General features: G+C 42.7%; 1 protein-coding gene across 2 annotated transcripts; it reads right to left on the bottom strand.

Annotated features, from left to right (window-relative positions):
• ITGA6 (integrin subunit alpha 6) lies at positions 6702–92528 on the bottom strand. Of its 2 annotated transcripts, XM_018064676.1 has the most exons (26): positions 92137–92527; positions 53558–53682; positions 52071–52150; positions 50146–50401; positions 48387–48518; positions 45086–45296; positions 44188–44381; positions 43960–44048; positions 43137–43255; positions 38134–38232; positions 37815–37876; positions 30886–31046; positions 30569–30712; positions 28089–28204; positions 27776–27965; positions 27600–27683; positions 27424–27503; positions 27192–27269; positions 27002–27104; positions 25467–25640; positions 23563–23661; positions 23354–23464; positions 23156–23254; positions 13620–13745; positions 11069–11198; positions 6702–8886 (listed from the first exon to the last, which is right to left on the bottom strand). In XM_018064676.1, exons 1-25 carry the CDS (start codon positions 92316–92318, stop codon positions 11091–11093), a joined length of 3222 nt encoding a protein of 1073 aa, XP_017920165.1. In that variant the 5' UTR covers positions 92319–92527; the 3' UTR covers positions 6702–8886; positions 11069–11090. The 2 variants fall into 2 exon arrangements, with proteins under 2 accessions (XP_017920165.1, XP_017920162.1); XM_018064673.1 differs by lacking the exon at positions 11069–11198 and having other exon boundaries at positions 92137–92528.

Raw genomic sequence — 128286 nt, 5'->3', positions numbered from 1 at the left:
GCAGACTTAAGTTTCCAATGGGAAAATCTCTGTAATGAGCATCTCTCATTGCTTCAGAAAAACACTAGGGGATTGACCCTGACTGGCCAGGCAGGGGCCATGTTTCCAGCCCAGGAAAATGGGAATAGGTGTGGAGAGGTGGTACACACACACCTAACATCAGGGACTGAATTAGAAGAAAGGATCCCCAAGGAAACAGCAGTTTCTTTCACCTAAAAAAGGGATGCTGGGAGGTTAAAAACAACACATCATTTCCATGCTCTATAGACTGGTAGCACGTTTTCCTATTAATCACTACGATTTAACGAAGACAGTCCATGAAATATGACATTTTCTCACAGAATAATGATTCTTCACATTTTTATGTTTTTATTCCCTTCATTTCCTGATTAATTCAGATAATGTATATACCCATTTCCACTCTCTTTTGGAGGAGATTTAGAAAAAAGAAAAAAATGCTCGCTTTGGCAGCATATATACTAAAATTGGAATGATACAGAGAAGATTAGCATGGCCCCTGCGCAAGGATGACACGCAAATTAATGAAGCATTCCATATTTTTATGGAAGCAACCTAGATGCCCATCAGCAGACGAATAGATAAGAAACCTGTGGTACATATACATAGTGGAATGTTACTCAGCTATTAAAAAGAATACATTTGAATCAGTTCTAATGAGGTGAATGAAACTGGAGCCTATTATACACAATGGAGTAAGTCAGAAAGAAAAACACCAATACAGTATATTAACACATATATATTGAATTTAGAAAGATGGAAACAATGACCCTATATGCGAGATAGCAAAAGAGACACAGATGTAAAGAACAGACTTTTGGACTCTGTGGGAGAAGGCAAGGGTAGGATGATTTGAGAGAATAGCATTGAAACATGTATATTACCATATGTGAAAGAGATTGCCAGTCCTGGTTCAATGCATGAAACAGGGCATTCAGGACCAGTTGCACTGGGATGACCCTGAGGGATGGGATGAGGAGGAGGGAGATAGGAGCAGGGTTCAGGATGGGGGACACATGTACACCTATAGCTGATTCATGTCAATGTATGGCAAAAACCACTATAATATTGTAAAGTAATTAGCCTCCAATTAAAATAAATTAATTAAAAAAGAAAAAAGATTCACCCTACCATGACATATATTTAATATCTTGGAGAATCAAGTTGATGTTGTAAGGCAATAAAAATATTCTAAATCCAGCATTAGCTAGAAGACAGTTACATCCCATGCATTCTCTCTTTTAATTTCCTAGATCTTTTAACATTTTCTTTGGGTGAATGGCCTTATCAGTTGGGGTTCAGGGCATAAAGTAAAAACCACTCTAGGTATTACTGCCATGAAGGGATTTAATTCAGGAAATTACATGTATACAACACAGACTAAAGTAGGCTTTAGACAGGGCCTCTAGGGATAGTATCTAGAACAATCACTCATCTAGAAGTTTCTGGAAATTTAGGTGATGAAAAATACTTATAACTACAATCCATAGTCAAAAACAGGAAATGAGACCATCACCAGTTAACCCTTTCTAATACTCAGAAAGCTAGAAGACCCTCAACACTGAACCTTAGGTCTCCACAACCATGCTTGCTAGTAGAAATACTGAGTCCACCTTGCAGATCTCAAATGAAGGTACATAATTCACAGAATCCAGTTCATGTGCAAAACCCCTAGCTGCATGGGGAATCTGGAAGAGAATTTTTAGCTTTCCAGCCCTTCTAATTAAGGGGTGAAATAGAAGTTGGCAAGCCAATCCACAGATACCTATCTCAATGGGCTTAGGCATTATTCATTTGTTTCCTAGCAGGAGTAGCTGGGCTGTTTGCGGTGGCAACAGGCAAAGGGAAACTGAAGAATTGTTGCTGCTTAAGAAAGAAATTGTCAGATTGCAGAAGTTTAACTCTTAAGAGTTTGGCTGACTCTTACTGCAGTCTTTTTGTTACTGATTTAGAGAAGTCACTGTAACCAGACCAACATATGGTTGCTTCTGTGGGTCACCTGCTAGAACTGGCAGATTATTCCCCATTCAGTTGTAAATGGGATTTTGCTTCTAGCAGGGCAGGTGTCTTAAAGGCATGGCCCATAGAGTAGCCTAAAAGGAATGTTATCTATCCTGTCATCCTCACATATAACAAAGACTAAAATGTGCCTTGATTGTTCTTTATACGCAAGTTTGAGGATGTTAGGGATTGGAAGTTGTTAACTGGTTCTCCTTTCTAGAAGCCTAGGTTATAATTCTTCCATATACTGTTTTACAGATGCAGAAATTAAACCAGTAGGGGTAAACAAAAAGTGCCAGCTAAGTGACTTGAACCTTGAATGAAGATCGATTCCACAGACTCTTGCTACCCAGTGTATAATCTGTGGACTGCAGCGTCTGGAGCTCATTAGAAAAGTTGACTCTCAGGCTCTTTCCCAAGCTCTCTGAAGCAGCACCTGCAGCTTAATTTCTGCAGGTGATTCTCAGGCATGTTTAAGTGTGAGGAGGATAGCTTTTAACCACTTTGTTGATTTAAGACTTCCTAACAAAGTGGCTGGAGAAGGCAATGGCACCCCACTCCAGTGTTCTTGCCTGGAGAATCCCATGGACGGAGGAGCCTAGTAGGCTGCAGTCCATGAGGTCGCTAAGAGTCAGACACGACTGAGCAACTTCACTTTCACTTTCATGCATTGGAGAAGGAAATGGCAACCCACTCCAGTGTTCTTGCCTGGAGAATCCCAGGGATGGGGGAGGCTGGTGGGAGGCCGTCTATGGGGTCACACAGAGTCGGACACGACTAAAGCAACTTAGCAGCAGCAGCAGCAAAGTGGGTATGGCTGTAAGCACTCTAGAACTTGAGTTCCATCAGCAATTTGATGACACCTTGGAATCCAACAGACCCCTAGTCTTTCTAGGGAAAGGTTCCCCTTTTATGGACTTTAGAGTCTTTCAGTCAATGCACTGTGACATGTGGGAAGAAGAAAAGGGGGTTTTTCAACTGTTCTTGCACTGACAAATCTGGTCTAATATACATGATGTAACTCAAGCATGAATGGGCCTATGAGCACTTCCTCTTCTGCACAGCAATAAAAATATATAAGCAAGAGAACTACAACATGCCTTCCCACTGCAGGAAACCAAAGAGTCTATCGTGTGGGTGAAGAACTGAGGAATGGTTCAAAAAAGAATCCTATTTACACTCTTCCATTTCTGGGGCGGGGGGAAAGTCAATGAGTCAGTACATAGCAATTTCAAGATACCAACATATGGACTTGGTGTACATGCTCCAAGCCCGCATTATGGTCATTGTATTAAGGGTTTGAACCAGTTTGACATGTCAGTCTTGTACAAAATGACCTGTGTTGATGAGCAGTTTAAATGTAAGAGTTAGGCTCACAGTATTTTTTAGTGAAGGTTACTTGCACTTGCAGACTGTAGCTATAGCAGGTAAACCCAGGGGTATGAAAACCTAGATGAGGAGACAGGTCAGCAGTAGTTAAACTATATTTCTCCATCTGTGACATGAGAACGTAGAACTAGATTTCCATGTTTCCTTCCTATTTTAACATTTTATGGTTCTATATAACAAGTGTAATTATTAAAATAACATTTAGTGAACATTTTCTGATCCTCTAATTTATTCCTTTTAAGAACCCATGAGATCGGTACTAATATCAATCTTACTTTACAAATAGAGAAACTGGGGCACAGACATGTCAGTCACTCGTGGGGGTTATATTCTAAGAGGGGAAACTGATTCACACCCTGGCAGTCTGACTGCAGCCTCACTCTTACACACCCTATTCAGTGCCTATTTTATTGCAAATGTCTCTAACTTCCAAGCTCTTGTTACTGGTGCAGTGGAAACCTCACACGCAGCAATAAGATATTTCCACACAGAGGGCAGAGCCCTTGCCATAAATATTGAAGCTGTCCAGTGCTTTAGAAGCAGCTCTCAACCTTAGCTATACATTAACAGTCACCAGGGAAGCCTTCAATAGCATGGATGCCTGGATTCCACACTGAAGTTTCTGATGGAGTCAGTCTGACATGAATTCTCAGCACTGGGGTTTGTTTGTTTGTTTTTTAATGTATTTTAGGAATTCAAATAGGCAGCCCAGATTGAGACTAGACTACTCCCAACTTTATAGGAATGGGGTTGGTTCTGGAGGCAAGTTCTACCCACGTAGGACCAGGTACTGTCCTGATGTGTCAACCATTGATACCCTGACACAAGATTTTTTAATTCTGCTAGTTATGTAGTGGAGAAGGAAATGGCAACCCACTCCAGTATTGTTGCCTGGAAAATCCCATGACAGAGGAGCCTGGTGGGCTACAGTCCATGGAGTTGCAGAGTCAGACATGACTGACTGACTGCGCACACATATGTAAAGTAGATTACCTGTTTGTCAGTACCATCTGTTGTTCTGGATAAGCTTCCTGTAAAAGCACAGAGCCAGTGTCTCATTTGTATGTGTGTCCCTAGAGCCTGGTAACATCCCTGTAAGTTTTATTCCCAATTGGGAAGGAAATAATGAAACCACATCTAACCATCTCCATAGAACAAGATCTTGACAGAAAACTCACTCAAATCTGCTGGTTACTGTTGAACTGAATACTTATCTGTTAGGCTTTGAGATAGGAAAAGCAGCATACTCTCTTCCTAGAGTTTGAGATTTCTTGGGGATGTTCTAGAAGGACAGTGTGTCAATAGCGTAAATTTTATCTGACCCCTGCTAACATGGATGTGTCTCTGCCCACTTCCATGACCCCAGCACAAGCAGCCTGACAAAGAGATGCTCCACGGTCAGGGCATTTAAGCTTTACTGACTGCTATGAAAGTCACACTTTTCCTTCACTCCAGTGTAGTCATCAACCATCACCCAGTTAGCTTTTCCCTTTGTGGTCCACTTTGAACTGTGTTAGATCCATTTCCTCGCCCTGACTTGTTTTACAGTTCACTTACCTGTCCAGGATTTAACCAGGAATCCCTTTGTAACATTTCCCTCCTAAACAGGTCTGTTGGTAACACCTCTGCAGACCTGGCCTCAGCCACTGGCTCACAGCACTCTCAGACTCAGAGAGCAGGGCCAGAGAAGGCAAAACCTATTTTTAAGAGAAAGAAAAGTTACTTGCCACTTGACCACAATCAGAACGAGTGGTGGAATAGATGCCCCCTGGCTTCATTGCATTAGCCACTCTTGAAATCATCCTGAAGTTCATTTTCTTTCTTTAAGGCTCAATGTAAGAGGTTGGACCACGGAAGTCCAAAGGACGGACCACTCATCCTTTGAGCTCGAGGAACTGCCTTTAATCATTTACTTCGGCTTCAAGCTCATCAAATAACCCTTCCACGTTCCTGCTCTCTTAGCCCTGTGGAAGCTAGTCACCTACAACATTTCACCATTTTTCTCCTTTAAAACAAAACAGCCCATCAGTCCCAGCCTGTTTTCCCACAATGTCCTCATTGTACTAGGGCTAAGTTTCTTACTAAGATGTTTTCATCCAGGGTAAAAGGCTTGAGCTTATCCTTATTTTCCTGGTCCAGACAATGTAAGGCATTTCCCACCAACATCTGCCCCACATTCTAGAATATTCTCAACCACAGGGGCATGACATAAGCCATAACTCTGCATGATATGCTGCGAGGTTGTAGCAAGTAACCTGCAACCAACAATTACGTGTCAGTCTTCACAGACAGGTCCAAGGGTCCCCTGTATGAATACCACTATCACACTGAGGCATCTCTGGTTTTTTGTGAGGACTAGAAGGAAGCAGAGTCCCAGGAGTCCCATAAAGCACTACCATGACCTCTGCCAAGGGCATTTATGCCACAGCCCTAGCCAAACCAGTTTCTGATGCTCGTAACCACTGACTACACATCATTGCAGTGACTTACACTGGGTATACCCATGGGACTGTGGTTAATAGTCCCAGCCACTGGCCTGTCTAAAAAGTACCTATCACTCACTTCTTTAGATGGTTATCACCTGTCTGACCTTCAAAGAACTAACAAGGCTAAGACATAACGTGTAATACCAAGTACAATGGAAAACTATTCCCTAACAGACTGGACATTTTATACTGGAAAATTTATTCAGGCCAGGGCATGCTACACTGTCTGCACACTGTATACATGCCTTCCATTTATTAAATTGTGACAATCTGGCTAGAGAAGTTTCAAAAAGCTGCTTAAATTTAAATGAAATCCATTGATGAAGAAAATATTTTCTGACCTGTCAATTCTGCCTAGTCAGTGCTTGGTGATCAGTATAATGAGGCAGGTCACAGCTGGACTGCTGTCACAGTGAAAGTGTGTTCTAAGAAGAAAGCAACTCAGCCATAAGAACTTTCTTCTTTGTGCCATGTGTCATTGCTAGCTGACACCCTATCCTTCAGAGGCATAATAAGCCTTTCAAGCAGATGAATCAATGCTTACACACAACCCCCAATTTGCAGGTATCTTGAACAAACCACCTTTAAGATCATTTTCTTTTGAAAATATTCTCAACAAACAGTAAAGCCAAGAGAGGAAAAAAAATCACATTTACATTGCATTTTGTGGAGCATTAATATCTTTGGCTGATCTGAGATTATTCTTAGTGTCCCATAAATAAAAACACCAAAACCTTTGTAGTTCAGCTTGATGCAATAAAAAGAAAGGCAAGTCAGGTTATTTATAATTTCACATGTACAATGCTATGTTTCTAAGCCACAAACACTTTCATAAAAAAAATTTTATTTCACACTTTTATACAAATATCCACAGGTATTTTCTAATCATGAAACAATTTTACAATGCTAGTTAGTATAAAAATGTATCAAATGCAAACAGACCAGTGACTTGACTTGAGATGACATTTTTAACAACTATAAACACCACTACATTCGTGTTTCTTTTGTTGGTGAACCACCCTTGCACCCCGCCCCCCTTTCTAGGACATTCATTTTTATAACAAAGGTCTATAAACACTTTCAAAATATCAGCTTCTCAGCAACCTATAAGCCAGTGCACTGGGTTCCAAGTTATCTAAGCAAGAAACTGAGATTTTAAACATTGTTATGACCTGTTTTAGAGAAATTTCTGTAAACAAAATATCATCTGTAAAACTATTTTTGTTTTGAAAATTCCAAAGCACAACTGATATCTTAAGGGCATAAGATTTCTGGGAAAAAAAAAAAAAAAACGCAAAAGCATCAATGTCACATATAGCTGTATTTTGTTCTTTTAAAAGATTTTGAGATGCTACTTATACTACAGCCAAACACATTAGCACCTGTTCGTTGCTGTACCCCCGTAACTTAACATTTTGAAGTGCAGTAATTTTTTTAAATTTAGCTTTCCAGCTATTCAATCTCTATTGAATGTATATAATAACTTCCTCCTCCCTCCCCTTCATCTTTAAAATTAAACAATTTACACTTCTTTTCAGAGTAGTTAAAGTATTTTGGGGGATACAGACAGGGGAGGAAACAAAGCAAAAAACAGAACATAGACTCATTGATTAAATGTTTTCAATAATATTTTAAAACTTCAAAGCCATGATGTTTAGACTTTTGGTATCAGGTATTCAGTAGTCTTACACTGGATCGGTTTGGGTCCACCATCGGCACTCACCGTTTCTTTCAAGCCCTGAATATACAATATTTTCAGCAGTGACTAAACTGCACTAAAGTCCAACAACAATCCCATTATTTCCAAGAGTTCCTGATAGTTATAGCAAGAAAATCATGAATATCACACAGGGCTCTAAACTAAAAAATATCTTCTGTCTTTTAAGAATTAAACATCTCACAGTTAAATTCTGTTTCTTAAATGTTTTGGGTTTGGAGGGAGGGGATGAGTGCTGTCATGAAGGGAGTTAATAACTTAAACTTATCTGTAAAGTATAACAACTCTCTGCTATATTTATAAAGACTTACTATGTTCTTTAGGCAGTCAGTAATTGAGGTCCAACCAGTGACCTCTCATGTTCTGATTCTGATTGCTTAATCCAACCTGAAGGGCAAACTGGAAAATCTTTGGCCTGTTAGTCAATAACAAAATGGTTTGTAAAAAAGAAAAATAAATACCATATACAAATAAGTATAACTAGCATTCAAATCTGTTATGCCTGTGTATTTTAGTGAAAGGGAAATGAAACCTGTGTGTATCTGGCGTGAGCAGGTATTCACACGTCCAGGAAATGGAAAAAGATGGCAGGATGGCAACATCACCTTCTATTGCACATTTAATTTATGGGAGCACTTTAGTTTGAACACGGTTACCCTGATGGCATAGGGTTGTGATGCAGGACAGGTAACTGGCATGTTCTCCCGTCCTATAAGAAGAACACTGGCAGAGGTGGTGCCGAGGTTGGGACGGTCACTCTGTTGGCGCAGGGGTCATGGTGCCTTCTTCCAGCTACACCTTTGGAAGGATGTCACGTAAGAGTAACCGGGCAGGCCCTTCCCCAGCACAAGTAAGTCAAAAACAAAGGCAACCCGGAACGTTAAATTAAGGCAGTTAAAGAAAAATCCATTCCAACAGCCTTCAATTTGGCTGTGCAAAACAGGAGCCTCGGGCTACGTAACAATGTACACAGTTAAAACTGTAGGCCCGTACTGTTGTGCAGTCTGTCTGAAATCAGTATTCAGATATTGAACAGGTTTTTCAATCCATCTGAGTGTCTGGGTTGGGGAAAAAATAAAGCAGTTTGGGTACTGTGAAGCTTTTCTGGCCTCCCTAGGAGTAGCTTTCATTTTCATTCCACTTTGTGATCCACTGTTTTTTTTCAGGGTTATCATTATATTTTTCATCTTGGATCTCTCGCTCTTCTTTCCGGATCCTTACAGCATGGTATCGGGGAACGCTATCATCGTACCTAGAGCGTTTAAAGAATCCACACTGGAGACAGGAGGAAAAAGAAACAGACACAAATTAAGTAATTCCAAGAAGGGCAAGTCCACTAGATGGTAATATCTAAGCTTTCTGTTCAGCTATGCCTAAATTTGGACTGGGACAAAGAATAAAAGACATGGTTTTCTTTTAAGAAGGAACTAATAGGTCAAAAAGAAATAGTAATAGCCAGTGAGGATAAACAGCAGAGAACAGCTGTAAAACTGGAAGAAAAGTCCCTTTTCCCAGCTTGTCTTTACATCTTATTATAGCAATGTTAGTTACTTCTAAGAGTTGAAGAGTTTATGAAATAGTGCTTCCATTTTTTTTACAATCACCATACTATATGTGAAAGATCTAACTTTCAGATTACTAGAACATCATGCTAATTTCAAGGACAACTTTTTTCAAGGTCATAAACCAAAGATTATTCCATGCCCCTCTTCCACTAACAAAATGGAAATCAGGTCACAAATATTTTACAAATTACTACTTGAAATGGGTGATTTAATCTCCTCTCCTTCGAGGCTCCAGTACATCTTTCTTAATAGCTAAGATGTAATTTATACTGCCTGGATTTCCAAATGAAGCCTCCAAACTAAGCTGTTTCATTAATAAATCATGCAGTGACTGTGTCCTGCAGTAAAATCATTCACCACAAAGAATTTGAGAAACTATCACTAGATTGAATTTCAGAGCATCCTCTAATTTCTTTTCTTTTTGGCAAAAATACAGCATTTACACTTAGATTATTAATGAATATATATTTTATTAATCTTTAAAACATATTCAATCTGATCCAAAGTAGGTTTTTATTGGGAACATACCTGGAAATTCTTAAGTCAGATTGAATTTTTTTAATGAATAAAATATATATGTATTTTTAAAAAAGATGTCTTTAATTTTTAAATGCAGATAAAAGATGGATGAGGAAGATACTTAGAATATGTTGATTAATGTGTTTACTATTTGATATCAATAGGCACAGAACATTTGTTTTGAATGATGTTAAGCTATAAAAATGGCATGGGGCAAAATAAAATTATGTACAAGTTTATCACTAAATTGGTGAGGAAAATGGGACAAGAATTTTTGTTCTAAGGCCTTTTCTATTTTTTGCAAAAAAAGCCAAAACACCTATCTGTCACATAGTGTGACTATTGCCCCATTTAAACAAAGATGAAATCAGGGTGATACATAAACTGAAATGGAAATGCTGGGATTCATCATGACAGGGCCATGGAAAGGGATTACAGGGGTAATTCTACACTCTGGTGCCCACAGAAATGGAAAAAGGAATCGTTGCCAATTCCTGTTTCCATGGAGTTACAACTAAGAGAAGCCAAACATGAACTTAAAATCAGCTGAGACCCAGGGCTGAAAAAAATTTCTAGGAACATGGAACAAGATCAAACTCCATTACAACGTTTTGAATAAACTGTCCACAGCATTTTTATATTAAACTTTTGTAAACTGAAGGCCATGTTGGCAAAGAATCATCTTCTGAAGTTGACCATAATGTCTATCACACCAGTAGTGAAGAGTTTGTTGTAATGGTCTTTGACTTGTAGTAGATATGCAGGGAAAGGAAGTTGCATGCTTAGCCAGCATAAAACAATTTCTGAGCAATAATAAAAGCATTCCAAGCCTTGCCCCATCATTTTATAGCACAAAAATCAAAAAGATGACAGTGAGAAAGCCTTCTCTTCAAGAGAAACACAATGTTTCCAACATGCAACAGGTTAATTAGGCAGTCAACACAAGCTTCTATCTGTGGGAAATTCCAAAATGGACAAGAAATCTGGCATGATTTCTTATGCATCTTTGAAATTCCAAGTGGTATGCTACATACTAGATTAACAACACGTGGCAAACTGGTCAACTGTAGAGGTCTAACACCTCCTATGTGTACGTAGATTGCAGTTTTCTTCATTGCTGTGGGTGATGTCTATTAACAACAACAAAAAGTAACTCACCTGCAACGAAAGATTCTTTGTGCACTTTTTTTTTTAAAAAGTAAGCTTTCAAGTGAAATAAATAAAATAAAATAAATTCAAGCAAGGCAAGCCAGTGTGGACATTTGGAAAACGTCTGTTAATGGGACACACACAGCAAGCTGTTGCTTTTAAAGTTAGCCACCACAACCATAGCAGGTTCCACAGCTAGCAATTAAAAAACATTGATCAATTACCAATTACAGAAGTAGATCAATACTACGCATCAGAAGTAAGCCTCTCTTTATCAGACGGCTGAGCATGGATCTCAGCCTTGTGATATGTGGCATCATAGTGATCTTTCTTATTTCTCTTGAAGAAACCACACTACAAGGAAGCAAGGTATTTAGTCAGTGTTACAGTTCTGTGTATAAAAGCTAAACAAAAGAAAAATCTCAGAGTTTAACCTGTTTCCTCCTTACAGCTTGCTTACAAAGAGACCACTATGGATCAACCAAAAGGGAACAGACCCCACACCGTATGACACAGTGACATCAAGCGTGCTGTATACTCAGTTGCTAAGTCCTGCCTGACCCTTTATAAAGACTGCATGGACTACAGCCCACCAGGCTCCTCGGTCCATGGAATTTTCCAGGCAAGAACACTGGACTGGATTGCCATTTCCTTCTCCCGGGACTCTTCCTGACCCAGGGATCTGCTTGGCAGGCAGATTCTTTACCGTGGCGCCACCTGGGAAGCCTCAGTGACGTCAATTAACCCAACTCTATTACCAGAGGTCTCTGGTCAAATATTTATACGGATGACACTAGCAAATTGATTTTTCTATTTGTAACAAATCCTAAGGGCCAAAATCATTCTAAAAGGGAAAATATTTACACATCTGATCATAGTTTTGGGTAGTTTCTTCTTGCGGGGCTTCCTAGGTAGCTCAGTGGTAAAGAATCTGCCTGCCAATGCAGGAAACACGGGTTCGATCCCTGGGTCAGGAATATCCCCTGGAGGAGAAAACGGTAATCTTTCTTGCCTGGGAAATTTCACAGAGGAGCCTGATGGGCTATAGTCCATCGGGCTGCAAAAAGTTGGACACAACTCAGCACACAGTTTCTGCTTGCAGGGGATATGGAGTCTAGAAATATGCAAAAGATTGACATCTGCAGTTTACTGATTCAAAGTGTAAAGAATAAATTCTCTAAGACTTAGCACAAATCCAAATAAAAGAGACACTGAATATTTTTCTGTCCTTTTCAGTGAATTTGATGGGATAAGTGCCATCTACTTAGGCCTCTGTGGGGTAAATCACAATATAAATTTGAACATACCATCATGAAATAATGATTGCTGTCACTTCCCCAAATTCTGAGCCACCATGTAACATTTAAGTGATAGTAATCTGTGCTCCTCAGATTAGGTCACTCTAAATGAGTATAGAGGTATAGGAAAAAGACTGTCCTTGTAGGACCTCTTCTGGAGAGCAATAGAAGGCCATCCTCAAATATCAAACTTCATATTCAGCTTTGGATATCCAAATAATTTCCAGAGCATCTCCTGTATCAGCTGGCTGTACTCAGACAAACCTACTATCTGAAATAAACATCAGGTAGGGCTGGCTGACTTCCCATGGGAGGATGGGTCTTGGCATAAGCAGATACCAAACTTCAATCACACGACTGGAGGACGCCCAAAAACTATCTCAAAATTATCTTGGCAAAAGGAAGTTACTTGGAAAAATAAAGAGATGCCCAATATTTGAAAGTGAGACTGTCTTAAGTCCTTGTCCATTATACTTGGATCCAAAGAAACAATAAGGATAGTTTGATTCTAGGAACTAGTAGTTGAGTTTCATCATCCTTTGCGTCTAGACCAGACATGTTTGGAATCCCCAAATTTCCAGCCTTTTAGAAAAGTAATACACTGCATACATAATGTCACAGTAATTAAAACATTAGTATTCCTAATGTTTTAGAACTGAGTAAAGGATAGAGACTATAAATATCCTCTCTTCACATCATGTCGAGTTGAGTTGCCAAATAAGTCATTGCAAACTTTGTTTTGAGTTTTTGGGGATTGTTGATAAGTCTGTGAATCTCCATTACTAACTGAGAATAACCCAAAATCTATAGGTGATAATTTTTGCCAAGAAAAGTATGTGACATCTCATACATTTTTTGTAATGTCGACTATTTACTGGTAGAAAGCAGAGGGAAGATACTACATTATATTTACAGGACCAGACTCTAATGAAGTACATTAGATTAAACACAGATCTTCCTTATGCTTGATATAGGCTATGGTGACCACTTTGAGAGTCATTGATTTCATGCTTTCCTATTTCCTAATCTAGCTGCAACTGTAACAAGCCCCCATGGCTGCCATGAACATTTCTTTTCAACAAAAGTTGAAATTAATAGGGATACAGATTCTGATTAGGGTGATAACCAACTTGGCTTAGATTCAGAACTTGATCATCAATAAAGAAACAGTCATAGTGGTAAAAATTTTTTAAATTATTATCTGCCAAACATGCTATAGTATATGTGAAAACACTAAAATTTACACACTTAAGAAACTCCTTATATAAATACTATTCCTTTATAAAATATTAGATAGGTATTCAGATCTTCATTATATAATTCTTGAGTCTGCTGTATTTTGGAAAAATTTCATAGAAAAAAATGTTGGGAAAAAGCAGCAATGAAAAATGTATGTACTATCAGTGTTAATTTACTTTAACAAGAAAACCTGAAATAAAGTTTATATCACAAAACTCAAGTGCCAGATATGACTTACCTTCCACAGTAAAAATACTAATAGACCAAGCATCAAAATCCCAGCAAGAATGGCCACTAGGATGATCCACCAAGGTACTGCTGAATGTTGAGCTACAGTCTTGGAGGGAAACACAGTCACACGAACCTATGGGGCGTAAAGGAAAGCAATGCCATTACAAACTTGGGTGAGAATTAAACCCTGAGTTTGTATCACTAATTCTGCTTCTAGATACACTTGGTCAATGTAGCCTACAGATGGATGATGTGTCTTTTTGGTGTGAGTTCCTTTCCTTTAGTAATGGAATATTGCTTCAAGAGGCATTTCTTGGAGCTCTTTGCCCAGAACCTGGAAAATGCTGAATTATGTTTTGATGAAATAATTGCTTCTGTGCTAACTTATCTTTTATAAATTTTTATAATCAACAAAAGTAGAGGAAATTGTATAATGAACCATCATTTATTCATCAGCAAGTTTCAACAGTTACCGAGAGGGATACAACCAATCTTGTTATATCTACATTAATATAACCTGGTATTTTTTTGAGAACAATCACCCTCTCTTAATTAAGCATTCAACAATGGCAACAAAAGGGTCCATCTATGCACAATTAGCCTACATTCCTCACTCATATTTTAAAGATGTTACGAAATATAAAAGAGGAATGGAGCTACACTACTGACACCATTCTAATTTTCCCTTAAGGTTGAAAGCAAGCAGGACCCAGTGGGGCCCTCTCAGCAGACCAAAGCTTTATGGTTCAAACCTGACAGTTACTTGGAACCACAGGATTGTGATGGTCATCTTTGAAAACAGAAGATTACCTCTTCCCCAGCACATAGCCCCTTCTTCTCTTCCCTAAGTAATCTCAGAACAAAACCGGGGGAGTTGGTTCTTTGGGACACGAGTGCACCTTCTTCCCAGGATTGCTAACGTCCTCAATAAATCTCTCTTTTCTTTTACCTAACACTTCTCTCTCAGTATTGGATTCTTGGGTTACGGGAAGCCAAACCTGAGTTCAGCAACAGGATAGCAAACTAAAGACCCTCGAAAAGAATAAAATTTCCTGAAATGGCTTGCTGTCATTTACGACGACAATATGTACAGACAAACGAGACTCTGAATTCATTCAGAGGCAGCTTACAGCTTTAAGCAGCAGCTGATGGAAAAGACTGATGCTGGGAGGGATTGGGGGCAGGAGGAGAAGGGGACGACAGAGGATGAGATGGCTGGATGGCATCACGGACTCGATGGACGTGAATCTGAGTGAACTCCGGGAGTTGGTGATGGACAGGGAGGCCTGGCGTGCTGCAATTCATGGGGTCACAGAGAGTCGGACACGACTGAGCAACTGAATTGACTGACTGACGTGTTCAAGCTCTAAACACTTGATAGCTGGCAAGTACCAATTGAATAGAAGTGTTTATTCAGAAATCTAAAAAGTTGCTTATGGTAATTTGCAACAACTTGGTTATGTGAGCTTAGAATTCAAGCGGATTTCTGTGATGCCAGAAGGTTTTTTCCAGGAAACTAATCTTCAAAGCTTATAAAAGACCTGGTGAAAGCTACAAATATGACTTTGTAAACTATACTGATTACTCATCTATCAGTTTGAAGTTTCTGCGGTTTTTGAATTTAAAGAATATAAAGTGAAGGGTAAAGAAAACTTAAGAGGGAACAATTTAACTCCTGAGAAGTGTTTCTAGTTAAGTATTCTACGTTAGTATTGAATTCTGGATGCTGCTGAAAATGCTTCCATGTCTACACTGTGATTCAATACTACCATACTAGAACACTTAAAAAAAAAAAAACCTTAAAGTACTTCTACCTATACTAGAAAACAAGTTTTCAACCTGCTCTTAACAGAATATACTTAAAAGCAGGAACTGCTTTCCTTTAAACATCTTTAATAGGACAGAATTCACATTAAGAGTTTTCTAAACTCTAACCACATAAACACCTTTATCAGCTACTATGTTTCCTGTTATGGTCTCAATGAAGTTTCACTTAAGCTTTCAGCCCAGCGCAGGGCCTCGACTCACTTCCTCTTGCCTCCCTTCCTCTTGCCTCCGTTTCCCCAACAGGTGTCCTAGCTTTAAGCTAAAACAACTCTTTCTTGAGATTACTGGTTGAAGCAGAGAGGTACCCAAGAAGTAGGGAAGAGAGAATGGTGAGAGACCAGTAAAGAAATAATATAGTTGATGTGAGTGCTAAGTCAGACAATCCTAAACTAAAAAGATTACTTCAACTAGCCTACGGTTTATCTTGGCTTCCCAGGTACACAGTGGTAAAGAATCTGCCTGCCAGTACAGGAAACACAAGGGATGCAGGTTCAATCCTTGGGTCCAGAAGATCCCCTGGAGAAGGGAACAGCTACCCACTCCGGTATTCTTGCCTGGAGAATTCCAAGGACAGAGGAGCCCGGCGGGCTACAGTCCATGGGGTCGCACAAAGTCGGGCACCACTTAGCAGCATGCACACACACGTTTTATCTCATTTAACTCTGCTTCCCTAGTATGTAGCATAGGCAAGCCACACAGTATCCCTGGGGCAAGGTGATGACTTGGAAGGGCCATTCTCATTTTTAACAATAAGTCCTGATGAAGCCTTTTGAAGTGGAGAGCAGACCCTGGTCCACAGACACAGGAATCAGCCGTGGTACCAGCATTTCAAATGGATTCTCCTAGAGGGAGACCACGCCCCCAAAATGGCTGCAATCCGACAGCCATAAGGGCTGAACAAGATAGTTTTTATTTTGTGGGGTTGGGGGTCGGGTGCAGTGTTGGCAGGAACTCAGCTGACAGCTCTAAGCCCCAGGTCTGGCTACCATTCTAATCAGATCTTGGAGCCTTTTATAAACTCAAACAAGTCACTGTGCCTCAGACTGAGGACGAATGCTAGGCTCTGGGCCACACATTTAAGGTTCAGATGTGCTCTGCAAACCCAGTGTGTGTCTGTGTGCAAGGCCACGCCGCAGGAAGGCAAGAGAGGCCGGTCAGCAAGATTTTATTGTTTGTTTCCTTAAACTGTCAGCTCTGTGTGGGGTGTCTGTGTGTGCGTGTATGGTGGTCATTCTCCAGCTGGGACTGAGAATAGGAGGAGGGGAGCGGAGCCGGCCTAAGAATCGGGTGGGGGGAGACCAACTATGAGCTGAGATTCCCAGAGCTCTGGACACCTTGTCTCATCTCGTCACAGCAACTGTTACTGATGAACAGTGACAGGTTCAGGCGAGTAGAAACTACTCCAACTTCAAAAACAAATAAACAAAAAAACTGTTTTGCTTGCATTAAAATCTAGGCATTTCCACAGGGATGACCTGTGCACGTGAACCTCATCCATCATGCGTCCATCAGAGGAAAAGGGTTTAATTCTGCTGATGCATTAAATTCCATCACCAGTGAGCAGTGCTGAGATCACATGAGCTTGCCCCCAGCCAAAACTGTTTTCCTAAACACTCTTCAGTGTAATATACTCCACTCTCATTGAACTTTAGTATAAGATATTCACCCAGTGAAGGGATTTTCGTTATCTTTTACAAAACTATTAAGGAAACCATCCCCTTAGTGAGCATTCTTCATATTAGAAATTCATCTGATAGAAGAATCCACATCTCAAGTCCTTCTCTGAATTTAGAACCAAAAAATGAAAATCTCCACCCTGAAGAATAACATGCCTACTTCCACTTATCACACTCATTCTCATCTTTGGCAGGTAGGAAGTTTACCCACTCTTCCTATTCCTTAGGAATGAAGTTCAGTTCAGTTGCTCAGTCGTGTCCGACTCTTTGCAACCCCATGAACCGCCACATGCCAGGCCTCCCTGTCCATCACCAACTCCCGGAGTCTACCCAAACCCATGTCCATTGAATCGGTGATGCCATCTAACCATCTCATCTTCTGTTGTCCCCTTCTCCTCCTGCCCTCAATCTTTCCCAGCATCAGGGTCTTTTCAAATGAGTCAGCTCTTCACGTCAGGTGGCCAAAGTATTGGAGTTTCAGCTTCAACATCATTCCTTCCAATAAACACCCAGGACTGGTCTCCTTTAGGATGGACTGGTTGCATCTCTTTGCATTCCAAGAGTCTTCTCCAACACCACAGTTCAAAAGCATCAATTCCTCAACGCTCAGCTTTCTTCACAGTCCAACTCTCACATCCATACATGACTGCTGGAAAAAACCATAGCCTTGACAGACAGACCTTTGTTGGCAAAGTAACGTCTCTGCTTTCTAGTATGCTGTCTAGGTTGGTCATAACTTTCCTTCCAAGGAGTCTTCATTTCATGGCTGCAGTCACCATCTGCAATGATTTGGGAGCCCCCCAAAATAAAGTCAGCCACTGTTCCCACTGTTTCCCCATCTTTTTGCTATTAAGTGATAGGACTGGATGCCATGATCTTCGTTTTCTGAATGCTGAGCTTTAAGCCAACTTTTTCACTCTCCTTCATTTTCATCAAGAGGCTCTTTAGTTCTTCACTTTCTGCCATAAGGATGGTATCATCTGCATATCTGAAGTTACTGATATTTCTCCTGGCAATCTTGATTCCAGCTTGTGCTTCTTCCAGCCCAGCGTTTCTCATGATGTACTCTGCATAGAAGTTAAATAAGCAGGGTGACAATATACAGCCTTGACATACTCCTTTCCCTATTTGGAACCAGTCTGTTGTAACATGTCCAGTTCTAACGGTTGCTTCCTGACCTGCATAAAGGTTTCTCAAGAGGCAGGTCAGGTGGTCTGGTATTCCCATCTCTTTCAGAATTTTCCACAGTTTATTGTGATCCACAAAGTCGGTGGCTCAGAGGGTTAAGTGTCTGCCTGCAATGCAGGAGACCTGGGTTCAATCCCTGGGTCAGGAAGATCCCCTGGAGAAGGAAATGGCAACCCACTCCAGTACTGTTGCCTGGAAAATCCCATAGACAGAGAAGCCTGGTAGACTACAGTCCATGGGATCACAAAGAGTCAGACACGACTGAGCGACTTCACTTTCACAAAGTCAAAGGCGTTGGCACAGTCAATAAAGCAGAAAGAGATGTTTTTCTGGAACTCTTGCGTTTTCGATGATACAGCAGATGTTGGCAATTTGACCTCTAGTTCCTCTGCCTTTTCTAAAACCAGCTTGAACATCTGGAAAGTTCACAGTTCACATATTGCTGAAGCCTGGCTTGGAGAATTTTGAGCATTACTTTACTAGTGTGTGAGATGAGTGCAATTGTGTAGTAGTTTGATCATTCTTTGGCATTGCCTTTCTTTGAGAAGGAATGAAGTGGGGATATGTAAGTACAACCAATAAGAAACTTCCTCCTTCCTTGGCTGAATTCAACAAATCTCTCCCGGTTCACTCTCTCCTGTGTTCATTCAGTCGTGTCTGACTCTTTGGGACCCCATGGACTGTGGCCCACAGGCTCCTCTGTCCATGGAATTTTCCAGGCAAGAATACTGGAGTGGGTTGCCACTTCCTACTCCAGGGGATCTTCCTGACCCAGGGGTTGAACCTGAATCTCTTGTGTCTCCTACACTGGGAGGTGGATTCTTTACCACTGCTGCTGCTGCTAAGTCGCTTCAGTAGTATCTGACTCTGTGTGACCCCATAGACGGCAGCCCACCAGGCTCTCCCGTCCCTGGGATTCTCCAGGCAAGAACACTGGAGTGGGTTGCCATTTCCTTCTCCAATGCATGAAAGTAAAAAGTGAAAGTGAAGTTGCTCAGTTGTGTCCGACTCTTAGCGACCCCATGGACTGCAGCCTACCAGGCTCCTCCATCCATGGGATTTTCCAGGCAAGAGTATTGGAGTGCATTGCCATTGCCTTCTCCACTTGACCACTGCACCATGTGGCAAGCCCCACTCACTGTCTCCTAGACCATGAAATTCGTAACAACTGACACGATCTTATTCAATTTTGCTTCTCTAGCGCTTTTGTGAGGAAGGCTTCTCTAGCACTTCTGCAGTGCATCCATGGCTAATTGGCTTGCTAACTGGATCAATTTAACTGATGCTAAAATTTTAGTAACCATCTTATCTGGTTCAGTTGGGTGACCAGCTCTCTCTGACTTTTCTTATAACAATATCTTAAATGTGTTTTATTAAGAAATGAACACAGGTGGGAGGGAGGTTCAAGAGGGAGAGAACATATGTATACCTATGACTGATTCATGTTAATGTTTGGCAGAAATGAACACAATTCTGTAAAGCAATTATCCTTCAATTAAAAAAATAAATATTTTAAAAAAGAATTGAACACAAAACTCTTAAAATTGGTTGGGTTATAAGGAAACAAATTTTTTTTTTAAATCTTTTTAAAGCCAGGATTAGAGTAAAAGCAATGGGAAAACATATCAACATTAAGACCAAAAGACAAGGCTGAATTATTCAACCTCCTTTGCTTCATGTCCAAAGAAAAATAATCTAGACAGTGGAAAAGATGGAGAATCAAGATAAAAATGAAATTGAAATCCTCAGTAAATGAGGGAATAAAAAATGAAGGCATTTTGACACTTGAAATAAGCTTGAATCTTTAGACCCCCACCCCCCAAACTGCACCTTAAAATACTAAAGAAACATGTAGATATGACAGATGAGCTATTATATCTCAGAAATCAGTTAATAGAAAAGATAACAGAACACTAGAGATTAAAAAGTCTCTGTTTTCAAAAGAAATGGGTTCTAGATATGAGACTAATCCATTTTCAAATCTACCAGTTATTAAATAAATCAAGTAGCATTATAGCAAAGATTCCAATTCCCATTAGTAGGCATGGGCTCTCAAAGCCCTGAGAACATGAAATGCCCAAGAAAACCTCATTTGCATTTGTGACCCAGCCACCAGTCTAGACACCATGGCCTTCAGTTCCATCATCTTCAAGAAGGCAAGAGGACTTGATGAGAAGTCATGAGCCCAAGGTCTGGTCTTACCTCCACCCCACATGCTGGTCCTGTGACCCTGAGGGACAGACAACCTTCCTTGGACTCAGTTTTCTCATCTGAACTTGAGATTTGGGGACTTCATGGGGAGCAAGTATTTTAAAGTCAAAGAATAGGGGCCCAGAAGCCAGAATGGTATAGATTTCAATCCAGGACCCCAAATGACATCCCCTGTCTATGCCTGCTTCCTTTTCTGTAAAGTGGGTACAATGTCTACCTTGGCATTCTCCTGCAGCTTAGATGATAGTATATGGGTAAAGCATCTAGTAGATGGTAGACATTTAATTAGTGCTTTATTAATATTAGTTTCTTCCCTCTGAAGTTTTCTTCTCTTTGAAGCTCAGTGATTCTCAGGATTGCTGATTAAAGCTACAGAAAGTTATAGCAACTGCCTTTAGTCAGAAAGGGAGAGAAAGGATTCTCAGGAAGGGTGTGGTTTGACGGTCCTTAAGGTCCATCTAGTCAAGGCTATGGTTTTTCCTGTGGTCATGTACAGATGTGAGAGTTGGACTGTGAAGAAGGCTGAGCACCGAAGAATTGATGCTTTTGAACTGTGGTGTTGGAGAAGACTCTTAAGAGTCCCTTGGACTGCAAGGAGATCCAACCAGTCCGTTCTAAAGGAGATCAGCCCTTGGATTTCTTTGGAAGCAATGATGCTAAAGGTGAAACTCCAGTACTTTGGCTACCTCATGTGAAGAGTTGACTCACTGGAAAAGACTTTGATGCTGGGAGGGATTGGGGGCAGGAAGAGAAGGGGACGACAGAGGATGAGATGGCTGGATGGCATCACTGACTCGATGGACGTGAGTCTGAGTGAACTCCAGGAGTTGGTAATGGACAGGGAGGCCTGGCGTGCTGCGATTCATGGGGTCGCAAAGAGTCGGACACGACTAAGTGACTGAACTGAACTGAACTGATGATGCCTTATTAGTAAAGGTAGAGGAACTTCCCTGGTGGTCCAGTGGTTAAGAATTTGCTTTCCAAAGCACAGGTTGTGGGTTCAATCCCTGGTTGGGGAACTAAGATCCCACGTGCCAAGGGGCAACTGAGCCCACATGTCACAACAAGCCTGAGCACGATGAAGACTCAGTGCACCCAAAAAATAAATTTAATTTAAAATTTTTAAAAAGATGTAGAAAGGTAGGAGTAACCTGCAAAGACAACATAAGGTCATGGTGAGGGTACATCCCGGTTAAGTCTGGGACAGTCCCAGTTTACACCACATGCCCCAGCATCCTGCCCAGTTTAGCACTTGCCCAGACAGATGTTTGTATTCTAGTTGAGATGGTAAATTTTAATTAAGGGTCACTATATTCCAGAAACCAAGGTCATCAGGGAGACACACTGGATTTCAGCTGGTCAAAGGACTGAAACCTAGACATTTGCCTTAAGTACATCAACAGATCAGCTTTAGGACAATAGTTCTCCATTCACTCTCTTTTGCAAAACACTCCCACCTGTGACCTCTAGTCATTTACTTTGAGAGCCTGATACAAGTCCCTGTGGGGCCAGACCCCCTACCCCCAACTAGGAACCCTTTACTATACACAAGCTTCTGCTGCTAGTCCTGGTCAACAGTTTTCTTAATTACCTGGATGAAAACACCCAAGATATGCTTTTTGGTTTTAAAAAGATAAACCTTGTAAGGAAAGAAAGTTACCAGAGAGCAAATGATCAAGACTCAAAATTACATTGTAAGCCCAAACAACAGACCAAAAGTAAACCACGCAAGATGTCAGGATGCACTTAAAGGCGTGTATTTACATTTTTTAAAACTGCTCAAGGGTGCGACGTGGGAAATACAGTTTGACAGCACATTCAGATGAAAACACCTGGAAGTTTCAGTAGAACACAAACAGAAAAATAGTAGCTGCCAGAAATGCAAACCATCTTCAGCAACCATTTAAAGACCACAGTTTAGGCTGAACTAACAGAAGCTGGGAGGCTGTTAAAGGGAAAGTTAAGCTGAACTAGGCAGACCACACGTCCACTCTCCTTCCTGGAGCTGGCCCAGGAAGAAAAGAGATCTGGAACCTCTGCAGCTGCATCGGGCAGGACAGATAATTGAAGAGCTGGGTGGTCAGCTTTGAAGAGAGTAAGAGAGGTATGTCCGAGAAAACATGACAGTTTCCTTCAATTATTTCAAAGGCTGCTACATGGCTGAGAAGGAGGACTTATGTTGGGACTTGTTCCGGAGCATAATCAGGAACTGATCTTAGAAGATTCAAGTCTCAATGCCTATATAGAGATGGTTTCTAACAACTGCCACTGGCCATACATGCCAAGAGCTCCCCCATAGCGCAGTGAGGTTACCATCAGTGGGAGTATGCCAACATTGGCATTGGCATGAGGGGCGGTACAAGATGTGGGACCTTTAGACTTAGTAGGTGCACCCCCTCTCCTTGAGCCAACAGCTCACAAATCTGTCCCATCCGCAGCAGAACGAGATGACTTGAGTCACGTCTTTCTTCCATGATTCTACTGAAATACAACTTGGGGTGGGTACTACCTTAAGACACAATCTGCTTTCTCTTTAAAGGGAGTATTAGTGAGAGACATGAGTCCAGAACAGCGTGTCCTCAGGCCATGGGCGTGGGGTGGAGGAGAGAGATCAGCTAAGTGAAGCCCACGGAACCCTAACCTGAGTGCCTGCGTTGGGCAGCTTGATGTTCTCGGTGGCGGCAGTGACATCAATGGAGGCCCGCACGAGAATGTCCAAGTAGTTCATCTTGGAGTATTCCTGTTTGGAGACAAAGTGAGTGAAAGCATGAGTGAAAAGAGAAATGTTCTAGCAGGTGGCAGACGGCTTGGGGGACACAGCCTGCGGTGGGGGTCACACCTCCAGAAACGTGCTGTTCCATAACCTCGAGCGCAGAACCACGGAGGCCTTGCTGTCCAGCCCTCGCAGCGGGCACTTGATGTTCACACAGTTCACGTTCACGCTGCAGTTCTGGGGAGAAAAAGAAGAATAGGAGTAACGGCACAATGGTCTGGGGAAGGCCTTCCCACCACCTCCTGGAAAACTCACAGCTCTTGAAAAATACTCACAAGGGTCTGATATTTTCTTTCAGAAAATAAAGAAAATTTTCTGCCATCATCTGTCTGTCTTTCAGCAATTTCTCGTTTCCTTCTTGAGTTGTGAGCCTCCTGAAAATAATTACATCTGAAATACTTCCACCAAGTGTAATTTTTGGCATTACTGTACAAATCTCCTGTCCATAGGGTCACAGAATCAGACACGACTAAAGCGACTTAGCATGCATACATGCATTGGAGAAGGAAATGGCAACCCACTCCAGTATTCTTGCCTGGAGAATCCCAGGGACGGCAGGGCCTGGTGGGCTGCCGTCTACGGGGTCGCACAGAGTCGGACACGACTGAAGCGACTTAGCAGCAGCAGCAGCAGCAGTACAAATCTCCCAGATTATGCCAAATTCACGACTGATAGTCTTCACCTTTCTGCCAGCACCAAGGTGCATAAATAATGTAAGTGTAAGATCACAAAGTGTTAATTACCAACCTCACTTCAACTTTATTTTTCAAGGTAATTTTCTTTCATTCCAACCTTAAAACTCAGAGTGAGACAAAGGCTTTCTTTGTTCTGCTGTCTCCTCACCAAACTGTGAGCATCCTGAGCCCAGGAACCAATCTCATTCCTCTACCCCTAGGCACTTAGATCAGTACCTAACATAACTGTAAAAAGCCAGCACATCCTGAATGAGCGCCACGGAATGAGGAAAAGGGAAAGTAGCAAAAGATCGAGCGTGATCTATTCAAAGGAGGATACTGAAAACTAAGCCAAGGAAGATGCTTTAAGATTTCGTTTTTCGGACTTCCCCAGTGGTACAGTGGATAAGAATGCACCCGCCAACGCAGGGGACACAGGTTCAATCCCTGGTCCCGGAAGCTCTCACATGCCTCAGAGCAACTAAAGCGCATGTGCCACAACCACTGAGCCCAGGCCCTAGAGCCTGCCAGCCGCAACCAGGGAGCCCATGCGCCTGTGCTCCACAGTAAGAGAAGCCACTGCAAAGAGAAGCCCATGCACCGCAAGGAAGAGCAGCCCCCGCTCACAACTAGAGTAAAGCCAAGAGCAGCAACAAAGACCCAGCAAAACCAAAATAGGTAAATAAACTGCATTTTTCTTAAAGACTAGGAATAATAGACCATCTTGTGTCTCCAAGTTGATGAATATAAACCACCAACTATGAACACTGGTCACACCCAGTCACCTTAGAATTTAAAAGAAACAGACTTGCAATAACGAAGCAAGTCTTTATCAAAATGGAGCATAAATGATAGACCAGATAGTTAGTTAAGTGTGTAGCAGTACAGAGAGAGGTTAATAGTGCAGGCTGTGAAAACAAGCAGGGCTGTGCATGAATGCACTGCCCTCATAACTGCTGAGTGACTCTGAGAAGGTTAATTTCTCTGATTTTCAATGTGCTCATCTATGAAACGGTGGGGATGAGACAAATACCTCATCAGACAAGCAAGAGAATAAAATGAGAAAATGCAAACCAAATGCTAAGCATGGTGCTTGAGACATAACAAGTACTCAATAAACATTTTCTATTTTAAAAAGAATGAAAAGTCTTCAAGGTCGCTTGCTAAGGTGCCAGTATGTTCTGTAATGCTTGATTCTACTGGGAGTTAACACTGGCTGGCCCATCCCCAGGGCATGCCCTTATATGTCACACTGGGCCTTCAAACTTCAGAAAATGTCATTTGCTTCAACATGCACAAAATGACCCTGACTTATATGCCACAGTGGTCCCTAATCAGCAGAAATCCTCAGCCTGACTTGGTTACTCACAACAAAACAGAAACTATGACACCAAAGGAAAAAAAAATCCAACATGCCAGAATGTCAGTTTCCCAAGGCAAGCAATGATGTCCCCCTTCTCTCATATTAACATCTATGGAGACATGAGACAGATGCGTCAACATACCGTTAGTTTCAGGAAGTTTATTTCACCCTGTGGCTCACAAGTTATTTTTTCCAATCCTTTTGATTCTACTTTTACCAAATAAAGCAACCACTTGCCGTTGCTAATTTCTTTTGGCCACTGGATATTCAAGGTTGCTGTGCCGAGGTTTTTAAGAGGTTTGCCCAAGTTAATTACCTGTTAGAAAATAATATGTATTATCTCAGTGTAATTCTCTCAACATAAAATTAAGTAAGCAGTTCCTATTGCCAAGAAAAAAAAGCCAAAATCTCTGGCATAATCCAACAATAAAAGCGCAGGCACCGAAAGTGGACTTTGGATAGGGCATTCAAAACAGAGATTTGTGTTTAAAGATTCTTGTCAATAAAAATAGGGGTGGGGGGAAGGAGTTCAAAGAGAAATAATTGTTCCTTCAATCCAGGAACAACTACTGTGTGCAACAGAATCTGCCAGGCTCTCAAAATGCCCAGGGAAAAGTCACGTGTGTTCTCGTATCGCTCTGCAACCACTCTGCCTTGCAGGCGACACAGCCAGTGTGGAGACAGTGCAGCTATAACCTGCTTCTGGGAAGCCCCACCTACTGCAAAAATGAAGCTGCCTCTGTTCTGACCACAGGGCGGGGGCTTGGGATAACAAATGAGAGACCCAGAGTAGGGCCATTCTGGCAGCCGTGAACCCATGAGTCCAAGCTGGGGACAGGGCAGGGAGCAACTCCGTGCAACAGAAGTCTAAAGAGTTTGTGTGAAAGACTGCTCCAGAACCCACAGACCTCTTTGCAGCCACATCTGCATAGGTGTCATAATCACCACCACCCACTAGCTGTCACAGTTCTGTCTGTAAAGCTAAGAGATGCTTTCAGAGGAGAATTCACGTCTTCATCCTGCTAGAGTCAAGAGTGGACCCATTTTTCTTTTTCAGACTTTCACCTCAACAACGGTCACTATGCTTTCAGGAATATGATTTGAGCCACACAGACCTGAACCTGCGTATGAGTTATGAGTCACCTCTGTACCATGCACTTATGTTCATTTGACTGGACTTAAGAGCCACTGTGACTACCTACTTTGGAGTGGGTCAGAGCAATCATTAGCCTTCCTTACGGGTATTCGTCAAACCCACATTCACCATCATAAAACTGCTTGGGAAAGGTCAGTGAACATTAACCATAAGCAATAAGAGAGATGACCTTATAACAGAGGAAGAATATAAATTTTTGTTTTATAGACAGACTCTAGGGAGAAAAAAATCGAGTATTTCTTTGTCTCAACACCACATTTATTATTAATACTTTAAAACTCCCTAAGAAGAAAAAGACCAAACTGAATTTGATTCTGAACAACGTCCTATGCTGAATGAAGCTGTGGTTCTCCATTCTGAAAGACAACTTTTACACTAAGCCACTACGCTGTTTAAAAACTGGCAAGCTCCCTTTATCACGCTTGTTTATTGTTACTGATTAAAACTACATATTCAAGATCATATACAGCATAGGTTAGCTTCTGATACACAGACTGGAAGGGCCAACTGCAACCACTTACCCTGAACTCATACTCAATTAAACTTCCCACGTCCTCTTCAGATTTCATCGCTTGCTCACCAACTACTGTACCTCCAAAATACACCTGGGAAGGTTTAGCAACTCTGTTCAATTAAAAAACACCAGTTTTAGTGAGAATTGTAAATGGTTCTTTCAGACACTGATTTGTTATGCTAAACACAAACACTTACCCGGAGACCGATAAAAGCAGTTCAATAACCACTTTCGCTGTAGCTGTAATTGAAGCCAAATTATCTTGATTGCTTGTTCTGAAAAAATGAAAGGGAAACAATAGGGTTTTATTGTAACAGTCAGTTTTCTCATTAAATTACACTTCTTTTATGAGTTAGATAAAGGCCAATTCATTGACTGGCTGTGTTTTCATGAAATAATTCTGAATGGAAGGTTGAAAGAATCTCTTACGTTTCCAACTTCAGATTAATATCCAGATCTGTGGTGTCAAAGGTGACCTCAGTTGTACTCAAAATCAAATAAAAAGTAACCTAAGAAACAGAAATAGCTGTTACCATAGGCTGAACATATTGACACTGCAATGGTGTTTTCAAAATTAAAATACAGTATGTAAAAGCATCACCTACACTGGAATTTCTTTTAAAAGGATTCCCAAGCTCACAGTCTGCCTGTGAGCCATTCTGGTTGGCAACACAACTCAACTGCTTCTCCTGTAATAGAAAAACAGGCCAGATCACAAAACATTCACTTACCACACGATGTTTTTTCCCCCCACTCCAACCTGGTCTCTTAAAATACTTACAGGGAAAGCCCTCAGTTCTCTATATGCAGAATAAGTCAGAGTGTCTGGAAAAGTGGCAATGAGTTTAGCTTCGTGAGCATCGTCACCATCTTTGGTGGGATTCTTTGGGTTAGAAGGGTTGTTCGTCACTGTTATTTCTAAAGCAATGTCCTTCTGATCTTTTAGAACTAGTTCTGGTACACCTTTTTGACTATTACAAAAAAAAAAAAAAAAAGGAAAACAACAAAGTTCTCAATAGATTTGCAATAACCTTTCACAAAAAGTCACTGCAAAGCCAGAGCCATTTTTGCTAGTACTACAGCGCAATTCTTACATTGGTAAATAAGAAAATTTGTCCTGATTTCCTTCTCGGGTACAAAATTTATACTCTAGCTTAAGGTTGCTGTTACATATGTTGTCGTCTCCACATCCCTCTTTTAAGAAGTGCACCTGTAGGAAAACAAAATGGTAATTTACACCACTTAGGACTCTAAATAGGAGACTGTTTCCATGCGGTTCATTCCCATCGTGACAATTACCATAGCAGAATTCAAACAGCAAACGTTGCATTGAACGCCCACTCTGTCCTTTAATGAAACTTTTCAGAACACTTTGACCAAGGCACTGAGATGCTGTAGGGCAGTAAAGAGTAGGCCTGGCTCAGCTGTGTGGCTCTGGGCCGGTCACTTAATCTTTCATAGTCTAGTTTCAACACAGGTGACATGAGGATACCACCGCCCTGCTATACAGGGTTACTGTAAGAATTAACGATAATAATGACAGTACTACCTAACACATGACTACGTATTTAAACTCATGCAATCCTCACAAGGGACTATGACACATATACTGTTCAGAGACCCACTGCACAGATGGGGAAACAGAGTTCAAGGTTAGGAAAGCAAAGGGCAGAGCATCTTGCACTATGCTAAGGGATGCTTGATAATCACACTCATCAATAATTAGGAAAATGGTCTTCTTGTTTTTCATGTTTAACATGACTATGGAGCTTGTGTATATGGGAATATGCAGAAGAAATATTAATGTAACAATAAGTGACATTGACAAGTACAACAAGGCTGTATATTGTGACCTTGCTTATTTAACTTATATACAGAATGCATCATGGGAAATGCCGGGCTGGATGAATTACAAGCTAGAATCAAGACTGTCAGGAGAAATATCAACAATCTCAGATATGCAGATGACACTGCTCTAATAATAGCAAGTGGAGAGGAACTAAAGGGCCTCTTGATGAGGGTGAAAGAAGAGAGTGAAAAAGTTGGCTTGAAACTCAACTTTAAAAAAGTCTAAGATCACAGCATCTGGTTCCATCACTTTGTGGCAAATAGAAGGGGGGAAAGTGGAAGCACTGACGGATTTTATTTTCTTGGGTTCCAAAATCACTGCGGATGGAGACTACAGCCATGAAATTAAAAGATACTGGCTTCTTGGAAGAAAAGCTATGACAGACCTAGTCAGTGTATTAAAAAGCAGAGACATCACTCCACCAACAAAGGTACACATAATCAAAGCTATGGTTTTTTCCAGCAGTCATGTACTGATGTGACAGTTGGATCATAAAGAAGGCTGAGTACTGAATAACTGAGTACTGAATAATTGTGGTGCTGGAGAAGACTCTTGAGAGTCCCTTGGACAGCAAGGAGATCAAACCAGCCAATCCTAAAGGAAATCAACCCTGAATATTCACTGGAAGGACTGATGCTGAAGCTCCAATACTTTGGCCACCTGATGCAAAGATGCAAAGAGCTGACTCGTTAGAAAAAACCCTGATGCTGGGAAAGATTGAAGGCAACAGAAGAAGAGGGGCAGCAAAGGAATAGATGGCTAGATAGCATCACTAACTCAATGAACATGAATTTGAGCAAACTCTGGGAGGCAGCAGCAGACAGAGGAGCCTGACGGGCTGCAGCCCATGGACATGACTTAGTGACTGCACGAGTGACATTGCAAGTGTCCTGAAAAGCACATAAGCAACTACACGTGATGGCAATAAATACCGCAACGTGCAGGTGTAGGCATGGGCCCCTAGGCCTAACTCACTCATGGAAAGCTTCGTCCGTGGGCACCAGAACCAGGGCCTCAGAGCGGACACTCCACTACCAGTTATGTTTTGACAAGTACAAACATTAAATCAAGATGTCACCAGTCCCCAGCCTAATCCTGCAGATGCAGGCATCCTAAACCCCAGCAAACAAACACCCACCGCTTCATTAAGAGGTATACAGCAAGCCACACCATATAAATTTTACTTCCTAAGATTACATAGGCTACATTAGACACTAAATTTTGACTATTTCATTGTTCATATATTTCGGTTGTGTCTGACTCTTTGCAACCCCATGGACTATACAGCCCACCAGGCTCCTTTGTCCATGGGGATTCTCCAGACAAGAATACTGGAGTGGGCTGCCATGCCCTCCTCCAAGGGATCTTCCCAACCTAGGGATCAAACCTAGGTCTCCCGCATTGCAGGCAGATTCTTTACCATCTCAGCCACCAGGGAAGCTCATGAGAAGAATAAGTTTTATCAATTATAGTCTCAATAAGGCTCAATGACCAGAAATTACTAAGAAAAACAACTCTCATCTCCAAATTGTATTCTGTAGGTTTCTATATCCATTGTTTACCTGGGAAGCAAATTTTCTCCAAACTATACATATATTAAAAAGCTTATTTAATATACAAAGGAATGGCCTTTAGGGCAAATCAATCACTATTGCCTTCGGAGATGTTTGGTTTAGCATAATAAAATGGCAAACAATTAGTAAAATGAAAATCAGAAATACTTACATCTGTATGAACAGATTTGGGTTCATTTGAATTCAGAATTGGGAGAACTTCTGGAAGCGAATTCACACGCCTCCGAGTGCTTGGCTCCTGGATCTCCACTGAAGCAGTTATGGGAATGGGACGCAGTTTATCTCTGATGTTTTCCTGAAAAGAATGCAGAGACACAATTGAAGCATGCTATAAACACTACCAGGGAACTCCAAAACAATGCTTTCCTTTGTCCTGGATAATGTGTTGCCGGTATTTATATAAAATGTCAGATCTACACTTGTGACCATCCATCTGCATGACAGAACTGATCTGTCTGCAGCCCTCACCTGGAGCCAGAGGGTTTCCTCCATGCACGCCTTCTGTTTCTGTCTGTTCAGAGTAAGCTCTTGCGAATACTTAGGCTCAGAACCTTGGTTTCGAAACTGAACTCTTGACGACAGCCCAGATTTTCTTCTTTCCTTTTCAGCTTCCAGAGTGCCCACAATGGCTAGATGAAATCAACAAAATCACAGGAACTTAAAACGTACTCATACACAACACAGCTATAAGTATACTGTTTGTTTTTGATATATTTTAATTCCTCTTAGAACATTTTTTCTCATTGCCATGGTTTTCCTTCATATTTCCTGGCAATGTACATTCTGACTTATGAAGTTTCAAATCAAGCTGTCCTTTCCTGCCTATTACTATGAACAATTTTTAAAGCTACATTTCCTTTGGGCCACGTGGGGGAGCTCGAGAATAAGTCAAAACTTCAGAAACGCGTTAAGAATCAGTTTCACTGCATTTCAAGAACTCACGAGAGTACGACAAACAGGAGGGCAGCCAACCAGGCCGAAGGACCTAAACTGACTCCCTCTTTAACAGTCCAGTGCTTAAATTCCAAAAAGGCCTCTAGATCAACAGCAGCTTCTCCTGTGTGGTATCAGGAATGCAGATCCTCAGGCCCAGCCAGACTACTGAACCTGAGGCTGCATTTTAGTAAGATCATCAGGTGGTTCTTATACATATTAAAGCGCTCATAAAGAATAATTGTCTAAAAAAGGAAAAACACATTAGAGATGAAGATGTCTTGATGAAGAATTTAAAGGTAAAACATACTTTCTTTCAGTGGTTAGAGGGCCCCTTTGTCCGTTAAGAAAACTCCCAGAATCAAGGTTTCCACTTCCAAAGCCCCAGAGGGCACATCCTACTTGTGATAACCTACACTAAAAAGAGCTCGGAGATAAGCTACGATTTGGATGATCAAAATCTCATTTCTTAACTTCAGAATGCATTCTTTGCCAATTCACTGGATATAGCTGCTATGTTTTAATACTTATTTATTAATCACTCACTAACCATCCCTGGTGGCTCAGATGGTAAAGCATCTGCCTGCAATGCGGGAGACCCAGGTTCGATTCCTGGGTTGGGAAGGTCCCCTGGAGAAGGAAATGGCAATCCACTCCAGCACTCTTGCCTGGAAAATCCCACGGACGGGGGAGCCTGATAGACTACAGTGCATGGGGTCACAAAGAGTCGGACACGACTGAGCGACTTCACTTTCACTTTCAACCATCCTTGAACTACAAGGATATCAAACCAGCCAACACTAAAGGAAATCAACACTGAATATCCACTTGAAGGACTGATGCTGAAGCTCCAATACTTTGGCCACCTGATGCCAAGAGCCAACTCACTGCAAAAGACCCTGATGCTGGGAAAGACTGAGGGCAGTAGGAGAAGGGGAGACAGATAATGAGACAGTTAAATGGCAACACTGAATCAGTGGACATGAATTTGAGCAAACGCTGGAGACAGTGGAGGACAGAGGATCTGGGCATGCTATAGTCCACGGGGTTGCAAAGATTTGGACTTAACTTAGTAACTGAAAAACAACAAAAAACCATCAGAAGGGGCTTCCCTGGTGGCTCAGTGGTAAAGAACCCACCTGCAATGCAGGTGACACAGGTTCGATCCCTGTGTTGGGAAGATCCCCTGGAAAAGGAAATGGCAGTCCACTCTAGTATTCTTGCCTGGAAAATCCCATGGACAAAAGGAGCCTGGCCTGGCGGGCTACAGCCCATGGGGTCACCAAAGAGAAGGTTATGACGTAGCAACTAAGCAACAAAACCATCAGAAGGGAAAGCAAACCAGTGTGTACAGGGTCAGAGAAGCCAGCCTCAGGAGAAAAAATCTGCTCCAGAAAATGAATCCATGTTCTAATAGTCACATTAGAGTTTGGAAGGGACCTTTTTGCAAGCACCTATTTTAATACCCTCTACTTACACATGAAGAACTGGAGACCCACAGAACTAGATGACCGGCCCAGAGTCCTACAGCAAGAAAGAGTCAGCTCCTTTTGTGTAACAAACACAAAAGATAATTGCCTTATAAAGCCTCTCAGATGTGCAGGTTCCCACTTCCCCTAGGCTTCTGCCAGCTGGACCACCCCGCTCTTTTTCATTTTACCTCTGCTTCATTGCCGGGCTAACTCTACTCCTCCTACAGATTTCAAAATCCAGGAAGCTCTCCCAGCCCCTCCTGGTATTTCTCTCATCACTACACTGGAGAAGGCAATGGCACCCCACTCCAGTACTCTTGCCTGGAGAATCCCATGGACGGAGGAGCCTGGTGGGCTGCAGTCCATGGGGTCATGAATAATCAGGCATGACTGAGCGACTTCACTCTCACACACTGGAAAAGGAAATGGCAGCCCACTCCAGTGTTCTTGCCTGGAGAATCCCAGGGACGGGGGAGCCTGGTGGGCTGCCGTCTATGGGGTTGCAGAGAGTCGGACACGAGGGAAGCGACTCAGCAGCAGCAGCAGCACACTTAAGTCTGCTGCACTGTGAATGCCCAATCACTTTCCCAGGAAAAGCCGCTTCAGAGACCACCTCCAGCTGTTCACCACTGTATTCCCCAGCAACAGCACGGCACTTGACATACATAGGGTTAGTAGAATAGATGGACACACACATCAACACACACCCAATGCACATTTACATGCACACACATACACTGTCACCATCCTTGTGCTGAAACAATGGCTGTTCCCATACGTAAAACCAAAATTTAGAAACAACAGTTTCAATAGTAATTTCTGTGTCCATCTGAAGAATTCTTAAATGGCATGGCTGCCAAATGGAATGCGCCTCCATTTTAGGCCCTCTGTGAGCATTGACATCATCCATTTATCGGTGACCTGCTAACTTCACAATGAACCAGGCGAAGGCTCACATGCTGAGTGCCCCTCATGCCAAAAGCAGGGGAGTGCGTGGGGGCATTAAAACCATTTATCTACCAAACCCTCTCCAACCTTTTCTGACCCTCCAGACAGTTCACATCATCTTAAAATCCTTGCTGGCCACCTTTGCTGACCTTTGCAGGGGCAAACCAAGTAGAACAGTCATTAAGGCTCAATTATAAATATCTGTAAGGATGGAACACTATATCCAAGGACTGCCGAGTTAAAACAGCCTAGCCGAACAATAAGCTCACACACTCGGACATGGCGAACAGATTTTAGATGTATTAACTCTTGCAGCTTTGTGCAAGTTCTGCTTTATTTGACTTAGAATTTCCCAATACCATGGAAGCAATGGCAATAAAAACAGGCTTGCTTTCAAATCCTTCAGAGGAAAAATGTTCTTTCTATAGTGAAGTGAAAGTCGCTCAGTTGTGTCTGACTCTTTGCAACCCCAAGGACTAACAATCCATGGAATTTTCCAGGCCAGAATACAGGAGTGGGTAGCCTTTCCCTTCTCCAGGGGATATTCCCAACCCAGGGATCGAACCCAGGTCTCCCGCATTGCGGGCAGATTCTTTACCAGTTGAGCCACAAGGGAAGCCCAATCTATAGTGGGCTATCCATAAATACTAGGTTAATGTAGGGGTAGTTATAGAGAATTAATATACATGGCATCAAGGGCAGCATTTAGGCTAGAAGGAAGTTTGTAATTTATTTTGTAAAAATGATTGATCTGAGGGAAGACAAGAAATGTTCTGATGAGATTTCACATCTTTGACAGTGTGGTTTGAGAAGATGACCAATAGAATAAAAGCATGTTTCCTTTCCCTCTCCCTGCCTAGTCTCTGCCTTTCTGGACTCTCTAGGCTGCTTCCAGACACAATGGTAAAAGGCCCCATGATCCAAGCTGGCAAGCGGAAGGGACCACAGCTGGGTAAAAACAACGCAAAATCTGAGAGGGTGAGAGATTGTGAGAAATCATGAAATATGTTCTATTACTGAAAGCCACACAAAGAACAGTATTTACTATACTCAGTAAAATATCGGCTACTTCAAGAGCAAAGTAAAAGGCCACAGCTCCCCTGGGGGTGGGAAGTCCTGATACATGCACACCACACTGCAAGGTCTGCAGAGCTCATGGAGGGACAATAGAGCGGGAGGGGGCCCAGAAGAAGGGGCCTAAAAAGGTGAAGGAGATGAAGAAATCTCCTGAGGACAGTTTAAAATCTGGGAAGATGAAGGCCAGGTGGGTTTATGACAGCATGGATTGGGTGAAGGCAGACTTATTTATTTGTGAAGTTCTGGGATATCATAAAGGGACATCTTTTTTCGTAAAGAAAAGAAATACTCAAGGTAACATGGAGAAGCCTTAAGAAAACTCATTCCATCTCAAAGAGGAGCAAAAACTGAAAACCTTGAGAACCACCCTGTCCTTCCAGAAAGGTTTCCTTGGCAGCTCTGCTGCATTGGTACACCTAGCCGCTGGGACCACTGCCGGGAGCCAGCGTGAGGAATTCCACCCGTGACAAGGTCATGCAGGTCATGCGGCAGAGCTCTGATGGCAAGGCTAATCAGACCTCAGGTTTTCCCCCTGGAATTTCCTGAGCATCCACCCCCCAAAAATAAGAACCTGCCTGCTTTTCCACTCTTCTGATATTCTCTGGAAAAAGTCAATTCAGGGCTTTAGTCTTCTGCATTTGAAAGGGATGTTTCAGTTAAACCCCCTCTGATAACTCTCTAGCTTGCCTAACAGGTTCCCCTGGACCTCTTACAGCTTGTGAATTGCTTACAGCCCCCCAACTGCGAGAGGCACAAAGCTTAAAAGCATCTTAAAAGATACAGAGCCTTTTCTAAGCAGTTAAAAATCATATTGGTAGAGGGTTTTCACTGTTGACTCAATGACTGCTGCCAGGCCTCCATATTCTTTTATCTTTTAGGCACCTGGGAGGATGTTAATCAATGTAAATGGGATATGGAAAAAGATATATAGTAGTTTTGATGTTAGCAACTCTAGACTTTTGAGTTAATTACTTTTCTCTTTGTTATATATCACTGCACTCCTCTTGTGTCCTTGCTATGTAAGAATGTAACTTTATTTAGTGCTTTCTGAGAGTGGCACCAGACTTTGGGAAGATCAACACAAATAAGTCTTCTGGTTGACAAACCCTTATCAGAAAAAAGGCTGTAAAATGTTAATTGGCCCTTTTGGCTGGAAGATGATGTAAATTACCTAAGATTTGTGTATACAACTAGGTATGCAGAGAGAAAAGCCTGGTTTTGATAAGAGTCTGGGCTGCTAACGCTGCATAACTTTGTGTTACCCATTGATCTCCATGTTTTATCAAAAGTAGAAAAGGCCTTCTGAACAACAGAGGACGGGGCCAGTCGCTGGACTGGTTTCCCCCGTGTCTCCTCTTTACTCTAATTTCAGACTGAATTCCCATCTGGAATGGGGCGGCTCACTAAATCTACTTACTTGCCCTGGCTTTTAAGACCCGCACGAAAGGGAGCCTAAGGCGGGGCATCCTTAGATATTCAAGTGGGCGCCGGTGGCCCAAAGTAGATAGTGCAAACTCCTTGTCTGGAACCTTATTGGCCTTCCCCATAAGCCAAGTTATTCAGCCTTCTTTCTCCACTTAATTTTCCTACTACACTATTTCTTCCTAATCTAATCTTATATTAATAAATAAATAAGTTTTTTCCTCGCCAACGCCCTCCCCGCTTCGAATTCCCTGGATCCACCGGGGCTGGACCCTGGCAGACCACGGCTGACCCAGGAAGGAAATCACCTTCGCTCTGCACTTCCTCTTTGGGGAAAAGATGTCTTTAGATTCCTAGGCCCCCAACTTTACTCTGGTTTACTCCTGAAGAGGTACAGCTGCTACTAAAACACACCAGAGAAGGCCTTGGTGATCATCACTATTGTGAGAATATCATTAAAAATTTGTCAAACCCTGTGGCAAAACTCCTGTCTTTCTTATTTTTTAAAAAAAAAAAGTGAAGTAGAATAAGACCTTATGAATGACAGCCTGCTTTCACCACCTTGAAAAAGTGAAACTCAGTCATGTCCAACTCTTTGAGACCCCATGGACTGTAGCCTGCCAGGCCCCTATGTCCATGGCATTCTCCAGGTAAGAATACTACAGTGGGTAGTGAGTGATTCCCTTCTCCAGGGGATCTTCCCAACCCAGGGATCAAACCTGGGGTCTCCTGCATTGCAGGCAGATTCTTTACTGTTTCAGCCACCAGGGAAGCCCTTTCTCCACCATATCTCATCTGAACTCTGCCACAATCCTATGTAGTTAATTCCCATCAGAGGCATTTATTTTTAACTGATAGGAAAATAAAAACTCAAACATTATGGGATTAGCTCTGTGTTGAAGCACCAGATCCAGGAGCAGAGCCCAGGTCTCTTGAGTTCAAGCCCAGTCTTCAGGTCCCCCCAGGCCCACACTCAGGGACACAGCATGGGAGTTCTGGACCACAGAGGCCTCTGGGAGGGGACCCAGCAGCGAAGAGACTCGAAACCGATAATTTATTCAAGTAGGACTCGGGTTCCCGCGGTCACTCTTCTACAACTACCGCCCGCCACCTCACAACCACAAAACCAATTTCCCACCCTGCTTTTCAAAGACAGACATGGAGGAAACGGTTGTGGCAGCAAATGAGTACTTATCCAAGGCAGTCATTCTGCCCTAAACCATCCGCTCAGGAAAACTCAAATGGGGACCAAATGCATTTTTTCCCTCCTGTGCTTCACTGTTCTGATTAAAAAGAAGATGACAGACTTAGTTCTTTAAATCAGAATTTATGGACCCATGTTGGCCACTACAGTTCTGTTCTTCTAGTTATTTATTCAGAACTTTTCAACCTGGCAGACAGAAAAGATCTACTTTCAGTTGATTCCCTTTGTTGTGCAGCAGAAACTAACACAACATTGTAAAGCAATTATACTCCAATTAAAGGAAATTAAGCAAAACAAAGATGTTCAGATAAGCAAACAAACAAAAAGTACTAGGTACTTACTTATTGAAGGATTGTAACCAGTGGGTTTAGCTGTATATTCAAAACAGGCCTTAACCTTGAGACTGTATGAAATCAAACACATAGTCATTAAGAAATGCCTTACTGCCCTGGAAAAAAAAATCTCAACACGTTCCTCATCCTCATATCCCCCCAGTGACGACCGATGAGTAAAATGTTATATATCCACTTGACAAGATTCCTCTTCCCTTTCCCTCCCCATTTCTCTTAATCTTCCCTGTGGCTCCTCGGGGCAACCAGGTCACCATAAAGCAGAGATATGAAACTGTGGGGGAAGAGTGGACACGGCGCAAATGCTCACCATATCCCACTAGGCGCCCCACAGAGCGTCTTCTGACGGAGATCAATTCTGTTAGGTGTCACTGTGACGGTTTGCTGAATATTAATCACAGGCCGGGATCTGAAGACAAAGGAGAAGACCAGCTCAGCCTTTTGCTATCTGGATGTAAGATGAGCTCACGGACACAGGCATCCTCAGATGCTGCATCTTAAAAACCACAGGAAAAACTCTGTTTCCCAATGTTACTCCTGCTCCCCCGCTACTAAAGAAAATAGCTGTTAACAGACATAACTTAAAACATGATGATGTGATATTTATAAAACTGTTTAAACTTGACACATTCAAAATTATAAATTGTTTTATATTAATAATTTTAATATTAATGGAGTTTTTTAACTGAAAGAATAATATGGACAATATGTAAAAAGTTCCAGAGTTTTCAGGTGAATATGTCTCATCCCCACCCAAACTCTCAAGGAGCTTTGCATGTCCTTCCAGACATATCAGTCTGGTTCAATTAAAAATACTATTTAAAATTAAATATAAAACAAGCCTTTCTTTTTAAGTGGGAGTTCTTCATGCTTATTGGTCTGCATGTTGCTTTTTCTCATTCACATTTCAGAGGTCTTGGCATATCTCTACGCACAAATCTAGTTGTTTCTCACAGCTGGTGGTGTTGCATCTACCAATGGAACATCATTTATTCAACCAGTCCCTTAATCAGTGGACATTTATAATTTTGTAAGGCTTTCAGCTGACAAACATCCTTACATACACATCTATGTACATGTATGTGTCCTAAGTTCATACATCTGTTTATCTGTAGGATAAATTCTTAAGCAGAATTTCTGAGTCAAACAATATATGCATTTTTAATTCTGGGTAATCTTGCCACCCCCCCCCCAAAAAAAAAGCTCCAAAAGGTTATACCAACATACTTCTAACACCTGGGGTGCTCACTACCAGGATTTCTACACATATATGAATTTTAGTAATGTAGGCAAGTCCTGATCTCACAGGTCCCCATCTTACAATGTCTGAGCTTCCTATCCTCCCTGGGACTCTGCTATCTCCAACCTCACGTGCTTGCCAGTACTGACCACAACTTTCCTACCCCCAATATCTCTATAAGCAAAGCCTAGAATCCTTTATCCTTTCCTATCTCTGCCTTAACCCAACCTCACGGACACACAAGCAGCAGAGTCCTACACCTTTAGCCCTTCTCACCATGTAAAAACATCATCTTTCTCCCTTATATATTCTTCCCTACCTGCCACAGCCAAAGGGGTCACCAAGGGCCTATGGCTTGATCCCTGCACCACTGCTGCAGGAATGCAAGGGTGCGGTGGTTGGGGCTGCAAAAGGGCTGGGCAGACGGTACACCTCTCGCCTCTGTCACTCCCCACGTGTCAACTCAGAGTGGCTGCCATGGTTCCATCAGCACAGGGATTCAGTCACGCCGCCTTCGGTGGGTTTGTGGTAAACCCAGGCATCCTGGAGAATAGTGTTCCACAGCCAAATGTACTCCACATTCCTAAGAGCTAGTCTAAACTTCTGGAATCAGTCTGTAGGCCAGACAGAGTGAGCACCTTCATGGGGAAGGCAGGAGCCAATAAAACGGCAAATGACGAGCACATTTTCTTCATTCCCCTTTATCTTAACTGTTTATCTTTCTATTGTTATTTTACATTGGCGATACTGCAGGTTAGGTTGCAAACCACAGCAATAAAGCAAAGACTGCAATAAAGGAGTCACTTGAACTTTCTGGTTTCCTGTAACTTACGTTTTCAGTATACTGTAGTCTATTAAGTTGCAAGGGAATTATGCCTAAACAATGTACCTGCCTTAATTAAAAAATACTTCATTGCTAAAAAAAAATGCTAATCAGCATCTGGGCCTTCAGGAATTCATAGCAGTAATATCCAAGATCACCATAATTAAAGTAATAGTAAATGAAAAATGTTCCAAGAATTACCAAAATGTGACAGAGAGACATGAAGTAAACATATGTTGGGAAAATGACACCTTGCCACAAGCCTTCAATTAAAAAAAATAAACAAAAAACGAAAAACTCCCACAGTATCTGTGAAGTACAGTAAAACAAAGTGCAATAAAATGAGGTATGCCTGTAGGTATGTTTCTAAAGTTTTGAGCACATATTTAGAAGGCAAAAAGTTCATAAATGTTTTAATACCAGTTGCTACAGATGCTAGAGTGTTTTACATATAATAGTATTAAGGCTTTGGTGCTGCATACATTTCAAAATATTTTAACACACACTTCTGCCTAAACCCTGTTTTTAAACATACAATATACACAATTTTCAGAACACATTATATATGGAATCGTAAAAATGCCTCTTAACACTTAAAGCAAATCTTATTGCCCAGCTGTCTTGTGTTTAATGGGCATTTACTTATTAAGTATTAATACTTAATTATTAAGTATTAGTATTAAGTACTAGCATGATTTAGTGAAGACTGACATTAGGAAGATTTAGGTACCATGCCCTGCTCTCACAGGATCCAGGCTCAAAAGCACAGGCAAGTCTTGGGCCTCTGTTTTTCTTATTTGTAAAATAGGAAAGTTATCTTACTAGCAAAGGCTTTTGAAATTCATTTTCTTACTATCTATGAGGAAAGAAGGAACATGCATACAGGATTCAGAGTCAACCTACTTATGGGGACAGGAAAGTAAGGGTATTAAAATATCAATTACATACAGATACAAATATTTAACTAGCTAAAGACAGGTTATCTCCTGGGGAAGTCTTGGTAACCAAATTTTGTTACAGGAATTCAAGTCTTCTTGACACCAGAGGTATGTATCTCAAACTAGAAGTTCAAATTGCTTTTTGATGGAAGCTGCTAAAGTAATGAATGTTATACTATACTCTTCTACCTTTTAAAAATGTTGACTATTTTAAGGTTAATACCTAACACATGAACAGAGAGAAACAGGCATATAAAGGCAGTAACAGACATTCATTCAAACTTTTTTTTTAACTTCTTCCTTTGGCCTAATATTCCAGATACATTTTTCTCCACTTACTTTCACGTCTCCCACTTTTGCCATCTGTAATGTCTCTTCTGGTTCTTAGTTTTCTCATAAAATGACTTTCATAGATCTTGCCATTTAACTAGGAGACTATTTTTCTATAGTATTTTATACCACATTATATAAATACACAGTATATTCTGTCTTTTTTTAAAGTAGTATTATCTTCAAAAGTATCCTGGTATCAGTTTATTATCCCCAGGGGTTTTGGTTAGGATACTCTTTTAGATATAGAGGCAACATCTATGCTTGGCATCCTTCCTGAAGAATACAGAGCAACGGCGGTACCAAGTGTACACATGACATACAGATTACTTTTCATTTAGGGTTTTGCTGTACATCGTTGCCCATTTCTTTGAAGAGATTCTTTAGATAAAAATGACTATAAAGCCAAATAGTTTTTTTAAAAAACAAACAAAACCCAAATGGTTCATTTTCACCAACGATCAAAGAATTGCAAATTCAATCAAAAGATGAGATCACACCACAGTGGCAAAAATTAAATAGAGTCATCCTGTTGGGATGGTAAAGGTGTGAGAAAATGGGCCCTCTGGTAGGTTGCTGCTGTGAGCATAAATTGCTACAACTTTTCTGTGGGTATATGTAAGGGTTTCCCAGGTGGCTCAGTGGTAAAGAATCCATCTAGCTGCCAATGCAGGTGATGAGAGTTCAATCTCTGGGTCAGGAAAATCCTCTGGAGGAGGAAATGGCTACTCACTCCAGTATTCTTGCCTTGGAAATCCCATGGACAGAGGAGCCTGGCAGGGTGCAGCCCATGTGGCTGGAGTCGGAGACAGGCTGAGTATGCATACACACACACAATGAATACAAAAATGTGCTAACCTTGATCCCAGCAATTCTATTTCTAGGAATTTTTCTTTAAAAAATTCCATTACATGGAGATATATAGACAATACACCATCTAACACACTGTTTATAATAGCTAAAAGTCACAGACTATCTAAAAATTCTATCAACCAAGGACTCATTAAATGCATATTATGGAATAACATTGAGCTTTTAAAAAGAATAAGACTGATATATCTGTAGTAACAAGGAGAGAAAATGGAAGAGGTTAATTTTTACAAACCAGAATAGAAGACAGCAGTTATAGTATGGCTGTTTGAGGATACCCTAGAAGTGGAGAGAGACTCAAAACTATTAAAAGTTGTTTGATGGAAGGAAAGAATACTGGAAAACTTGCACTTAACTGCAATTCTGTATTAACCTTTAAAAATAAAAAAAAGAATGTGCTACTTTTTAAATTAAAAAAAATGTTTTGCACAATTTTTCCTGGCAATTTCCAGCAGTGATGGAATTGTTGGGATAAGGCCACTGAGACACAGTTGATGGGCAAACCGCTGCAGCCTTTCTGGAGATCATTTTGGTTGAAGGAATCACAAGTCCTAAAACACACATGCCCTTCAGTTTCGCAACTCACTTTTAGGAAGTTATCATAAGGAAATAATCTAGGACATGAAGAAAAGTAAGGATGCTCACCAGCTTTGTGTATTAAGGAAGTAAACCACCAAACCTGGAAAGCAACCTAACTGCCCAATGACAGTATGACAGGATGGCAGTTGTTAAATAAACTATGACCCAAAATAAACAACCCAAAAGTTGTTAAATAAACACATGACCCATGTGATGTCTCAGGCAACCGTTAACTTCATTTCAGAAAAGTACTCAACGACAGGGAAATAACCCACTATGCATTATACTCACTCACAGAAAAAGGCCACTATTCATTACAAACCAGCAAAAGCAGGTTACAAAACGGTATGTACATTACAATCTCAATTTTGTTAAACATACATGTATATTCACAGGAAAAAACCTAGACTTTGCCTTTGAAGTACAGTTGTTACAAATTCCAATTCAAAAGGTCAAAAAAAAAAAAAAAAAAAAAAACCCAACTCTAGTGTAAGTAGATTTACCAAACAAGCTTAAAGCCAGAGATTACACACCTGAAAATAGTCACTGAATCTGAGAGGGAACCAACAGCAACATCAGGGTAGGAATTTCTATCAAGGTCCATGTTCCCAGCAATTGAATATCCAAAAAAAGGTGCTTTACCCTCAAGAACCTGAAAGGAACAGGGCATCAGAACGGACACCTGGCTACTAAGATAAGTCTTTCATTTATGCTATGAAGATAAGTCTCTTTTGAACTGAAGTTAAAGAGTTTACTTACAAATTATATTAAATCACAACTGAATTATAAATAAGTACACACATGATCAAACATTCCATGCATTTTACTTTCACAAAAGTTACCTGATTTATGGTGTATCTCAAAAGACAGAAGAGAATTTTTGATAACCTTATGTACCATATTAAGTCAATCAGTGTATTTCAAACCAAACTTCTCTTCCTGCCCTCCAAATGTCTTATTTTCCTCTAAAGCAATTTTTAGATTTTGATATCTGATTCTCTATGCAATTACAATCATCTCTTATGTCTGTCCAGTTTCATCCCTTCTTAATATGCTACTAAAGGAAATATATCACATTCTATCTCTTTATGCTGTCAGGGTAGAACAGTCTTTTCCTTTGGCTTAGTTTGATCCTTAGTTTACCAAAGAAATTTTACAATTTAAAACAAGCAGCTCATTGCATTTAAATCTGTTTACAAGCTATCTTCTAATACATTTTTTATAAAACCAAAGTTCATACTATTTTAGACTTGTAAGTAACACATGATTAGTGTGAAAATTCACATAAACCTAAACAATCCATTGGAAAGAAAACTACTGAGACCTTAACTGTAGAAATCCAAGTTATGTGGTTACCTGTGTTGGTTTGGTATTTATTCCATTCGCAGATCCATGATAGATAAAAACCTTCCCCTTACCATCATAGGGTGCTCCAACTGCAATATCTGTTAACAACACCACGTTTTAACAAACGTCACATTTTAAAAGCATTCCAATACAATGTTTTAAAATAGATGAGGACTCACTACTTTAGACAATCACATAATCTATAAATCATGACCATTTCACAATCTATTTGTCTACCTGGGTAGCCATCTTGATTAATATCACCAATATTTTTGACTGCAATGCCAAACATAGAATCTTTGGTTCCATTAAGACGAATCGGCTTGACGTTATTCCATCTGCCTTGCTGGTTAATGTAGACATATGCTGCACCTCCAACTTCTCCACTTCTATCAAAATACTGTGGGGCTCCAATAACTATATCTTGCCACCTGAAAACATAATGAGGGGAAGAACTGTAAACCACTGGCCAAAATATCAGCAAGCTTAGGGAGAATCGCACATGAATGGGTACTAAGGACACAAAGAGATACGATAAAAAGGACCTCAAATCTGGAATTTATATCTCATCAATTGAAGTATTTTTTCTAAAAACTAGGTAGCCTCTAATAACACCCAAAGGAAAACATCAACTGTAAGAATTTGAAGCCAGTTTCCAAGTTACATCTATAGTGCAGAGGGCCTCCCAGTAAAGATTCCACTCCCTTCCACCTTTGACCTTCTACCAAAGACCCAGATTGGCACTATCAACCAGAGACCTTTGTATCAACTTTGTCACCAATCCCTACTTTCAAGAGCACATTCTGGCTGCTCCAAAATCCCCTTAAGAAACCACAGAACAGAACCACGTAGCTGTCATTTTTTTTTTTTTTAGTTAAATTTTAATTCTCACAGACCCATGATCCTAGGACATAGTAAAAACTGAAGCCTGAAAATGTAATCCTACATCCTAGGGAGGGTAATGAATGTCTGCTACCAAAATATAAGTGAGGAAGACTGATGGGATGGTAAAAATTTGGCAGCAGAAATATTCTTTGCATCAACTAACCTGGAAGGGTATTTCCTCTCAACACCTATAGAAGCCAGAGCAGCAATGAGTTCTTTGCAAATGTAAACTAACCTCAGAGGCTCTTACCCGTCTTTGTTGAGGTCCACCACTGCCACGTCATAGCCAAATGAAGAAGCCAGCCCTTCCCCATCAAATATGTGCTCAGGGAGCAGGTGTGCAGACTTCAGGTCTCTTTTCAGCAAAACCACAGCTCCACTATGATTGGCTCTAGGAGCACCAGATACAAAAGTGATCTCATCTTTGGAAACAATACCTTTCCCTGAGTCCAAAGAAAAGCCTAGAAAGACAAAACATGGTACTTATCAACTCTGTTTTTCAGGAGGTATCTAACAGTGGTTACTGCATCACTACCTTTCGTTTCCCACCACTCTCCTTCTGACCCTCCCCCCAAGCTATCGTATCTATGGTAAGAATTACAGCACCAAGAGATCTGACTCAAGCACAAAATAGTAGGTGTTTCCCTGTTAAGGTATTTAAAGAAAAGCACCTGTGCTAGTTAGCATTTGTGTAACTTCAATCATGAAGCATACATGCTACTTAAGAATCAGTTCAAACTCCATTCCAATACTGAAACTGCTGTAAAAGGAGATCAAGCTGGATACTAAATTATCAAGGGAAAGTTACATCCTGTACACCAAGATGCAACCTGACATAGCATAATTGAGTGCCTATGGGTCTTGCTATAATGCAGTGATTAGTTAACTTCTATATTCATCAATCTCTCTGGTCATCAGGCAATAAAAGAATGCTAACAACATTAATATACCACAGCCAGTATTTTACTCCTTAGGGCCAACTTAGTTCTCAGACAGAAACATGCAAACAAAATCATGACTGATGAGATTTGAGAACCTAGCGTAAACAATAGAGGTGAGCAAGCTGTCATCCATATCAATTACACACTTGTTCGGAGGGCAGAAAAACATTAGAAACCTCATCATAAAGCATCAGGTAGGATGTCAGATTACCAACTGAGGTTAAATGGCAAGCAGACACAAATGCCCACACATCAAAATTGTCCAAATAAAGCAAACCTTCCTATGTGAAGATGAGGCAGATGCAGAATACTATAAGCTCACCCTTTTAATTGGGTTTTGTTTACGAAAAGCATCACCACTACTGTTGCAGTTCTCAAATTGTGAAGTGAGTTGAAAAACAGGAAGAGCTACAAGTTTAGAAAGGAGACACAATTGAATCCAGCTCTGGAAGCCATTCTGGCTGCAGAGCCTCAACCGCGGCATGCTTTTTGTGTGTGCTTCACTTGAAATGAAATAGAAAATAAAAAGATTTATGCTCTGTATGGATCAAAAAAAAAAAAATTCTTAAATGACCATGACCAAGACCATTTATTTGTCATCTCAGAGGTCACAAACCTAGGTAGCTATTCATCATCACATCAGGGGATGTGTCGGGCTGCTCCCTGGGAGGCTGTGTTTTATAAACAAACTGATCGGGATCTGTATAGGAAACGCTGGTCAAAAACAGCAGGCCTGTACACATGCACGGGACAGAAGAGATTGAAGAAAAAGCAATTATGCTTGGTAAGAGGCACACTGGCTACTGCCGTGCTCGCAATGATGAGGCCACCGCTGCATCCGGGAAGCCACCCTCTTTGCCAGCTTCCAAACCTCACGCAGATCATTTCCCTCCTAAAACCTGCTGATTTTTTTGAAATGACAGATGCACAGCCAGCCAAAATGTAGCAGCAGAAATGTGGCACTATTCTCTCCACCCCGACCCAGTACCCGCTTTTGAGGAAATCCATTCTGAAAGTGGCAAATGTGTTTAATAAAAAAAGTTTAATAGTTTCATGTGTTCCAGTAGACAATAAGATAAAATCCATGGGCATCTATCTTAGGAACGAAAGTGTTGGCTTCTTGACCAGAGCCATTAAACTGAAATGGCATAAACTAATCCCTAAGTAACTCATTTGAAGAGGTTTTCTGTTAAAATTTATTCAAATAAAATATTGGCTTATTGATAGTATTAATATTTACCTTGAAAATAATTTTACCCTGGAAAATCCTATTTAATAATTGAGACTGCAAACCACTCAGCCCTGTGTTCCCCTCCTGTCCTGCAAAGCCACTGACAGCATTCACATACCCAGCTGCTTCCCACCCTGTCCCAATCATTTTCATGAGCATTTCTTCCCTTTGCTGGGGGATTATTAATTGTGTGACCTCGGACTAGGAAATTTCCCTCAGTCACAGGGATTTTTTCGCCCATCAGCAAAAGGAAAATAATACTTATTTTATAATATAGTTGGAAAGAACAAATAAAACCTATAAAGTAGTAACAGTGTGTGATTTATAGCATACAGTAGGTGCTTAACAAATGGTTAAGTTTTCTCCATTCTATGTCTTCACATCAAGTTTTTAATTTAGGGGTGGGGGAGTTTCTGAAAAGTTTTTTTTAATTAACAGTATTGTTCATACATATCTATATAATTAGAACAATTTTTAAAGAATATGTTTACTAATATCTTGTTTAGAATTATCTTTAGATCTACACCCATTTTTTTCCCCTCTTTAACCTTCCATTGTTCTAGTAAGATCTCCAGCATATGGTACTTCTCTGTTTTTTAAAAAGAATAGGATACTATTTAGATTTAGTAGATTTTTTACATTTTTTCCAAGAATTACACAGTAATTATTCTTTATGTCAACTCATACCAAGAATTAAAGCTTTTAAAAGCCTTTGTGTAATTACCATAATGCACATGAATAATTTAGGACACCCATTAGTAACGCAAACAAGCGTCAGGAGTTAAGGAATTGGCACTTAGACCACAATCTGGGTGTCCTCGGAGCTGCTTTAGCAGTGCGGCTCTGGCTCGGCTGGAAAGCCCCCGTGCCACCCACCAGGGGCCTTGTGACAATCCAGAAGCAAGGCCAACCCTTGGAGAGGGGCAGTCACAGAGGATGGACCTAGAGGTCCTGACCTGCCACTTAAGAGTAACTTCATAAATGCAGCTCTTCAAGAGTATCTCTCCGAAAAGAGACTCTGAAGGGAGAGGAAGACAACTCAGCCTCTTGCTTACAAGCATGCATTGTGTCACGGCTGCATGGACCGCCTGGTGCGGGTTACAGAAGTGGACGGTGGCTCAGGAAACAGACCTCCAGGCAGGACAGAAAGTTTTAGGAGACAGTAGGTTTCCTCCTGCTTTGAGGCAGCTCGGGTCAGATAACCCAAGTATCAGTCAGAATACCTCAGGGATCACCAAGCTCTAAACTTCACTAAATGCAGCCACAGGCCCCCAGCCCCAGTCTGGCCCTTTCTCAGCCTCGCAGTCCAGGGTCCTGTGACGGCAGTGTCACACAGAGGCATCTGAGGAGGCAGGCACGTCATCTACTCTCACGCCTACCTAAGTAACTGTTAGCAGGAACAGGAACTAGACTTTCATCATGATCAGTCTCTCCACCAACTTCATAAGGCCCATCTTCAAAGATGTTCATGTCAAAAAAAGTGTTATTCTTTTGCTCTACGCGAACAATCCCTAAAAGAATGAAATGGTAAAAAAGAAAAAAAAATGAAGATGAAACAAAATAAAATAGATGGTTCTAATAAACATTCCTGATGTTATCATTAAGTTCAGAAAGAAAAATTTGGAGGGACAAAAGGCAGAAGGTGATTTTGAGGTTATTAAAGTTAAAAAATCCTGTTTGTGTAGATTTTTACATCAAACAAAACTGTTCTAGTAATAAAAAAAATGCACACGTGTTTTCATGAATTATCCTTATAATGCCATGAAAATGGAATTATAGATGGAAAATGGAATGCTTAATTAACTAAACCTACAGAAAACTCTTTAATTATATGAACCTGATATATTTTATATTTTCTATAATCCTAAATCAATTTACCTTCTCTACTATGGTGTGAAAGCAAGATTAGTATTTTGATATTTTCTTCCAATCATTTTTAACCAGAGATTTTAAATCTTCAAAAAATTTTCAGACCTCATCATTGAAAAGAGACTATCTCACATAATAAGTCTACTATATGATTTTTTTTTTAAGTGGTAACATTTTAAGTCAGCATTTACAAAGCAGGCAAGATGTATTTCCCAGAAATTAAAACATACATAATTGGTGGGTGTTTTTTATTTTGTTTTACCATGTATGCCATCTCTTGCTAAAATAAAACTATTTCTAAATTCCGTGTGTTATTAGGTCAAGATAACCCAACAAATGCTGCTATGTGGAAGATTCAGCTGAGGGTGGGCAGCCTGAGGAAATTATTCCCAAAGCTTGCTATGAATGGCATACCCAGGAAGGTGTTCAAGGACCATTCCTAACAGAAATCAAAACTCGGAAATTTCTGAATGAACGATGAAAAATTTTCCCAATGTTTTTCTGACTATACAAAATGTAAGAACATAGAATTTATTCCAATAAATTTCTTCCCCAAAAATCTTATTTCTGAATCAGATGTAGTACTCTTCACTATGAATTAGAATCAAGTAAATTGTCCTTTATAATAGAGCGGTTTTCTACATCTGCTTAATTTTTTCAGAAGTTGAACTTTTATTACGGGGGCACTGACCGTGTTCCTCCAGGCAAAAAATGTGATGTCGTGCCCTTCACCTCCATCTTGAAATGATTTAAACAATATCATTCAACAACCTTTCCACAAGTTATCTGCGATCATCTCAAAGCTTCCTAATTTCTTATCTGTCTAACTACCCTGCTTTATTAGCAAAACATAGCCCGAGTAATACATGACTAAAGAAATGTCTGTATCAATATAATATTATTTGTATACAACATCACTCAATTCTTCTCAGTTTTCAGATCCCTATGTTAAAATTAAAACTTTCAATTTCATCAGAAAAGCAAATACAAAACAGCAAAAACTAATGCTAACTATATTTTTACAAAAGGAAGTTAATTAGTTATATGAATGTAAATTGCTGGCAGAGGGGAAAAAAATCTTAGAACATAGATTTTGACTATTGTTTTTAAAAATCAGAATTAAGATATTTTAATAATCCTACTCTACTTCTATAATATAAAAATGCCTTATGACACATTCTGTTTTAACTTAAAATGTACTAAATCATGGTGCATAGGCAGAAATTATACAGTCATTCTAATCTCCATTTCTATAAATATATGGCATACCTTTCCAGTTATAAGTGCCTGGGGCTCCAAACGCAATGTAATGGAAGTCTTTAGTAAAAGTAGCTGCTACACCTTGCTGGCAAGAACCAAATTTTTCATGACCTCTCAATCGGCCATCACAAAAACTCCAGTCTCCTCCATCCATATCATCTTCAATCCTGAGATTCTGACTTAGGACGTAGCACCTTCCGAAGATGTCTCGGGATTCCTGCTTTGTATTAACATGTTGTCTTTTTTCATATCGATGAGCACATGTCTGCAAGCAGATGAATAAAGCAGCCCACATGTGTTGGCAAACCCGAAGTTTTTCATTACAAACCAATGGAATTGTCAACGATCAAGAGGTTAATTCTAAACGGGATGTTAAATGTGTCCTCATCCTGAGACTAGGCCAGAAAACCAGCAAATGTTCCCCAAAGTTGCAAGAAAGAGACCATTATCCAGCACAGGACTTCTGTCTTATCGTCACCCAGAGAATAATGCTGCAATTTAAATATTGAAGGCCAATCTGTAATCCCCTGGAGAAGGAAATGGTAACCCACTCCAGTATTCTTGCCTGGGAAATGCCATGGACAGAGGAGCCTAGCAGGCTACAGTCCATGCGGGCGCAAAAGAGTCAGATATGACTTAGTGGGACTTCCCAGGTGGCGCCAGTGGTAAAGAACCTGCCTGCTGATGCAGGAAACATAAGAGATACAGGTTTGATCCCTAGGTCAGGAGGATTCCCTGGAGGGCATGGCAACCCACTCTAGTATTCTTGCCTGGAGAATCCCATGGACAGAGGAGCCTGGTGGGCTACAGTCCATAGGGTCGCACCCGACTGAAGCAGCTTAGCACACATGCACACACACATGACTCAGTGTTTAAACAACAACAATCTGCAATTCACAGACAATTTATTTGTAAATTTACCTGTCACATAAACAATGGGAAACACCTTATTTAATCTTCTCAATTTAATTGGCTTTTAGTGGCTACATAAACCTTCGTATCAGTATGTTCACGAAAAGAAGGAACATGTTCCAGAGGAGAGAAATCATGGACATATTTTCCCAAGAACTGGGCTAAAACAAAGGCATTTTCCTATTATCCATACTATTTCCTCACAATCAATCCTATCTTAACTTATCCTTTAAACTCTGAGATTAAGTTTATTTTAAAAGACAGAAAAAATCATACTGCCGGGAGAGACTAAATAAACTCTAATTTTCACATATGGGTATTCATGGCCACCCTCTATATAACACAGGTGGAAAACACAATGTCCAAGTCAATATCCTATAATGCATCTCCTTAGATGTAAAAATTCAATACTTGGTAAAATTCTCATTTTTCTCAAAATTCTACATAAATTTGTTACAGCAACCAGATTTTGAAAGAGACAGAAAGACCGTCATGATCCAGTCTGGCACCTCCAAGACCACCTACACATTCCATTGAACAACCCTTTTTTCTTGGCTACCACTTCTATCTGAAGTAGCCCAGAAACTAAAGAGTTTAAAATGATCTGATCCTTACTTTGCATGACCATTCCCATATTTTTGTAACTCATCTATAATAGCTGCATAGTTCCTAGGACAAAAACCATGTAAGGTTTTGCTTTGGTTTTTCAAGACCACCTAAAGTTGTAGGGATATTCAGTAAAGGCTTTTAAGTAAGTTTTTTGGATCTAAACGTTCTAAGGAAAAGCAGCTTGTAGAGCTGTCGGACATGACTGAGCGACTTCACTTTCACTTTTCACTTTCATGCATTGGAGAAGGAAATGGCAACCCACTCCAGTGTTCTTGCCTGGAGAATCCCGGGGACGGGGGAGCCTGGTGGGCTGCCGTCTATGGGGTCGCACAGAGTCAGACACGACTGAAGCGACTCAGCAGCAGCACACAACGGGCACTCAGAGCAGAACGGACACATCTCTGTATACTTACCACAACTTTGCCGCCTGGACCCTGGCTTTGGACAGTGACTCCCATCCACTGATCTTCCTTGCTTTCCGATGAAGGGTCAGCTGCGGAGAAAGCAGCATAGGTCACACACACACACACACACACACACACACACACACAGAGCTACGACTTCAAAGCTACTGCAACACGCCATGAACCAATTAATGAGCAAAATGTAAGAAACAGCTTCTAAACTGCCTTGACTCCAAGTCTAACTACTTAGTAAGTGCAGTTACTCAATCCATAAAAATTACTTTCCATCTTAAGAAAACAGGTGAGTGGTTATTGGTGTTTCACAAAATTCTTTACATAAAGTATATAATTCTACCTGGTGGCCCTTCACCTTCTCTGACACCCAGAGTCCCAAGAACAGAAATGACCATCCAAACTAACAAAAAGGGAGTTACTTCTCTACATACCCTCAAATTTGTTACATGATAGCTTGAACTTTGCTTTTCTTTACTGGAGATGGGAAAACAAGGCCTCAGATCCACTTTCTATCTTTCTATTGATGAAAAAAAGGAAAATGATATATTTATTTTTACCTCCTCCTTCCAAAAAGGAGAGAGGGAAACCAAAAATCTCACCGTGTGCTCTTCAGTATCAATTTGAGCCTACTGTATAACCCTACATCCAAAATTTTGCCTTCCTTAATGAGATGGCAGGCATGATTTTCAATTTTGAATCATTACGAAAACATCAAAATTAAACAACTTTAGGTAGGCAAAAGGAAAAATGCCAAAATGTTAAGTAAATAGGCATTATCGCTACATTATCGGTGGGTTTGAGTTTTTCTTTATAGTTCAATGTCATTTACAGATTTTCCACAATTAACATATATTATTTTCCAATCAGTTAAAAAAAATTTGTTGCTAAAAAGATTTAAAAAAAAAAAAAAAAAAAACAAGAGAAGAATATAAACATGAAGCTGCAAATCTGCGTCGACCAAGAACGCCAAATTAGGTTTGGTTGCAGCTTCTCAGGACACTAATTGCTCTGCCCACCACACAGTCTATACAAAACAAGCCTCTATCTGAGATAATAGGGAAATTTTATCCATATTGTCCAGCTCTCATTTTAGAGAGATCTTATATTTAACAGCCTTTCTCCCTAATATTTTAACAGCAAATGAGAACTTTTGGCTGCTGAGTACAGGATACACATTCTTTTTTCTGAACAGTTTTTCAAGTCTCCTGTAGAACCTCAACACATCACTAGGTGGCAACATCAATACACCATACCAGTTTGGAAACCAGGGTTGGGGAGACACCAAAAACAGGGCAGCCAAAGTGACTTAAAAAGTAAATGTTCTCAGGGCAAGCAAGAAACAGTCAAGGCCCAGGCAATTAAGAGAGGCCTTCTCTCCAAGAATAAATGCTTGTCCCCCTCTTTCCTTCCTCTTGGAAAGGGCAAGTGGGATACAGGTTGAGTTGGCCAAGGGAACACCGAGCAAGTCCAAAAGAACACACCGTCGTTATCAAATTCAATTCGCGTGCACGGCCCCCGGGAGGTGATGTCGCAGCTGTACAAGCCTCCTGTTCTGTTGGCCTTCTGCAGCGGAAGGGCCACGGCGCGGGGAGCCCCCACGAGCAATCTGTTGACGAAACAGAGAATTTGGAGATTTGAGCTGAATATGCATTTAACACTTAGAGTCAGAGCCAAGAGATACAGGAATTATTCTCTTGTCAAAAAGCCGCCTAATTCTCCGCCAGTTTAGGTGGTGAGGGAGAACAAAAGCAGAGCCCTGTGACATGCAAAGATGCGAGTAAAGCACAAGAAGAGGGGCTGTTCAAACAGGTGAAAGACACGCCCATCTCTCGCAGCATCAGCAGCTCTCTGCTGGGCACGAGTCTGGTGTTTTAGAAGACACTTTCCACAGAGCCTGCCCCCTACACCTAAGCCAAGGACATCACAAGGAACTCAGACAAAACAAACACTCCCTCGCTGGGGGAGAAAAATGGTCACATTAAACTGAAATGATAATACATCTGTTTCTAACACTGTGTCTTCTTAGGGTGGGGGCGCAGGGTTCAAAGGTAATTTTTGAATATCCCCCAGGTTTCCAGTTTATATACTGTTTAGTTGATTAAACCAGGTGGCCACTGGACTGAGGCGGGTCTAAGGCTATGGCAGCCTATGGAAGCAAACTGAAATCCCAGCCTGCAAACGTCTCAAGGTTACAAAACCAAACCAGGGGGAACCGGTTGCGAACAGGCACCCAGACGGCAAGCCAATCGAACCATTTCCTCGCTTTGCTTCCTTCCTGTCCTTACTTTCTGTGTCTTTCCCTGCTCCTGCTGGTTCGACACTGCCAGGTTTGCACTGATTTCTACTCAAATAAACTTGTCAAGGTTTTAATATGCCTCAGTTTACCTTTTAACAATATAGATTTGGAACCAAATCTTTCCCCAAGATACACCTCGACCGAATTACTGTTTTGTAGCCTCTTTCTGCATCAATTCTCACTTTCTGGCACTTGGTCCTCTTGACAAGCTCCTCTTCTTTCATCCAATCAGTCTCCACCAAGGATTCAGGGATGGTCTGAGAGTACCTTCCATGCAGTAGGCACCACAATGTTCCCTCTCCCCTCCCACCTCAAGGTTCCTGCCATCTCCAGTAAGAGAGGCTCCTAAGCTAAACCCACAATCCTTAAAAGCTGACTGCTTCTCAGCCAATGGGATCGTTAAAGACACGCTATCTTTTTGCTGTGTTCTTTTGCTAATGTCTTTTTTATTTCATTGAAGGATAATTGTTTTACAGAATTTTGTTGTTTTCTGTCAAACCTCAACATGAATCAGCCATAGGTATACATATATCCCCTCCCTGTTGAACCTCTCTCCTATCTCCCTCCACATCCCACTCCTCTAGATTGATACAGAGCCCCTTTTGAGTTTCCTGAGCCATACAGCAAATTCCTGTTGGCTATCTATTTTGCATATGGTAATGTAAGTTTCCATATTACTCTTTCCATACATCTCACCCTCTCCTCCCCTCTCTCTGTATCCACAGTCTATTCTCTATGTCTGTTTCTCCACTGCTGCCCTGTAAGTAAATTCTTCAGTACCATCTTTCTAGATTTCGTATATGTGCATTAGAATACAATATTTATCTTTCTCTTTCTAACTCACTTCACTCTGTATGATAGGTTCTAGGTTCATTCACCTCATCAGAACTGACTCAAATGTGTTCCTTTTTTTGGCGTAGTATTATTCCATTATGTATATGTACCATAACTTCTTTATCCACTCATCTGTTGATGGGCATCTAGGTTGCTTCCATGTTCTAGCTATTGTAAATAGGGCTACAATGAACAATGGGATACAAGTGTCTTTTTCAGCCCCGGTTTCCTCAGGGTTTATGCCTAGGAGTGGGATTGCTGGGTCATATGGTGGTTTTATTCCTAGTTTTTTAAGGAATCTCCATACCGTCTTCCATAATGATTATATCAACTTACATTCCCACCAACAGTGCAAGAGCAGTTTCCTTTTCTCCACACCCTCTCCAGCATTTATTGTTTGTAGACTTTTTGATGAAGGCCATTCTGACAAGTGTGAGGTGATATCTCATTGTGCTTTTGAGTTGCATTTCTCTAGTAATGACTGATGTTGCGCATCTTTTCACGTGTTTTTTGACCATCTGTATGTCTTGTTTGTAGAAACGTCTGTTTAGGCTTCGGGTTGCTGCTGCTGCTGCTGCTAAGTCGCTTCAGTCATGTCCGACTCTGTGCGACGCCAGAGACGGCAGCCCACCAGGCTCCCCCGTCCCTGGGATTCTCCAGGCAAGAACACTGGAGTGGGTTGCCATTTCCTTCTCCAATGCGTGAAAGTAAAAAGTTAAAGTGAAGTCGCTCAGTCGTGTATGACTCTTCACGGCCCTATGGACTGCAGCCCACCAGGCTCCTCCATCCATGGGATTTTCCAGGCAAGAGTACTGGAGTGGGGTGCCATTGCCTTCTAATGCCTTTTAATTACCATCAGTTTTACAGTCTTTGGGGTCTGGCTAACTAACTGACAACAAGGAAAAGAAACAAAGAGAAAAGGACGTACACCGGACCTGGACAGAGAGAAACAGAGCTGAAAGAGCAACCAGGCTAGAGCTGGGAAAAACAGCTGGGAACGCAAATGTAAACCAACAGCCAACTCCCAAAACAGAAAAGCCAATCCTGGCCTTCAGGAAACTCGTAACTCTCAGATGCAAATAACAAAAACTAAGACAAATAATAACACCACCCTCTCCGGGCTCAATGACAGGCCTTACAGCTTTTGTCTTTGCTATGATCCCAATAAAGGATTTAACACATTTTCTTTTAAAACCAATGCAGTGCAGTGGATGCAACGGAATAAAAATGCAGAGAAAACAGAGAGGGGTGCCAGACTCTGCCAGGGAGAGCCAATGAAGCGGGCCTTACAGAACACTAGCAGACTCACTCACACGTGAACATGGGGCCCTAGCACCATCCTTCCCCCCAGCCCCTCGGATGGCTGCACCATCAGCCACTACCTCCAATCCGCCCAGCATTTACAGGACGAAGGAGCACTCTCCAAGGTACAGAACTGGAACAGACACTGGGCAGGACTTCTGGGCAGAGCAAGGCCAAGGGCTCCTATCCCACACCTATTTTGTTAACATCATCCTTGCCTGATCCCAGGGGTTCCGACCAAGAGCTGCAAGGTGAATAGCCTAGACCCTGTGAGTGGCCAAGTTCAATGACTCAGCAAGGGTGAAGACGGAACCCTGTCCAGGTACTGGGAGGGATAAGCAAACTGCTGGGGTCAGAAGCACAGGATGTGGGCACCGGAAGCACTGGAAAATGTGTTCAGCCTCTAACTCTACAGATGAGCCAACAGAGGCTTTTGGGAGGAGGGCAAGCACTCTGCCCGTAAGGTCTCATAGGTAGCTGAGAGTCAGGAAAAAAACTACTTTGGAGCCATGTTCTCTCCATTCCTTTAAATTGCTTCCTAGGAAATAAAACCCAGGATTTTTCAGGTGTTTACAGTCTAGCTGGAAGGGCAAAACCTACACAAGTGAAATATTGAAGCAAGACCGGTTTCCTTTCCTGGCAGATTTAAGACCAATTCAGAAAGGGTGAGGGAAGGCGGAGCATTTTTGCAGCTAGGTGGGGTGAAGGTCCGGAGGAGATTTCCTATAAAGGTAATGATGACTCCAAGGGAAAGGCAGGAAAGAGCAGGCCAGGAGTTCCAAGGTTATTACAGTGTATCTTCTCTGACCACTTCCTGTCCTCATCCCCACCCAAGGAGCCTGGCAAGCTACCCCAAAGGCAGGCATTGGGCTTGTTATTTCCCGTTGACCCTTGCTCGTTGGTTCATTTATTCATTTCACAAGCATTTAAGAGCCTCCTAGGATGAGTAAGAATTGCCCCCTCTCCCTGCCCAACCCTGGCCCTGAGGAAGCCAGATCCATTATCTTTAAATTGCAGGGAGGCAGAAGCCATGACCCTGCAGAGACTTAGCAGCAGCAGCCATGCCAGGGTGGGGCAGAGTGCTGTGCCTGGTCCAGAGGGCACTAAATCTGCCCCAAGAAGTGTCACCTAGAGATGTCAGGAGCTGGAGGTGGCCCGGTGAGGGGCAGAGCACGTGCAAAGGCTGACAGGGAAGGAGCCAGAGTTAATGGAGGCATAAGAATCGTCGATGCAACAAGACGGGGTTTGGGGATGGGCAACCTGGTCTGCGGAGCTCCAGGTTCTGGTGCAAAGGGCCACAGAGGCGCACCTGCCGAGCAGGCTGGCTTCCGCCAACCCTTTACCCCAACAGGTGCTTCCGGGTTTCCTGTTGTTGACAACGCTGCGGAGATTGTTCCATTTACATAGACAATCCTTCAGGTCAAGCTGCTCCCTCCAGGTCCTTCCGGCCACGACCCCAGCCCCACCCCCGCCCCCAGCTACCTGGGAGGACTTCTGCCTCTAGGGTGCCAGCAGATTTCCACACAAGCATGACAGACTGGCCCTTCAACTCCAGTTTGCTGGCTGGTTAAAGGAGCTGTGGCAGCAAAAATTCCCCCTGTGCTATAAATGCCAAGCTCCTATAGATTTTGGGGTGAGGGGACGACACGAAAGGAAAAGAAAACTGGACAAAAGGAGAGAAACGCACCTCTGGAAAACAGTGTTAGTTGTCACTTTGCCCCCTGTGTCCCCAGCCCTGTCCCTTCTCCCAGGTCCCTGCTCTAACTGCACCCCATTCCATGAAACCCACACTTACAGGAAAATCAGGAAAGCAATGGGGAGAGCAGGTGGAGCTCAGTCAGATAATATCAGGGTCACAGAAAAGGTAAGGAAGCACTTTGATGGAAGAACCTGGTACCTCCCCCCCTCCCTCACATCAAAGTCAACAACTGATAGGTCTCTTAATCCTCAAGGTAAGGTAAAGTTGCCCTCGCTTGTTCAGGAACTAAGCAAATTTTGATTTCTGTTTAGAACCAGCCTTCATCACAAAAGATCACAACCCATTCTCTAAAGCTATGCCGAGCAAGGACAAAGAAATGAAAACAGAGCTGTATGTATCCAGTCAATGACACTGGCCTGGTGCAACCCCTCTACTTCCTAATTAAGCCTTTTAGGACCTGGGCACCGGCCTGAGCCAATCGGAACCAGCCAGCTCCTGGGACAGCACAGCGAGTGCAGCTCTAGGAAGGGCAGCTTGAATCTGGCGGGGAGACTCGGGCCACATCCAAATCCACTTTCTGCTCAAATCCTACTTTTTTGCCCCCTGTGAAGCTGGTTTTAGTGAGCAGCAGGCAGTCTGGGCACTGCCTGGATACCCACAGCAACTCCTAGGACCCAGGCAGCAGCTGCCAGGCAGTTCATTTTCCTTTAAGCAGCAGCAGCAGCGGCTGCTCTTCTTACTGACCCACCCAGGATGAGAAGAATTCAGAAGTACGGTAGCAACTCACATTCAGAGTGACAGGGATCAAGGGACCTAAAAGTTATGGCCGTCAAAGGGAAATGGTGGAAATTAACAGAACAAGGTCCAAGAAACCTATTCCCTTATCAGGTCAAAAGAAAAACCGTAATCAAGGAAGGGCAGGAGTCTGAGTTTGAACTTAGATTGTTTTAGACACCAAAATGAACAAGAAAAATTACTTCCCAAATTGCTTTTCACAGGGCCAGTGGACGATCACCTCCACTGTTTTCAAGCTGTACTGACATAAAAACTGCCTTGGGATTCTAACATATTGGAAACCTACCTGTAAGATACAAAACTCAAAATGTGCAAAACCACATCATCTTTAAAGATGAGAAACAAAATTTGAAATAGTGAAATACGATGTCGAACTACACAACTGTGGCGGTAACATAAATTCAGGTCTTTGCAGTCTAGATCAAAATTCTTGGCACAAAGGTTCAGGACCCTATCATGCTATTTAATCACAAAGTTATTTCAAACTTCAAGTAAGCCTTACTCCTGTTTCCTATAGTCAAGTTCTCTCCCAAACAGAGTTGGTATACTTTTGCATAACTATTAATACAGCTACCAAAAGTTCTCAACACTGGGGTACTTTTAAAACTCTAAGGACAATAGCAGCTTTGCTTCATTGTTTTGGCACTAATTCATTTCCTCAAGGATTAAAGATTCTGTCTCTAGCTATGCAACTCTGTCCCAGGAAATGTGAAATACTGCTTCATTAGAACAAGGACACTATTATTGCTTAACTTAAAACACAGCCTTCTTAGTTTGTCCAAATTAAGCCTTAAATTAGAAGATGACATTAATAATTCAACTGTCACCTCTACATTTAGCCCATCTTCGAGTTCAGTCCTTAATTTTTAACAGTAATAAAGACAAATGGCAAGAAATAAAAATGAAAGAATTTACAGGAGAGAGCAACAGATTCCACATTCATCTCAAGACCCTACTCTCTGGGCAAAGTCCTTTTTTAAAAATCCTGGATTTACTACTCTGTAACTCTAGATATCATGCTGATACATTTATTTCTCAGCTTACCAGCTTTAGGCAATTAACTGTTGATGCCACAATAGGAAAAAAAAAAGAGCTTACACTACCAGCTACTTTCCCTCCTATGTTTAATAACTACATTATTTCTTCTATTTGCTACCCTTTACGTTTTAAGTAATGTATTTTAACTTTTGCTTTCCTTTCATCAACTTTTGACAAAAATTTTTCCATTCCATTCCATTAGGAATATGATGCTATTGGCACTGTTTGCCCAACTTTCCTCTTGGTTTCTCTACATCCTATTTTTACACTATTATCAGAACCATTACCATTTACATTTTGTGTTGTAACCACAGTTTGGTCACCTGTTCTTTTATATGACCAGGTTAATGTTATTCAGTGCTGAACCAAACAGCACTGAAATTACTCTTTATCAGGCACCACTATTAGCAGCTCTTGGGAATGTCCCTGGTGGTCCAGTGGATAAGACTCCGCAACTCTTGAACCTATGCCCTAGAACACACACACCCAGAGAAGCCTGTGCTGCTGCAACACAGTGCCTGTGCAGCCAAAATAAAATATAAATAAAATGTGAGAAAAGCTCTTGGCCCCCAAGGGCATTGTTCCTAGCATCAAGGTCAAGCAGACTTGCTTTCCTTACACTCTATCAATTGTTTGGTGTGCCTGACATTTGGACCACAACTTTTGCTTTTCTTGGCGTTCTCATTACCTTTATTCCCCTCTTCCGTTGTTTGCTTTCATTCCAACCTCTATGGTTTCTAAGCTCCCAATCATACCTTGGGTGGAAGTCAGGAGCTTGTCTTTGCTCAGATGTCCTCCTCAGGGCCCTTGGGGCTCCTGAGTGTTCTAGAAGCAAGGTCAGAGTCATCTCTGGCTGTTATACGGGGTCATCCTAGCCCTTCCTTTCATTGCCCTCTCAAGTTGGTCTCCTTTGACCTAGGATCTCATGTTTTCTCTTATTTGATTTTCTTAAATGTCATCCTAAAGAACAGTGATATTGTTCTTTGTTCTATTGTTCAAAATAACACCAAAATGTTACTTTGCTCTGCTCTTGACTGAGAGCTTGGGTGTAGGATCTAGGTTGGACAACACATTCTTCAGAACATTGACATTACTGCTCTAATATATTCTAGAATCCAGTGTTGTCAATGAAAATTCTGACGTTAAGTCCTACTTTCATTTCTTAAAAGTGACTTTTAGGCTCTGCATTTTATCCGAGGGGTTCCAAACAGCACAACAGTACCTATGTGTGAACCATTACTACTCACTGTGTGCTGTGTGGCTTCTTTTAATCTAGAGAGCTAGGACATCAAGTTCCAGAGAATTCTCATGGTGCCTCCATCAGGTCACTCATTCCATTTTCTATTCTTCCTGGAACCTCTGTTAGCTAGTCAGGTGTTGGACCTCCTGGATTAATCTTTACCTTTTCCTTCCCTATTGATAGTTCTGAGATTTGACTTAATTTTCTAGTATTTCTAATTTTTAAGTTTCAGCAACTAAATTTGTAGTGTCCAAAAGCTCTTTGACGGATTGTGCCTTTCACATAACAATGCACCCTATTCTTATTTTGTGAATTAACATATCCTCAAAATTCTAAACATTTTACCTAGAAGGGTTTTCCCCCTCTGTTCTTTCTGCTTCTGGGTTTTCTTCCAAGTTTCCTCCTGCTTTACTTCAGGCATTCCCTTTTATGCTGCCAGCTCTCATCACATGTCTGATAATCCTTGTTTCCCTTGCTCTGCTCTTGTCTAAAAAAGGTCAGTTTTTTGCTCCGTCTCACCTCGACCAGGAATTCTGAAAGGGAGTTCTGGGTGGGGCCTGCTAACAGAGGCGTCACTTTAGGCTGAGTGAGTAGGGAGCTGCTGTCATGACTGCAAACCCGTCTTCAACGCTAGAGGTGCGCTAAGTCGCTTAAGTCGTGTCCGACTCTTTGCAGCCCGATGGACTGTAGCCTGCTAGGCTCCTCTGTTCATGGGATTCTCCAGGCAGGAGTACTGGAGTGGGTTGCCATGCCCTTCTCCACGGGGTCTTCCCAACCCAGCAATGGAGCACGTGTCTCCTACACTGGCAGGCAAGTTCTTCACCACTAGTGCCGCCTGGGAGGCCCCAATGCCAGAGGAAGATGGCTGAGTTCCCAGGGTGCCAGCATTCACACTAAGGAAACCTAGGTTTCCCTAGCTGTTTCTCAAATACCATAACTGCGTCACTTACATCTGCAAGAATCCATTCTTATCTCTGAGATGTAATCATTTAAGCTTTGTAAAACATGCACCTGTCAACGTTTCCATCCCCCTTCCCCTTCGAAAAAAGTACTATGTCTTGTTTCATTTCATTTTGCCAGAGTGTTAACCGCCAGCATTCCTGACGGGAATGAAGGTGTTACCTGGCACCTGTGGTCGCCTTCAGACCTTCGCCTCCAGATCCACCCCTCACTCCCAGTCCCTGCCGCACCTGAGGGGTCTCAGGGTGGACACAGGGCAGTCCCGGCAGGATACACTCCTGAGTGTGGCTCCCTCCCTTGTGAAGTCATAAATCAGATCCCAATCTGCTTTCTGCCTTTAGTAATAATCTCTCAGCCATCACGGAGCCTTGAGGAGCCTGCGGGGGAACCTGTACACCTAGTCAGCCATCTGAAACCATAAATCAAAATCCAGTCATTTCTGAAGGAATCTGAAGGAATCAGATTTTTCACCCCGCCCAGAGTCCTTGCAATTAGAAGATGATAATGTCCTTCTCCCAGCTGTTACCACACCATCTCTATTATAACCGCCACCCCTTGAATACCAAGGGCACCTCATAAGACTCCATGCATGGGGGGAAAATATCCTTTTTTAATCAATCTGTATATTTATGCCTTTATGAATGTAGATGAAACAGTCCATTGACATTTGATCATTTATACAACGGTTTTGAATAACATTTTATTTAACATTCATCTAATAGTTTTATTTCATGAAGCAATTAATTGTATTCAAACTCCAAAAGATGCTTTGACATTACTTTCTGAAGGCACTGTCTAACCCAGTTTTTTCAAAGCATTTCTAGGACATTTTAAAGTTTATAACCACATCCAAGACTTGCAATTATGGTGTCAAATCCTGAGAATTATCACTAAATGTGAGCTAAATTTATTTGCCTTTTGAAATCAACATATTTTACTTAAATATTTAAAAAAATTTTAACCTCTATCAGCATCCACAATTATAACTGATTGAGGTCCCTTTAGGCTACTGTGTTTACAGCAAACAAAACTTTGTTGCTCAAGTAAAGTAATCAAGAGGGCAGCTCTCAAAAGAGAACTATTTTATAAGGGCTCAAATATAAGGTGGCATAATTTGGGGATAAAAAAATAGATTTTGCCTTACAGAAAACAGCTCTAAAACCCCCAAGTTAGAGAGCTCTCTGTGGTGGACAGGCATCTTACAAAAGGCTCCAGATCATACCTTCTCCTCCTCTGAAAGGTCTAGGCCCTTCCACACAAAGGCCACGCTGTAGTGAGTCATTTTTGGTCAGTGTGTCTACAAAGTGGTTACAGCTTCCTGCCCTTCGCTGGGCTGACCAAGGTGCAGGTTTCCCCAGTACACGCCTGACTCACACCTGGTGACCTGGGCCCCCTTTTATTCTCAAAAATGTCCCACTTTGGTAGACAATTATACAGTCCTCCCAGCCTCAGATACAAGAAGAACAATGTAACCTGACTGATGCAAAAGCCTGAATTTAATAATGCTATCCCTGACAGTCTAACTGTGTGGCTGGGTTTGGCCACAGTCACACAGCTACCGGGGAGTTTATTTTGGCCTGGGAGGCCCCACAGTCAATGTCCACATGACCAGGCTGCCCAAGAACAGCTTGTCTGGTCACCGAAGCTCCACTGGCCTTCTGAGAGCCCCTCTTCTGGCCAGGCTCAGTCTCCAGATGTCCACCAACAGAAGCACCGTCCCTCCTCTGCCAAGGACCAGTGGTAAACAGGGAATGTCCACACCCCACTCATCACCCCTGGCCACCATCAGCAAACCTGGTAACCTGCCCAGACTGCTAGAGTTTCATCCGTTCGCTCCCCCCCTCCTTCCTTCTCCACCAGGTGAAGAGAACAGGAAGCACCGAGTCTTACTTGCGCTTTAATCTAAACTCTGCCTCTGAAACAAATTCCTTCAGAGGAGAGAGGGCCCGCTTCTCTCTCTTTTGGAATCAGTCAGTCAGTCTCAACTAGAGAATCAGTCAATCATCAGACTAACCCCCTTGTTAGGCTTTCCAAACAAAGTGTATATCATATGTTATTAAAGTCATAAAACAAACTATTCTTTTTTTGATGACTGGTTATTTGGAGATCTAAAAATATATGTGAGAATTCTGCACTCACAAGAATTGACATCCAGCAGCAGTCAGCTGTGCACTAGCAAATCTTATTGTATTAAGCATGTACTATTAGTCCTAAAGAATCATTTCCAAACAACCTGAAAACTAAGTATAAGTATGTTGGCTAAAACTCTAGCCTTCCAAGAAGTAGTCAAATAGGAAACAAACCGGTCTTTTTCCAGGGAAGTCACTGCTATTCACAACCATGTACTAGTGACCCTCTGCCTGGCTGAGTGTCTGGACACAAAGTCTCTGCCCTCACATAGGTCAGGGGCATAAGGCACCTAGAATGCAGCTCCATGAGGGCACAAATCTTGCTGTTTTTGACCCAGAGACCTATCCCAAGCTCCTGGAGCAGCTGCTGGCAATGGGGATGCACAAGTATTCACTGAAAAATGACCACAGCCCAACCCCCTCCAGGTGGGATGTGTAAGAGCCACTCTCCACTGCCCTGAACGGCAGGGAAAGTATCAGAGGTCATTACTACTAAGCGACCTGGTGGCAACAGCCGTCTATAACAAGACCTTGAGTGGAGGTGTATTATTTTTCTGTGGCTGCTAGAACAAGTTACACCAACTTAAGTGGCTTGAAACAGATTTCTTATCTTACAGTTTCCGTAGTTCAGGAGTCTAGAATGGGTCTCACTGGACTCGGGAAAAAAAAAAAAAATCAAGGTGTTGACAACTCCTTTCTGAAGATTAGGTTTCCTTGCCCTGCCAGCTTCTAAGGTTGCCTGTACTCCTTGGCTCGCAGCTTCTTCCATCTGAGAGGTTAGCAGCCAAGCTAACCTTCAGATCCCTTTCCTGCCTCCCTCATCTATGTCTGTAAGGATCCCTGTGATCACACTGGGCCCGCCTGGATAATCCAGAACAATCTCGCTGATCTTAAATCAGCTGATTAGCAACTTTAATCCATCTGCAACTTGAATTCCCCTTTGCCACTTAACAACACAGTCACAGGTTGGGGTGGGGTGCGGGTTGTTGAGGACACAGACTCTGTAGGCATTATTCTGCCTATCAGAGCAGGAAATCTAAACAGTCTCTTTCATACTGAATTGTACACACACACCAAGAACTTGAATTTGGAACAGCATCCTAAAATGCTTTTGCTGAGGCTAAGTCTATGTGAAGAGCACACTCGGGGGTTACCTTCTCCCTCACTTTTGACCCTTTTACACTAGGCTTCTTCCAAACCCCTCAACTACTATCCTCTCCTGGCTCAGCACGCTCCTCTCCCACCCCCTGGAATCCTCCTACTCGCCTCTTCAGGTCTCTGCTTAAAAACCTTACTGCACCTTCCAGCCTAGGTCAGGTCCCACCTCTTGGAAGTCCTCCTTTACTTGCCCTCCACAGCGCGACCACATCAGTGATCCTAACGTGAGAGGCGTACCAACCACCTGCCCCACCAGAAGGTCAGCCCCATGGGGCCAGTGGCACGTCTACTCAGCTCACTGCTGGGCCCCCAGTGTCTAGCTTAGGGCACAGCACTTAAAGGGCACTCAACAAGTATTTCTAACGAACCAAGTTTAAAACAGTAATACAGGCAAAAGCAAAGTTCACTTTTAATCATTTCAACACAGCAGATTTAAACTAAACTGAGAACCAAAGGAGGGGAAAATGGGGAAACGGCACTGCCTGCCATCACCACACCCCCACCCCTTGGCCGAATTCCAGCAAGTCAGACATTCCTAGAGGGCTCAAGTTGGTTTTCAAAAAAAGTCTGTATTTTGTTTTGCATGGTGATGTCTAAACTGTATGTCACAGCTAGATTAGATTATAATGCATAATGTACCATTGTTTTAAAACAGTTTTGCCAACAAATCTGAATAAATGATGGTGAAATGCAGGCAGCCAGTTTGAGCACACGACCTTTCAATCACCCACCTGTTCATGTTCAGGAAGTATCTCCACACTCCCACTTCAGGACCACTCTGCCTACATACCTCCCTACCGCAGTTACCTACTGGGAGGCATCAGTGGTTCCAATTTCCAGGATTCCTACCGGTGAACACATTCCCAGGAGACTCAAAGGAAACTAGTCTCCCCTCATGGAATATTCAGCAACACCTTACATAGACAGCACTTGGCCTCCACGGGCCACACTGCATGTGGGAACCAAAAGAGGGGCTGGGGGGTTTCAAAGGTAGCTTTATATCCATGCTCTTACCCATGACTCAGCTGCAATACACACACCAAAATGAGCCCATTCGGTGGGTTATGAGAGAAAGCCTTAGAAACATCACTTATCAAATGAAGCTTGAATTTTGCTCCTGGTTTTAAGCACATAGAATCTACGGCCCTAATGTCCGTGAATGCCTTTACTTGACCCACTTTGGATTCTCAGCAGGGCTACTTACAGATGAGAAAATACAAAACTGCCCTGTTCCTACACAGGGAGTCACCATGTCTAGTCCTGTGACACTGCTAGTGTCACACATCACTTCCGCTCCATGGCCCAGTGAGACTCCCACCAGACCGACCATCGGAAAGCATCCTTTCCCCCAGGCTCTCAGCTCATGCTTCCACACTGTGCACATGCTGTCCACTCCCTGCAGAACATCTGCCCCGTCCCCAGCTCCTCCCAACACCTCCACTCAACTCCAGCATCATCTCCATCAGCAACGTCCAGCCCTCTCTGCCTCCTCAGGCGCTGGTGGCCACACGTGGACCACAGCTAAGCCCTGGTATCTCTTTGGGCAGATCCCCTGCCTACCAACCCCCACCAGGCCCCAGGTTCCTGGAGGAACTCACAGATCCCAGCTTGATCTCATCTGAGCTCCTAATTTTAGGGGAACAGGAATCAAGGGTCAAGAGGACCTATCCAGGTCCCCTGGTCAATTATGCAGCTTACATTTCAGACCTTAATAGTCAAGAAAAGTAATCACCTGGAAAGAGGAACTAGAAGATCAAGGGAAACTGGACAAGGAAACGGACTACATTCCACCTCTTTCTTAATCAAATTCTGAAACCGTATTTCATTCACTGAGAGGAATCCCCAGAATATCAAATTCCTCCACAATCTCACCTCAATTTAAGATCGAGCGCTAGGGGCTCCTCTTCTCTGTTAAGACTTTGTTGTTGTTCAGTTGCTCAGTCATGTCTGACTCTTTGTGACCCCATAGACTGCAGCATGCCAGGCTTCCCTGTCCTTCATCGTCTCCCTTAGCTTGCTCAAACTCATGTCACCGAGTCGGTGATGCCATCCAACCATCTCACCCTCTGTCATCCCCTTCTCCTCCTGCCTTCAATCTTTCTGAGCAAAAGGGTCTTTTCTAACAAGGCTGCTCTTCGCATCAGGTGGCCAAAGTATTGGAGTTTCACTGTTAGATTTTACATGATAATTCCAGCGGGGGGCACCACATGCAGAGCTTTGAACTGTGGGCTCACTTCCCTTACAGAGAAGGAGAGGGACCCAGAAGTCTCAGGGACCCCATGTCTAGCTTCATGTTGACCCTCTAGTCTTGTCTAACTAGGAACAAGACAGGGCAGCCGGAGGAAAGGGCAGGAGGCCTGTGTGAGCCTGCTGATACTTGCCAGGTTTATCTTCCTGCCTTGCCAGCAGCTCTCCTTCCAACAGATCTTGGGAATCTTTCCATGTCTCTGGCTATACTCTTGTCCTGGGGCTAGAAACACCTTCAATTAACAGGTGACTCTCAGAACGTCCCTTTTCTGTCCAGGCCTCTCCACTAAGAACCACACCCCAACACCCGGCTGTGTACTGGATGTCTACACCTACCATCTCACAATTACTGTGTTTAACACTGAACTCAGCTTCCTTCCGCCCATTGCTCCCCACAAGCCTTTCCTCTCTTGATAAATAAATACTGTCCACCCAAATTTCGGCTCTGGCCAGAAACCCAGGTGTCACCCTTGACTCCTCACTTTCCCTCACCTCTCACATCCAAGGCATCAGAGCATGCTCTCCCTTCTGACGCTCTTCTACCCTCACCCACTTCTCAGTGGCTACTTTGCCATCAGGACATGAGCCTCCATCTGGTCGCACCTGGACAAGAGCAGTAGGACCCTTCTGACTGGTCCACCTGCTTCCACTCTTGTCCTACCCAAGCCCATCTCCACAAAGCAATCTCTGCTCTTTCTACGTCTTAAGTCACATCACATCACCCCTCTTCTTAGCCCTCTCTTGGTTACATGGCCACTGGCATGGAATTCAACCACCCACCATGCTCCATAAGGCCCTACAGGAACTGCCCTTTACCTGCGGCTTCCCCCAGGTGAACACTCCTGCCACAATGGTCTGGCTCCTGTCATTTGAACACACCCACCGGTCTCCATCTCAGGGTCTCTGCGGCTGCTTCCTTCAGCTGAGAACACTCTTGCCACAGACCTTTGTGGCTTGCACCCTTTATATCCCTTAGGGCTCAACTGAAAAGTCACCTTCTCAACTCACCCTCCTTACTAGCAAGAGCTCTCCCCTAAGTCACTCTCTACAGATTCACCCTGTGTAAAGACTGTCACAACCCTCAGCAGTACCGAAAAAGATGTTCGGCGCTTTGTGTCAACTGCTTGTCTTCCTCGCACTGGAATGCTATTGGCTCAAAGGATTCAGGGGCTCTTCTCTCACTCCCTGAACTCACACCTAGAGCAGTACCTGGCAGGTCGATACTGCTCACACATCCCAAGATTTGTCTTAGCAAATAGACAGCACGTCTGAGTAGGGAGCAAACTACTCACCTTTGTACGGCACTTTCTCATTACAAAGTCCTTAACATAAGCTTTTTTATAAATGAAATATCTATGGTTTTATTTATTTATTTTAGGTCACACCGTGTGGCATATGGGATCTTAATTCTCCGACCAGGGCTCAAATCCGTGCCCCCTATACTGGGAGCGCGGAGTCTTAACCCCTGGACCACCAAGGAAGTTCCCTTGATTCAGCTATGTCTCAGCAATTGGGAGGTAGGTAGCTGCATCCCAGAGGTGAAAAAACTGAGGCTCAGACACAACCTGACATGGGTGGGGCTTCAAGCCCAATTACCTTCTCACTGCAATCACAGCCAGCCCCTGCCGTCTGGCCCCACACTAGCCGCCTGTCCCAGCTGCCCCTGTGCCCCTCACTTGCCCAGCACACAAAGGCCTTGGTGCCTTGGCTCACACCATCCTGCCCCCAATTCACCAAATCCTCCCCAACTACTTCCAATTCCAGCTCTAGGCTTTAAGCATCAAGTCTCTGCCTCAAGTTTCACCTCTCCAAAGTAAACTTGCCTGGACAAGGATTTCTCCCAATGTCATTTAAGTTGACTATTCCTTGAAGGCAAGAATCTGGTGCCATTAAAAAAATAATAATCAAAATCATAACCTCGAGGGATGTTTGGCCAAGAAACACCAAAACCCTATTTAACTATATTATCTGGCTGATCCAGTAGAGCAAGCAGGAGCAAAAATTCACAGTAGAACAACTCTGTTCACCTCCTAGTCTTGGGTTTTCACATTTACACAGAAAGGTGATTTAAAGGCCAAGGCTCCTTTTTCTCTATGATCTACAATCTCACTTTCAAAAGACTTAGATTTCTAACAACCTGCTAAGAAATCTCATGAGAAATACATACCCTACTACAAATCAGGGCAAATAAGCGATTATTAAGAATACACTGGGGGTTTCTCCGGTGGCTCAGTGGGTAAAGAATCCACCTGCCAATGCAGATGGCGTGGGTTTGATCCCTAGGTCAGGAAGATCCGCTGGAGAAGAGAATGGCAATTCACTCCAGTATTCTTGCCTGCGAAATCCCATGGACAGAGCAGCCTGGTGGGCTACAGTCCATAGGGCCACAAAGATTCTGGCATGACCGAGCATGCACACACACAATTATACACTGGAGCCATCATCTCTCATGCTGTTCACAATGCATTAGGCACTCTGAGTTCTTTAAGTAGACACTGTGACTACCACCCATTTTACAAATGCAGATACAGGTTCAGAGAGGACAAGTAACTTGTCCGGTGCCACACAACTGGTACACGATCAAACTGGGGTTGTGTCCAGCACTCCCTGAATTTGCTCTACACCACTACACCGAAAATCTCCTTTCTGCTTCTTTGGATAACATCACAAAAGCACTTTGATCGATCCATCTTTTTTTTTTTTTTTAAGTATTTTACAAGAGTTATAATTAAAGTCTAGAAAGTGTTTTGAGATCCATGCCACAGGGGCCCAAAGGATACTGCAGCCATTATGTGTATCTTGAAACCAGTCATCCTTTCTTGGCCTGCCCAACATTTCTTGAGACGTTTTTCCTGTCTCCTTGGAGAAACATGCTGGAACTAAATTCAGCCTCCAGCGACTATGAAACTCCTGCAACGCCTGAGCCTGAGGGTTCCAGTTCTTACCTGACTCGGTAGGTTTCAAACAGGTGTGTCGCTGACCAAGAACAAGAGTGCTCATGCAATAGAGAAACACCCAAGCAGAACATGTTTTTATCACCCACAACATGCAACTCCTCTTCTGGCTCAGAAACCTCCACTATCAACCAGGGGTGAAAAATGTGAAATCCCGGCACCAATTTCATCTATTTAACTGGAATGCCAACAAGAGCAGCCAGATAGCAACATGGAGAAGGGGATGCGGAAGGAATTTGGGTTCCAGCCCTGGCATCAATTTTTGGAATAACCTTGGTTCAACACTTGTTTCTAATCTCCCAACAACAAAGATTTAAATAATCTCAAGGAAAAAGAATATAATTAGCACCCAGTAAGACAAAATCATAATAGATACTAGCCTATATGGAGAATGGCCAAGAATTCCACTTCAACAGAAAATGATAAAGTATAAACATATAACCAGCTTATTTTAAAAAATTGAATCATCAGATGCAAAGCAGTTTTTTAGCTGACCAAGCAACTCATTACCAGTAAGACATCACTCAAGGAGTTATGATAAAAATGCTTTTATCTACTGTAGTAAGAACAGGAAGAATGAAAATCTCCAAGCAATCCTGTTCTTTCAGCTTTACAAAGCAGCTGCTTGTCCAGTGTGCCACTGGCTCACTTTCTGTGTTTCTGAATTATCAGATACCTGACTTTCCAGTTGCCAAATCAAATCACATTTGTCCTTCTAGTGAATTGTCCTTTCAAGAAACCAAGTCCAAGGACCTATCTGAACTGGACTGTGAGCACACCCTTCATCCTTGACCTTCACACAGTACTCAGTACATAGGCATTTAGTTAATTTCTGGTAAATGAAATTTTATAATTATCATTGCATTTCATGATTTTAAATGCAAGTATGTTGTTACTATACAGTTTTTCTATGCCAGTAGACTAAGTGTATCGTCAGGGCTAACTCAAAAAAAAAAAAGATTCATTTCTTAAAGGCTGTTATCAAACAGCTCATTTGCGAAGGAAAAAGCGACATTTCCATTTTCACCAAGTTTCAGTCAAATACTTTTAATAAAAACCAAGAAAAGGTACATTTAAAAAGTAAACACCTGGTAGGTCAGCATATCCATTTGAATATTTCAATAGCTTAGGAAATCCAGATTTTTCAATGTTTTGAAAAGGAAATGAATATGATCACATAGTTTATTTTTTAAATGAGATAACTAAAGCAACAGGCTTAGTTGCTGTGCCAGAGACCGTTGGCTGGTACCCAGGGCCAGTTTTCCCCTTTTCTCCGTAGTAAAAGAATTTATAGCTGGGCATAAGGCCACCCTGAAGAAAGACTACTCGGCCCAGCCTCCCTTCCCTGCTGGCCGTGCCCTGTAACTCAGTGCTGCTGACCAGGACTCTGACCAAGTGTCACACCGCTGCTTCCAGGAACTGTCTCTAAAAGTGCGAACATATGGGCCCCAGCTCTCTTCTTTGTCCCTCTGTCCATCCTGCTCAGAGTGCAGATGCTTCCATCGAGGACTATGAGCTTGAGGCCTGCGGGGGGTGGGGGGGCAAGGAGAATGAGTCCTGGGGTCCCTGACACCTCAGACCAGCCACCCAGGAGCAACAACAAAAACTACACAAAAGCAAAACCAATTTTTCAGGTGACAAAAGGATTTAGAAACAAGATGCCAGGAACCACAACAAAAGCACCATTTAAAGTGTACATATATGCTGGTAAGTTATTCATTACAGTACAATAAAGTATGATTCCAATAGGGAATCTTGATTCTTATCCCCCATGTTCTATTCCGAAGTAATCGCTTTATATTTCTTTTATTTGTTTTTTTCTGGTGATCTCTGAGGCAGGTTTCAGGGTTTGGCAATGCAACATGAAAGATTAGGAAAAAGTATTAAAGTGAGGGTGGAAAGCTAGTTAATCTGAGGACTGAAATTTAAAGTAAACGATATTTGAACTTGGAATTGACTAGGAGGCCAAAGATTTAAAGCAGAAGATTAAAAAAAAAAGCAGATTTTTCTCAAGACATGAATAAGTTGTATATTACTATAGTGCATTTTTTATACATAGCAGGTATTTGTAAATGACGTTGAATTCTAGGTGAATCCTCAGTTCTGACAATCTGACAAACAGATCAAGCTGCAAATATTTTATGTTTTAAAATTAAATTATAAAGCTAGTTAAACCTTTCTAACAACTAGATTTAATGTTCATGAAGACGGCTCTGCTGCTCTGCTAAGTCGCTTCAGCCGTGTCCGACTCTGTGTGACCCCAGAGACGGCAGCCCACCAGGCTCCCCCGTCCCTGGGATTCTCCAGGCAAGAACACTGGAGTGGGTTGCCACTTCCTTCTCCAGTGCATGAAAGTGAAAAGTAAAAGTGAAGTCGCTCAGTCATGTCCGACTCTTAGCGACCCCATGGACTGCAGCCTACCAGGGTCCTCCTCTCATGGGATTTGCCAGGCAAGAGTACTACCCTTTCCATATTACATATGAAAATATTCATATTAAGTACAAACTGGAGACAGGGAATCAATTAAGATTCTTTTATACTTCAAAAGAAAAAAAACTGACTTCAGGAGAATTGGACTAATTTTCTTATCTAGATTTTTAGACTAGAATGCCAAAAACAAAAATACAAAAGAAATTAAAACTCCTTCTTATTAAAGTGATCTATGAAAACATTGTTACTGGACATTGAAAGAACTTGAGGCCTTTCCTCCAGAAAACCAGGACTTGACTGTCAGGCTTATATTAGGTTCTGAACCTTAATGCTATGTATTTGTTCTTATTAAAAAATCATTTCATTGAAAAGTGCATTAGTGAAATGAACTTCTGGAGTTCTTCCATTTAAAAAATGTGCTATTTGCATGGGACTATTGTAATCTTTTTTCTGGCCCCCCTCAGTTTCCCTTCCACTGGACAGGACTGAAGCTAGACTTTCCCCTTTTCATAAAGGAATAAAAAGTAAATATGTTGTTTGTAAACTGATGTTTAGTATTAGAGTGAAAGTTAAAATACTTAGAATACATTATAAGCCTAATCCTAGGCAACTTTGTAAAATACGTCTCTATCTTCTGAACCTATGTTCACATTGCTTTTCAAGATATTTTAAGTTATGTTTTTTTTCTCTTTTCAGAGCTGCTTCTTTGAGGCTTTTTAAAAAAACCGAGGTGTAATTCTTAAAGGGCTTTTTTTTTTTTTTTTTTTTTTTTTTTTGGTAAGACTTCTTTTAACTATTGCCGGATGTTTTGCTCTAGTCCTCCAAGAAGGGCCATTTTATTTTTCAGAGTCACTTCTAAAATCACAGGGTCTTTAACCCTGGGGACTCTGGTGTCTGAGTGCTAATTTAGATTTAAGTTTGAGTAACCTCATTGCTTCTCACCCCATGATAATGGAAGAAATACTTTGCTGTAGTTCTAGACTAAAAAGCTGGTGAAGAAACTCATTTTCTTTTTTGCACAAAAAACAAGCTATTGTGCAGAGTTTTTCCTTGTTGACTTCAGCAGATGAATTGTACTGATAAGTGTTAATTCAGATTTAAGAAATTATCTGAATCTTGGTTTGAGTAGATTTGGGATCTACATATAATATTAACTAGATCAGATAGCTTTTATATTTTCACATGTATACATAGGCTTTCTCCATCCTTGTCAACATCCATTAGTTATTAAACTTGGTAAAATGGCATTGAAACATTACAACAATGTTCTGTTGTGCCAGTTTTACAAACTTTTACAGTGCAATACACATTATTTTCCGAGATTAAAAAAAAAAGGTGTATTTCTCAAGGTTCTTGCTGTTCGTTTTAGCAGCATTTTATGGAGGATCTTTTACATACACTTTCAATAGATGGAAAACCAGATTGCAAATCCTTTTTTTCTTTTTAAGCAATCCATGCACCAGGTTTTTGGTACAAACTGTGTTAAGATGAGTTAAATTGCATTCTATTAACCCATATGAGTGTATTTCTGTGAGTACAGTTATGCTGAAATAAAGTTTTAAAAGGCAAAAAAAAAAGTGTACATATATATTTATAGATGTCAAGTTACATTGCTAAACATTTACATTGTTTGCCACCCTACTCCTGCATTTAAACATAGCATTTAAAAATATTTAGCAATCAGTATGGCTTGGAAACCAATTAATCAGCACAGATGGTACTGTAGCCCTGGAACAACATCCCAGATTGCCCCATCATATTAGGACATTTCCCCATTAGTTGCTGGATTGTGGTGAAACATGGGAGGAGGGTATCCTATGGGAAGATTGGTAAAGGCAGTGCCAAGGGACACTCGGGATTGGGGGAAGCTTTTTTCTTAACCATTTTTTTTAACCAACCAGGAATGTTTTGATAGTTTAACAACTAGCCCTACTTCATGACAGCTTAGTCGGTAAAGAATCCGCCTGCAATGCAGCAGAGTTGGGTTTGATCCCTGGGTCGAGAAGATCCCCTGGAGAAGGAAATGGCAACCTACTCCAGTATCCCTGCCTGGAGAATCCCATGGACAGAGGAGCCTAGTGGGCTACAGTCCATGGGGTTGCAAGAATCAGACACGACTTAGCAACTAAACCACCAGCACCACATCCACTAGCTGAACATCCGTCCTGCTTGGCCTGTCATTATCAGGAAAACATAGTACATGCTTATAGCAGATACCTTCAGCTAGCCCAGGCCCTGCCTGCCCGGTAACAGACTGGTAAGTCAAAACTATAATCGGAAAAGAGAGGGAGTTCCAAGAAGACCTAGTAGGTTCAAGTCCTGGCTGTATCGCCTATTAGCTGGGTGTCATCCGTACGGGTTATCTGTGAAATGCTCTTACGATTTCTCACAGGGTGTTGCAAGGATCCAATGAAACGTCACATAACCTTTTAAACTTGAATGCAGCGATGAAGCACTGCATGTGCTCTTATCAGCATCCGGTCAACACACATTCCAACAAGCCATTCCAATTTTAACAAGCACTTTTTAACAAGCATAGGTCCAGGTGGGGCACAAATGCTGAAGCCACCAGGAATACAACAGCTTGGGCTTAAGACAGTCAGCTCTAGCTGTTGAAAAGATTCCAGCAAACTGACCGGCTGAGAAGCCTATAATATCAGATGATAGGATATAGTTTGTGATAGAAAGTCATGAAGAGCAGTCAGTCACGCCTCCAGAATTAGCCATGATCACTGAAACAATGCTGGGCAAGCCACTGCAGTAGGGACTGATCCTCTACCTAGGAGAAAAGAGGAAGGTATAAAATTCTTAACAGCAGCACTGCTTTTAAGAGCAAAAGATTAGAATATACCGCAATATCCAGATTGGTTCAGTGAATCATGGCTTGGAAACCATGATTCCACTGAATACTGAAGAAATTCTGTATTTAGAAAATACTGAAGAAATTCTTTACTTACATCAAACAAGCTCTAAAACACACCAAGAAAAAAAAAGATTCAGAAGAATACATGTGGCACACTATCACATGTAAAAAAATATAAATCCTTTCACAGCTGTCTGCAAATTTATAAACAAATACAAACATATACAATAAGCTGGCAAAACAACAGTTGCCTCCGAGAAGAACAGGACGACTAGAAACCAAAAGTGCAAGGGTGATCGTTTTTAGTTTTCATATCTTTGTACCACGTGACTGTATTACTAGTCAAAGATCAATTTTAATGTAATTTTTAAAATGATGTTGGTTTATGGACACTGGGTCATTAAAAGTCTTGCAGAGAAAATGACAGAGATAGATGATCATGGAAGTCAAAAATCAGTGCCCAGAAATCACAAAAAAGGCAAACCTCCTAATTGCATAAGACAAGCTCACACGTGCTATCTTTCTGTAGGCAGCTGCAGGCAAGCAAGAGTCAGACACTGACTTTCACAGCCCATTCCAGAGGCATGACAACACATCAATAAAGAAGCATATAGACCCAGACCTACTGTGTACCAGGCACCGTGCTGGCCATCTGGGCATTTCAATACAGTGCAAATTTGTTGTAATGGACAGAGGTGGAAATATACTGAGGAGGGACACAGTTTTTTGAGGCAAGAGCCCACAGTGTCTCCCTTTCTGCTGAGCAAAGTAATAATAAAGCTACCCCTTTCTACTCCTCCAAAAAGAGAAGAAAAAGAAATATACCGAAGAGAGGAAATCCAACCAGCCGAGAGGGTGGACAAGCTTTCCACCGCGGTCAAGTGAGGCGCAGAATAAAAACCAGTGACATCAGAGAGGGGAACTCCCGCCTTGGCTGTAAAAGTCCAGGAAACTGACGCATTCAGGGAGATGTCTCAGCTATGGAGAAACAATACAAAACGCTCACCCCTCACATCTCTCGTTAGAAGGGAATGAATGTGCCCCATTCAGGGGCGTCTGGATACACAAGGCTTAAGTGCAGTGAGTACCTTTTATAAACAGCTGCAGGGTCCAGTAAAAGGCTTTGTCTTAGATGCTGTGGACACTGCCCCACCCCGCCCGCAGCAGTCACCTGTCTCAGGGAGGAGCGGGAGTGAGTCACAGCCTGAGTCAGCACCTCACCTTTCATTAAAGCCAGGGGGTGGGGATCCATTGGAGAACACACAATCACTTCTGCATGTTCAGCCGCAAGCCCAGGCCGGGTTTCTCACAGAGACATGGCTATCTCAGGAACTCAGGATGGCAACTCTTTTTGATAAGTACAGATTTTCAAAGAAATTTGGTAGAACTTGAACAGCTGAAGCTTCTTTCCAGTGACACTTTTATAAAAACAGACATACTGGCTAGACTGATCCCTGCTGGGCCGGGCAGGGGAAGCAGAAGACAGGGGTTCATGTCAGGAGAGACCTCTGGACACAAGGTGGAAGAGGGGTGGAGGGGCAGCTCTGTTAGGAGCTAGCTGCATGATGGACAACAAATCCTAGGCCTCCAATTCTCGATCTGTAAGAAAAAAAGACATGCGCTACCTTTCTAGATCACTCCCTGGGTTCCTTTCTAACTTCTGCAAGTGGTAAGTCATTTCAGTGGTAAAGAAATCCGCAAAAGCATTGCTGGGTTATGTGACTACTCTCTGTACAGCTGAAAATACCTATGGGTTTGCGTGTGGAGGTCAGATTTCTTTTTAAAGCACATTCTTGTTTTATTTTTGACGAATGACACGTCAGGCTCCCCGTTAAAGCTCTAAGCAAACAGATAAATCAGACCCAAGCCACCTTCAGAGGGCCCACAATTCAGAACAGTCAGTAAACTCCTATTTTGACAGCTCCCAAAGAGCTTACCAGCAATTTCATAATGAAAATATCATTAAGAACAAAGGAAGCCTATTAAATTCAACAGGCAATAGAGAAATTAATCATTAGAAAACCAAAGAGAAAAAAGATAAAGCTGTTCCCAGGTGTTAGATAACAGGGCTCTAGAGGAAGTGGGTGGGGGTGGGAGGGTGGTATGAACAAGGAAAGTGCACGACAAGCCAAAGCTGGCCGGACCAACAGGGCCAGCTGCCAGTCTGCTCTGACATCCTGAGCACACACTTCCTCCTGAGCATCAACCACGAATGCGCTACTGACACACCAAACCTCCGCTCCATCTGAATTCAGCGTGCCACTAAAACTGGTTTCATTTTAAAGCTACTTAGAGGTAGTTAGGAAAAGTAGCAAGACAAAAGGAACAGCCAGGTTTGGGGTTTTCTTTGGTTTTTTAATAATCTGCTGCAATTCTCTCATAACTCAGCACAAACAGAGCCAGGGCCACAATGGTTGAACTCAACCAGGAGGCTTCCTTTACCAGATTGGAAAACACATACTAAGCTAGGAGATGGAATTTTTAACACCGTAAATTTGTTAAACTTTTAATTCCACTGCCACTAACCTATCTTAGAATATCACATCGGATGATATAATTAAGCACAATTTTCTGTTTAAGTAAGTTTGGTCTATCAATATTTGATGGTCTCATAACAGGGCCATCCTGATCGCTGAGCACCCTAGTAGTCTATGGGGTGCTAGATTTTGCAACCACGTGGATATATTTAACATACTGAACTGGACACTTTAAAATGGTTAAGATGATAAATTTCATGTGTATTTCACCAGTTTTTTTTTTCTTTTTTTTTTTTTAAGTAGCAGTAGTATTAGTACTAGTACCAGGATATAAAGGATCATTCTAAAGAACCTGTCATCTTACTTCCTATTTTCCACAAGGCTTCCATGTACTTCCATGTACTTTCAAAGAGTTTAACAAATGCCTTTTGGGTGCCGTTTCGATCAGATTGGAAGCAGAAATGGACAAGCCATCAGCCTTGCTCATAAGCTCACAAACCAGGAGGAATAATGTCCCTCCAACAGACATGAAGAGAGTATCTTCCACACGTATAGGATTTGGCCAGGCCATGAGGGCAACTAAGATGCTATGCTGTCTTATGTGCAAATACCCACAGCTACATCAGCTAACTAATGCTGGCCTGGAGAATTCAGAGACTCAGCTGAAGAAGTGCTGTGCTCGTGCGGAGTGTCCCCAGTTAGCAGGTGGAAGGGCATCAGCAGCTGTGTATTTGCTATCGCTATACCAGGCCACTGTGGGAGAAGAACATTTCAAACTGTAAGATACTGTTCCGTGAAGAGCAAGATCAGGCGGTACAGATTTAATTCCAGGAATTGGCTACCAAGATGTTCACATGTATGGCATAGCACTGGGCACTGAGCAGGTAAGTTTCAGGACTCACACTGCCACTACCCAGCTGTCACTCAACTTTCCTGGGGATCAGTCATACTTCTGCAGATAAAGGGTTGAGCCAGTCCGCCTGTCAATCATTTCCACGGAAGTCCTGAATGAGGGAGGAGATGACCAAGTTTGGGAGCACAGCTCAAGGCGGCCAGGAAACGCTTGAACTGTCTTTAAAAGTTTTATGCTTTACATTTTAAAACTTACTCATATTTCAACCTGCACTACACTGAGACAACTTTTTTATTTTAAGTAACTCACCGCCACACCACCTCCAGACGATGTTCCCTAATGAATCTGTGGCACACACCAGGACAAGGGTTCGAAGGTCCTGTGAGTCACACTCTTGCATAACTCCAGAGATACTTTCTTTCCTTTCAGATTCAGAATTACCTCGTCGCCTCTTTAGCCAATACCACTAATCTTGAAAGAAGAGGACCGGAAATTGACAGGGCTTTAGAATCCCCGGTGCCATTCAGTTTTCTCCATCCCTGACAACTCAGCAAGGCCATACGTCATCCTTGCTCAACACACACAGTGAAACACTGTGCTCGTTGAGGACAATCAGGAAGACCAGCGACAAGCAGGGAGCAGGGAACCGGAAGCCGGGCTCTGGCACCCTGCACGTCCACCCGGCACGCAGGACACACGGATGCCGCGCAGTCTGAGATGGAACTAGATGCGGGAGCTGCAGATACTCCCATATGAGAGACCTCCATCCAGCACATAAAGTGAGTTTTGTAAGAGGTTAACAAAATATCCAGTTGGCCAGAAAGTTCACTCAGGTTTTCCTATAACATCTGACAAAAAACCAAATGAACTTTTTGGCCAACCCAATAAGCAGCTGTGGTTCTCTGTAGCTCAAATATGGCCTAAGAAACTGGAAATCCTTACGGAGTTTACTTTTGTTGTCATGTTCTCTTCCTTCTTCCAAGCGCCCCTCTTTAAGGCAACATGGTATTTCCCATCCATCTGTGGACTTCCCCCCACCTCTGGGGGCAACTTAACCTCTGATCTGACCCCCAAAGGGTAAATTCTGCTGTCTGCCAGACTGTAAAAACAGCTACGGAACTCCCCCATGTGAGGGGATCCAGACTACTACTCTACTTTAAGGCACCTGCGACATTAAAGGCTGCTGTTTATTGGAAGTATTGGGCACGATGCTCAGGGCTTCCTACTAACTACATTTCATCTTCACAATTCTATGAGGCAGTTTTCATTAGTGCCTCAATTTCACTGATGAGGGCAAGCAACTTGCTCAAGATCAAATCAACAGAGTGTGAAGCAGCTGAGATTCAAACCCCACATTCCTTTGCCTGTAGAACAAAGTTCTTACTCCTATAAGGCAAGTGTCTCTACAGATGCTGAGTAACTTATGTTTGTTGTTGAGTCACTAAGTCATCTCCGACTCTTCTGCAACCCCATGGACTGTAGCCTGCCAGACTCCTCTGTCCATGGGATTTTCTAGGCAAGAATACTGGAGTAGGTTGCCGTGCCCTCCTCCAGGGGATCTTCCCGACCCAGGGATAGAATTCATGTCTCCCACGTTGCAGGTGGATTCTTAATCACTGAGCCACCGTAATGATATATTATTATTTACTGAGAAATTAGAAGCAACCAAAAAAACACGCACAGTCTCCCACCATGATAACTACCCACCGACCTGCATGTGCGCCCCTTTACTCTGCAGTTGACGAGTTACTGGTTCTCCAGTAACCAGGTAACCTTCCCCACAATGCGTCTCTCTCACCCACGCACAGACATCACACCAGCAAGTCTCCCCACTCGTGTTCACTTCTCCCTTTCTGTTGAACTCTCCTTGTCAACAAACCCCCTCACTGTCACTTTCTCCCATTTAAAATAAAATTCCCTTTCAACTCCAATTTCCCCTCCAGCTCTTGCTCTGCTCCCCTCTCCAGGACCTCCGATTCATCTTCTAGTCTCTCACCTGGTGTTGGAGAAGACTCTTGAGAGTCCCTTGGACTGCAAGGAGATCCAACCAGTCCATCCTAAAGGAGATCAGTCCTGAATATTCAGTGGAAGGACTGATGCTGAAGCTGAAACTCCAATACTCTGGCCACCTGATGTGAAGAACTGATTCATTGGAAAAGACCCTGATTGTGGGAAAGATTGAGGGCAGGAGGAGAAGGGGACGACAGAGGATGAGATGGTTGGATGGCATCACTGACTCAATGGACATGAGTTTGAGTAAACTCTGGGAGTTGGGGGTGGACAGGGAGGCCTGGCGTGCTGCAGTCCATGGGGTCACAGAGTCGGACACGACTAAGCAACTGAACTGAACTGAGTCTCTCACCAGCCCACACCAGGCACGGCTCCTGCTCCACTCCACAAGAGCTCTGATAAGGTCAGCCATGGCCTCCATATTGCTGTGCCAGGGATCAAATCTCAGTGCTATCTGACACAACTGATTGATCACTCCCTCTCTAAACCACCTTCATCGTGTGGCTTCCAGGACAGCACGTTGCCTAGTTCCCTACTTTACTGGCCATTCCTCTTCATGACTGGTGCTGGGTCCCGCATCTTCACTCTCTATGAGAGAATACCCTGCAGGTCTGTCCTTAGTCTCTATCCTCTCCTCCTTGGTGATCTCATTCATTGGTCCACAGCTCCGCATACAACCTAGAGCCATGGCTCTGCTATCTGTATCTCCAATCCAAACCTTTCCATCCAAACTTCACGCTCATTCAACTGCCTACTCAACAACTCCACTTGATATCTGGACATCTCAAAACTATGATCTCCAAAACTAAACTCCCGCTCTTCTCCTCAAATCTATTTTTTTAGTTCACTCTAAACCACTGTATGATAACTTTATCCTTCTAGCTTTTCTCTCTTTAACTGGTCCACAGGAAATCCTATTCACTCTATTTTCAAAACATAGCCAGAATGCATCCACTTCTCACTATCTTCACTACCACCTTGGGCCAAACCACTATCATCTCTTACCTATTATTTAAAAGGACTTTCATCATTAAGATCACTACATCTGTACTTGCATGTTCCCAATAATGTAGTAGCTACAGAAGGGCAGGACAATCCACTCCAGTATTCTTGCCTGGAAAATCCCAAGAGTCAGACAGAACTGAAGTGACTTAGCACAGTAGCTAGAGAATCCATGCAAAATCTAAGACAGAACATGTCATACTCTTCTCAGCATCCTCCAATGGCTTCCCATCTCATTCAAGAGTGAAAACCAGCCTTCCAATGACCTATAAGGCCCTCCACAATCTGGCTCCAAGGAGACTACAGGCTTCTTTGCTGCTCCTGAACATGCTTCTGCCCCAGGGCCTTTGCACCTGCTGTTCTCACTGCCAGAAATACTTTACCCCCAATACTGACATGGCTTGTGCCTGCTCCATGAAGTCTTCCTGGCTGCCTGACAGCCAACCATTTCTTACTCCAGCTAAGCTGAGGGGACCCTCATGTCTCAGGGCTCATCTCTTAGGGTTATCCTGTGAGCAAGGCTTCCACGGATGCCCTTCTACACTCCCCAAAACCCTTTCTCAGCTTGGGCCCTATTACAGCCTTGGGCCCTTTCTGAAAACAAGGCTTAGAAAGTACTTTTCTTTCTGAACTGGCTGATCTGATATGGAATCTGAAAAGACTTTACTATGTGGTGGGTAGTCAAACACTTCTCCAGCTGGCCCCTGGAAGTCCTCCCTTGAGGTTTGGACCATCTAATTCTGGGGCTTCTCCTTCGGTTCTCCTCAGGACTCTACCCTTGAGCCTCTAGAAGATCCAGCAGAGTGCAGATCCACCTCCTTTTGCACTTGCGGGTTTCCATAAGACTCTCTATCACCAGATCTGAAAGCCAGCTCTCAACTTTCCTGAGGACTGTTCTAAGTTGGTCTGTGGGCCTACTCTCACTAGCCACCACAAGGCCTCTGGATTCCTGAAGCCCAAACCACAGGTTTTCAACACTGCACATTTCCTCCAGGTATTTTAAATATCTTCTCCTATCTATCTCCAATCTCTCTGGGCCTTGTAGAATTCTAAATATTTCCATTTCCCTTGTACTCAAGGGACACATGGAACTACATTGTCAGGAAGTGGGGTGGAAAGGAGGGGTCATATCAGTGGGAAGGGAACCCAGGAAAAAAATTTTTTTCACTTTCCTCAGCAGAGAGGGAATACAAAACTTCAAATTCCCTGTGCTACCCAGTGGGCCATTCACACTAAGGAACTACCGCTCTACACATACACCACAGCTCCCACGGATGGGATCCTCCACTTAACTTCATATCATGTTGCTTTATCAGGAGCACGGAAGACTGACCCCTTGATCGACAGCAGTATACCCTGAAGACAAGGACTCTGATTCTGCAAACAGAAGAGGTTATTTGGTTCAGGAGACGTACAGCTCTGTGACATTCTACTCTCTGGGTCTGAAACATTTATCATCACGTGTATCTCTCTCTCTCTCTTAGACACACACACATGATTAAAATAACCTCAGTACAAATGAATGTCCTTTTCAAGATGAAGAAACTGGAGCAACATTGATATCAGCAGGCAGAGCAAGCACAGACCAAGGGTAAGGAGGCATTACCCTGTGCTCTGTTTAGTCTACGTATCACCAGTATGCCCCTTGCAAACTACACCAAGGTTTATTTTTATTTCTATATTCCCAAGCTTATAAAGCCTATCTCTCTAAAAGGTTTTTCTCATATCTGAAAGGCTTTTCAAAAAAAGTAATCTTCGGATTGTATGACATGCAAAACATATCCAGCTGGTTGGCAAATAAACATGCGAGGAGACAACCATGGCTTCATGTCCCTTGTTTTGGCCGTCCGCACTTTCTTTCATGGTACTTTCCCCATTCCCGCTAATTCAGAACAGTTGTCCTTACCACTTAATTGGTTTTCAAGACTTAAAAGTTTCCTCCAGTCTTTTCGCCAATTTGGGATTAGATGAAATGACAGCGGTACCCAACAGTAGAATCCAGCACGTGTAGATGTGGAGGTGTGGTGTGGGGAAGAGCAGCGGCTACACTGTGGCCTAAGGAAGGCGTCATTCTGCCAACACACCAACCATGCAACAGGTGAGCTGATTCAGAACTGTCTCGCCCTGCTGATTGGAATAGGAAAGCCAGACAGCATCCATTTAGATGGTGATCATTCCACCCTGTTACTAGACTAACAGGGACCAACACTGGTGAAGTTCACAACTAGTTAACAATTAGTCTCTTAATTTAGTTCCAAGAATTCTGTGTGCAATCCTAAATACCAGTTTAACAAGAATTTGCTAAAACATGACTTCCACACGTTGTCCATGCATCTCTCAACTTTAGGCAGCTTCATCATTGACAAATCAGATCCAGCTTTGCACAGGCTCCTTCCTAGAATACATTAATGCCAAACAAAGGACTAAGAAAAATAAATCATCACCAGCCCAGCCCTGGGCTGGGCGGAGTGTACACTACCCAGCCTGCCAGGAATGGGAGTGGAGGGCTGTGACTTTCCAAGCCACAGAGGTCTGAGAAGATCTGGAAACCAGACATTTGGTATTCCTTATGAATAACGCCAGCCTGAATGTGCACAAGCCACCCTCTGTAGGTACTCTACGCCCAAAGTCCCTGCCCATCATTCCTGCACCCGTCTGCCCATTCATCTCCACTGCTTGCGGAAACCCTGCTGCTGTCCATCTAACGCCACGGCTAGCAAAAGACCACAAGGTACGGTTCTCCTGAGATGTACTTTCCCAACATGGTAACTGTAGAATGAAGGCAGAGAGAGGATGGACACTTGAACATCATCACAATCGATGCCCCGAAGAGAAAGTGCACCCACACAAACCAGGCAGCGTGGAGGCTGCATACTGAGAACCAACTCGCCCAACATGTCATGGGTACTTCACCTCTCACTGTCTTGGCTTCCACATTTATTTAACACGCACAAAGTGCTTACTCTGAGTCAGGACTAGTCTAAGGTACAATTACCCTCATTTTACGGCTGAGGAAAGAGACCTAGAGGGATGAGGTGGTGTGATTTATAATAATATATGTTTGGTTTTCATCTACGGTTCCTGGCACAGAGCTCCTAAAACCCTAGGAATTTGCCAAGTAAGGAGAGCGACAAAGGTGTCTTTTGTTATGTTAATGAGGTGGCTCCGCCTGCACCTAAGGAGGGGGGCACTTTATTAGGGGGTTGGAACTTTCAGCCCCACCCTCCTGACCTCCAGGGAGGAGGAAGGGCTGGAGGTTGAGTTCACTTGGCAATGGCTAATGTTTTAATCAATTGTGCCTAATGTATCAAAGCCTCCATAAAAACTCAAAAGGATGGAGTTTGGGGAACTTTGGGGTTGGAAACCACATGGAGATTTGGGCCGGGAGGGGGGGGTGGGGTGGCGGCATGCTGGAACAGAGCATGCAAACTCTAAACCCTTCCTCCATACCTTGCCCTACACATCTCTTCCATCTGGCTGTTCCCGAGTTATATCTTTATATAATACACTAGTAATCTAGTTTAAAAAAAAAAGCTTCTCCAAGTTCTGTGAGCCACTACAGCAAATTAATCAAACCCAAGGCAGGGATCATGGGAAATTCCAATCTATAGCCAGTCTGTCAGAAGCCCAGGGGACACCTTGGACTTGGCCTGGGCATCTGAAGTGGGGGAGGCAGCCATGTAGCACTGAGCTCCTTAATCTGTGGGATCTGTTGCTATCTCCAGGGAGACTGACAGAACTGAACCGACTGGTATCTGAGGATGGTTTGATGGTGTGTGGGGAAAACCCCTACACACTGGCATGGGGAGCAGAATGTTAAGTATTCTGCACAATGTACCGCAGGAAATGGTAGAGAAGGACTTAGTCCCATCCACTGGGATCCAGACTCCAGCTCTAGAATCTGTTCTGATGCATTATATTATGTTCCTTCTGGGTAAAAACGGAAAGCTCATCTGGCTCAAACTTAGAAAATGTTATGAACAGATTCTCAGATCACACCTATAGAAACTGGTATAATAGATCTGGCCTGAGCTCAAATTTGGAGAAAGAAATGGCAACCCACTCTAGTATTCTTGCCTGGAGAATCCCAGGGACAGAGGAGCCTGAAAGGCTACAGTCCATGGGGTCACAAGAGTTGGACACAACTTAGTGAGCCTCAAATTATATTTTTACAAAGAGATTCTCCATGTTACCTTGATGACCAGCCAGGTCTGAGAACTCAGAAAGTTCCTTGTAGACAAAATCATTTGATTCTAAACTTATACCCAAACACAGGAGGGGGCTGGCCCTGCTCCCAGGACCCATTACTGTGAGGGCTCAACCTTGACCACTCTCTCAAAAGGCCATTAGAACTCTGGTTCTGACCCATTGCCCACCTGGATCACCATTCTACATACAGCTCTCACTGGAGGGGGTTAGCAGCTACCCCACCACTGCACTTAAAGAGCTACATGTATCCAAGACCCCCTTACTGACCATGAGTAACTAACACTTAGCCATCAATTCACACATGCCCTCACATGCTTCCTTCCATTTGACCCCCACACCCTTGTCAAGTAGCTTCAGGACCTTAGTCTACAGCCATGCTCTCTATGTAGTCTTGATTTAGCAACTAGCAGATCTCAGCACCCAGTGCAGTATAGGTCAGCCTGTATTTCTGGGGTTAAGTTATAAAGTGTGCCTTTAAGGCAAAAGTCAAGTGTAATTAGCAATCACTCATAAAAATCCCTTAGCAGGGCTTTGGGCCCTTGAGAACTCAAAAATCCAAGAGTCAACCTCTTTGAGCAAACAGTCGGATGCGACTGAGCGACTAAACTGAACTGAACCTCTTTAACGTCTCTTTGCCTAACCACTCCAGCTCCCCTTTCCCTGGAGGCAGCAGAGAGCAGCATCTACAGTAAGTTCGAGAAGTGCAAACCATTAAATAAAGGGATTTCTCCCTCTCTGCCCTGAGCCAGAGAAGTTGACTGCACAAGTTAAATTGAGCGTATGCTATGACTCCAGTTTATTTGCAAGGCATATTCAAGGTGCTATCAGGCAAAGAAAGGAACATAAGACCCCTGCCCTCACATAACCTATTATCCACCTGGGCGGGATTAGCCCATACCCTGAAAATGGCAGACAACAGTTAAATATTACATAATTAAATAATACAAAACCATCAGAGCTGTCAGGCACATGACAGGAAGGACTACATTCAAAGGAAGAGAACGTGATGTAGTATGGATTGGGCTCAAAAGGCTTTCATGGAGAAAGGCAAACTGGTTCTTACAACATGATGATGTTCTTCAGGATGGACCGACTTGGAACTACCCAGCGTTCCAGGGAAAACTGACCCTGTTATCTGAGCACAGGATAGTATGTTCTATTACGTCTCCAGTATCTATCTTGAAAGTGCCAGGGCATTCACCTGTCACTCTGTCCCTATGCTGAGTCAAGGTCTAAGGGAATCCATGCATCACAGTTCCAGTACTACTTGGTGACAAAGCTTAAATCCTGATACTACTGATAGCACCACCAACTCAATGGACACGAATTTGAGCAAATTCCAATAGGTGAGAACAGAGGAGCCTGGCGTGCTGTAGTGCATAGAGTCACAGAGTTGATAAGACTTAGAGCCACTGAACAACTACAATATTGCTATGCTAAAATAGGGAATTATACAACTAAGAACATAGTAACTGTTCTTTAATATAAAGCTTTTTTACATGAGCATTTCACCTGACTTTCCTGACATTATTATTCATATCACAAAAATACTTTTTTTTGTAAACCCTAAGTCATGACTTGATGGACTCACGAGACCAGCCTGTGTTAAAATTAAACTTCTCTATTTCTGCCTTCTTGCAGAGTCCTAAGATCTCCTCTAAGTCTCCCTGCCCATTTTGGCTCTTTCTCCACTCTCAGGACTCAAGGTGACCGAGACAGTCCCTGGACGATGGCCCTGGGCCATATGGCACTCTGAATGAATGCAAGGAAGCAAGTGCTTAGGTACACATCCTGGACATAGTTCTGATCCCCAGCTGGCTTCTCACTGGGCTTTTTCAGAAGGGGAAGGAATGACAGGCAAAGAAGGAAGGACCCAGAAGCTGATCCAAGGCCAGCTGGAGTAAGTGTCCATAGGAAGAGAGACCAAGCACAGATATTTAGACAGCCCTGACCCACGTGGCGAGTGGTTTAATAAATCAACCTAACATAGCACATTTCCAAAACTCAATTTCTCCAGGTCTGAAGGACACGTCTGACTTTTCCTTTTAGAGGTGAAATGAGCATGAGTCAGAAATGCCAAGTTCAAATCCAGATTCTGTTAAGATTCTGCTTAAGCACTCATGAGACTATAGATATTTAACTTTCAGCTTTAGTTTCTTCATCTATAAAGTTTCTTTATCTAGCTAGACTAGACGATCTCTAGTTCAGTAAAATTGATTTTAAGAGCAAGAGCATCATAGGTGCGAGAAAAACCAAGAGTAAACATTATAGAGTCAAAACAGAAGCAACAGTGGGCCTGGTGGGCCTTAGGAAGGCAGTGGCGATCAGGAAGTTCCCAAAAAGAAAATGTCATTTGGGATAAACCCAGCATCACTCCCAGCATCGAAGATATAACTTAAAGATCTATTCCTTCTGGATTCTGTCCTGCAATCACACACAGACTCAGCTCTTCCCAGAAGAGTAAAAAAGGCTGACTCACAGGATGGACATACCCACAAGATGCCATCCCATACTTTCTACCTAGTTGGGGTGACTCAACCTTAGATCCTGACCTCAGTAACTCAGCCAAACTTTTTTAACATCTAGCCTAAAAAGCCCAGTGAAGTTTTATATCTCTATTTCAGTTTTACAGTCCCCAAAGTTTTAGGAATAGCCAGTGGCTCAGATGTAAAGAATCTGCCTGCCAAGCAGGAGACATGGGTTCAATCCCTGGGTCAGGAAGATCCCCTGGAGAAGGAAATGGCAACCCACTCCAGTATTCTAACCTGGAAAATCTTAAGGAAAGAGAGTCAGATACGACTTAGTAACTAAACAACAACAACAAACATGTTTTAAGGCTCTCAGATACAATATTATTCTGTTACAAAATCTTAGAGTTTAAGATATGAAATATTTAAACAGCATCGTAGAAAGTTTAACCCACAAAAATCTATGGTTTGTTCCCACAACGCTGCATTCATCTGACATGCTCACACATCTTTGATATTTTACTTCTTCCGCCTCAATGAAGTCCCTTGTTTGAGACATTTACTTTTGCTGTAAATCTAAGATTGATTAAAGTTAAAATGCTTTGAAAATGGGGTTCATAAATGTGATTAAGTTTAACTTACCCAATGCCAATAACCTTCGATTTCACTCTTTGGCAGAGTGAGACTCATATGATGTTTAACACCTGCACAGTCACAGGCACACAGGAGGAATTCAGTTACTGTTTCTAAATGCATCACCATTAACAACTACCATTTAGTCAGCAAATACCCATGCCAGGCAGGAATTAGGCACTTTGCATGTTATCTCTTAATCCTTACAACAAGCCTATTGAGCAGTAGTAATAGCTCCATTTTACAGATAAAAAACACCAAGGCTCAAAGTAACAGCTGCGAAATACCAAGAAGGAATGTTGAGCTTAGGTCTCTCTCACCAGTGCCCTGAAATACTCCCAATAAGTGCAGAGTTAAGGAGGCTGGCCCATAAGCTGTGGGGTCTCAACCTTACCAGCTGTTACTTTACACCCACATCCTTTACTGACAAAGGTGACAACTACTATGGGTATGGCCTGTGTGTACTAGTTCTCCTGGGTGAGGCTAGTGCTGCCAGATTACTTTACCAAAAGAAGGCGGGGGCGTGGCACCTGACATAAATCACAGCCCCCCTAGAGTGGGCTGTTGCCACACTCCCAGGTCCAGAGAAAGATACAGTTCCCTTAAAGTGGGCCACTCCTCTCTGTCAGTCCCTAAGAGCATTTCTAGAAGGCAGCAGTCCCCAAACACAGGCTGCTTCTTACATACCTGCAGCAGGTCTAACAGCAAAGAAGCCCACCAGCAAGAACAAGTTTGAGCAAGCACACCGCTAACCTTGGTGACAACAGAGATCGTGGCTGAAACTACCTTTTGCAAATCTCCACCCCCACAGATAACTTTCTGCCCCACTACTTCCCCTTCACAAGGTTTGCTTGAACCAGTATTTCAAGGAAACTACCAGCTTCAGTAGAGGACTAGTGCAGAGAATGCCAAGGAGAATATATTCCCTCTGCTGGCCCGTGGTCATTTCTGCACTAACAAGTTCATTCTCCATATGGGTGAACGCTCATCAACACATTCAAGTACTCAGAGACAGCAAACATCATCCATTAACTGAGTTAACAGAAACCACCTTTCATTTCAAATTTACAGCATCACAATTATTTCTGCTGAGAGAAAATAGAGTATAAGCAGCTGCTCAGGCCTGCAGACCACTCCTCCGGCCTTCCCACCCTGTACTAATTTCTTTGCTTCACTGGTAGGTGTTATTAGAAAAATCTGACTTTAAGATTCAGGCACCTACAACCTTCACCAATTCCGAAGTTCTTAATTACTGAAATCAAGATTTTCTCTGCAGCCCTAAAACCCCATCCCCCTCTCATAAAGTCCTCTCCTCTGTGGCTGTACTTTGCATTCTTCGGTCTGTTGGTCCTGGAAGGACCTCAGCTCAACCAAAGGGCTGGGGGTGGGGGGTGCGAGACCTTTTGTGAGTTTATTTTTCGGTAGCCCAGATCAAGAATGCGGCCCCACAGCGATTAAAGCCACTAAGCTCCCAAATACCCTCTCCTGCCTAAACAGTTTGATCATGTGGGAACCAAACACTGTCTAAGAAAGAAAAGGAGAAGCTACGAGTGCCGGTCTCCACTTTCTCCCTGGAGGAGCACCGCTGTGCCATGGTGTTGGAGGGGGTCGGGGGTTGTCACTTCCAGACCTCATTTGCAAAGCCCCCAACCTAGATCGGACATTTTGCTTTAACCCCTCGGCAGGGCCTCCCAGGGCTGGGGCCCACCGGGTCTCGGGTGGCGCCGGACGCTTTGTGGCTTGTGCGGGGTGGGGGTGGGGGGTCGGCCAAACCACTAACAGGGTCTTATTTTCTCAGCTGATCTAGTTCTGCGGAACAGGTGCTTGGTTGGTTCCATCTTTTTAAAAGCGGGGGAGGCGTGTAAAAGTCTCGCCTACCAGGGAACCTGCCCTTAGGGGAAAGCCTCGCAGGACGTGATGAAAGGTGGCTTTCCAAGTTCTGCGAGGCGCGCGAGTCTGCTGGGGAGCGGGCGGGGTGGGGCGGGGTGTTCTCTGTGAGTTTGGGAAAGGCCTGGATCTCCCTAACGACCCTCTCAGTCATCTCACCGCAGCGAAAACAGCGACCCCCCTACACCCCAAGTCATCCCCCACTCAACAGACGTGAAGCTCAGCAAAGCGTGCCACCTGCCGGGTTCCCAGCAAACATGCCCGGAGGGAAGGATCGCCGGAAAGCACTTTGTTTAAAAAAAAAGTAAACTCTCCCGGGTCCGAGGACAGCCCCGCCTGGCACCGGGGCCGCGGTGTGCAGAGTCGGCCCCCCGGGTTCTCTTTCCGGGGCTGAACTGGGGAAGGCGCCGCGCCAGGCGGGGCCGGAGGGGAGCGCGCGGGGCGCCGGGCCCCGCTCCCCCGGAGCCTGCTGAGTGCCGGACCGGGCAGGGCCGGCCGGCGGGAACGCGGAGAGCCCTCGACCTGGTTCGCGCGTGGGCCGGGGCCCGGGTGGGGTGGACAGAGTCGGGAACTCACAGCCGCTTGTCCTCAGGCTGCAGCTGCCAGTGCATCGCCAGCGAGAAGCCGAAGAGGCTCCCGGAGTCCCCGGTTTTCTCGATCACATTGTCCTCGCGGGTGTCCAAGTTGAAGGCGGTGCCGAGCCGCGGCAGGAGCCCCACTGACAGGTAAAGCAGCCACAGCCGCCCCGCGGCCGCCATGGGCCGGCGCACCGAGAGGGGAGCGGGAAACTGCGCGGCCGCCCCGCGCTTCGGGCCGGATTCGGGGCTACAGCGCCGCTGCCGCCGCGGCCACCTCGGTCTCCTCTCGCCGCCGCGCCCGGCCCCACCCCCGGGACGAGTCGCGCTCTCCGCCCGGCCGCTCCCCCTCGCGGGCAGCTCCCGACCACTGAATGAGCCCGTTGTTCTCTGGAGACTCGCAGGCGTTTTATCAAGTGACGAGGACGCCGGCCCCGCCCCGGCCCTCCCCATCCCCTGGCCCCTCCTCGCGCGCCCGCCGCCGGCACCTTTGCGGCCCGCCCGGCTGCGGTGCGACCGTGCGCTGCCCCTCTGCGCCGCCCCCGCCACCCCCACACCTGGTCGGAAAGCCGCGGGGGAGACCCGGAGGCGAGCTGCGGGCCGGGCAGTCCCAGCCTGCGGGTCCTCCTGGAGCAAAGCGCTTGAATTGTGGTTGCCGTGCGGCACAGAGCCGGAAAGGCGTTTACTACCTGTTCTAAAAACAAGTGGTGGTGATGCGCCGGCAGGCCGGGAGCCCCTGGTGCTCGCCGACCCACGTGCAAAGGCTGCGTTCATTCATTCCACAAGTGTTTATGGAGCGCTTAACGCGGGCCCGGTACTTGGGGACTGGAGCTGTATAGCTTGTCCTCTGTCCTCATAGACCTAATGTCAAAAACGATAACAGCACAGATTTTAAGAGGGTTGCGCAATTGCAAACGCACAGCTATTATTTCATTTCTTGCTCCTAACAATCCTATGACGTGGGTATTTTCTTTTTGCAGATGAGAAAACTGAAGCTCAGCCTTGCCCCAGAGTCTCCAGGGATCTGCGTCCAGGTGGAAAGGAGAGTTTGTGGGAAAAGTCACACTAGTGTAGGCAACTTAAAACTTGATTTCCAGGTATTCCCAGGCTGAGAAGGTCCTCATCAGTGAAGGAAGAGTTATTTAAAGTGGCACCCAGGCGCTCAAGAGCCCTTCATTCCTGCCCCAAATTCCCAGAACTAGTTGGGAGGAGAATTTCCCTGCCTAGAGACTTCTCCGAGATCAGCGTGGGTGGCCTATACCCTCCAGCCTCCAGCACGAGGGGTGGGGCCTCTAGTGAGGTGTTGACCCCTGGGGTGTTTTTATCCTGCAGGGGTTCTTAACCCAGGAGGACAGAGAATTCAGGTTACTCTGAATTTGGATGACAACAAAATTTACATTTTTATTTTCACTAATCCTTTAACTAATATTTAGTATTTCCTTCCTAATATTTAGCATTGGTTTCCTTTATATTTCTATGTATTTTATGCATTTAAAAACATTGTTCTAGGGGTCCATGGCCTTCAGCAGTCTTCGGAAAGTGCTAGCTCAAAGATTCCTGGAATGCCTTGGGGAGCCTGCCTTGATCTTACATCCCTACTTTGGAAATAGAAGCTGAGTGAGTCCCAGGGAAGAGCTGGAGCTCTGAATATGCATGTGGGGAGAAGGGAGGCAGGGTCACGTGCCACGTGGCCTCAAGGGGTATTTGTACCAAGGGAGCAGCCTGTACCACACAGAAAAGCCACCTGAACATGACAAGGGTCCACAGGTGGTAACAGCTGCTAGAAGTGGGGTATGTCCCACTTCTCTCCCAATCGTTGTTATTTGGTTGTTAAGTTGTGTCCAACCCTTTGGGACCCCAAGGGCAATAGCACACCAGGCTCCTCTGTCCTCCACTATTTGCCAGAGTTTGCTCAGATTCATGTCCATTGAGTCAGTGATGCTGTCTAACCATCCCATCCTCTTCTGCCCACTTCTCCTGCCCTCAATCTTTCCCAGCATTAGGGTCTTTTCCAGTGAGTCAGCTCTTTGCATCAGAAGGCCAAATCATTGGAGCTTCAGCTTCAGCAACAATCCTTCCAATGAATATTTATGGTTGATTTCCTTTAGGATCAACCGGTTTGATCTCCTTGCAGTCCAAGGGACTCTCAAGAGTCTTTTCCAGCACCACAATTCAAAAGCATCAATTCTTCTTCCAATCAATACCTTCAGTCAAATATAGTCAAGTTCAGTAGACAGTCTTGAAGGTCATACTGTTTTAACCTGTACGTGGTAACTGTGATAAGATTGAGAAACTATTGTAGATTATAATCTAGCAAGCTAAGAAACACCTGCAATATGATTTTTCATGCAAATTAACCTCTTTTTCATGTTAAACACATACTATTCCAGAGGGACAGGTCCCAGCTATTATAGCTAGAGCACAACCTCAGTGTAGGCTGGTACTCAGCAGGAGCACTGATGGGGCTGTAATGGTTGCTGAAATACTCCTGAACTGGTAGATAAAAGCCATGCCATGAGCTCCCCAAATTCAATCGGCCCCACCCTGGCACTTTCCTGTGACCTGCCAACTTTCCCACAATTCAGCAACTAATAGGTTTGAGCCCTCAAGCCCTGCCTGGCACTACAAGGGCATCTTCCAATTGGGTGTGCCCATGTCATAACAGCTGTTAACTATACCGAATATCACACCCTGCTTCCAAGAGTAATCTTGCTTCCTCCCCAAGATACATTTAGTGGATGATGTTTGAATAGCCGGAGTTAGCTAGTTGATCTCAAATATCAACTGAGCTCAAACTGAAATTTTATATAATGTTAAATTTAAATATAGTGCCGTGTGCTCGGTTGCTCAGTCATGTCTGATTCTGTGATCCATGGACTGCAGCCCTCCAGGCGCCTCTGTCCATGGAGTGTTCCAGGCAAGAATACTGGAGTGGGTTGCCATTACCTTCTCCAGGGGATCTTCCCGACCTAGAGATCGAACCCACATCTCCTGTATCTCCTGCACTGCAGGCGATTCTTTACCACTGAGCCACCTGGGAAGCCAAAAACATAGTGCTACTAATGAACAATGCTTGTGTAGGAGAAGTGAGGGATAAAGGAAAACAAGGATGAGAGTCTTGTTCTGGAGTGTGCCACGTGCCCATCACGTATGACTTTTGCTCCTGCCTTCCACCTACCTCTGGCTGTGATGCCACACATACGTGAAGTTGAGTCTTAGTAATAATACCTTTGAAGATTGTCCCCTCTTCTTGATTAACTGTAACAATCATGTTTTGTGAATTAGTTGTCAATTCTGTGGTAAATAGAGGTAAGAGTGAAATAAGAAGTGTCTTAGAAAAGGGAGACTTAGAAGTCCTTCAGGATCTGCTGAGAACACTGTCAGCCTATAGGGCCAAAGGAATGAAAGAATCAAGAAATCTAGAAATTACGAAGGAAAGATCTGAGGAGGGAGGTACATAGTTATAAGGAAAAAGAATCTGGAAAAAGAGGAAACTTGTCTGGGACCAAAGGGAGAAAGATAGCTTGATAATAAAGGTATGCTGACCATCAGATGGCATTACACACACTTATGGATAAGAAATCCAAAGGGCACAAATCCGGTTATGACAAAATTGTGTCATAGGCCTTTTGTGATGATACCATAGAAGAAATTTTACAAACTGAAAACTTTAAAAAAAAAAAAAAAAAACAGTGAAAGCAATGAACAGAGGCATTTGCTCAATTGACAGCTTTCAAATTCTTGTATTTTACCAATACACTTTACAAAAGAAATTTTGTTGTTCTATATCCCACTTTTGGTTGAAGAGCTTGCAATAATTTTAAACTATGGGTTACCCTTGTAGATTCTGAGAAACTCACATCATGCCTGATATATTTTCCATTTCCTGGGACCTACTTTAATCAGTCTTGCTCTCAGGTTCCCTGTTCTACTGACTTCATCATCGCCAATAGCAAGGATATCATATTTGCTTCATTTAGGCAACATGGAAACTATTAAAGTATCTCTTTATTCTTCTGTGGTTGTGTTCTGTATCAACAGCTTCACATATTCCCTGCAGCCCTTTAATGAAGGCCATTTGTCAGAGTGATTAGCACGTGGCCTGTGGAACCCAAGTCCTTCAAATCCCATCTCTGCTCCACACCAGTCACGTGACCTTAAACAAATCATTCAGTCTCTCTCCACTTCAGCTTCCCCAGCTACGAAGTAGTGATGATAGCAACCCTCCCCCATCACAGAGTCGCCTCACCTTCAGTTCAGTTTAGTTGCTCAGGTGTGTCTGACTCTTTGTGACCCCATGGACTGCAGCACATCAGGCCTCCCTGTCCATCACCAACTCCCAGAGTTTACTCAAATTCATGTCCATCACGTTGGTGATGCCATCCAACCATCTCATCCTCTGTCGTCCCCTTTTCCTCCCGCCTTCAATCTTTCCCAGCATCAGGGTCTTTTCCAATGAGTCAGTTCTTCGCATTAGGTGGTCAAAGTATTGGAGTTTCAGCTTCAACATCAGTCCTTACAATGAATATTCAGGGACTGGTCTCCTTTAGGATTGACTGGTTAGATCTCCTTGCAGGCCAAAGGACTCTCAAGAGTCTTCTCCAACACTACACTTCAAAAGCATCAATTCTTCAGCACTCAGCTTTCTTTATAGCCCAACTCTCACATCCATACATGACTACTGAAAAAACCATAGCTTTGACTAGACAGACTTTTGTTGGTAAAGTAATGCCTTGCCTTGGGGATGAATAAAGTTAGCATGCCACAAGATCCAGTGCAGCCAAATAAATAGATAAAAATAAATATTAGGAAAAGAGTGTTTTGTCCAAACCAGAACTTTCACCCTTGTATGAGCTTTAAAAATTTGGCTTTTACAAGTTAGGCACTGACTCGTGGTATACCTTTAGTTTTTAAAATTAGTTTATATTTAATATATAATTTATATTTAGTTATATATACATATAATAAATATGTATTTATTATATACTTATGAACATTATATTCATATATTTTGTATATTATATATGAAAATAAATGTATTTATATGTTATTTGTTTATATATAAATATATACTTTATATAAATTATAAATATAAATATATATTTATAAATATATAAATATTTATAAATATATATATTGCAAACTGTTCCAAACTTGGATTTAAACTGTTCAGTGGTAGATTTTTGTTTCAGAAAAAAAAAAAGGTTTTCCTCAGTTGCTTTGTCTCTATATATGTGTTCAGGTGTTTTCCTTCTACACTGAACCTTAATGCTTTTTGTTTTGGCTTTTTTTTGGTCTAAGTCACAGCACATTTTATAAGAACCAATCTGCCTGTGGTTGGGATCAAGAGAATCCAAATTGCCAGCTCTACTTTATTTTAACACCTAGATCCATTTTATTTATTTTTCCAGTTTTTAGTTCAGTTCAGTCGCAAAGTCGCGTCTGACTCTTTGCGACCCCATGAATTGTGGCACGTCAGGCCTCCCTGTCCATCACCAGCTCCCAGAGTTTACTCAAACTCACACCCATCGAGTCAGTGATGCCATCCAGCCGTCTCATCCTCTGTCGTCCCCTTCTCCTCCTGCCCCCAATCCCTCCCAGCATCAGGGTCTTTTCCAGTGAGTCAACTCTTCGCATGAGGTGGCCAAAGTATTGGAGTTTCAGCTCCAATGGACTGGTTGGACCTCCTTGCAGTCTCAAGAGTCTTCTCCAACACCACAGTTCAAAAGCATCAATTCTTCGGTGTTCAGCTTTCTTCACAGTCCAACTCTCACATCCATACATGACTACTGGAAAAACCATAGCCTTGACTAGATGGACCTTTGTTGGCAAAGTAATATCTCTGCTTTTTAATATGCTGTCTAGGTTGGTCATAACTTTCCTTCCAAGGAGTAAGCGTCTTTTAATTTCATGGCTGCAATCACCATCTGCAGTGATTTTGGAGCCCCAAAATATAAAGTCTGACGCTGTTTCCACTGTTTCCCCATCTATTTCCCATGAAGTGATGGGACCAGATACCATTATCTTCATTTTCTGAATGTTGAGCTTTAAGCCAACTTTTTCACTCTCCACTTTCACTTTCATCAAGAGGCTCTTTAATTCTTCTTCACTTTCCAGCATAAGGGTGGTGTTATCTGCATATCTGAGGTTATTGATATTTCTCCAGGCAATCTTCATTCCAGCTTGTGCTTCTTGCAGCCCAGCGTTTCTCATGATGTACTCTGCATATAAGTTAAATAAACAGGGTGACAATATACAGCCTTGACGTACTCCTTTTCCTATTTGGAACCAGTCTGTTGTTCCATGTCCAGTTCTAACTGTTGCTTTCTGACCTGCATATAGGTTTCTCAAGGGGCAGGTCAGGTGGTCTGGTATTCCCATCTCTTTCAGAATTTTCCACAGTTTGTTGCGATCCACACAGTCAAAGGCTTTGGCATAGTCAATAAAGCAGAAATAGATGTTTTTCCGGAACTCTCTTGCTTTTTCAATGATCCAGTGGATGTTGGCAATTTGATCTCTGGTTCCTCTGCCTTTTCTAAAACCAGTTTGAACATCTGACAGTTCACAATTCACGTATTGCTGAAGCCTGGCTTGGAGAATTTTGAGCATTACTTTGCTAGTATGTGAGATGAGTGCAATTGTGCGGTAGTTTGAGCATTCTTTAGCATTGCCTTTCTTTGGGATTGGAATGAAAACTGACCTTTTCCAGTCCTTCTGAGTTTTCCAAATTTGCTGGCAAATTTGAGTACAGCACTTTCACAGCATCATCTTTCAGGATTTGAAATAGCTCGACTGGAATCCCATCACCTCCGCTAGCTTTGTTTGTAGTGATGCTTTCTAAGGCCCACTTGACCTCACACTCCAGGATGTCTGGCTCTAGGTGAGTGATCACACATCATGATTATCTGGGTCGTGAAGATCTTTTTTGTACAGTTCTTCTGTGTATTCTTGCCATCTCTTCTTAATATCTTCTGCCTCTGTTAGGTCCATACCATTTCTGTCCTTTATCGAGCCCATCTTTGCATGAAATGTTCCCTTGGTATCTCTAATTTTCTTGATGAGATCTTTAGTCTTTCCCATTCTATCGTTTTCCTCTATTTCTTTGCATCAATTGGCATAGAACATTGTATACATTTAAGGAATACAATATAATGATTTAGTATATGTGTATATTATGAAATGATCACAATAAGTTTAGTTAACATGCATTACCTTACAGAGATAGTTTCTTTCCTTGTGAGGAGAACTTAAAGATTTATTATCTTAGCAACTTACAGATATCCAATACAGTATAGTTAACTATTGTCACCATGCTGTGCGTTACAAGCTCACAACATATTTATCTTATGAACTGGAAGTTTGTTTCTGTTGACCACTTTCACCCATTTCCCTCACCACCCACCTGTGGCAATCTTCAATCTGTTCTTCGTTTCTCTGAGTTTTTGGGGTTTTTTTCAGGTTCCACATATAGGTGACATCCTACAGTATTTGTCTTTATCTGGTTTATTTCACTTAGCACAATGACCTCAAAGTCCATTCATGTTGTCTCAAACAGCAGCATTTCTTTCTTTTTTATAACTGGTTAATATTCCATTGTGATATATATATATATATATGAAATATATATCACATTTTCTTTACACATTCATCCATCAATAGACCCTTAAGTTCACCAGATCTATTTTAAAGTACATTTAAGTTGAATGTTTCTCATTCCCTTATTATTAACTCATTAAATGTTGTACAGTATTTCACGTTGCCACTTTATGTGGGATTCTTTTTTCAAATTTGTTTTGAGGGAATTTTTCTAAGCCAAGAAGCCACATTTTGCTAGCCAACCAGAAATAAACTCAGACTTTAAATGAATCAAGTTAAATTTAAAGTTGAGCTCCCAAAGCTGAGGTGAAAACCCCACTGGAAAATTTGGCTTTCCATCCCTACCATCTTCAGAAACAAACATGAAGCTGTGTGTATCTCATGCCACACAAATGCAGTCTTGACAGGCTGAACTTAGAGGAGACATTTTTAAAATTTTTTCTAGCTTTCTATAAAAATATCTTCACTGGGCGAGGGGTGGGGAGGGAGGGGGTAGACAAGCTGATTCTGAGTTAGAACTTAACCCAGTGTTCTCTGGAGTGTATTAATTCAGGTCAACGCAAGCACTCAAGAGAAGCAGCTTAGCCTCACCCACTTCCCAGGAGAGGGCCTGGAGCAGGTCCCCTTACTTCACTAGGACTCAATTTTCTAATCTGTAAAATGGCCAGAAATCTTATTTCACTAGATTGTGGTAAGAATTAAATGAGATTACCTGTGTGAGACATTGTGAGAGTGCAATGTCTGCTATTAAATATGGGCTGAATAGAATAGTAGCTGTGAAAATGAAGAAGAAAATATACTAGAATATAAAAAAAGAGAGGGCTCCAGGTCAGAGATACTTAGGAAGAGGAGGCACGTGAATGAGGTCACCTGCACCCCACATTCACTTGATATAAGTGGTCATGATAAGCCATTCCTTTTTATTATAGTTTGGCAAATGATCTCTGTCATATCATAGTTTCTCAGTGCCTGAGGTTTGGGTAGAAGCAAGTTTGTGCTTAACCCTGACTCTGGACCACTTCCATCTCCTACCAGTCTTTGCAGGAGCAACAGTGCGTTCTAAACTTAATATCGTAAGTTTGAAAGAGAAAAAGTTCAGAGGACTTTTTCTCTAGCCAGCCAGGAATCCCGGTAGTAGAAAGAGATGAAAGCTGGACATTTCCAAACATATCCTTATCTTCTTATTTCCACAATCTGATTGACCAGGGAAAGTTAGTGCTAAGGATTATCAAAAGTCATAGCCAACATAAAAATCATTGTTATTTTGTTTTAGCTTTATCTTATCAAACATATCTTGCTGCTTATATTAAAGCAGCTTCTACCACTCAAAATGAATCATTAGACACTTCAGAGGGAAATCAGATCCTGAACTTCAAAATTTCTTCAAAATGTTTGAATCTGGAAAGCAAGCCATTTGCACACAAATAATTTAGTACTTACTACATTCGACAACACACTTGAAGGCAATGTAATACATACTGCCCTAAGAATAACGAACAAATACAAAAAAAGAACCACTATAAAGAACAAATAACAAGGAAATGAGAAAAAGCATGCAGAAATTTGGACCACCTAACAGCCAAGAATGTGTCTATAACAATAACTTTGCTGTCCTAGATTACGTGATCCAAACTAAGAGGCTAACCAGTCCTGCATTATACAAGTTATTTCCAGATACTCCCTGGTGAAAGGCAGAAAAGCGAACTCACTGATACTTACAGCACATTTCATTTTCAAAACCTGTAGAAGATCAGTGCATCTCCACAAAACAAAAGGCATTGTTCTATTTCATGTCTGGAGACATCTAAGCAAGGGCTTTTCGTAAGAGAGAATGTCAGGATCTCCACCAAATTCAGGATATCCCGACTTCTGACTTCATAACTGAGACCGCACCTTCATACCTTTTTTCAGCCTTGGCTGACAAACAGTCCACTGAGACCAAATTTCCTGCCTCCCAAACAAGGAATTGTAGCAGCTCATGAAACATAATCTCAATCAAAGCTGTTCTCTGGCAGGAAAAGACTAGCAGTCACACTTTATCAGATAGGCTGTTGTGTCCATACATGAACACATGCTTCTTATTCCTGTTGCTCATAGGAGGATGGAAGTATAGAAAGGCTAACCAGGGGGATTCGTGCTCTACCAAGTGCAATGAGCCACGGTGAATTTTTCAGCCTTGGATCCTAGTAGGAAATAGAGTCTCCACCCCATTGCTCCAGAAAGAGTTTGCTTTCCCCAAGTAGCCAACCCAACCCTAGTTGCTGTTGGTTACAGAAACCTTCAGGTAAATGCCACATTGGTTGAGAAGGAGGTAAGAGAGTATGGGAGACAGTCAGCTCTTTGATTTTGAAGGCCTATTAGAATTTCCTAATTTACACTCTGTAAATAACCTAAATTCGTACATCTATTTCTCTGAGACTTTCTTTATGTGTTGACCGCAGTCATCTAGCAATGTCTTTAGGGTTTATAAACAGTTTTCAATCTGCATTTCTTTAATGATTCAAATGCAGGAAAAATAGTTTCAGGGTTATGTGTATTTTTAAAATATATTCCAATGTTGAAATATTTTCAAATATTAATTGAAAATTACATATTATATATGTATATATTCCAGTCATCAGCCACTTAGGATAAATATTCAAAGAGAATAGTAGCATTAAGTGGACAACCTATCCATCTGCCCAGGCACTCCCTTTTCAGACTCTATCAACACTTGGCATATACCTCTCTTCTACTTCATATTGAGTAATATTATGATTTATCTGCTTATACAACTATCTGTTAAACTGTTATTTCCTTCACAGTAGGTTCCATGCTTTATTCATCTTTGTATCCTCAGTACAAGCCTGGAACACGGAAGCTACTAAAAAATGACTGACTTATAACTCAGTTGGTAAAGAATCTGCCTACAATGCAGGAGACCTGGGTTCAATTCCTGGGTTGGGAAGATCCCCTGGAGAAGGAAATGGCAACCCACTCCAGTATTCTTGCCTGGAGAATCCCACGGACAGAGGAGCCAGGCAGGCTACAGTCCATGGGGTCGCAAGAATCAGACATGACTTGGCGACTAAACCACCAGGGTACCTAAGGGTTTTTACCAATCATAATTTTTATGCCAAAAGATTTCTTTGAAGTTAAAGGGGTTTTAAAGAAAGTGTGTCATATTTTCTTTAAAGGAAGCACCTTTTTAAAAAGGAGCATACCCAATAATGCATATTATTCAAAGGGCATTTCCTCTTCACCCAGATTCCTCCGATCAGTAATTCTCATGGAAATAGAAAACCCCTGCATCAAGTCAGCCGCTTAACAAGGTGCCACTTTAGACTCAGGCTCTTTAATACTATAATCCTGCCAACAATTCGAAGATAGCTAGAAAAAGTGAAGGTGGATTGCCTAATCTGGAGTGGACATTCTGATCAAAAGATGTGGGGGAGACTGGAGGGAGAGGGGAGAGGAGGAGGGTGGATTAGAGAGGAGAGCATGATGGCTGCAAATCCAGAACTCCTTTGAACAAAGAAAGCAGCCAGGTTCTAAACAGGCTAGGTTCCCACAATTGGAAACTATGTTTGCTTCACTCTTTGGTTTACTGTCCCAAAGTGCTAACAATGTTATCACCTTCAGTCTACCTTGTCCTTTAGTCACCAAACAAAGCAAAGACATGGTGGCCCGAAATAGGAAAGATTCAGGCGGTAGCTTTCTGTAACCTCCCCCTCCACCACCTGACCCACCCAGTAGTACACAACAGTACATGACTGGGCCAGCTCTGCCCCCTGCCCTCTTCCCATGACACCTGGACATGCCTACGTGGGAGGATGCCTAACGCCAGCTAGGCCTTCTCAGGACAAGGTTTCTGAGACAAGCATGCATGGAGTATCCTAGCAGACAGAGCTGACGTTTCTGAACTTGAAGCCATGCTACAGATGTGATATTTTTTACTGTGATGAAAATTAAAACACTGAAGGAAATGGATTTCTGTTTGCACCTGTAGAGATGATATGATACGGTTTCAAGGTGCAATTTTAGCTTACGTAGAATTCTGGAGACATGGGTAGTGCGTGAGGGAATACGGTTATAGCAATAAGATAAAAGACCTACAAGGCAAACAAGAGGAAATGCCATCCAATGTGTAAGTCCCAGTTTAATACACACAGACTATATTGTTTTATCAGTTCTCTGTGACTTATTCAAGGTTGATAGTAAAATTGTCAGCCAAGTGCTATCTACCTGAAATCTGTACAGTTACTCTCAGTCATATATTTCATTGTACAGATCTCTCAATTGTTACTGAATATTATTAAGCACTCAGTGAATATGAGGGTTTACTAAACAGTAAGCACTCAGTGTGTACTCAGTATGTGTGTAAGAGTTTCTTAAGAATTTTCCTTTACTTTTTCCCCCTTATTGAGTAAAGGATTTGAGAAATGACTTATAATACTGAATTCTTTCTATATCATCACAAGAAAGTGTTTAAGGCAAACTTGAGATGACCATAGAAATTTTTGACGTTCCTCTCATTGACAGGTAGGGTCTGTTTCACTTACCTTTGAATCTGAATTGGCCTCTGTTACTTTTTTGACCAATAAAAATTGGTCAAGAAAGCAGATATGACATTCTGGGACTTTCCAGGCTAAAGCATAATGAACCGTAGAGCTCGTTCATTCCTGGGACTCTTGAAACACGCATTCTTGGACCCTGAGCTACCATGTAAGAAGTCCATCTTCCATGATGGAACAGCCACAGAAGAACACGGAGCAGGGCAGACGAGGGGTGGCTGGGTGAGCTCAGCGATTTACCCATCGGTGCCAAAGTGCCAGGTGTGGGAGTGGGCCCTACAATTATCTTTGGCCCTACAAACCTATCCAGCCACCAGCTGGAAACCAAGTAATCCCTACTGAGACCATCTGAAACAGAAGAATCACCCATCTAAGCCCTACCTGAGTTCCAGACCCATAGATATTAATAAAGTGGTGATTGTTTCAGGCCACTGTGTTTCAGGGTGGTTTGTGATGAAGCAATAGATAATCTAAACAGATGTAGTATAAAGTTCCTGTGTGGGATTCCTCTGAAGGTGGGAGTTAACTTCCACTCAGCTGACCTGTCCTCTGCCATCTTTCTCAGTGGAAGCAAGTCCACAGTGCCAGGATGTGGTTGACTAACCTACTGAGTCATGCGCTTAAAGAAATGAGATCAGTTATACTTGCTGAAAAGGTGATTAGAAAGAATTTGGGAGTGATGATTTCATGCTCCATGACTAATTCCCAATCACTCAATAATAGGTCCAAAGCATTTGCAAATACAGTGGGCTTTCTATGGTTCTCACAGCCTCCAGTATGGGGAGAAGGGAAGAACAAAAAGCAGCTCTGTCTGCCATTGTGTGGTTGGAGATGGCTTCCGTGGATCCACATGATGCTCCCTGACCCACTTCTTCTTAAAGAGTCTTTGACAGTTCCCTTCAGCATTATACGTATCCATCATCACAATGAATTTGCAAATGGCAGCAGAGACTTTCTGTTAAGCAGGAGGGCAAATTGCAGTGTCATTCCAACACCAAGTAGAACAGTCTCAGCACAAAGGAGCCCTCCTAGAAACTTAAAAGCTCTCCCACCAAAGTCTCTCAGCCTCCCTCTTCATTAAAGGCTTTGTTTTTTCTCTCTCTCTCCAGCTCTAGTTTCATTTTGTGAAAAGGTTCACTGCCTTATGTGCCATGAGCAGACAAGCTTATCGAATGAACTGTAAATCTAATCAGTTTGGCATCGGGGGTTTCATGGGAGCCATGTAAACAATAGCTGGAGTTGTGTTAAGCTTCAGTGACTCCAACTGATTCCCAGTTTGGTTCATTTGTGCAGAACAGTTGGAGATACAAAGCCAAGCCCATTAATTTCCAGAGAGCAGTTCTAACAGAGGAACGAGCTGTCAGTCCCCAGGAGGTTTTCAATCCAAGGTCTAACTACAGGATTTTATTTATGGCATAAGGTATGTCTTTGACTGACTCAATTTCTTTCCATTTCTCAATATTCTATATTTCTAAGAAGATCCTGGCAATTCTTATAGAAACTGGAATCCTGTGGAGAAATGAGCAGAGAAGGTTTCCAAGTTTGTCTGGCCCCTTAGAATAATGATCAGAGTGGAGTCCTGAATCCCCACCCATGAGTGTTCTTAATGTGGTGGTGACCTCTGAAAAAATGGACTTAATTAGTGTCAGCAACCAATTCAGTTCTATTCCTCGTCTGTATACGTTTACAGCAACACACTCGTTCTGTAATGTGCGTTATATTCTCACGATTGTGAAGCTGACGTAGTTACAGGGCCGAAGTCACACCAGTTTTCAATCTGCTAAATGGCATGGGCTTCACTTCCAGATGGAAAAATGAATATTCACCACAGCTCCATCAGGAATGCCAATTTCCCATCACTCCCCAGCGCTGGGCAATGCAGTTTAAGCACTGTGTTAATTTAAGACATTTTCTGCTCCTCCAAGCCTTGTATTTACATACTAGCTGAAACTGCAATGGAAATGAATGGGGGGAAATTGCCTTGTCCCCATTTTTCTGTGAAAAGGAGAGAAAACACTTATGCTTGAAACAAGCAGATGTGAAAACACTTCTCACTAATCAAAATGTTTACCATGAGGTTAGAAGAGGCTCCCTGTTTAGAGGCAGTGAACCTGGGATGTGTATTTAACAAGACGAGTGTATTTACTGTGACAGAACCTTGGAGCAGAACTTGTGCAGCTTAGCTCAAGATTAACACGAGCAATATAGCAGTTCTTTGCTTATTAGGCTTCTCACAGTTCATGAACTTGGATTCAAGAGTGACTCTTGTGTCTATTTCAGTGTAGACTTTCACACCAATATACTCTCAGCTTCAAATTACTATACCCAGAGGTAATACGAGGCGGGGGTGAGGGGTGGGGGGAGATGATGCAAAGAGCAGTGTCTCTATAGGATTCAAAGAATTAGTTTTGTAAAACACTTCATATTAAAATAAGGAAATTTAAATTGGAATAAATTACATACCTACTATTTTGGAAGGCAACAAAAAATCATGCGGTTGCTCTCAATTTGATCCCAGGCATTTGAAAAGATTCATAACAGAAAATTCATGAAATAATATGTATGAAGATGACAGATGATTCCGTAAAAAGTTTTGCATAACCAATCAGTCTAATTTCTTTCTATAATAAAATTACAGGCTCATAAACTAGTAGAAAGTGACAAGAAGTCTAGGTGCATTTTCTTAAGACCACCAGAGTTGTAAAATTCACAAACTCCCACCTGAAACTAGCTTAAGCTACACAATTAGTATTCAACAAAGTTTATGGAACTAGTTGTGACAATAATAACTAACCTTCATGGGATGTTTGCCCTGTAGTAGGTACCATTTCCAGCAAACATTTTCACTGATTCATTCATTTAATCTTTGCAAAAACCTGTCATTAATATCCTCAGTAATCCCGTTTAATACATGAGAAAAGTCATGAGCAGCAGGGTCACATAAGTCCCCCAGGTTATGTAAATCAGAAGTGTTGGAGCCAGATTTTGATCCCAGGTGGGCTGGCTCCAAAGCCAGCATGCATGACCCACCTGCTTGACCAGTAACATGACTATTTATCAATCAAGAAAAAGTGTTATCTTCTGATTTTATTTTGGTCTGAGTTAGAGTAGGGGCTTACAGATTGAACTCAGAAGGTAGTAGTGTTCAGCAGAACAGTGTCCACCTGTGATGGTGTGGAGAAAATCTCACGGGGTTCATTCTTAGAATCTATTTCATTGGATATCAGTATTTGGTAGGAAAAAGTCAGAATATATGCCCTCAATTTTTATATGATAATGACTTTAGTGAAATTAATATCAGGGAAAACAATGGAAATTCAAACTAACGCTCAGAAAATGGGGGAAGTAGTTCTATAAGGATCATTCAGTTTAGATGTGCCAGGCGTTTATCAATCGCAGTGCCAGATATCTGCTCCCCACTGTGCTCCTTGAATTACCAGCTCCCACGCCCAGCACAGATGACTAGACACGGGTGAGTACCCGATCCAGGGTGTCGGGTCACCCTTGGGTCACAGTGAGTCCACAGGCTGGAGTGAAAAGATGAGCTGAGCTTATTGGATTCCCACTCCTGGGAATTTGCTTTGGAATACAGAATGACCCAGTGGCAACAGTAAGTCAAGGTGAAAAGTTGTGATGTAGGGAAAGAAAGGACCACTGTGGCCATGGGCACAGTCACAGCTGCTTGCACATGGAAGCAGACTCTTTGAGTGAGCACGGCAAGGCAGGCAGTTTAGAGGGGAGAACAAGGCAGAAATAAAAGGGAGAGAGGATGTATACACGGGTGAACACGAGAAGCAGGCAAGATAGTGGCTGTGCTTGCTGGTGCTGTCAGGCTCCACTGTGGTCTGCAGGGACCTGGACATACCCCATGGACTTACAGAACTCAGGGCAGTCTTTGTTCCTTGCAAACGGAAAAACCTAATCTGAAAGGCATATGGGTGAAAAGTAGTTTGCTTTTAGACAAAACCCTTCTACTTTAAACTAGATTATGGAAATATTGATAAGAAAAATTATGTATAATTAAGTATAATTTACCTCTGTGAAACCATCGTTTAAAAATCCAATGATTAGGCCTAAATGAAAAGGAATGTATTATATAAATTGTGATTTTTTTAAAGAGGTAGGTTTAAAAAAAAAACTTTTTGGTTATTTTAATCAAATTTTTCTTCGTATACATGGTCATTTTAGCACCCTTTAAGAAAAGAAAGAGATACAGAGATCCTAGCAAGGATTCCAAGAATAATTAAAATTATTAAAGTATGACTTACAAGAGAAGTAACAAGAAATTGGGGATATTTGGCTTTGAAAATAGAAAGCTAAGAGTGACTTTTTATTGTTGTAAGGAATATGGAAGGTTTTCAGTCAGTTATGTCTTGTACTCATAGAAACAGAAATGACCTTCAGTCAAAGCTTTTCTAATGAACACAAGGGAAGAGTCTTTTGGCCAGTTACAGAAGAAGGCCAAGGACTGTTTAGTTCTAGAGATGTTCAATAAGAAATTTAGGCAATACCTGGAAGTCATAGATGGTTGGCAAATAGAGCTCAGTAGCATCTCTGAATCTGAGCTGCCAACAGAGACACACAATGCCTGTCCATGAGTACCATGGGAAGCCGTCAGTCAGATAAGAAGGAAGAAATAGAAAGAGTACAGGAGAGAAACAGAGGAAGAAGAAGAAATAAACATGAATGTACATCTGAGGAGGTGGCCACGTTAGCATTCACCTATCAGATGCTTCTGAAGGTCACTCTGACCTCTGTTATTTTGTACAACATAGAGTGTAATAGAGTTGTCATCATGAAATGCCATGCTTGTTTAGAAGTGACCCAAGTTGAGCATGACAGATAGCCAAAGTTTCATGCACTCACTCTGAATGCAGTATCGCTCCCCAACTCTCCACAAGAGCTCCTTGGGGACGGCTCAAATACCCCAAGGGACAGGCCAAGACTGATTCACCAACTCACTTCAGGAACCCATCTGAGAGTGGCCCCCACCAGGGTGGGAATGCCTTGGCCAGAAGAATATCAATTATGGCGCCACCTTGCCCTGACTGTGCTACATACATCCCTATTCTTGAAGCTTGAAGGAAAATGGGAGATGTGGTCCCTATTTCTAAGAAACTGCACTGTTGAAGACCGACTTGAAGGCAGCCTTGTCTCCAGGCTGGAGTATGGAGGGCTACATCCTAATCTCGAATCCGTGTGTATTGCACACGGGAGCAATACCCCTCTCAGTTCTCCCACTGCCATTCCTACAAAGCAGATTAGATTGACTTTCCTCTGACATGACATCCTACATAGGACATGTAACAGACATATCTGACTGAGTTGCTGTGTTTTGTTGAAGTTGGGTTTAGGGGCTTCCCTGGTGGTCCAGTGGTTAGGAATGCGCCTGCCAATGCAGGAGACATGGGTCAATTTCTAATCCCAGAAGATCACACATGCTGTGGAGCAACTAAGCCGATGCACTACAGCTGCTGAGCCCTCGTGCCCTGGAGCCCACGGGCCACAACTGCTGAGCCCACGTGCCTAAAACCTGTACTCTGCAACAACAGAAACCACCGTAATGAGAATCTACACAACAATGAAGCATAGCCCCTGCTTGCCACAGCTAGAGAAAGGCCTGCACAGCAACAAAGACCCAACACAGCAAAAAAAAAAAAAAAAAAGTTGGGCTTAAAATAAAAAAGGATAAGAGAGGAACTATGTGGTACTCACTACTCAGAATTCTTGGTTTATGGACCACTATGGAGGCCATAAAGTTTTTATGCAAAAATTGACCTTGGGCAGCATGTAAAATTCAATCTTCTCATGTGTGTAGAGCTGAGAAAACTGAGGCCCTTAAAGGATTAGGAGCAGCAGAGGATGGATGGGATCAGGAGTCCCCCAAATCTCACCAAGTATTTTTCCCAGCAGACCAGATCAGTGCATGTTCTTTTTCTCAAAAGCAACCCAACATACTACAATTCAGTGGGTTGTGTAGTAGAACACAACCATGGAGGTTCTATTTGCCCAGAAATCCTAAAGTGGTAGAGGCTGAGGAGATTCTGTGACTATGTCCTGACATCATGTTCCACTGGGGCTGGGTCCTGTCTAACTTTCAACAGGACATGGTGACCACCAGTCACTGCCACCCAGGGTCCACACAAGGGCTTGCAGTCTTCCTGGTTTCATACTACTTCTAATCCAGAGGTTTAGATTAGAAAAACACTGGGTGAAAACAAGCCTCCTGTTCACAGCAGAGACTCTACCCTGGGATATATCAGTTCCTCCTAAAGTCAATCAATTCAAATCAACTTACTCCAATACACCTTGAATCATACTTGTTCCTGGCATGAGTGTGAAGCCAGTTTAATTTTTCACAACTGAATGAAGAAGTTATGCTAAATAAAAACAATGTTTTTAAAAAGTTAAAATATGAGTCATTATTAAACAAAGACACTTGGACAATAGCAATGTAAGAAACAGAAAGTGACATTTTCCACCCTGTCCAATACCACTCCCCTGAGACAATCATTGTTAACAGTTTGGTTTACATCCTCCCTTTTAAACATGTAGGAACATGTTTATAAATATTTGTCTTTCTAACTTTGACTAACTTAAGAAGCTCCCTGTTAAAGACTGTAGGTCAAATCCCTCTAATTAATGTATTAAGCCTACTGTGGGGATACTAAAGACAAACAAAATAACATAATATGGAAGAGGGTAACCTTCTTGCCTTGCTGTGACAAGCTTCAGAAGGATACCCCAAACATGAAAATTAGTCAAATCTGGTAATTTAAAAATAGGACTCCAGCTCTTATTAGAATTAAGAATAAGAACTGTGGAACTGAAATTATTTTCTAATACTATTCTGCTGAATTGCAGATAGGTTTCTACAGAAGAAAGCTTTATTTTATACTAAATGGTATCTTCTTTAACACTCATTGAGAATCTACTTGGCACAGTCTCTCTGATGTTCTGTGTTCTCTGCTGATTTCTTTTGGTTAAAAGAGTATCTGTGGCTAGGGTGACTTCCCAAGTGGCGAGAATGGTAAAGAAGAACCCACCTGCCAATGCAGGAGATATAAGAGACGTGGGCTCAATCCCTGGGTCGGGAAGATCCCCTGGAGGAGGGCAACCCCCTCCTTCTTCTTGCCTAGAGAATCCCATGGACAGAGGAGCCTGGCAGGCTACAGTTCATGGGGTTGCAAAGAGTCGGACATGACTGAGTGACTAAGGACACAACAATAAACATTATGGGAATCATCACCAACTTACCCTCAAATGATTCAGAAAAAAAAAAATACGTATACAAAGATGGAGAGAGAGATTTCGAGAGAGAGAAGCAATGATAAGGCAAAATTTTAGCACACATGGCTAGGGTGATGTTACCCTGATATCTGGAGAAGTGGTTATAACTTGGTCTAATTTGAAGAAACATTCTCTCCAGTCTGACTGTAAGGCAAGTCCAAGCCCAAATACCTGAGGGTTGTGCCCGTACATGCTGTGATTGAGGCAACATAACCTCAGGTGCTATTTATCTGAAGGGCTCCCAAGCCGCTGAGCTCCTGGCAGCTGCTCAAGAAGGAACGTCTGTACTTGGGAAGGACTAGTAGCTCCTGTTAAACTCGGGACCTGTAACTAGGTCTCAGACAAGCAATTAGCTTTCATTCAGTCCCTTGTAACTGAATAGGACACAAGGGCACGAGACCCAGGGAGTGTGTATTTAGCACAAGCACTAGATGAGGCTCTGTGCACTGTGGTTTAAGATACCCATGAGTCCTTTCTAGGCACAAGGAGATGGGTACAGCTTAAGTGATTGTCAGCGCCTGCCAAGACTGAGCAATTGTGTGATTACCCTTCATTTTTCCTCTCAATTGGACACAACTCTGACCTCTAATCTAAATTTCCCCACGATGGTCTCTGTAGCCTTGCAATGCTGTTTGCTGCCTGGCTTTCTTCATCTGGAGAATAGGGTTCTCAGTGCCCATCTCCAAAGGAGGAACAGTTGGTTCAAGCCCAAGATGGGTGTCAAAAATATGGATCAGTGGTCACAGAAACTCATTACAGCAATCACAAAAGATTGCCCAATGCCTCCTGTTATCCTGAATTAAAAAAAAAAATTCAGTTACAACTTGAAATACATTTGGGCAATATTTCTCAAACTGAGATTCACAAGTTATGAAAGAATTTTTTGATTTGGAGTTTTTCTTAAGATTATGATCTAAAAAAAATAATATAAGAATGTTCTGCACTATTGGGATGACCACCTTGTGACCAAATACTGTCTAGAGTTCGACATCTGCATTTGTGCCTCCAAGAGACCCAGCACTAAACAGAGCTATATACAACACTGTACACACATTGTATACAAGGCAATGTACTAAACTGATTGGACAACCAGTATAAGGATCAATGGATAGGATCCCAGTCATAAAAACTAAAAAGAACATTTTTGTCAAGTTCTCCTTAAAGTTTCATTGGCACTTTTCATTAGGAATGTGTTAGTAATTAAAGCTTAACTGAGGAGGCTGACTTATTAATAATATTGTGTCTTTAGTGGTAGAAACCTAGAACATGTTTCTCCATGTATTCAAATCCTCCTTTCCGTATGTCAAAAGGAAATAGGTTTTTTTCCTAAATATAGGTCTAGAATATTTCTATTCTCATGTATTATATATTTTGTGTATGTCTGTCTTATTGTGAACAGGATCTGTTTTTTTATTACATTTTCCATTAATTGCCTGTATACAGAACAGTATTGATCTGCATAATTATTTATAGCTGATCCCCCTAAATGCTTGTTAGTTCTGATAATTGAGTAATCCTAAATCATTTAACCCAAATGCCCTGAATGGCAGATACCATTTTAACTGATGTTATTAACTGAAATTTTTAAAAATCTCTTTTATTCTATCATAACTTTCATTTGATTTCTTAATATTGTATTTGTTGTAATATACAATTTGGAGACACAATTTTATTATAAGATTTATTTTCTAGGATGACATGTCCTTCATATTTCCCAGTATGTTCATTCCAATTTGACAAACATAGGTTTTTAGTTGCTTCCCTTGCTTTTTAGACAGTCGTCTGAATTATTTACTTTGGCCATGCCATGCAGCTTACAGGGTCTTAGCTCCCTGACCAGGGACTGAACCTGAGCCATAGAAGTGAAGAGCTGAGTCCTAACCACTGGCCCACCAGGGAACTTCTAAGATAATCTTCTAATTTTTTAATTAGAATTATTTCATTTCCTTTTAAATATGTAATCCTTTTAAATATGTAAGTCTCATATTTTATTGTAAACCAGCAATGTAACAGGTTCTAAATATTTATGCTACACTTTCTTTAGTCAGATGCCTTATATTAAATTTACTGACAACATTGAATAATAACACATTGTTTCAGATTTCCAAACAGTGACAGGTCAAAAGCAAAAATCTGGTTGCTATCGGCTGCCCCTGTGCCATGTCAAACTCTGGTTTCAAGCAGCAGAATTTGGCATTTTCGTTCCGTTCACTCACTGCCTTGGCCCAAGGAAATGACTTGGATGAGTGCCCTTCTTTTTTATTCAGAGATGCCATAGATTAATTGTAAAGACTTCCTTTCATCTGCATAACAGAATGGGTTCAGATAGCCTTTTAAGCTATTATCTGCAGTTTGGAACTTTGTGCTGGAAAGTCAGCAGTTATACAAAAGGGGTCTGTTAGAAACACTGAACAATGAGAGTTTGACATTTTTCTCCTTCTGCCTCCAGAAAAGAACCAAAGCAACTATTTGATTACATTTATGTATTTCATAAAAGAATGTGGGGATATATTCATACGCCAGCAAACCTCGTGGAAATGACAAAACTGTGCAGCTTGTTTAAGGGGACGCTCTCATTAATACCTCACTCCCATTGAGCTGGTGGAAGGAGAGCGGCAGCAAATGATTCCATGTGCTCTACTAAGCACCCAAACTGTGTGCTTTCTTAAACGTAAGAAAAGCAAGAAGCCGTGCAGAATCTAGGATGAACTCAGCCTTATACTGTAAGGGAGAACAGTGAGGGAGGGGGAGAATAGTAAACAGTATGCAACACTGTTAGGATTTTGGCTGAAATAAAGCAATGTGTACAAATACTTAAAACAGAAATTAAACCAAAAAAATTTTCTTTTGCCCTTCTTTGTAAGTACTTCTTGGTTACATCAGTTGTTTTTCTCTCTTGACTTCATTGATTTTGTGTGAGCCTGCATGCGTGCACATTCTTTGAATATAAATTGCTTTAATTAAAAACCACCTGAGCCAGAGAGCCCAGCTTAACAGGGTGAAGATTTAGAAGCAGGGCTTTCACATCCCAGTTGCCCTTCCAAAAGAGCTGAGATTTTCCAGGACAGTCTCTTCTTTGAACCTAACATGAAAACACGTTAGAGCTCTTTTTGGAACAGAGAAATATACATAGGAAATAAAGACATTGTTTTTATCAAATTCTCTTCTTTTACTCTGACGTAAGCTGGCTAAGAAATAAAGTATCTCCTTCCCGAGAGGAAAGTGGATCGAGTCTGTTTTCTCCATATCTAATCCTGCTCCCCGTGATGGGTATTATAAAAATGCAGAATCGAGGTTTCCCATCTTCTCTTCCCTGGAGTTTCATCCCAGTCTCCCTTCATTTATCCAGCACAGGCTGTGAGCCCACAGCTATTGAGCCAGTGTGAATCACGGGCTGGGTAACCAGGGCTGGGTCTGAGCTCCTTTATCTGGACCCTGCTGACACATTATTTATCATATTTATATAAGCTAGTTCAGCCTCATTCTGGGACAAGGAAGAGTTATTGGCTGTCAGAGACTGGGCTGCTCAGAACACAGAAGAGAACAACAAACCCATCTTTCCTCCACCACATCGTGCCCCAAAGGCCACCAGGCTAAGACCAATTCAGGGAAACTCATCATTCCGTCTATACCATGTCCTTTGATATATGTGGTATGTTTGAGGTGGCCCTCAAGCGTGCTGCTGCATAAAGCCAAGAGGTCAACTTCTTCTGGCTCTTTCAGAGCTCACCCATGGCCCCCAAACAATCCCTCTCCACCCACAAACCCAACTGTAGGTTTGCAGAGACAAGGTCCTTGCTGCATTTCATTGCCTCTGCAGTCTTTCCAGTACTTCCTTTCGGCGTCTCCCTAGCTTCGGCTCCCTTTGAATCCTCAACTTGCAAACCAGTTCTTGTTCTCCTTCTACCCACGTGTACTCGATCCCACCCCACCTTCAGTTTTGGATACAAATTCCAGTCCGTTTACATCCAGTACCAACCTGAGGTCTTGGAATCCAGTTCAAAGACTTAAGTCCCATCTGCAAGATGCCTAATAAAGACACATTTCAGGCCAGGGGATGCATAGAATTTCCAGACTGTGCTCACTGTCTCTCAGAGTTTGTTGTCATCATGATATCAAGAAGATCCGAAGTCTAGTCACGCTGCTCAGCCGTCTGGTATCTGAGAGCATCTAAGGAACATCCAAACCAAGTGCTGACAAAAATCACATGGTTCACCTCATATGAAACTAGCCAAGCACTTCAGTAGATCTAAAAACGAAAGGATATGTAGTAAACTGCCACTTTGAAACTTTCTAGAGTTTAAAATATTTTTACAACACTTTTTTAGCACCTATTATACACATGGCAGGTGGCAGACTCAGTGGCGGATAACAAACTTGAATGAAGACATAGTTGGTTAGCCCAGGAACTTTACAATGTCTCAGCGGGAAAAAAATAAATAAATAAATAATTTTTAAAAACCCCAATGTCTCAGCGGAGATGAGATGCATAAACAAATAGCAGTGATGCTATAACAAGTGTGAGGCCTGAGGACAGTGGGGACCTAAGGCAGAGCTTAAGAGACCCTTAGTGGAGGGGTTAGGTCATTCTCCAGAAATTTATCAAAGGGCCTAGTTTGTTCCCAACACTAGGAATAGAGTTAAAAGACAGTCCTGGTTTTCAAGTTGCTCACTGTCTACCAGGAGAGCAAGATAAACAGATGAATACAGAACAACAAAATACATGACATAATAGGGGGGTTCAAGATATATAACTGACCAATCCAAACTGACTCCAGTCATAAACTATTGGCTCCATAAATGGCTATCCCAGCTGATGAGGAGAGAACTTTGTCCCTAGCCCAGTCTGGATGGACAGGGGGCTCCCTGAAGGAGGTGATGCCTGCTTACACACTTGAAGGACAAGGAGAAATTAGCCAGGCAAGGTCATTTCAGACCGAGATGACAGCACGAATGCTTGGTGGAGTGAGAGCGTGCTGCATATCCAGGCGAAGGGGCGTAACTTCGCCACACAGTCTCGGTGAGCATCCCGGGGGGCTTATCAGAAGCAGGCTCTGTGAAATCAGACAGAAACCATCTAGAAGACATCAGAAGTGACATCTGAAGATAATCAGGACTGGAAACAAAACACACACACACGGTACTGCTGTTTATAACCAGAGGCCCAAGATACACCCTGGATAATGAAGACCAACCCTGAACTGAGGACTAAAATGGGGGAGATATTGGTAAATAAAGGGAAGCAGACCAAGGACGGAGAGTGGGAAACAAGAAAACAGGCTACCTCAGGAGAGGCCTGAAAACATTTACCAAAGGAAAAAAAAAAAAGGTAAAGACTGAACCATAAAAAGGATCCAATTATAATTGAATTCACAACTTAAATAAAGATAAGATAATAAGACTGAATGCAAACATGGAAAAATAAATGGAAAATGCGCATGCCCAGGGTAACAAGTGTAGCAAGCATCTGTTGCTTCTGCCAGCCCAGACCCACCCCCATTGCCTCCCAGGCCATGCAGTTCAAGTGGACCTGATTGCCAGGCCCGCCCTTAGCCACAGGTGTGGGAATATGACCCAAGCCTGTCCAAGGCAGCCCATCCCTCGGGCCTCAGGCATGGGTTCTCTGGTGAGCATGTGATCGTGAACATGTGATCTCAGCATGGCAGAGACTGCCTGGCTGAGTCTCTGCCAGCACTTTCCTGGTAGAGCTCAAGGGAAGTTGAAAGTAGGTTGCAAGTAAACCTTGAGATGCTGAAAACCATCTTCATCAATGAGAGATGGGGTTTTAATTACATCATTTTAGATTCTGCACCCCTGTTATTTGTACTAATTCCTGTTTTTAGCTAATTTCAACTGGAGTCTGTTGCCTGCAACTGAAAAGTTCCCAATTAACTCAAAAAAATTTTCAGCTGCTAAAATAATGGTCTTCAGTGACAGGCATTCTGGACAATTCCTAAGAACATCCCTAAATGGCTAGATCCTACATATACTGAACTCTCCCAAATGGCAATACTGAAAGTGAGAGCCAGAGAGAGCATTCACAGAAAGCACTCAGTTCTGATTTGTTATAGAATTTTTGGAACCAAAAGTTTATACAAAATTTACTCAAAAACTTCTGAGTCAGAAACATGGCCCAAATTTTTTTTTCCAGTTCAGGATGGCAGAGTAGAAGGGTGTGCGTGCATCTCCTCCTGCAAGAGCACCAAAATTGCAACTAGCTGTTGAACAACCGTCAATAGGAGAACACTGGAACCCACCAAAAAGAGGTACCACATGTCCAAAGACAAAGAAGCTGCAGAGAGACAGTAGGAGGGGCACAATCATGATAAAATCAAATCCCATACCCGTCGGGTGGGTGACCTGCAAACTGGAGAACAATAATACAAATACAGAAACAGCCAATTGATGCCTTCACTCTACAAACACTTACTGAGCAAGTCCAGGGCCAGCACTGTGCTGGGTGCTGGGAGGAAACAGCATCCACACATAGAGAGAAGCACAGTCTAGAGAGACAGACATGTGAACACGAGCAGTCAGAGCTGTCGTTTAGGGAAAACAAAGTGCTTTGGGAGCTCAAAGGAAGAAGCAAACAGCTTCCTTCCCTCCGAAGTAAAGACAACCCTTCCGTTTCAGTGGAGAATAGATCCCAGACATGCTCAACCACCACATTCACTTGAAGCGTGTTAGTCATGGCTCAGGCTTTGAGACGCTTCCACACTCAAGTGGAAGAAGGGGAAGCTGTACTTGTCAAGTTCCCACCCTGTGCCTCTGTGTTAACTCAGGTGACAAGGTGCTCTGTGACATGATGGAAGTACCAGGGCCTTGACATGCTCTGAGATCCTCAAGGAAAAACAGCTAACCAGTCTGACAGTCCTGGTGATTTAAATACTACTGACTCAGTCAAAATGTAAGGAGGGTGGGGGGCAAAGAAGCCAGTAATCAAGGCAATTATAATTTTAATGCAAAAAAAAATCCAGAATAAACAAAATATCCACATTTTAAATAAAGATGAGATCAGACCCTGCACTTGAATGACTCAGCCTCACTAACCTCCCTCTAACTCCAGCCTTGCTCCAGAGATGGGGGTTCTGTGCATCTTGTAAGCTTCATCATCTCCTGTCTGTCTTCCTGTCCCAAATAGCAAAATGGTCCTCAAAATGGGTGTGACTCATGTGCCCATATTTGGGGACAACAGGATCATGTGAAGTCAGAAACTGCCTCCTGTGCCTCCTATGGAGAGAGGGAGGCAAGAAGGGAGGCTCCCCCTGCACCCATGGGGGCTGGCACAGAGGATGGAGCCCAGTCTCACTAATGAGATATGGAGAAGGCTTGGGTGGAGGGTGAGGAGACTGTGTGTCCTGTGAGAAGATCTCACTCGCCGGGATTATTAAAAACGACACCAGGGACTTCCCTGGTGGGAAGTCTGCCTTGCAATGCAGGGGACGTGGGTTCCATACCTGGTCAGGAAACTGGGATCCCGTGTGTGTGTGTGTGTGTGTGTGTGTGTGTGTGTGTGTCTCAGTCAGGTCCAACTCTTTGTGACCCCGTGGACTGTAGCCTGCCGAGCTCCACTCTCTGTCCATGGAATTCTCCAGGCAAGAATACCGGACTGGTTTGCTATTTCTTTCTCCAGGGGATCTTTCTGACCTAGGGACTGAACCAGGTCTACTGCATTGCAGGCAGAGTCTTTACCATCCGAGCCAGCAGGGACTCTCACATGCCTTGGGATAAGTAAGCCCTGGTGCCACAATGAAAGATTCCTGCATGACCCAATAAAGACCCGGTATGCTGCAACTAAGGCCTGATGCAGCCAAATAAACAAATACTTCTTTTAATAAGTAAAAACAAAAACAACACTAGACCCTCTTGAGCGGTGATGACCCTCTATAGTTCCCTGATGGGATTAGCCGAAACCTCTCAGGAGTTTTGGAGACACCAGTAAGTAACGAAATTCCCCAGTTCCCTCCATTTCTCCTCTCTCCTCAGTCCTTTACTCCAGCCCCATTTTCTAGGAGCCTTTGGGGCCAAGAACGCCATGAACAGAATTGTCCTCACTAGGTTCCATGTAAAGCCAAGGGAATGAGGCAGAACAGAGGATGAGATGGTTGGATGGCATCACTGACTCAATGAACATGAATTTGAGCAAACTTCGGGATATAGTGAAGCCTGGTGTGCTACACAGTTCATGGGGTCACAAAGAGTCAGACGCGACTTAGCGACTGAATAACAACAATAAGCTACCAACTCAGAGGTCCCTGGAGAGAGATTGGGACCTGAGATCTAGCCAAATTCTTCTCCTAAACCATCCTTTTTTTTTTTTTCATCTACAAATTGAAGATAGTATTTGTTGCCTTGCTATATCAAACTGTTCCTAAAGAAAAAAGGGCTACAAAACAGAAAGTGCTTCAGATATAAGAAATTATTCTGTATATTTTGCTACAGAATTTTCCAAAAGTTATTTTTAACTTGCTTTTAGTAAAACATAAGGGTGGGGAAGTTCTTGGCATTAGCTGTGATTTGTACTGAATGGGGAAGCATGACACTTCATTATCCACAATAAAATAACCAAAATAGATGACATTATGTGCCACATATCATAGTAGGTTTGTGTATATTATCTCATTTAAAGGTAGGTTTTTTTAAAAAAATAATGGAGTTCAAAGATAATTAAAGGGAATTTATGTATCTTCAGTTTATTAAGAGACTCATTCATTTATTTGACAAAAACTTATGAATGGATAAATGAAGATACGGTCTCTTTACATCTACATGTTTAAGGCCTCATAGGATTTTATGTTATCTTAAAAGATTTTGGAGTCATTTATGAAAAAAACAGTTTAACCAAAAGTTGGATTATACTGACACCAAAAGTTATCTCAGGCTCTGAACTCAAGAGTCAAATGTTATTTCCCCTACTAATACCTTAAAACCCCATGCAGTTTTTTACATTTTGACTTTTGATGGTCTCCACTCTTCTGGAAATCATCATAATACCCTCATGTAGTTCATGCAAAGCAGCCATTCAAAAACATTTGGTTAACACCTACTGTGTTCTAAGAACCTTGTGTTGCTAGTTGCTGAATCAGTGGGAATAAATATAGCCCAGCTTTTGTCTATGAAGAGATCATTGTCAAATGAAGACACACACAACAATTGGGCTTCCCAGGTGGCTCAGTGGTAAAGAATCCGTCTGCCAATGCAGGAGACGCAGGTTGGATTCTTGAGTCAGGAAGATCCCCTGGAGAAGGAAATGGCAACCCACTCCAGTATTCTTGCTTGCGAAATCCCATGAACAGAGGAGCCTGGCGGGTGGCAAAAGAGCCGGACACATCGAGTCTGAGTGAACTCAGGGAGTTGGTGATGGACAGGGAGGCCTGGTGTGCTGCAATACATGGGGTCGCAAAGAGTCGGACATGACTGAACGACTGAACTGAACTGATATATGGCAACAGAGAGGAATGGGCATGAAGGATCCAAACTACAGATTCTGAATTCTTCACATTCTAGGGAAAAAGAGTACAAAACTCATTTTGTAACACCAAATGATGTTTCCAGATGATCAAGAGAAAGATCTACAACCAAGTGAGAAAAAAACTGAAGTTGGTGTTTGGAAACCTCATCAGGAAGTGTGGATTAACACACTCTTGAGAGATGTCCCTCTCACCCCAGCATGCAAGGCTTTTGGAGTCAGATGGTGAGATCAATCACTGAAACGTTGGATTTCGGAGCCAGCTGGAAAGAGCTGGCTGGACTCCAGCTCTATGGAATGGCCTGGGAGGGGCAGCCCCCTGGATAGGCATCCTGCACTGTTTGCTTAAAGCCCTTACAGCATGTGCTGTGGGCAGCAGCTGACCCATCTAGGACATCCCCGCCCCCGTGCCTTTCCCAGGTGTTCTGGTAAAGACTGGGGAAAGGAGAAAGGAGAGAGAAACAGAGCCCAGAGGAAACCCTCAAGTGAGTTAGAAAAATGAACTCTCTAGTTTACTAAGCCACAGGGATCCATTTGAAACATTAAGGCAACAACCAGGGAGCTACAAGTCCTCCCCAATTAGCCCTTTATTTTGGCCTTGGCTCCACAAAATAAATGACACCCAAACCATTCAAGTCACTTGGAAATAGCCCCTTCCTATTCTTGCCAATGAAGTGAAGTGAAGCCGCTCAGTTGTGTCCGACTCTTTGTGACCCCATGGACTGTAGCGTACCAGGCTCCATCCATGAGATTGTTCCAGGCAAGAATACTGGAGTGGGTTGCCATTTCCTTCTCCAGAGGATCTTCCTGACCCAGGGATCGAAGCTGGGTCTCCCGCATTGCAGGCAGATGCTTTACTATCTGAGCCACCAGGGAATTATTTTCCCACACATGATTTGAGGACTTGACCGTCCATGCCTTATCCAATGAACATTCTGCCTAATTGTAAAAATCTTGTTGCTAGAGCAGGTGGATATCCAGATGTAACAAATAAGAGGCCCAGGCCAATCAGCTGAATTGTCACACAGGAAGTTGGTGGTAGAAGGCCTAGAAGACCACAGCCTCCTGCTGGACTCCTCCCCAAGGGCTTTGGTCAAAAGTTACAAAATACTGAAGGAGAAAGAATGTTAGGGTTTAATCTGTGAAAGGTTTTCTATATATTAACAGGTTTCACGTACCTTTTTTTTTTTTCCCCTTGGCAAGGCTGGGGTCATCCGCCCAGTCTCTGACTGTGCCTCAGGTTCTATGACTCTGGCAGAACAGGCTTAAGGCGCAGCCTGAGAACCTTGCATACACTCCCTGGTCTCCTCACCTCCATTACAGAAGGTTTGCCTGGAAGCCGCCCAGGCCAAATCCTCCCTAGGGAAGGCAGAGGATCCCACCCGAAGAGCTCAGGGATCTCCCGCCACCTCCAGTGCGCATGTGCTCCCCAGTTCTGGCAGAAGCCATCACTGGAATTTAGCAAGAAGCCTGCAGAATAATTACTATTGCTGTGGGGCTAACAGCTGTTAAGGGCTCATTAGGGAGTGTCAGTTTTCCACAGGCAACTGCATTTCTGAGAAAAGGATGTGAACTTAGGGGGCAAAAAAAAAAACAACCCAAAAACCGAGCAGCTCTTTCTATTTCAAGAGAACAAGTTGTTGAACCTGAAGTGGCAAGAGAGTTTGCCATCCCCTTGATCTCCCACTTCTGGCACGTTCCAGCCACTCTGGGCTAAGATGTGGGTCTGGACTATAAAATAAGCACTTCCCCTGGCTGCCTCCAAAACACATGCTGAGAACATGGTGAACTGCCTTAGGAATTCTTCACAATCAAGGAAGAAGTCAGGGAGACTTGGGTTTGAAAGATGTGGCCAGTCATTTATGGCGCATGCTTGGATATCCATTTATCACCTTGTATTTGGGAATGTTAGCAAGTACATGTACAGTGACTGGTATTTTGAAAGAAACAAAGGAGGCATGAGATGCAACCCCTGCCCTAGAGGAGCATACAATCTGGAATGAGGGCTAACCCCATGGATTCAGAGACCAAAATAAGACTCAGTAGTACACGTAATTCAGAGATGGTGTCCCATGGCACTCAGAGAGCTTAGGAAGCAGAGAGATCACCGGAGGGTGGAGAGCGGTCCTAGGTCTCCCCTTCTTCAGGCCCTCTGTAGATGCTGTCCTCCCAGGGAGTCTATCCCAACCCTCTTGCTCAGTCTGACTCTTCGGCTTCAGTGGCTCCTAAGAACCCAGTTTAGGACTCTCCCAGGTGCTACTGACACGTACACAACCTGGATGAGTATTAAGAGAGTGGGTTTCATAGAGAACATATTTGTGGCTGTCAAGGGAGATGTGGGAAAAGCAGAAGGATGGAGTGGGAGTTTGGGGCTAACAGATGCAAACTATTATATACAGAGTGGATAACACTGAGGTCCTATTGCACAACACAGAGAACTATACTCAATATGTGATTAACCGTAATGGAAAAGAATATATACATATATGTGTGTGTATGTGTGTACAGAGGATGAGATGGTTGGATGGTATCACCGACTCAATGGACATGAATTTGGGTAAACTCCGGGAGTTGCTGATGGACAGGGAGGCCTGGCGTGCTACGGTTCATGGGGTCACAAACAGTCAGACATGACTAAGCGACTGAACTGATGTGTGTACAAACATACATGAAGAATGTATATGTATCACTGAATCACTTTGTTGTACAGCAGAAATTAACACAATAATATAAATCAACTACACTTTAAAAATAAAAAAAAAAAAGAACACTGGGTCTCCAACCTGGCAGCACATCAGAATCACTTGGGGACCTTTAGAAATGACCTTTGCCCAAGTTCCATCCCAGGTGAGGGGCCCAACATCAGATTCCAACGTGCAGCCAGCTGGAGAACCACTGGTTTAAGAGACAGAGGGTAATTTGCAGGCTCACCGAGGAAACCGCAGGAAAGGCCTGGAGGAGCTGCCCATAGACACAGCTGGAACCAGGACACTGAACACAGATTTCTGCCCCCTGCTCACTTTCCCACCTGTCTACTGCGTCTTCTCAGGGCACTGCCTCTACGAGGTGGGACTCATTGCCAGTAGCAGCTCTCGCTCATGCTTTAGCAAATAGACAGGATAGGGCTTCCTTTCCTTGGGTCTATGTTGAATCCCCAAACTTCAATTTTTTAAAAAAGGCAAAACTCTGATTGGCTCGTGCGCTACCTCTTGACCTGTGTTGAGATATTATCATTGGTCTAGCTTGGTTCATGTTCATGTGGTTCCCTCTGAGGAGGATTCCTAGGGAGACTAAAATAAAGCCTTGCTGTTCAAAGTGTAGTCCATGGACCAGCCATGTAGCTATCACCCATGAGCTTGTTACTCATGCAAATCCTCAGGCCCCATCTCAGACCTGCTGCGCTGACTTGGAACCTACCTTCTAGCAAGATCCCCAGGTGACTTGTATGCACATTAAAGCTTGAGAAGGACGACTCTATGCTCTGCTATCAGTTTCTCAGGTTAGTGAGAATATAGGTATTCCTTTCTCTTCGTTTTATGTCAAAGCCTCAGAAAAAAGATGTCACCATTTCCCCTCTGCCGCTCCTGCCAGCAGCAGTACCAACACCTGGTCTCACCTGGTTGGTAAGAAAATCAATCAAGCTCCTGGCGCTGTCTCTTTCTCCTTCTTAAAAGCCGGCTCTGATCAGCAGACTGGGATCTGTGGTTTTGTTGCAGTAGCTGATATGGAAGAGGATGTGGCACTCTGGGCCAAATAGGATCCAGCAGCTGGCACTTATCAGTCCCACCCCATGACACACACAGATGTGTCCATGCTGACCTTCCTGGCCAAGGACATGTGGGAAGTCAGAGCTTCCCATGGGCATGGATGACAGAGCAAGGAAGCGAGAAGGTTGATGTAGGTGTGATGGCATCCTGCCCATTGCTTCTGAGTGCAAAGCCCTGGTATCATCTCGGCCAGTCAGCAAGGGGGGTTTGCCTCTGAAACCCGGAAGCCCATAGGAAGCACAAACACACAGTTCAGGCATTCGGTCACTCTGTTTGCTCAGCGATGCTTTAAGCCCCCCTGGAGGACACCATTCTCACGTTCAGGGCACTCCAGAGGCCTCAAGCCCACCTTCTGTGACTTGAAGGTCAGCCAGATTTTTCCCCTTACCTTTCCCTCCCCCTATCCATTTCCTTTCCCACTCCAAGAGGAAAGGGTAAAAATTAGTGGTCATTCAGTAAATATTAGTTGAAGAAATAAATAGATGAATAAATAAACAAATGAACGTTTTCATATTTTTTGAGCAAAGGGAGTTGACCTTGGCTTTCATCTGCTTTGATGGATAAATAGCTTTACTTCTGGGAAACTACATAGAATGACCATATAAAAATATCATCACTTCATTTTTGTTAATATCTTTCCTACATCTCCACCCTCCAAAACAAGAAATCCACTATATATTTGTATTCTAGAGCCTCAAATTTTTATTCTCCTTAAAGGAAAACCCTACCTTTGGTCTCAATGTTTTCTTATGAGCAATGCCCCTAAAGGATGAAGATAATTTCCCCACAATTATTTGAGTATTTTCATCCTGAGCAGAAATACATTTCTATCCACTTACTCCAGAGTCCACTTAGCACTGAGAGCTGGCCTAACTACTTCATCTTATAGAGGAGGCAACTGAACTTCAGGGAGGGACTGGATGTGTCCAAGACCCCACAGCTATTCATAGTAAGAGGCAAACTGGGAGTCTCCTGAGTTCTGATCTAGTTTTTTCTTTAATTCCACAGTGCAGCCTATTGACTGCCCTAGTATTTGCCCTTAACTCAGGGGCAATGGTGTGGCCACTTTCCTCTGACAAGAAGCAGCCTATGAAAGGGCCCCCAAGTGTTCAGTCCAGCAGCTCCACCTCTAATGGGGGGCTAGGGGAGGATGGACCACACAGAATTCCAGTGGCCAGTTCCACACCAGCCCCAAAGTTACTGATCTGATGTTGCAAAAGCTCTTTTTTTTTTTTCTCTCTCTCTCTCCCTTACCCAGTCTAAGCAGCAATGGAGAGTACTTTGCTCAAACTTTCCAAGATAACTTCCCTTTGGGCTGACACCAAGCATGTGTAGCTTCAGGCCAAAGGAATATTGGGAAGTTTATGAGCCACTAAAAATAGACAGTTACAACAGAAACTCCCTCCGACTTCTGCCATTTTCCCTGTTGGCTACACAAATACAGAGGCAGACTCTAGCCATGAGAGGTAGAAAAAAGCATCACTATAGCTCCAAGCTATGGTATAATCTGAGCGAAAGTAAGTTTTAGAAAGAACAGTGCCATTTCAGGAATGACAAATAACGCACCTGGAGAATAGAGGACCCACTGGGTCATCATCTGGTGCTGAACTCTTCCTCCCATAGCCAAGGAAGGAATGGCAAGACAAACCCACAGCCAGAGGGACAGACCTAGCATAGGCCACAGCTCGTTTGCAGGCTCTCATTTCTTTGGAGGATGAAAGCCAAGTTTAATCATGGTATGGGTTCAAGAACATTTCAGAAGATCTCCAATAGGACAATTGGCTTCTCTGAAGTAAATTGGGGCTGGTTATACGGACTGTCTTTTGCTTTGTGCCTGGTCTAGGTCTGTACCTGGACGTTTTAAAGGTTCTGTTTCATTTTAGTCACTTTACAGAGCCTGGAAAATAGCCAAGTTAAGTACGGTCTTTAGGTCCGAGTGTACCTGGTTTCCTGCCAGCCACATACCAGGAGTCCCTGAAATACACTCCAGTAAGGTGAGAGCTATAATTTGGTGACTTAGGGTAACCCAGTGTCCGCTAGGCCTGTGCAGCACTCCACGTAGTATTAGGATGAAAATAGAGAATCCCACCAAAAAATGAGGATCCATTCAAGTGCTTCAGAGAAAACAGTTGTGTGTTTGGTTGGTCCTAAAGCAAATCTTTCATGGCCCTCAGGCTGTATAGGTGTGAAACATCTGAAATTATACCAAGTAAGGAAAAAAGAATAACAGAAACAGGTCTGCAGAAGAGAAAGTGTCTCTTTTCCATTCACTTTGTCCAGAAGGTAACTGGGGCCCTGATGCGCTTCTCCACATTCTGGTTCTCCTCCAGAGGAATACTATAAAGTTGTACATGTTCCAAGCATCACCTGGACATTCCTTGTACCTGAACTCTGCTTGGATCCTCTACATTGACCACTGACCCAATGTAAGATGGCTCTCTTCTTTCTATTTTTAAAAACTCCCAGAGGAGAAGCAGCAGAACCTTCTTTCACTGGCCATTTTAGTATTTTAACAGCTCTTTAGAGAAAATAAAATCATCCTTATTCCTAACCTAAACCCCTCATGCTGCAATTTAAATCCATTTCTTCTTGTTTGGCCTTGGTAAATATAGGAAACACCTGGAGCCCCTCCTGTGTTTACTGCACAACTGTCTCAAGTTTCCCATTTTATTCTTTTTTCACCTTCTTATCCACCTCTTCTGGGTCCTCTTCAAATTCTTTATCCCCCTTTTTTATTATGGAAGAGAAGTGGTTATAATAATATGTAGTCCCCATGTAGGAAAGATATGTGTATATGTGTGTGTGTGTGTGTGTGTGTGTGTGTATGTGTGTGTTCAGTTCAGTTCAGTTCAGTTGCTCAGTCGTGTCCGACTATTTGAGACCCCATGAACAGCAACACACCAGGCCTCCCTGTCCATCACAACTCCCGGAGTTTACCCAAACCCACGTCCATCGAGTTGGTGATGCCATCCAACCATCTCATCCTCTGTTGTCCTCTTCTCCTCCTGCCCTCAATCTTTCCCAGCATCAGGGTCTTTTCAAACGAGTCAGCTCTTTGCATCAGGTGGCCAAAGTATTGGAGTTTCAGCTTCAACATCAGTCCTTCCAATGAACGCCCAGGACTGATCTCCTTTAGGATGGACTGGTTGGGTCTCCTTGCAGTCCAAGGGACTCTCAAGAGTCTTCTCCAACATCGCAGTTCAAAAGCATCAATTCTTCGGTGCTCGGTAAGTATATATAATTATGCAATGTAAATAATATTATATATGTATTTATAGTGCAAATAATATTACATAATACAATTATATGCATTAGCTCATTTGAGCCTCTAAACCACCATTCTGTGTGATGAGTAAAGCACTATTATTGTTTCTGTTTTGCAGGTTAGAAAACTCCAGGAGTTGAATTGCTCAGGGTCACAAATCTAGTTAAGTAGCTGGACATGGAGCCAGTAGACCTAAGTTTCCCAGTGCCCA

The sequence above is a fragment of the Capra hircus genome, chromosome 2 (genome assembly GCF_001704415.2).
Source record: "Capra hircus breed San Clemente chromosome 2, ASM170441v1, whole genome shotgun sequence".
NCBI lineage: Eukaryota > Metazoa > Chordata > Mammalia > Artiodactyla > Bovidae > Capra > Capra hircus.
Note: the sequence above shows the minus strand (reverse complement) of the source record. Positions and strands in the feature narration are given on the sequence as shown.

What these genes read in the sequence shown, in the direction of transcription:
- ITGA6 (XM_018064673.1), bottom strand. Translation starts at nt 92,318, where the DNA reads ATGGCGGCCGCGGGGCGGCTGTGGCTGCTTTACCTGTCAGTGGGGCTC. An exon ending in TGGTTACAATCCTTCAATAA is followed by an intron (nt 31,047 to 37,814) that starts GTAAGTACCTAG and finishes GATTTCATCTAG; the next exon opens with CCATTGTGGGCACTCTGGAA. An exon ending in TAGTATTTTTACTGTGGAAG is followed by an intron (nt 8,887 to 13,619) that starts GTAAGTCATATC and finishes TCCTGTCTCCAG; the next exon opens with TGTGGATTCTTTAAACGCTC.